This window comes from Pseudocercospora fijiensis (genome assembly GCF_000340215.1).
Source record: "Pseudocercospora fijiensis CIRAD86 unplaced genomic scaffold MYCFIscaffold_2, whole genome shotgun sequence".
Lineage (NCBI taxonomy): Eukaryota > Fungi > Ascomycota > Dothideomycetes > Mycosphaerellales > Mycosphaerellaceae > Pseudocercospora > Pseudocercospora fijiensis.
The window spans coordinates 4802055-4937192 of NW_006921533.1; the positions used below are offsets into that span (position 1 = coordinate 4802055).

General features: G+C 48.6%; 37 protein-coding genes across 37 annotated transcripts; 17 read left to right on the top strand and 20 right to left on the bottom strand.

Moving 5' to 3' along the window:
- Nucleotides 1-16102: 16102 nt before the first annotated feature.
- On the bottom strand, nucleotides 16103-22243 carry MYCFIDRAFT_172103 (uncharacterized protein; the record flags this gene model as incomplete). Its single annotated transcript, XM_007925451.1, has 18 exons — nucleotides 16103-16112; nucleotides 20767-20797; nucleotides 20829-20875; nucleotides 20907-20913; nucleotides 20947-21062; nucleotides 21096-21203; nucleotides 21227-21407; nucleotides 21446-21470; nucleotides 21532-21554; nucleotides 21590-21619; nucleotides 21683-21713; nucleotides 21744-21788; nucleotides 21833-21925; nucleotides 21952-21966; nucleotides 21993-22006; nucleotides 22107-22158; nucleotides 22180-22197; nucleotides 22229-22243. 18 exons carry the CDS (start codon nucleotides 22241-22243, stop codon nucleotides 16103-16105), a joined length of 861 nt encoding a protein of 286 aa, XP_007923642.1.
- A 172-nt stretch (nucleotides 22244-22415) lies between these two features.
- Nucleotides 22416-22665, bottom strand: MYCFIDRAFT_172104 (uncharacterized protein; the record flags this gene model as incomplete). Its single annotated transcript, XM_007925452.1, has 2 exons — nucleotides 22416-22587; nucleotides 22622-22665. 2 exons carry the CDS (start codon nucleotides 22663-22665, stop codon nucleotides 22416-22418), a joined length of 216 nt encoding a protein of 71 aa, XP_007923643.1.
- Nucleotides 22666-22689: 24 nt separating this feature from the next.
- Nucleotides 22690-24056, top strand: MYCFIDRAFT_45479 (uncharacterized protein; the record flags this gene model as incomplete). The annotated part of the gene is made up of 2 exons (XM_007924336.1): nucleotides 22690-23735; nucleotides 23786-24056. The coding sequence occupies 2 exons, from the start codon at nucleotides 22690-22692 to the stop codon at nucleotides 24054-24056; spliced, it is 1317 nt and encodes a 438-aa protein (XP_007922527.1).
- Nucleotides 24057-24282: 226 nt separating this feature from the next.
- On the bottom strand, nucleotides 24283-25245 carry MYCFIDRAFT_84477 (uncharacterized protein; the record flags this gene model as incomplete). The annotated part of the gene is made up of 1 exon (XM_007924710.1): nucleotides 24283-25245. One exon carries the CDS (start codon nucleotides 25243-25245, stop codon nucleotides 24283-24285), a length of 963 nt encoding a protein of 320 aa, XP_007922901.1.
- A 794-nt stretch (nucleotides 25246-26039) lies between these two features.
- MYCFIDRAFT_89094 (uncharacterized protein) lies at nucleotides 26040-27305 on the top strand. Its single transcript, XM_007925453.1, has 2 exons — nucleotides 26040-26757; nucleotides 26807-27305. Exons 1-2 carry the CDS (start codon nucleotides 26124-26126, stop codon nucleotides 26995-26997), a joined length of 825 nt encoding a protein of 274 aa, XP_007923644.1. The 5' UTR covers nucleotides 26040-26123; the 3' UTR covers nucleotides 26998-27305.
- A 2027-nt stretch (nucleotides 27306-29332) lies between these two features.
- On the bottom strand, nucleotides 29333-29848 carry MYCFIDRAFT_84479 (uncharacterized protein; the record flags this gene model as incomplete). Its single annotated transcript, XM_007924711.1, has 1 exon — nucleotides 29333-29848. One exon carries the CDS (start codon nucleotides 29846-29848, stop codon nucleotides 29333-29335), a length of 516 nt encoding a protein of 171 aa, XP_007922902.1.
- Nucleotides 29849-30187: 339 nt separating this feature from the next.
- On the top strand, nucleotides 30188-30823 carry MYCFIDRAFT_6690 (uncharacterized protein; the record flags this gene model as incomplete). The annotated part of the gene is made up of 1 exon (XM_007924110.1): nucleotides 30188-30823. A coding segment is annotated over one exon (636 nt), but the record flags the coding sequence as incomplete, so codon positions are not given.
- Nucleotides 30824-30902: 79 nt separating this feature from the next.
- On the bottom strand, nucleotides 30903-32088 carry MYCFIDRAFT_89095 (uncharacterized protein; the record flags this gene model as incomplete). Its single annotated transcript, XM_007925454.1, has 2 exons — nucleotides 30903-31692; nucleotides 31744-32088. The coding sequence occupies 2 exons, from the start codon at nucleotides 32086-32088 to the stop codon at nucleotides 30946-30948; spliced, it is 1092 nt and encodes a 363-aa protein (XP_007923645.1). The 3' UTR covers nucleotides 30903-30945.
- Nucleotides 32089-32711: 623 nt separating this feature from the next.
- On the top strand, nucleotides 32712-33698 carry MYCFIDRAFT_84481 (uncharacterized protein; the record flags this gene model as incomplete). The annotated part of the gene is made up of 1 exon (XM_007924712.1): nucleotides 32712-33698. One exon carries the CDS (start codon nucleotides 32712-32714, stop codon nucleotides 33696-33698), a length of 987 nt encoding a protein of 328 aa, XP_007922903.1.
- Nucleotides 33699-34055: 357 nt separating this feature from the next.
- Nucleotides 34056-35305, top strand: MYCFIDRAFT_65525 (uncharacterized protein; the record flags this gene model as incomplete). Its single annotated transcript, XM_007924516.1, has 3 exons — nucleotides 34056-34780; nucleotides 34932-35073; nucleotides 35126-35305. 3 exons carry the CDS (start codon nucleotides 34056-34058, stop codon nucleotides 35303-35305), a joined length of 1047 nt encoding a protein of 348 aa, XP_007922707.1.
- Nucleotides 35306-35837: 532 nt separating this feature from the next.
- On the bottom strand, nucleotides 35838-37614 carry MYCFIDRAFT_97432 (uncharacterized protein; the record flags this gene model as incomplete). Its single annotated transcript, XM_007925455.1, has 4 exons — nucleotides 35838-36084; nucleotides 36140-36604; nucleotides 36654-36962; nucleotides 37016-37614. Coding segments are annotated over 4 exons (1620 nt in total), but the record flags the coding sequence as incomplete, so codon positions are not given.
- A 754-nt stretch (nucleotides 37615-38368) lies between these two features.
- Nucleotides 38369-39890, bottom strand: MYCFIDRAFT_202482 (uncharacterized protein). The gene is made up of 2 exons (XM_007925456.1): nucleotides 38745-39890; nucleotides 38369-38693 (listed from the first exon to the last, which is right to left on the bottom strand). Exons 1-2 carry the CDS (start codon nucleotides 39818-39820, stop codon nucleotides 38537-38539), a joined length of 1233 nt encoding a protein of 410 aa, XP_007923647.1. The 5' UTR covers nucleotides 39821-39890; the 3' UTR covers nucleotides 38369-38536.
- A 910-nt stretch (nucleotides 39891-40800) lies between these two features.
- MYCFIDRAFT_194424 (uncharacterized protein) lies at nucleotides 40801-42408 on the top strand (the record flags this gene model as incomplete). The annotated part of the gene is made up of 4 exons (XM_007925457.1): nucleotides 40801-41289; nucleotides 41342-41437; nucleotides 41492-42299; nucleotides 42380-42408. 4 exons carry the CDS (start codon nucleotides 40801-40803, stop codon nucleotides 42406-42408), a joined length of 1422 nt encoding a protein of 473 aa, XP_007923648.1.
- A 1506-nt stretch (nucleotides 42409-43914) lies between these two features.
- On the bottom strand, nucleotides 43915-44819 carry MYCFIDRAFT_210480 (uncharacterized protein). Its single transcript, XM_007925459.1, has 2 exons — nucleotides 44741-44819; nucleotides 43915-44575 (listed from the first exon to the last, which is right to left on the bottom strand). The coding sequence occupies exon 2, from the start codon at nucleotides 44327-44329 to the stop codon at nucleotides 44027-44029; it is 303 nt and encodes a 100-aa protein (XP_007923650.1). The 5' UTR covers nucleotides 44330-44575; nucleotides 44741-44819; the 3' UTR covers nucleotides 43915-44026.
- On the bottom strand, nucleotides 43915-47606 carry MYCFIDRAFT_89098 (uncharacterized protein; the record flags this gene model as incomplete). Its single annotated transcript, XM_007925458.1, has 6 exons — nucleotides 43915-44575; nucleotides 44741-44898; nucleotides 44950-45058; nucleotides 45114-47343; nucleotides 47407-47465; nucleotides 47567-47606. The coding sequence occupies 6 exons, from the start codon at nucleotides 47604-47606 to the stop codon at nucleotides 44547-44549; spliced, it is 2625 nt and encodes an 874-aa protein (XP_007923649.1). The 3' UTR covers nucleotides 43915-44546.
- A 729-nt stretch (nucleotides 47607-48335) lies between these two features.
- On the bottom strand, nucleotides 48336-49498 carry MYCFIDRAFT_84488 (uncharacterized protein; the record flags this gene model as incomplete). Its single annotated transcript, XM_007924713.1, has 2 exons — nucleotides 48336-48993; nucleotides 49296-49498. 2 exons carry the CDS (start codon nucleotides 49496-49498, stop codon nucleotides 48336-48338), a joined length of 861 nt encoding a protein of 286 aa, XP_007922904.1.
- A 513-nt stretch (nucleotides 49499-50011) lies between these two features.
- Nucleotides 50012-51837, top strand: MYCFIDRAFT_172115 (uncharacterized protein; the record flags this gene model as incomplete). The annotated part of the gene is made up of 8 exons (XM_007925460.1): nucleotides 50012-50143; nucleotides 50179-51060; nucleotides 51098-51144; nucleotides 51171-51278; nucleotides 51308-51401; nucleotides 51437-51450; nucleotides 51478-51686; nucleotides 51725-51837. 8 exons carry the CDS (start codon nucleotides 50012-50014, stop codon nucleotides 51835-51837), a joined length of 1599 nt encoding a protein of 532 aa, XP_007923651.1.
- A 4973-nt stretch (nucleotides 51838-56810) lies between these two features.
- On the bottom strand, nucleotides 56811-58521 carry MYCFIDRAFT_214212 (uncharacterized protein; the record flags this gene model as incomplete). The annotated part of the gene is made up of 2 exons (XM_007925461.1): nucleotides 56811-58153; nucleotides 58348-58521. The coding sequence occupies 2 exons, from the start codon at nucleotides 58519-58521 to the stop codon at nucleotides 57662-57664; spliced, it is 666 nt and encodes a 221-aa protein (XP_007923652.1). The 3' UTR covers nucleotides 56811-57661.
- Nucleotides 58522-58802: 281 nt separating this feature from the next.
- Nucleotides 58803-61076, top strand: MYCFIDRAFT_130794 (choline kinase; the record flags this gene model as incomplete). Its single annotated transcript, XM_007925975.1, has 1 exon — nucleotides 58803-61076. The coding sequence occupies one exon, from the start codon at nucleotides 58803-58805 to the stop codon at nucleotides 61074-61076; it is 2274 nt and encodes a 757-aa protein (XP_007924166.1).
- A 619-nt stretch (nucleotides 61077-61695) lies between these two features.
- MYCFIDRAFT_202484 (uncharacterized protein) lies at nucleotides 61696-64115 on the top strand. The gene has a single exon (XM_007925462.1). It carries the CDS (start codon nucleotides 61713-61715, stop codon nucleotides 63981-63983), a length of 2271 nt encoding a protein of 756 aa, XP_007923653.1. The 5' UTR covers nucleotides 61696-61712; the 3' UTR covers nucleotides 63984-64115.
- MYCFIDRAFT_214214 (uncharacterized protein) lies at nucleotides 64111-67818 on the bottom strand (the record flags this gene model as incomplete). The annotated part of the gene is made up of 5 exons (XM_007925463.1): nucleotides 64111-66721; nucleotides 66784-67069; nucleotides 67407-67506; nucleotides 67658-67736; nucleotides 67801-67818. The coding sequence occupies 5 exons, from the start codon at nucleotides 67816-67818 to the stop codon at nucleotides 64421-64423; spliced, it is 2784 nt and encodes a 927-aa protein (XP_007923654.1). The 3' UTR covers nucleotides 64111-64420.
- A 1485-nt stretch (nucleotides 67819-69303) lies between these two features.
- On the bottom strand, nucleotides 69304-71987 carry MYCFIDRAFT_161971 (uncharacterized protein). Its single transcript, XM_007925464.1, has one exon. The coding sequence runs from the start codon at nucleotides 71106-71108 to the stop codon at nucleotides 69348-69350; it is 1761 nt and encodes a 586-aa protein (XP_007923655.1). The 5' UTR covers nucleotides 71109-71987; the 3' UTR covers nucleotides 69304-69347.
- A 554-nt stretch (nucleotides 71988-72541) lies between these two features.
- Nucleotides 72542-72881, top strand: MYCFIDRAFT_172121 (uncharacterized protein; the record flags this gene model as incomplete). The annotated part of the gene is made up of 4 exons (XM_007925465.1): nucleotides 72542-72574; nucleotides 72598-72654; nucleotides 72689-72718; nucleotides 72744-72881. 4 exons carry the CDS (start codon nucleotides 72542-72544, stop codon nucleotides 72879-72881), a joined length of 258 nt encoding a protein of 85 aa, XP_007923656.1.
- MYCFIDRAFT_186608 (uncharacterized protein) lies at nucleotides 72882-74648 on the bottom strand (the record flags this gene model as incomplete). Its single annotated transcript, XM_007925466.1, has 4 exons — nucleotides 72882-72923; nucleotides 73023-73522; nucleotides 73572-74307; nucleotides 74361-74648. 4 exons carry the CDS (start codon nucleotides 74646-74648, stop codon nucleotides 72882-72884), a joined length of 1566 nt encoding a protein of 521 aa, XP_007923657.1.
- A 660-nt stretch (nucleotides 74649-75308) lies between these two features.
- On the bottom strand, nucleotides 75309-77255 carry MYCFIDRAFT_124004 (uncharacterized protein; the record flags this gene model as incomplete). Its single annotated transcript, XM_007925467.1, has 2 exons — nucleotides 75309-76247; nucleotides 76305-77255. Coding segments are annotated over 2 exons (1890 nt in total), but the record flags the coding sequence as incomplete, so codon positions are not given.
- Nucleotides 77256-77617: 362 nt separating this feature from the next.
- MYCFIDRAFT_45277 (uncharacterized protein) lies at nucleotides 77618-83041 on the top strand (the record flags this gene model as incomplete). Its single annotated transcript, XM_007924321.1, has 2 exons — nucleotides 77618-82804; nucleotides 82841-83041. 2 exons carry the CDS (start codon nucleotides 77618-77620, stop codon nucleotides 83039-83041), a joined length of 5388 nt encoding a protein of 1795 aa, XP_007922512.1.
- Nucleotides 83042-83526: 485 nt separating this feature from the next.
- On the top strand, nucleotides 83527-88858 carry MYCFIDRAFT_84498 (glycosyltransferase family 69 protein; the record flags this gene model as incomplete). The annotated part of the gene is made up of 7 exons (XM_007924714.1): nucleotides 83527-84569; nucleotides 85097-85166; nucleotides 85519-86143; nucleotides 86396-87052; nucleotides 87324-87624; nucleotides 87678-88009; nucleotides 88064-88858. Coding segments are annotated over 7 exons (3823 nt in total), but the record flags the coding sequence as incomplete, so codon positions are not given.
- Nucleotides 88859-88970: 112 nt separating this feature from the next.
- MYCFIDRAFT_172124 (uncharacterized protein) lies at nucleotides 88971-90603 on the bottom strand (the record flags this gene model as incomplete). Its single annotated transcript, XM_007925468.1, has 10 exons — nucleotides 88971-88981; nucleotides 89023-89116; nucleotides 89182-89275; nucleotides 89305-89480; nucleotides 89501-89513; nucleotides 89539-89781; nucleotides 89836-90033; nucleotides 90075-90263; nucleotides 90299-90541; nucleotides 90593-90603. 10 exons carry the CDS (start codon nucleotides 90601-90603, stop codon nucleotides 88971-88973), a joined length of 1272 nt encoding a protein of 423 aa, XP_007923659.1.
- A 64-nt stretch (nucleotides 90604-90667) lies between these two features.
- Nucleotides 90668-91841, top strand: MYCFIDRAFT_172125 (uncharacterized protein; the record flags this gene model as incomplete). Its single annotated transcript, XM_007925469.1, has 2 exons — nucleotides 90668-91779; nucleotides 91811-91841. 2 exons carry the CDS (start codon nucleotides 90668-90670, stop codon nucleotides 91839-91841), a joined length of 1143 nt encoding a protein of 380 aa, XP_007923660.1.
- A 38-nt stretch (nucleotides 91842-91879) lies between these two features.
- Nucleotides 91880-95595, bottom strand: MYCFIDRAFT_172126 (uncharacterized protein; the record flags this gene model as incomplete). The annotated part of the gene is made up of 3 exons (XM_007925470.1): nucleotides 91880-91892; nucleotides 91918-95491; nucleotides 95544-95595. 3 exons carry the CDS (start codon nucleotides 95593-95595, stop codon nucleotides 91880-91882), a joined length of 3639 nt encoding a protein of 1212 aa, XP_007923661.1.
- A 292-nt stretch (nucleotides 95596-95887) lies between these two features.
- MYCFIDRAFT_84502 (uncharacterized protein) lies at nucleotides 95888-98626 on the top strand (the record flags this gene model as incomplete). Its single annotated transcript, XM_007924715.1, has 1 exon — nucleotides 95888-98626. One exon carries the CDS (start codon nucleotides 95888-95890, stop codon nucleotides 98624-98626), a length of 2739 nt encoding a protein of 912 aa, XP_007922906.1.
- A 687-nt stretch (nucleotides 98627-99313) lies between these two features.
- Nucleotides 99314-100788, top strand: MYCFIDRAFT_45480 (uncharacterized protein; the record flags this gene model as incomplete). The annotated part of the gene is made up of 3 exons (XM_007924337.1): nucleotides 99314-99522; nucleotides 99589-99758; nucleotides 99815-100788. The coding sequence occupies 3 exons, from the start codon at nucleotides 99314-99316 to the stop codon at nucleotides 100786-100788; spliced, it is 1353 nt and encodes a 450-aa protein (XP_007922528.1).
- A 578-nt stretch (nucleotides 100789-101366) lies between these two features.
- On the top strand, nucleotides 101367-102135 carry MYCFIDRAFT_45204 (uncharacterized protein; the record flags this gene model as incomplete). Its single annotated transcript, XM_007924313.1, has 2 exons — nucleotides 101367-101616; nucleotides 101693-102135. 2 exons carry the CDS (start codon nucleotides 101367-101369, stop codon nucleotides 102133-102135), a joined length of 693 nt encoding a protein of 230 aa, XP_007922504.1.
- A 1272-nt stretch (nucleotides 102136-103407) lies between these two features.
- Nucleotides 103408-104202, bottom strand: MYCFIDRAFT_202487 (uncharacterized protein; the record flags this gene model as incomplete). Its single annotated transcript, XM_007925471.1, has 2 exons — nucleotides 104047-104202; nucleotides 103408-103979 (listed from the first exon to the last, which is right to left on the bottom strand). Coding segments are annotated over exons 1-2 (630 nt in total), but the record flags the coding sequence as incomplete, so codon positions are not given.
- A 486-nt stretch (nucleotides 104203-104688) lies between these two features.
- On the bottom strand, nucleotides 104689-106296 carry MYCFIDRAFT_84506 (uncharacterized protein; the record flags this gene model as incomplete). Its single annotated transcript, XM_007924716.1, has 4 exons — nucleotides 104689-105158; nucleotides 105212-106129; nucleotides 106187-106231; nucleotides 106284-106296. 4 exons carry the CDS (start codon nucleotides 106294-106296, stop codon nucleotides 104689-104691), a joined length of 1446 nt encoding a protein of 481 aa, XP_007922907.1.
- Nucleotides 106297-107242: 946 nt separating this feature from the next.
- MYCFIDRAFT_210483 (uncharacterized protein) lies at nucleotides 107243-108734 on the top strand. The gene is made up of 3 exons (XM_007925472.1): nucleotides 107243-107713; nucleotides 107870-108454; nucleotides 108514-108734. The coding sequence occupies exons 1-3, from the start codon at nucleotides 107319-107321 to the stop codon at nucleotides 108611-108613; spliced, it is 1080 nt and encodes a 359-aa protein (XP_007923663.1). The 5' UTR covers nucleotides 107243-107318; the 3' UTR covers nucleotides 108614-108734.
- Nucleotides 108735-109335: 601 nt separating this feature from the next.
- On the bottom strand, nucleotides 109336-110280 carry MYCFIDRAFT_214218 (uncharacterized protein; the record flags this gene model as incomplete). Its single annotated transcript, XM_007925473.1, has 1 exon — nucleotides 109336-110280. Exon 1 carries the CDS (start codon nucleotides 110269-110271, stop codon nucleotides 109336-109338), a length of 936 nt encoding a protein of 311 aa, XP_007923664.1. The 5' UTR covers nucleotides 110272-110280.
- Between the last annotated feature and the right edge of the window lie 24858 nt (nucleotides 110281-135138).

The following is a 135138-nucleotide window of genomic DNA, read 5'->3' on the forward strand; positions in this document are numbered from 1 at the left end:
TTTCTAGTAGAAGGCTTAGCACTATCCGAACGAGGTAGCGAATCCCGAAACAATCTACCTAGTTAATAGAGGAACTGTCTAGGCATCCGACCTATAATCTAGAAATTGCTATCGTATAGATAGTCTTAGCGGGGCCCGCTAAGGTCGATAGGTAATTAATCTATCTCCCTCTCTTAGGCTAGGCGGTAGCTTATCTCGAGTAAGCGGTACTAAATAGGTCTTCGACCCGGAGCCGAGTCCTTAGAAGCTAGCTATAGTTATAGACTAGGCCCTAAGCTATAATAGTCCTAAGGGTTTGCAGCTTTTCGGGGTTAAAGCGATGCCCTCGTTAAGAGGTTTCTCTACTTGTCGTAACGGCCCCTTAAGATACTTCGGTATCGTCCGTATCGTAGGCTCTTATCGTACCCTCGCTTCGGTTATAGCTATTCGTACCTAGAGACCACCTTTAACATACCCGAACCTGTTAGATATAAAGAGATAGCCCTACCTTCGGCTCTAATAAAGGACGGAAACTAATACTACTACTACTACTTATAGTAATAGTATAGGCTACCGAGGGTAATATAACCTATAGCAATATAGGCAGCTATGTTTAGCAAGATAGGATAACGAGACTGTCGCTTAGGCTAATAACTAGAGCCCTATAATATAGGCATTGTAGAAGTGTAATATAAACAATGTACTATACGAGGTTAATAATCTGTCTACTTCTATAGAAGGAGGCCTCTTATATAGGCTTAAAACTGGCCTATAGGTATAGGGCCGGTTACTAGCTAATACTAGCTAGAAAGAGTAAATACAAAGCCTAGTTCTAGTAGCGCTACGATAAGATCTTCGATCCTACGACATTACTTAAGCAAGTATAGCAATTAGTCTACGATACGATACGTACCCTAGAAGCTATTAATATACATCGCGATATCGTTACCTAAGGACTACGAAAGGTTCTCGACAAGATACATCTAGGTAAGGGCTATATACTAAAGGAATCCTAGATCTATAGTGTCTAGGCTCTCGTATTTGCCTGCTCTAATATAATAATAATAGCGAAGACTAGCGAAGGCAAGAGTTTGCCTTTTTAGGCCTTTAGCCTATTAATAGGTATAGTAGTTATTAAGATTATACTATTAAATCGTCTCGGTAAGGAGCATATAGAGGATATACGCGAGACTGCTCGACAAGCTAACTACTTAATTAATATAGTTAATATTACCGTAGAGAATAAGAGTATAGATCGTAACCTATTTTAGAAGATTATAGATAGCAAGGTCTACTATATTATCCCTAGTCTAGAAACTATAGCTAGCGAGGACTTCCGAGCTATTATTCGAGACCTAAAGGCCCGGGCTCGAATTAGTTTAGTTGTAATCGACGAGATATACCTAGTAGCGAAGTAGAAGGAATTTCGCAAGGAATATGCCTAGATCTTCTCTCTACGGAAGCTGCTACGTACCGATACGGTATAGTTAGGCTATTCTGCTACTAGTAAGTAGATCGAGCTAAGCTAAGCTAAACTAAACTAAACTAAGCTAAGCTAACTATCGCTAGTATCTAAGGAAATAGAGGGATTTATAGCTAAGAATAGTAGCTTCCGACCTCTTAGAAATAAACCGTATAAGACAAAGGTTCTCCGTAGTAGTATTAATCGACTAGACACTATATACATCCTACGTACTATTAATAAGGACGAGCTTAGCTGCTACGACTACTTATACTTCGTAGTTAATAATAGCGTCGGTCTAGAAAAGAAGGCGACACCTTAGGGCATTAAGAAGGCTCTACTATTTATCGATAGTCGGAAGTCGGTCTAAGAGCTCGCTAATACTATTCGTAGCTAGCTTATTGCCGCGACTGCTAAATGCACCGATCCGAAGAAGCGATATACCTAGGATAATAAGGGCGTTAATATATATACTACTATTTTATTCTATACTAGTAGTATAGCTAAGCGCGACTAGACCCGTCGATATAAGTAATATAGCCGTACTATAGATAGCCCCGATAGTCTATCGAACATTCGTATTATAATCGCGACGACTGCGTTTAGCGTTAGTCTAAATATTCTAGATATCGAGATTGTCGCCTAGGTTAAGTATCCGATTACTCGAGACATTAAGGATCTAATATAGCGGCTTAGTCGTATTAGTCGTGCCCTTCTATAGTAGGGCAAGCGAAGTATAGCCTTAGTCTTCTTGCTATACCTAGTTAATAATAGCAAGAAGCAGCCTCGCCCGGACTCTTATTACTCGGCGATTAGAGTTAATACTCGAAAATCCTAATAGCATCGCTATACGCTAGGCCGTTCCTTAGGTCTATTACAATTATAGATCCCCGGAGAAGATACTAAGGGAGACGGCGATACGAGTGCTACTAGCGATATAGATATAGATATAGATATAGATGCTAGCATAGATCCCTAGTATTAGACTAAAGTAGAGATAGCTGCCCGCGAGAAGATTCTAAAGATCTAGGTATATTTCTAGAATAATCGATATCGAGACTATAGTATCTACCCTTATAAGGTAATCCTCTAGTACCTTAGCGAGGATAAAGTAATATATCTATAAGACCTACTATCGAGCGAGTACTACTATAATGCCTATAACCCTAACCTAGATCTCCTTTATAATAGTAGGCTACTAGTAGAAGCTATAGGTCCGATCTTCCGCAAGCTAGGAAATAGGACACGTCCGGCTATTGCCTTCTAGAAGCTATAGGCGTAGTTGTCTTCTAAGAATAACAAGTACCTAGAATAGACTTATCGTTGCATATTTAACCTCCCGTTAAAGACTATTCTAGAAGACCGAAGACTCTAGAGTATATGTAATATATTTACTGCTACTAGCTAGTTCGAGTAATAGGAGAATATAGTCGTTAATTAGCGGCTCCTTAAGTAGAAATCGGTAGAGTTTATCGACTAGTTTAAAGCTCTAAATATCGACTAGCGCCTATTTGCGTTATATAAGCTAATTAATAAGATTAAGCGGATTAGTACGAGTGTCTTTACTAAGTAGAAGGCTAGTCTTAACGCGAAAGCTAAGAAGCGCGTAGACAAACAATAAGCTATCGCTACTACTACTTCTACCGCTACTAGACTAATATCTAGTTCTTAATCCGCGGCTAGCCGATTATTACTAAATCCTCCGATAGTATCTCTAGTACAGCGCCTTGCTATATAGAACGCCGCGCGAAATGCCGTCTAGGCCGGTATTATAGAGTCCTTACGTAGCGAGGCAGCGAGAATAGGTCTTCGTATAAATTAGATCGAGAGAGCGACTACTACTACTGCTTCCGGTCCTAGTACCGGCCCTCGCCTACCTAGTCGCATAGTTAAGCTAAGGGTAGTACTTCTAGGCAATCTAGCCTCTACCTTTCTATCCGCTTCGGCTATTGCTATAGGTGCTACTATCGCTCGTAGTCCGGATAATCCGCGTAATAAGCGTTCTACCTCTATAAGTCTAGCAACAAGCTAGGTACCTCGATATAGAGCGCGCCGGATTAATTAAGTTAAATCGGAGCGAGCTAAGAGAGCCGAGCAGTTATTAAGTACAGTTACTCGCACTACTAAGGAGAGAGGTAGCCGTAAGCTACGTAGGAACCGTACGCTATTAGAAGCTAGTCTCCGTCTTATAGGCTAGTTACTAGGTAGCTCGCCGATAGGATTACTAAGCCGTCGCCGCTAACTCTACCTAGTTAAGCTGCTTCTACGAGAGCTAGCGTATAGTACCTAGTTTAGCTGCTTCTGCGAGAGCTAGCGCTAGAATTAGCGGTAAAATAGCGCTAGAATTAGCGGTAAAATAGCACTAGAAATAGTACTAGAATTGGCGCTAGAAATAGCGCTAGAAATAGCACTAGAATAGCACTAGAATTGGCGCTAGAAATGGTACTAGAATAGCACTAGGATAGTAGTAGAGTTAGTAGTAGAGTTAGCATTTAATAAGGTCCTTCCTTACTACTCTTCTATTATATCCTTATAAGCTCGCTAAGTCCTTATCCTATCCCCGGAAAAGTAAGCTATAACACTACGCTCGATCGTAGGTTATATACTATACTATCTTCTAGATCGGATAGGTTATACACTATAATATCTTCTAGATTAGATATCGGTAGCAGTATTAAGCTGCTTCTACGAGAGCTAGCGTATAGTGCCTAGTTTAGCTGCTTCTACGAGAGCTAGCGTATAATATAGGATGCCTAGTTTAGCTGCTTCTACGAGAGCTAGCGTATAATATAGGATACCTAGTTTAGCTGCTTCTGCGAGAGCTAGCGCTAGAGATAGCGCTAGAATTAGCATTTAATAAGGTCCTTCCTTAGTACCCTTCTATTATATCCTTATAAGCTCGCTTAGTAGGCTCTTCTATTATGTCCTTATAAGCTCGCTAAGCAGGCTTTTCTATTATGTTCTTTGCGACGAGGGTTTATAGATAGTCGTAGGTATCGATAGTCGTATATATCGATAGTATATAAGAGCTAGGCGAGAAGCGTAAATTCGAGGAAGCGACAAGGATACCGAGTCCCGCTAAGACCCTAGATTTAGTATAGTAGAGCGCTTAATTAGTAGGATTAAACGTTATAGCTGCTTCCTTCCGCGCATTTATAATACCGACTTTTACGACTTTTATAATAGTATTACTAGTATAGCGAGATACGTCGATTTAGCGCGTTTCTAGTAAATAGCGCTAATAAAAGTGTCTAATACGATAACGACGGCCGCCTTAGGCACTAAGAACCGCGTCCGAAACCCGAGAAGTTACTAATACTAGCGAGAAGTTACTAGCGAGAAGTTACTAGCGAGACTAGCGAGAAGTTACTAGCGAGACTAGCGAGACTAGCGAGACTAGCGAGACTAGCGAGACTAGCGAGACTAGCGAGACTAGCGAGACTAGCGAGACTAGCGAGACTAGCGAGACTAGCGAGACTAGCGAGACTAGCGAGACTAGTACTATACTTATTATACCGCATGCTCTTATAGGCACTATAATATATACGGTAAGGATAGATATATAGGGCGATAATATATATCGAGCGTAAGCACTCTTCGAGAAGCTACGACAGCCCTCTTACGTTAACGCCCTCTATTGCTTAGACTCTCCCTAGAACGATCATTCCGATAACTAGTTACTATATAAGGCAGAGAAAACGAACAGTAGCGTCCGGGGATCTAATTAACTAGCGGTACTAAGCGGCTATAGAAGCATATACTCCGAAGTATACTAGAATTATATATAGCCTATATACTACGCGCAATACGCAATAATTAACGCATTCTATTACTAACTATAGTACGAGGTATATAGGAAGGGACTTATTAAGCGAAACAATAACAGCTTATTTGCTAAAGCGACACTTATTAGTACTTAGACAACAATAGAGTATAACCGCGCCCTTAGTGTTAGAGACACCGTAGAAAAGGGTTGTCGAGCGCGTTACAGTCGTATAGCAATATTAATGCGCTTGCTAGAAGAGGAGGCGTACTATAGTCGAATAGTAGTCTTAATGCGCAAAGGGCTACAGTCGTATAGCAGTGCTACAGTCGTATAGCAGTAAAGACTAAAACTAAGACTAAGCGCCTTCGGGCTTAAGTATACTAGAGGCCCTTACGTACTAAGGTTATTATAACTAATAGTCCTAACGAAGGCGTTACGCCGACTTAACTAGATACGCGTATATTATCCTATAAAGAATCCGAACGTAGGAAGCCTATAGCCGCTACTTAAGGTATACCTTACTAAAGAGTTTTTACCGAGTTAGGCCTAGCCGCTACTTAAGGTATACCTTACTAAAGAGTTTTTACCGAGTTAGACCTATAGCAATACTACGAACCTATCCTATCTACTTAGTAGGAAGGCGCTACCTTTAGCTACTTTCGGTATACCTTACTAAAGAGTTTTTACCGTTAGCTACCGTCGGATAAGCTATATCTATCTAAGACCTCTACGACGTTCTAATAAAAACTATGCTCTTTCGGTTAAATGCGCAGTCGACGCCCGCTAAAGCTATAGTATACCTACTCGCTAGGAGAGTCGCCTTCGTAACGTCTTACGTCGACAAAGCCTATTAGAGACTAAAAGGACTAAACAAACTACCTACCGAGGAACCTTAACTATTAGATAAGCGGCTCTATCGGTAGCAAGCCGTAGAACTAGCAAGGAATAGTATTAATCGCTATAGAGCTACCTATATACGACAAGGAGGTATCGACACTATTATATACGCCGATAGCTAGTATATTGCTAGGGGTGTTAGTATATTAGTATGTTAGTATATATAGAAGAAGAAGAAGAAGAAGAAGAAGTTAAACTAGGAAGCGTAGGTCTATATTAGCGCATCGTAGGTAAGGTTTGCCTCTACTAATAGGATTGCGCTATTTAGCTATAATAGCAAGGCAACAATAACGGCTATACATTATCGCACTTTTAACGCAATAGCCGCCGACTGCTGCTAGTTAAATGCCTAAGGCTAGAATTGCTAGCGACTAGAGGCATAGGCAAGGACTTCGTATTAGGCTATAGCTAATTAAAAAAGCTCTTTACTAAAATTACCGGAGGCCTCCTTTAGTATTAGGCGCTCTAAATTCATATAGGAACTAAGTCTAAAGCAAAGCTAATAGTAGAGACCGCTACTCCCGCTAGTTAGAGTAACGCTAGTTATTAAGCTATTATCGTACGCCCGCATCCCCGACGAGGCACGCACTCTAGTCTACTACCGACGAGGGTCTACTACCGGCTAGGCGCATACTCTAGTCTACCGCTATTACTTCGCCGCTAGGCGCGTACTCGCCTAGCCTAGCTAGCTATTAAGCTATTATCGTACGCCTAGCCTAGCTAGCTATTAAGCTATTATCGTACGCCTAGCCTAGCTAGCTATTAAGCAATTATCGTACGCCTAGCCTAGCTAGCTATTAAGCTATTATCGTACGCCTAGCCTAGCTAGCTATTAAGCTATTATCGTACGCCTAGCCTAGCTAGCTATTAAGCTATTATCGTACGCCTAGCCTAGCTAGCTATTAAGCAATTATCGTACGCCTAGCCTAGCTAGCTATTAAGCAATTATCGTACGCCTAGCCTAGCTAGCTATTAAGCAATTATCGTACGCCTAGCCTAGCTAGCTATTAAGCTATTATTATACGCCTAGCACTAGAAGATAAAGCACTAGAAGATAAAGCACTAGAAGCTAACAGCCTATGTTAATTAGTATAGCAAGGAACGGTAGCTAAGCGATAGATATAGTAGGTTGGATTTCTATATACCGAATGTATTATCCTCTTAGTTAAGCTCGTTAAGATAGGTAGTTGTTTGCGGCTCTTATGCCTCTTATACCCCCTTATCTCCTTACTCCTCTCCTAACTACCTAGTACGACGGTCGACGGCACTAGCCTACGTAGAGTTACTACTATCGACGGTAGAATCCTCGATAGCGCTAAGGTCGCTAGTAGCTACCCGCTTAGCAATAGTAGTAGCCTCTATCTCCTCGTCTATCGATATAGTGCTATAACCCTAATAGTACTGCGTATTACCCTTCGTTAAAGTCGGCTACCTTCTCTAAGATCTGTATACCTCCGAGCTGCTAGATATTATTAGAGACGTTTGCCGCTAGGGTTTCCGTATAGCTTTGTATACCTATTAGAGTATAACTTTCTCGGCTCTACTAAATACGGTCGATAGAGGTATCCTTATAGGTATAATAGCTACTTAGCTTGATCCTAGTTAGATTAGTTATTATAGCACGCAAGACCCTAGACGGCTCCCGATTTAAGGCTACCTTCTTAAATGTAGCCTATATATTATAGGTCGAATTAGCGTATCGGTTAATATCCTCGGAATACTCGTAATTATAGAGCTCGAGACACTTATTAGCTGCGACGGTATATCCCTTATTACCGTTTATAGAGACTACACTCGACGTTAGGATTGCTTTTTAAGCTACTAGATTAGTACTAGGACTAAGCAACTAGCGTAGGTAGGTTATTAGACGGCTATAGTTGCCTTAACGAGCACTAAAGAATAAGGGGATTAGGAAGTCGACTAATCTACGAAGATAGCCGATATTTATATTCCGAATAGACTTACGTAACGTAAGGAATTACTCGATCTCCTTTAGTATTCGAGCTATAGTCGTAAACTGCGGATCTATACCTAGTTAGCCGCGCTAGGCAGCTAGAGATAACGTATCGTTATATATCTTATTAACAAGATAGATATACTAATTACGAGTAAGTCGAGAGATAGCGGCCTCTACTATTTCTATACGACTATCCTCGCTAGCGATAATTACTCGGCCTTTATCGATAAGCTACTAAATAACGAGACCGATAATACGAGATCGGAAGCTCGTCTTTAATAGCTACTAAACCTCGAAGAACTTAGCCTTGTCCTTGCTAATCTTATTGTCTCTATACTAAAAGGTAGTATTAGCCTTTAACGTCTAGGATACTAGTAATAGCTCCCTATCTCTATTGTTGTCCTAATAGGTCCGTAACAATGTAAGGCCGCAGTTTATTATAGTATAGAACTAGGTAGGAGAGAATAAGAGATTGTCTCGCTTATCGTACGTATCCTTACTCTCGACACTCTTATTACGGACAGATAGGCCGTATAGAACAGTTATCTAGTCGCTATTGCAGATAATTAGCGGTCTATTAGGTCTATTCTTAAAGTCCTTATCTTAATCTAGGTCTATAAAGTTAAGAAGGATATTATCCTAGACTGCGTATATACCTATAATCGTAGCCTCGTCGTTAAAGGATAGTAGTATAGAAAGCACCTTAGTCTAGGTAGCCGGTATCTTATCGATAACTAGCTACTTCGGACGACTAATAGTATTACTATTATCGTTATCGTCGTTACTAGCCTCTACTGCCTCCTTCTTAAACATAGCTTTAACGGCCTTCGGGAAAGTATATGCGATAGCCTCGTTAATATAGAATAGGGCGGTCTTCTTGCTAATCTTAGTAATCTTAACTATCTCGGTACTAGCAGTTAGATTAGCTACATCCTTTAGAACCTATACCTAGGCCTTATCCTCGTATATATTCTTAAAGATATTATCTAGATCGAGAGGCTTATCGTAATAGATTATGCCCTTCTTTAAACCGCCCTCTAGGATGCTCTTATTCTCTATAAGGTACGATATAGTAATACTTAACATTTCGTTAGTCTCGCTACCGCGCTAGACAGTACAGGTCTTTATACGATTAAAGTTGTCGATAGTCTTACTATACTGCTTATTAGGATCGTTCGCTAGCTCGCTAATCTTCTATATCTAGACCTCTATATTCTTGCCTATAAGAATCTGCATAGTGCGATACGAAGGAACAAGCCCTAGGTTACTAAGATACTCGAGTATTCGCCGGCTAGCACTATTGCTAACTAGAAAGATGCTAAGCGCCTTCGGGAAATACAAGGCGTTTACGTATACTATCGAAAACAGGACCTGCGAGGTAATTATTATAATCTGCTTCTAGATCTAGTTATACTTATCGATAAAGGTCTCCTAGTATTGCTTTTAATCTCGCCGTAGGTTAGGTAATAGTTCCTCGCTAAGAAGTTGATACTAGGTTAGTACGATCTCTTTAATAGTAGTGCTTATACTACTAAGGTTAAACTTAGTATAACTAAAGTCTAGATTATATATACTAAAGTAGTCTCGGCTAATAAGGCTCTTTAGTTCTTTGCGGACAATACGACCGCTAAATAGACGCTCTTCTAGAAAGACGTCTAGAAGCGACTAGAGATTTCTCTCGTACTGCTTTAAGCGCTTAGTCGACCGATAAGGCTATAACTAGCCGTCTTCTACCGTAGATTTTGCTATACCTAGCTTGCCGACTAGATACTTAATAAGATATAGTATAGAGATACGGCTCTTCTTTATTAAGGCTTTAATCTCCTCGTACCGCTTATTAAGGGTTGTCCTAGTCTATTCGTTAGTCGCTACTCGGCGCTGTTCTATAGCGGCCTTTTCGTCTAATTCCTCTTTACTACTATCGCGAGCCTCGAGGTTCTCTTTATCGTTAGATATCTCCTCGTCGTCCTCGCTAAGGTCTTTATCTATAGATACCTTATCCTAAAAGTTACTAGACCCCGTAGTAGTTCGGTTTCCGAACCACTAAACGTATATAGTTTGGTTTCTTAGCGGCGAACTAGCTCCCTAGTTCTAGTTTGGTTTTTTCGAACTATATAGATTCCTAGTTTGAACTAGAGACTGTATTAGTTTTACTATAAGGACACTCTTATTCGACTACCGGCTACGATTGCCGGCTATAATAGTAACTCTGTTATATTTACTACGCTCTTTTGCCGTTGCTAGGGCGTAGTTGCCGTTGCTAGGGCGTAGTTGCCGTTGCTAGGGCGTAGTTTTGCTATAAGGACACTCTTATTCGACTACCGGCTACGATTGCCGGCTATAATAGTTACTAGGTTGTATTTACTACGCTTTATTACCGTTGCTAGGGCGTAGTTGCCGTTACTAGGGCGTAGTTGCTGTTGCTAGGGCGTAGTTACTATTGCCGGGGCGTAGTTGCCGTAGTTACGAAAGCTTACCTATATAACGTTACGTAGGCGGCAACAATTAGGGCTTCGCGATATTCTTATACTTTCAACTTCTTCCTCTATACCTACACCGATAACAACTACTATACGCTGCGCCCCCGCCCCTTTCCCTTATAATAGCAAGAGAGAAGCGCGCCGCGCGCTAAATAGAAGATAGAACTAAAGACCGCGAGTTTGTTTTGCCTAAGCGTCTAACTAAAAAGCGTAAGACTAAAGAGGAGTACTCTACGAAGAAGAATTCCGTACGAGACCGCGAGAGAAAGGATAAGATAGATAAGGATAAAAGAGCTAAGGATAAGAGAAGAAAGGCGCGGAATAAGGCATTCTATCGATAGCTAGCGCCTATAGAAAAAAGTAAAGGTTAGAATAAGAAGACAACCTAAGAGAAGGCTAAGAGGAGGAAAGAATTGCGGCTAGTTTTCGAGCGTAAAGTTCTAGTAGCGTAAGTCAATCTAGCTAGCGGCCGTAGCTAGTAGCTATAGCTAGCAGCCGTAGCTAGCAGCTATAGCCGGCATATTTTTCTTTAACACGTTAACTAATAGCATTTAGACCTATAGCCGCTACCTCTATCGATACGACCGATAATAACGGAGATGTTTAGATAGCCGAGAACAACAATACTAGAGTTCAAGATACCGCGATAGAGCTTAATACTACGAATAAAGGAACTAAAAAAAGCGAGGAGATACTATACGTCGATCTAGTAATAAGTATAGTCTTAGGGCCTAACGCTATAGACGATAAGCGCTAGGAGTAGATCGAGCATAGTCAAAGAGACGAGATACTAGTAAAGGGCTAAGGTATAAGTCCTATCAATCTAGAAAATCATAGTTAAAGCTACTACGAAAAGCTAGCAAGGATTAGAATCGAGACTAGTCGTCTTTATATCCTCGATATAGAGTAGAAGTTTCTTTATTAGTATTAGAGCGAAGCCTTTGTATCTATAAAGGCAAAGTAGCTTGCGATTAATGCGATCGGGGCTAGGTATCTAGGGACGGTAGAAGTATTACTATAGGAGGAAGGGGTACAGGTAATTATTCTATACTCGGCATATATAGCCGGCGTTCGTAGCCGGCAGATACTAACAGTTAAATAGAAAGCGTTTCTCGAAGGCAGAGTGCTACTGCTATATAAAATCTTTACTAAAGCAGAGAGGGCTTGTATCCGGAATCTAAGCTACTAGTAGGATAGGTTAGCGTTAGAATTCTCTAAATCTCTATATAAGCCTCCGAAGGATTACCTATTTCAGCGATACGGCTTTATCTCGACTACTCCGTAGGTACCCGAAGAAGCTCGAGCGCTCTTTAAGGTCTTTACTAAGAAGCGGAAGGAGTTCGAGGATTAGGATTAGTTAATAGAGCTATTAGTTAGTCTTAGGTTTCGTAGTTAGACTCGGCCTAAGCATTTGCTTATCGAGTGTCTTATACCGAAAGAGGATAGATTAAGACTAAAAACGAGCTTAGATTCGTTAGATATAGTAGCTCGGTTCCGTTAGTAAGAGAGAGCCGCCGTATAGAAGGCAAAATTCAGGTAGTTAGGGTAGCTAGGAAAGAAATTCTAGTAGTTAGGCTAGCTAGGGTAGCTAGGAAAAAAAATCTAGTAGTTAGGTAGCTAGGAAACAAAAAAAAAGGTAGCTAGCTATTTACTACCTAGCTATTCCTAACGATACGATGCTATAAAAGAAAGGGTGTTTCTCTATAGCTACTAGTATATATCTACTACTCCTAAGTCCTTACCTTACCGTACGAAACCTTAAAACATGCCGACCGACATTGTATATACACTAGGCGCTATACTAGGAAGGGTAATAACGAGACGATAGTCGAAACAGTCTAGTATACGAGCGAGATTGCGACAACGTCGAGAGGAGGTCGTATACTTACCTTCGAGCCTATCGAGTCCTAGACTACGATTAGGGCTAGATTTATCCTCTCCGAATCCTAGTAGTAGGAATTCATTATAAGGTACTACTACCTAGTCCTTACCTTTACGGAGTCTAAGTAGAAGGTTATTCGGAGATATAAGAATATCGAGTATTAACCCGGAAATCTTCGAAAAGGCTAGCTAGGCGTATCTTTAGAAACCCGAGTATATAGAGCAGTTCAATTAATAGGTCTATAAGATATAGTTCCCTTTATACTTACGTTCGAAGGAGTATAAACTCCGGAAGTACTCGATACGATAGGGGAGTAAGGAGCGAACGGACATATTCTAGAAGTTCTTTATAGAGGGGGTATTACACCGTTATACGACTTCTCGACTTAAAGGTTAACTAGTAATTGTCTACAACTTCTACGGTTTAATCTTAAAACACCCGAAACTAGGGGATAGGAACTTATCGCCTACGAACTATCTCTATTCTAAACAGTATCGGGAATCTTAAGGAGAGAGGAGAGTTAATATAGATATAGCGTTCTAGAAAGAGGTATATCTTCTAAAATGCCGGCTACAGCTACCGGCTATAGCTACCGGCTATAGATTCCGGCTACCTAAATTAACCGTAGAGATCTAGCTAATTATTATAGGCTACGCTTAAGGAAGCTCTAGGATTAAAGGCTACCGATTTCTCCCCCGAAGACTTCAAGTAACTAGCAAACGAAATGCTAGCTATAAACGGTCTTCCGGAAGACTTCTACGAAAGGGAGTCTATATAGAAGATATACCTATATCTTACAAACTACCCTCCCCTATTTCTCGGCGCGACAACCTAGCGTATTATATTCGAAAAGAACAAAGAGGCTACGTTAGACGACATTCGGGAGATCCTCCGTAATACTCGCCGAGTAGCTATTACTATTAATAGCTAGTTAAGCCGGACTATAAGAGCCTCCTTCCTCTCGATTATACTATACTTTATTAATTCGGATTAGAAACTCTAGGAACTTATAATCGGATTCCCTAAAATTCTAGGTTCCTATACTAGTAAAGACATAGCGAAGCTTGTCTATACGGTAATAGATAGGGTTAGCGTAACAACGAAACTGATCTCGATTACTATAGACAACGCTAGTAATAATCGAACATTGTATAAGGCGTTATATATACAATTCACTCGTATATGTCTTTAAAATTACTAATTGTATCGATAGGGTCGAGTGCGTAGAGGAGATTATAAGGTCTATAATCTAGCTTAATCTTCCGAATATTAAGCTCGCTACGATTCCGGATACGTACGACAATACGCACGATAATAATAATAAAGAGGAGCCTATTAATAGCCCTAGCCCTATTAAATCGGAGCCGACGTCGTTACTAGTTATATCCCTATAGAAGTTTCCCTACCTCGCTTATATAGTTCAAATCGCGATCCGAGCCCTCTTTAAGACGCTTAAAATTGCACTATTAAACGACGACTAATAGAAGATCCTAGATAAGGATAAAGCAAAGTCGAAAGTCGAGAAACTTATTATAGCAATAAGACGGGATAAGGTAGAGAGCCTCGCTCTCGTTTTATATAAGGTATAACTTTTGTCCGTAGCCGGCACCTATAGCCGGCAACCTAGTATAGTTCTAACTCTTTTTCTCTAGCTTCGTCGTCTAGCAATATATACGAACTCGAGCTTATAGAGATATAACCGATTCGAGGCTATTTAAAAGAACCTAATCGAGCGCCCTAAAACCGATGCCTAGAATATCGTATAGAATAAGCGATAGCAAAAGCGGCCTCCTTAGCGCTTACTCCGTTTTACCTAAGACGTTAAGACCCGGTTCGATTCGACTTTCTATATAGTTACGAGGGGATATACTTTACGTACTGCTCTCGAGATCTATTAGAGTTCCGAGGGTATTAAGTAGCTCGGCCTTACCGCCGCCGAATAGCGCTAAGCAGAGTATCTCGTCGATATTAGTAAGTATTACGCGAAGGTTACTACTACGATTAAAAGAACCCGAGGACCGACGATCTACCTTGTCTTTACGTACTACAACTAGCTCTTTAACGAGCTCGAGGAAACCGTAGCTAAGCTAGCTAAGAAGAGCGTTCCCTAGAAAGTAGCTATAACGAAAGCTATAGACACCTCCTATACTAAGTTGTATAAATATTATAGTGCTACCTTTAACTCGTTCGGGGATATCTATAGCGTTACGTACTTGCTTAATCCGGTAGAAAAGGATATATACTAGCAGAGGCCGGAATAGAAGGCGGACGAGGTATAGCCGAAGCATTACTAGACTATTCTAGAAAAGATATTCTACGAGCGTCGGAAAGAAACTAGTCTAAATATAGCTCCTATAAAGAAAAAGAAGGTTTAGAAGGCTCCGATATTATACCTGTTTCGTAGGTAGGAAGTAGAGGCAGAAGAGGAAGCAACTACTAAAGTAAATAAAGAAGAGTTCGATCTCTATCGGCGCGCGAGTAAGTATAAACCCGTAGGCTCGGAAAGAGGGCTAATAATCTCTAGATCTTACCGGTCTTCTAGACGAATTTAGAGACGATATTCTCGCTATATAGCAGCGGTTAGAGCCTAAGTTTCTAACGATAGCGTCGGTCGCTCGGGACGTCCTCGCTATCCTAAGCGTAGGTATAGGCTATAAGAGGTCTTTTAGTATCGCTCGTTACTAGGGCCGCTTTAATCGAATATACTCGCCTACTACCTTCGAATCTATTATAGTATTCCGATACTATCTCCTCTACTAGAATCGCTAAGGCAGGTTACTAAAGATTATACTAAAGGAGTTAATCGAGGAATTAGAAAACCTTAAGATCGAAGAAACCTAGGAGCGCGAAGAGAATACGAAATTTAGTCTAAGCGAAACCCTAATTAGCGATAACGAAGAGGAGGAGGGCGGAGGTAGAAGGCGATACCGGGTCGAGAAGCGGAAACGTATATAGGCTTAGAGCAGCTTTAAGGAGACGAAGCGTTTACGTATAAGGTAATATAGCCGGCGTATATAGCCGGTATATATCCGAAATGTGTTTCGAATTCCTAGGACTTAAACAGACTAGTTGCTATAGCAACCGACCCCGCTTACCTACGGACTATTTCTAATTCTCTATTCGCTCTTCCTCTCCTTCTTCCCTTTCCCTATATTCTTAAAGACAAATATGCCTTAAGGATTCGGCTCTTCGGGCCTTCCTAAGCCGGCTACCTCCCCTTCCTTAAGCTACTATCCTTTATTCGAATCTAACGATAACCTAATAAGGCGGTTTAATAGAAGACTATTTGTTCTAGAAGGTAAGAAGCATTAATATCTCCTTACGATTATATGCTTATTAATTTTCTAGGTCCTACCGATATACCCTCGTCGCCTAAACGCGCAGATAAATATCTTTAGAGGCTAAAGGGTAAGGGTAAAGTAAGCTAAGTATAGGGAGACTATAGCGAGAACGAGATATCGGAAGAGCAAGGCTCTCCGTAGTATATACGAAGGAAGGGGGTTCCTCGGAAAACAGTACCGAAAAATAAGAAGGCTATAGGTAGATAGGAGAAGGCTAAAAAGAGTAGGCGGACGAAGACTATCGCGAAGAAAAGTTATCTTTCTATTAAAAGAAAGGGAACAAGGCAGGACTCGACGATAAAGAAGCGGCGCTTTAAACTAGATACTATTGCCCTTCGCTAGATCCGGCTTTTCTAAAACAAAAGAGGGACCGAGCTTTTAATCCCTAAGACTCCCTTCTAGCGACTCGTCCGAGAAATTACATTAGATTTTCGGTCTAATATACGATTTACGGCTAAGGCGATTAGTGCTCTTTAGGAAGCTACGGAGGCATTTCTCGTAACCGAGCTTAAGCTTTTAAACCTCCTTGCTATCTATACGAAGCGGGTTACTCTTCAAAATAAAGATATATAGCTTCTAGCTAAAATTCGGCGTCGGTTTATAGCGGATTAGTTAGAAATTGTATTTAGTTGTTAGATTAACCTAGGAGGAGGCCCATTTTCGTATCCTTTTGCCGGCTACAGGTACCGGCTATATTTCTGATTTTATCTCCGCGCCGTCCCTAAATCTAAGGTACGAAGTAGAAACCTAGCGCTCTATATTCACCCGGCTATTACAGAGACGAGCTACATTTAGATTAGTTTCTTCGTATATCGCGACCTAGCGGGTAGTAAGCGAAAGGGCGATAGAACGTTTATAATACGTCTCTATTTAGACCTAAAACACAAAGGTCCTAAGGAGCCCTAGCATCCTAACTATAAGGAGATTCTTTAGTATTAGCACTTTGATCCTCTATACTACGAGGTAGATAGCAAGCCTACGAGAGAGAAACTTTAACGAGAAATTCTCTATAATACGTAGCGCTATTGCATAGCTACAGATACGTACTAAGTCCGGTAACTCGAAGAAGAATTAAGACAGCGTATTAGCGACCGAGAAAGAGATCGATAGTATACTAGTAGAGTCGAGGTCTTATAAGCGAAGCATAAGATAATATAGGCTCTTAGTCGTATAGAGTAACGTACTATATAAATAACTAGGCGTACTACTCTTATTCACTTACGACCTATATCCTAGGATACTCTTCTCGTACTTTTTATACTCTTTTCTAATACCTCACCTATAAGCGCTCCGCGACAACCGAGTAAATATAAGCTATAGGGTTTCCGCTCGGTACCTTAGCCTCCGAGATAGGGCGGAGTTGAATTTAGAGCGATAGCCGGCACTTATAGCCAGTATATAGAGACGGTAGTAGGCCTTTTCCTACTAAATAACTAGCTTGTTTAGTATAGCCTACCTAATATTTCTTATATTTACTAGTAATAGGCCTAGGTTACTTATAAGATTACTATAGCTAGTAAAGGCATTACTAAAGAATATCTATACTATAGTAAGATACTATTATTACGCCGGCTATTTATTAAAAGGAGGCTTTCGCCTATTACTATACCGGCTATATATGCCGGCTATATTTCAAAGTCTCCCGTACCTGCCTTTTTTAGCCGTACCTGCCTTTTTTAGCCGTACCTGCCTTCTTTCCTTGCTCTAACGTTACTATAATATAGGCTTGCGCGAAGCTTACTCTATTACCTAGCGATACCGCGACATTACCGCTATATTCAACCTTCGCATCGATACCTATACCTCTACGCTCTATATCTACTACCTCCGTAATACCCTCGCTCCGCGCGCGCCTTCGTATACCTTCGCAACGCACTTTTTTCCTTAATTCGACGACTTTTATAATAGCGAGTCTACTTAACTAAGTTACGACGCCTCGTAAGAAGGGACCTAGTACTTCTACGGGTCGCAATAAGACCGGAAATAGTAGAACGAGTATAGTATATTAACGTAAGAGGGCTGCTACTACTACCGCTAGCTCCGGTACTAGAAAGGGCGTCGCGAGTAAGGCTCCGCGCAAGACAACGGCGGGCAAGGCTCTACGTAAGACGATAACTAGCGCTTCTACTACTAGTAGCAATCGTACGAAGCGTCGATAGCGCCTAGGAAGTAAGTCCTATTTATAGCCGGTAGCGTAGCCGGCAGCGTAGCCGGCAGCGTAGCCGGCATTCTTACTGTCTTTTTACTAATCCTTCTTTAGCCGTAGCCCTCCGTAAGATTCGGCAGTATTAGAAGAGTTCTTAGCTCCTAATCCGCAAAACTCCTTTCTAACGACTTATTCGCGAAATTGCCTAGGATTATAGAACGGACCTTCGCTTCTAAGCCTCCGCGATAGGCGCCCTTTAAGAGGCTATAGAAGCCTACCTAGTTCGTATCTTCGAATATATATTTCTCTTCTACCTCTTTTCGGACTATACTAATACTATTTTAGCGGTTAACCTTATAGCTATCTACGCGAAGCGTATAACGATTATAGACAAGGATTTTAAAGCACTCGATTAGATTCTAAAAGGCTAGAATGTCTATATTCGAGACGGTACTAGGTAGGATAGATGTTCTAGTAGAAAGGATGTTCGTAGTATTATCTATAAGCTTTTCTATATACGAAATAAGCCGCTATTATACGGCGCTATATACCGCGCTCTAAATACTCTCTAAGTATATATATATAGTATAGTATACTTTATTAGCCGTACGGAATAGAAGTCTCCCAAAATCCCGTTAGTACTAAGGAGTAAAAAGGCCGGCTACGCTGCCGGCTACGCTGCCGGCTACGCTACTAGCTACGCTACTAGGTTTTTCAAAGAACTAAAAGAAGATAGACATTCCGGTTGATTTGTATTAGTTTAGATTTTTATAAAAAGAAAACAGGGAAAAATAAGGAAGGTTAAAGAGCCTAATAGTTATAGTTATAGGCACTATCCCTGTTTTCTAGAGCATATTATACACCTGCCTTCGCAACTCTACCTAATACTCCCTCTAAATATCCTTATACTCTACCTACTAAAAATTCAACTAGGTACCTAGACCTGCAGCTGCCTCTATATCTTTTACTATCTTCTATAGGTTGAAGGCCTCTTCTATAGTAGCCTCTACCTCCTTATATAATACGAAGTTACTACCTGCCCTACCCTTTATATCTCCTAAATAACTAAGAGTTCTAAGGAACGAACTAGCATTCGGCCTTAGTATAGCGAGTAACTAGTAGAACGTTCTATAGAGCTGCCTTATAGCTCTTTTATATACTATACCGATACCGAGGGAGGAGCTATCCTAGTACTTAATATTGTCGAATAGTTCGGTAGGAAAGTATATAAACTTCTTAAGGAGGAGGACTTCTAGGGAAATCGATAAGTTCTGCCTAGATCTAGATAAAGACATTCTACTAAGCAGTTAGGGAATTAAACTGTAAACGAAAGGATAAAATTCATACCTAAGGAGTGCAGTTTCCGAACTAAACTATAATGCCTTGTATATATATATGTGCTTTTAATTAGTTAGTGCCCTTAGCTAATTGTCTATAGATTTAAGGTTATATAAGTACCTTTATACAACTACGTAGCCTAAGTAGGATTCGAAAATTCTATAAGTACTAAGGACTAAAAATGCCGGCTACGCTGCCGGCTATACTACTAAGTCTTACAAAGGGCTTGCTTAAAGCTACGTATACATTCGTACACTTCTTAAAAACCGATAAATTATATAGTTCGAACTAGCTACTTATATAGTTGCTTAGCAAACTAACCTAAACCAAACTAGAGTTTCGGCTTAGCAAACCAAACTAAACTAAACCGAACTACTACGAGGTCTAAAAGTTACTAATCTTATCTATCCCGGCTAGTCTAACTAATTCATCTAGAGGGTTAGAGAGAATACTACCGCTACTTAGATAGATTAGTAGATCGGTCTATACGCCTATAAGAATAGTCTGTTCCTTAGGTCCTTTAGGCAAAGCAGCATCGTCGTCGTCTAGGCTAGTTATATTCTTATTATAGTTATAAGCGATAGTACTACCGACTAGGTTATTATTAGATAGTAGAACTAAGGTTAAGGAGGATAGATCGTCGCTCGACATATTAGTAGCGGTAGTAGCTATAGTAGCAGCGGTGCTAGTAGTAGTACTAGTAGCTATAGTAGCGGTCTCCTAGCTATAGTAGTAGCTATAGTAGCGGTCTCCTAGCTATAGTAGTAGCTATAGTAGTAGTAGTACTAGTAGCGGTACTAGTAGCTATAGTAGTAGCTATCTCCTAGCTATAGTAGTAGCGGTAGTAGTAGCGGTCTCCTAGCTATAGTAGTAGTACTAGTAGCGACTTTTAGGTAGCTATAGTAGTAGTACTAGTAGCGACTTTTAGGTATTTTAACCTTAGCTTTAGAGTCGCGTCTACTATATAGTAGCAACTTAATAACTATATCTCGGATAGACTTATACTATATATAAAAGGTATTTAGAAATAGTCTACGAAGGACCTCGAAGTATCAAGTTAGCTATAGGAAGGTTATCGATTACCCTTAAAGGCTATAGAGTAGTTAGTAGGTATCGGACGGAATTTTCGCCTATTTAAATAATAATTACTAGCGTTAGGAGAAGGACCTCTAAGTGTTAGCTAGGCGATGCGGTATATTATATATTAAGGTGTTTCTAGTAGTATAGCTAGCCGCCTAGTAATCCGGATAGCTATAGTCGAGTCGGCTTAGTAGAATAGCGAAAACTTAACGCGCTAACGTTATATAGACTTATTTAGTAGGTAGAATAAAGCGCAATTAGTAGGGCTACAATCTCTGCTATTTAGATTGTTATATTTGTATAGTCGCGAAAAAGTAGTATATCGTAGGCTAGTTTAGTACGGCTTATTCTTAGGCTTGTAGGCGAAGAATTATTAGGTGTATTTGTGATTGGCTAGTCGGAAAGTTCGGAAGCTAGCCCTAATTACTAATCTATCACGTGCACTCGGTCGCAGTTTGATTCTTCATGCCTACAAGCCTGATGGGAGGTAGGGCTGAAACTCGGACTTTTGTAAGAAGACACCTTGCCCGCGGAAGTGGGCGTCCATCTTGCATCAGCACATCCACAACTTCTCTCACGCGCGATCTTACAGCCCGACGACTTCGGGGCGCGTCGAACCGCGGCGACGCTGAGCTTTCACCGCCTGCCAGTAATAGCCATATATCTGGACCGCAGAATCACGTGTCGCAACGTTCGCTGCAGCGCTGTTGTTATGCGTATGGCTCCTGAACATGCTACAAATTGCAAGCCACACAACGACTTAACACAAGCCAGTGACGAGTTCGCGAATGGAATAGTCAGGAACGCCTGAACCAGCAGAAGAGTACGTGAAGTGGAGAGGGTATGAGCATGGCATGCTGGATAAGACATGGTCGCTGTTCGACCACGGACACATCACAGTATATCGAAGGTCAAAATGAAGACCTCGTCGATCATCCGACGGCGCCCTAGAGATGAGAATGCAGTAACGAAAAGGGCGTCATATTGATTGGTACAGAAGATGGATAAGCTGATGTTTCCAACAACTCCGCCCTGTGCTGTTAGACACGAGGTCCCAACGAATGTCGAGCGGACTACGACTCTGAGATATACGATTTGGTCGCGAGTGCTAGGGCACGGAGAAGTAGTTCAAGGATAGAAGTCTATTAATGAGGTCTAGCCTGATGTAAGTTTTATTACTTCTATTAGTAGTATGCTAACCACATCTAGGGTGAAGTGTTGTTTTTCTGGATACGAGTATAATGCAACCTAACCTCTACACTCAACATCTTCAGGCTAACAGCAAGACCACCTACACTATGCGGTCTATACTTACCTTCGCTATTACTATCGCTCTCGCATTAACGGCTTCGACTGATACTGGAAATAAATGTCTTTGTTAAACTCTCAGAATTTGCAAAGAGAAAAAAGCTCACGGATGTATACACTGTAACTCCGAACACAAGGCAGAATGTGTGGATCTTCCGGATGAAATAGATACCCGGTACTGTCAGAAGGAGTGCACTAGACTGGGATATCCCTCATTCTGGTAGAAAACGGAGTAAGTAGCGTGCCTGCAAATTTTGGACTGGTTCCTAATATACGATATCATAGCACACTCGACGACAGATGTGTTTGCAGCACAGATGATGCTCGCACCTGCAGAGAACATTGATGCGGTACACGGGCTGTAGCCGAGCTTGCGTTACAGGTGTGCTTTATAGCGCTTCTTCCTTTCCGCCGCAAGATCTGTTCGGAATTCGAATTCAGCCAACTATTACATAGTCAAGATTTCGAACATTCAAAGGGGAGACGAGAGACGGTTCGCAATTTGGTCTCCGGGTCGGTTTCCTGTAGGTACTGCATTTACACCCTGTAGACTAGAGTCCACTTGCACACGAACTACTGTGCTACGGCGGACTCCCAGCAATGCCATTATACAGTACGATTAAGCGAGATGGCGGACGGCGGTAATCCCTGAAAACGGGATCTAACTAGTAGAAGCTAGCGTACTGCCTAAAGGAATTATCCGTACCTTTAAAAGGTTTACGTCTAACGCTTCCAAGCTAGCTGCCGTTTACGGGGATTACCCCCGTCCGCCAGCTCGCTTAATCGGGGTGTACTGTAAAGAACTTCGGGCTCTGTGCCCGGCCAATACATCCAATCAAGAGGATGCACAACCCGATCTGAGCAAACCAGACCCGTGCATCCCCCATAGCCGATGGTTGGCTTCGCCAAAAACGGTTATCCCACCCGCCTGTACACTCGGCCGAACCCCAGCTGGTCAATCGTGCCCAGTGCACTAAGACTTCACGTTTTCCAGATATATCTGTGCTGGCGACATTGAAGGAGCCTCATACATTCTCGACACATTCGCTCGCCATGACTTCAAACAATAAATCCTACGTCATTGTCGGAGCCGGTGTCTTTGGAGTTTCGACAGCGTATCACTTGAAAAAACAATATCCTAATGCAGACATCACTATAGTCGACCGGGACGCATACGATGCCGACTCGCGCGTAGCAGCCTCGTGGGACTGGAACAAGGTCGTGCGAGCGGATTACGACGACATTGTATACTGCCAACTCGCTCTCGAATCACAAGATGTGTTCAAATCAGACCCGCTCTGGAAACCATACTTTCACGAGACTGGTATTTACTGGATATGCCGGGATGACTACGCTGACAAGGTCATTGATAACTATAAGAAGCTCGGCCGCAGAGCTGAACTTCAGTCCGTTTCGATAGAGGATGCCAAGAAGATGCACAATGGGCTCTTCGATCTTGCAGATTACGACAGAGCCAAGTCAGTGCTCGTCAACAAGACCAGCGGCTGGGCGGCAGCGGGAGATTGCCTACGCGCTGTCACGAAGTGGTGCCTGGATCAGGGTATCAAGTATGAGGTAGCGGAAGTGGCGTCGCTGCAGTTCAGTGGCGATAGATGTGTCGGAGTGAGGACGACGACTGGCAAGACAATCAGCGGCGACCAGATCATCCTCAGCTCAGGTGCGTACACGCCCAAGTTACTAGAGCTCGCAGCTCAAGCAAGCGGGAACATTGAGCTTCGAGCTGGGCGAAGAATCACTGCGGCTGGTATTACGACCGGTATGACGACTCTAAAGGGAAAAGACATCGAGACGTTTGCAGATATGCCTGTGGGTGTGCAAGGTTACACCGCCGCCACTGGTCCATTCATCGGGAGCCTGCCACCTACCAAAGACAATGAGCTCAAATGGTGGGGCCAGACCATCTTTGAGAACACCCAAGAACTCTTCCCAGGACGGTGGGTATCGTATCCTCCTCCAAAGCAGGACTATGGTCAGTGGGATGCTTCGAGGAGGATGAGAGAAGACATCGACCACGCCAACCACGTCTTCTATGGCAAGAAGGGAGCGAATTGGCAGATGGAGAAGTACCGAGTCTGCTGGTGAGTTTGACCATCTTCCATACTCGGTCTATGTGCTGACGCAACATCAGGGATGCTTTCACCACCGACGCAGACTTCATTATTTCGCCACACTCAGCTGCGAAAGGTCTCTATGTTGCCACGTGTGGTAACTTCCATGGCTGGAAGTTCTTCCCTGTCATCGGCAAGTATGTTGCACAGATGCTGGACGGCAAGCTATCACCAGAACTGGCGCAGAAGTGGGCTTGGGACCGAGCAAGACCAGATCCGAGCGAAAACGCAGATTATCCGCGAGCGCAGCTTTCTACACTGTTGGATCCAGTGAGGACATCGAAGTTGTAGACATGCAGCTATGACTTCTGAAAGCTCATTTCGGAAGACTCTGCATAGTTTCAGCTTGAAGGTGCTTGGGCGCGTTTCGCAGGACAGTCATGAATGATGACAAGTCCGATGCCGATTCGGATGCGAGATTTGATGTTTTCGAGGATAGTCTCGAGGCGTTTGGAAGCGCTGGCGTATTGCAGTCAGGATACAGCATAGCGGCCCGGAGTTCCGCAGGTATAGACCTCTAATCAACCTTCTCGCGTAGTACAGCCTCCAGATGTGTACCAAGGTCCTCATAGCTGATCTCACCGTCATCGCTATGTTTCGCAGCAGCAGCTTTCTCATAAGCTTTCAGCATATCTTGCCGTTGCACTCGAACGATCCAGCCGAGACTTGTGGCAATGGTAATCGAATCGTCCGCATTCTTGCCCAGCACACCTGCTGCCTTCAGGATCTTCTCCAACCAAACGTCATCAGCATCACCGCCCACCTGTCTCGCAACCTCGAACACATTACTCATCTGCCGTTCCTGCAGTTGCTCCCGTACAAGATCAATCGCTTGCTCACGCCTTTGCATCTCCTGCTCTCTTTCCTTGCGTTCCTGTTCCCGCCGCTGCTCCCGTTCTTTCGCTTTCTTCTCATCCAGTTTGGCTTCCACGGCCTTCCTTCGCTCTCTCTCGATCGACTGTGCCTTCTCCCGTTCCGATGCGCCTTCTGCGTCTTTGGCCCTCTGAGCTTCGCCCTGAGAGCGTTGAAACTCATGGTAGGCTCTTCTCTGGTCTCGACGTGCCAAAGCTTTAGCTTTCTTGGCTCCAACGTTCCTCTGCGGACGGCCATTTGCGGGTCCAGCGACAGGCACACGGTTAGCAGGACCATCCAGATCTCCATTGACTGCTCCATTAAAGTCATCTTCGTTCACATTGACTGGCTCTCCAACGCCATTGTCTTGATGGGTCGGGTCAGGATCATGTTGGTCCGCGACTTGTTCATCGGCGCTCGGTACTTCCGGGCCATCGTCATCTTGTCCAACAGGCGGCTGCTCCGGGATGGATGGATTCAGATGCCTGCGCTGGACATATTCCTGAATTTGCGGTGCAAAGTACAGCAAGCTGCAAATAACGCCGAGATGGAGGAGATCCTGGACGAGTGGGGTTCCTGGAGTTGCAAACGGCAAGAGTCTGTTGAGGAAGCTTACGAGGGAGGTCATTCTGTAATAATAAGACGGAGAAGGAACTTCAGCTCGTCGAGTACTGCGTTGAACAGCCGTCGGAAAGACTGCGCTGCGCACGAGCAGAGTCAAATGAGAGGATTGTGTGCCATTAATGCTCCACTAGACTAGAGCGTATGTTGAATCTCTCGTCCAACACAGATGTTCTTGCTTCCCCTGCTAGATGGCTCGTAGTCTCTGTTGGGGTGTTTTGACCACTTCCATTGATGGAATAGAAAAGTTGAAGCCAAGCCAGGAGGAATCCACGACTGCATAATAACAAGTTGCAGCGGACCGCGGGCCGACGCGCAACCTTCTTCTCGGTCTCACTATTTCCTCGTCAATTTTTGAAGAAAGAATGTAGGTAACGACCACTGCCCAGCACACCCAGACAGCCACCAAGGTGATCAGGCTCGGTTGTTTGATATTGCCTTCGCCATCTCAGCTCCAACTCAGTGGCCGTCATCTTGTTGTGACATTTCCGACAGCAAATCTTTGCAAAGTCAACGATGCCACATGTTCCACTGTGTCTCGTGCATCGAGCACAGCGTGAGCAATCATGAAAGATACTCTCGGTCATAAAAAGCTATGCCGGCCACATGCTTCGCAAGCCAACTGTATCGCCATGGTACTCGAAACATATTCTGCATACTGGCAGCCCTGGAGCTTTGTTGTGCCTTTATCAATCGGCCACCTAGACCCGATCTCGGCCCGTTGGAGCAGCAGAGTGGGGAAGTGAAGTGACTAATATTGCACACCATTCTCAGAGCAACCCCCCTGCAGCATTGATTGTATATCAGGCTCCCAACCAACTCCCTTCTGGCCTTGTTCCTTAGAACTCTCAATCACACACTGAGGGTGAGGCGGACTTCAACAAGATGCCACCGAATCAAGCACAAACAGAACCGAGTGGCCCCTTCAACCTCCTTCGACCGCTTCATCTGCTCGCATACTCTGCATACTACATCATCCCCACGATCATCAGCTTGATCCTCAACCTCAATTTCAAGCCATTCTTCTCCATCGACGACTTCAAAGATGTCTGGTTCGCAAAATTCTGGGAGTTCTTTGGACCTCTGTCTCGAGAAAACGCAGCTCCTGCTGTAATGCCTTTGCTTCAGAACAGTGCCCAAGGCGTCTGCCTTGACATTGGCCCGGGTACTGGGCAATGGGTGTATCTATTTGCTCGTGCCGACAATCCATCGATTACAAAAATATATGGTGTGGAGCCTAATGTAGGAATGCATGCCGCGTTGAAGGAAAACGCAAAGAAAGCCGGTCTTGGAGACATCTACGAGGTAATTGGTTGTGGTGCGGAGGAGCTCAGGACCAAAGGTGGCATTGAACCTGGCTCCATCGACACAATTATCACGGTCCAATGCCTTTGCTCTATTCCGACGCCACAGATCATCATCCAGGAGCTGTATCCGCTACTCAAGCCTGGTGGCACCTGGCTGGTGTATGAACACATTAAGACCAAGTATGAAGGCTATTTAGTCTGGTATTGGCAAAGTGTGATGCCCTACAATAACCTGGGAGGCTCATGTGCTGACATTTTCAGGATACGTCAATTACATTTGGCCGCACTTTTTCAATGGCTGCGATATCCAACGACCAACCGATGAATGGCTGCTCACAGCTGGCGAGTGGGAGGAGGTAAAACTCCGGCCTGGCAACGCTGAGGGACCATACGATGTTGTTCCGCACGTCATCGGAACGTTGACCAAGAAGAAGTTCACGCAGTTGAACTAGACCTGGTCGGTTCGGAGCAAGCAGATTGGATGAGGACTGCTCGTCATAGGGATATTCTGCTTTACCAGAAACCATCGATGCAACTTTGGGTGGGGCGGTCGACTCTACGACCATGGAAATTATGGGAACGGCATAGTGAAGGCCGTAAACGTGAGTTAATCTTTGAAAAGTGGAATACACAGATGGCCATGTTGGCCGGTTGAGAAAGCAGCGTTAGATTGACGTTCAAGTACTTTGATGAAGCGAGAAGTCCATTCTGATCAGAGCGAACGCACTCCAGCCCATTGAATTGATCTGTCAAGATTTTCACGGTATCCTTCAGCTCTCGGGCATCCCATCAAATCTGCAGCTGATCGAATAGGACTCATACGGAAAGCCAGTCGCAGTACCCCAGCAGTCTCCATCCTGGCCACCGCCCACCTGTGCTCCGGTATCTTCACCACGACCTTCACAATACCTACTCCCATAAATATTCACCTCACAGATATCTTTCGGAGGACCATTTGCCAAACCCAGAGGGTATTGTATTACGCGAACAGAGCTCGAGTTCATGTTGTGCGAGCACTGATTGAAGCTCACTGACGGGAAGCATTCAATCGGAGAACATAGCGTTGGCATGACTCCCATCGTCCACCAAAAATCTTGTCGATACACAAAGTCGTCGGAATCGCAGGTGCTGCCGTTGAAGAACTCCAGGGAGACTCCCATAGGCGGCGAGAGTGGACTGGCATTGATTGAAGTGAATGTCGCTGCTGCTGCTGCAAGGTAGAGAACGGCGGATGGATGCATCGTTGGATAGACAGATAGTCTGATACGATTGGCAGTAGGGCTTTTGTTTGTCTTCCGCGGTGGTGACTTCCTTCCCGGATGGGACATAGAGACTCTTTTTATGTTGATCTTGGTCCCGACAGTACAACAGTCCTTGATGTTCGTGATCGGGGAACAAAGCGTGCTAGCCATCATCGTTGACAGAACTGTTACATGACGGTCATCTGTGTCAGGTAATGCATCAGCGTACAATGTTTGAAGATTTGGAATGCACACCACTTCTTTGCGCCTAGTCGCTGAAGTCAATCTTGCCAGGCTTCTGGTGTTTGGCATGTTCTGCTGCTGTAAAGTGGCGGGAAGCAAACCTGCAAAGCAACGACGGTGACGCTTATGCGGCACCTTCTCCAGCTGTCTGTCTGGCCCGGGATAGCGCAAGTGCAGAGCAATGACATCGGCAAGAAACCCGAGAGATAGATGGCGCGAGGCTGGGAGAACTTCTAGATGACTCAAGAGCTCGTTTCCTCGAGGTCTCTATCTCACAAAGTGGAACTCTGCGATCAAGCCTGTTGATCGCATAAGTTCATCTCCTTCCAATCCACGGTCAACCGTTCCACTCGGCTTCGATCATCTCGGCCTCGTTGACTGTTCTCTTGCCGATTCCAGCCGGACCATAAGCTCTGCCATCCCAGCACCATATCCTCGCACTTGCATAGACATAGTTATGGCAGGCTGTGTTTTTGGGAGTCCACCTCCACCCTTCACAATTGCTGCCGGAATGCTACAAGGTGATAGATCGAGGGTCAGCAAATGTCTCACAATCGACCACGCTCAAGTTATTGCCATCTTACCAAGCTCACTCTACACTTTTCTCCGCCAATTATCTGGACGCTGCCAATGAGGTCGCCGGCTTGTACAGGATGGCATTCACCATCAGTTTCATAGTTGTCGTGAGTATTGAAGGAGCGATGGATGATAGCAGAGTTGGGTAGTGGCGTGGAAGGATCACAGCCCGTGCCTGAGTAGGGCATCACCGTATCCACGTACCAGGCAAAAGGATTGACCGTCTCTTGTGCCTCGATAGCTGCGGGAGAAGACGCGGCCGCAGAGGGAGTGCGCGTCCTATTTCATGGTGTGATCATGTTGCTGCTCTTGCACCAGTTTGATTGCGAAGAATGTGTGTCAGGCTTCTCGATCGGGAGTTCAGGAGAGCTGTCCGTCGCAACTCGCTGCTTCGAGCGACGTAGGCTCAGCGGAGGTCTGTCTGGATGCGCTGAGCGCTGCGAGCATGCTCTGTGCCATGTACGTGAGTCGGCGCTGCTTCTCATTGCCAGATGTGCGACCGAGGGATCGGCTACGGGTGCGCGCTGCTCAAAGGGCAGTGGTGATGGGAGGTGAAGGATGTTGAAGGGAAGGGAAGACGACGAGACTGAAGGCCAAACATACAATTCTTCTAGCGTGAAAACGCGGGTTGGAAGTCGGATAATTATCCGCGACATGCGGTCAAGATTTGGTAAGCCGTCTAATCACATGATGGCCACGAATTTTCTCGACCTCAATCACCCACCCATCACTCCTCTCCGCCGTTGCCGTTGATCGCCTCCTTCAAAGCAGCCATTCGCCTGCCGTACTCCTCCCAGTGCTTGCCTGCGTTGCATTTGGTCACATGCTCAGCAGCCCTGACGACTCGTTCTTTTGCTGCAGCATGCATAACAGCGAAGTCGCGTTCCTCGGCGAGACTGGCCTTTTCCTCCTCGAGGCACTCTGTCTTTGCCTGTGCCTCCTGCAGCTGCTGTCCCAGGGCTTTGATCGTGGCCTTCAGCTTGGCCGTCTGGCTGCTTTCCTTCTCAAGCTTGCTGATCTTCCCTTCCGCTTCCTCAACTGCTTGTGTGAGAATGCTTGTCCTCCATCTGTACCTCTCCAGTCTCTGCTCGAAATCTTGCACAATCTCCTGCTTTTCCGACTCCACGTCTCTGCGGACGGCTTGGAGCTCGGCCGCATGACGCTCAACTCGAGCAGTCAAAAGACGCCTGTCCTGTCGCAAAGCTTCGAGCTCTCCGGGCCATTCGACTGATGGTGAGGCCATGGGCGCAGTCATGTACTATTTGCTGCTCGTATGGTTCAAAGAATAGGTGTCTCTTCGAATCGATAAGGATGATGTTGATGTTACTTTTGCGTTCCGTCCGTGGAAAATAACGGTCATCAACACGCTTTTGTGATGAATTGTGGCTTCAGATTGACTCGTCACTCACTTCAGGAGCTCTTTAGTCTTCACATCGTGTCTTGACCTCGCTCGTGATTCGACTTGTTCCGATAGGCTGTGTACACGAGGACTTTCTTGACACCAAACAACCTGTCAGTTTCAATACCCATCACTGAGAGATTACAGCACATGACCTCCAATGGAGCGGAAGTTGTTAAGGCCATCGAAGCAGCGGGCGGCAAAGGCGTCTTCGTCGCATGCGATCTGTTGGAAATCCAAGCTATCCGAGACCTTCATGCTAAGGTAGCGTCGGAATACAAGCGCATCGATGTCGCCGTCAACGCCGCAGGCACTGCCTCTGGAATAGGCAAGCTGGAGACTGTAGGGCTAGAGAAGTTCGAGCGCCTGATGCACCTCAACGTTACCGCAGTCTTCGTTTGCATGCAAGAGCAGGCGAAAATCATGCTCCAGCAACCCAAGCAGAACGACGATCAGCCTTGCCATATCATCAATTTCACGTCCATCTATGGCGAACAAGGTTGTGCTATGGGTGTTGCATATTGCGCGTCGAAACACGCCATCATTGGTATGACGAAGTCGGCAGCGCTGGAGTATGCTCATAGAGGCATCAGGGTGAATGCCTTGGCTCCTGGTATCATTCCCACAGGCATGGTGAATGAAATGGTAGCGGAAGGTTTAAATGATCCAGATTTCGCGGAGTCTGGTCAATATCTGGTCCGATTGTATCCTCAGCAGCGCTTTGGAACACCGGATCAGGTGGGCAAGGCGGTCAACTGTCTTGTTGGCACAGATTGGACGACAGGGACGACGTTGATAATGGACGGTGGTTTCCTGGCTGGAAAATTACCACAAGGGTTGTTCTGGCCTAAGGACGAGTAGCTTTCGAAAAGACGATGGTATTCGAGCCGTGTTGGTTGGTATCATATATCATTTTAGAATGGTTGCTGGGCCCATATGTATCAGCATATATCACTAGCGCAATCCTTAGCAGAGTCCTGCAACCTCTGAGCATCCAGCAAGCTCGCCTTCTCTGGCGGCACTGGTGCGTTGTATGACTCGCCAGATTTCATCAACAGCTCGACAATGCCAGATCCGCTCGCGAATGAATACATCTTGGCGAATCTTGTCCGGAATCGATAGCTGAAAGCTGTACCCCTTGGAACATAGACGATCTCGCCGCTGTGAAGGCTTGTTGGAGGTGCAGAGCCAATATCGAATTGTACTGCACCTTCAACGACCTGGAAAGCATGATGGGTCTCTGGAAATCGGAGTTGGCGGCCTGCTGCGAATAGATCGGTCTCCGCGTGCTGCTTCGAGCCTTCGATGCTGCCAATGACGAATTTGCCATCCGACTCTGCTGTAGTGATCAATGGCCTAACTACAGCTCCTCCAGCCAGATATGCCGGACCCGTAGCATTCTTCAAGAAGTACGGCTCAAGCTTTCCAGGTAGTTTGTTTTCGGTGTCCTTCCACGGCGTTGGGCCCAAGTGCTTATGTTGTGGTAGTGGAATCATGTCGAACCGCTCAGCTGCGGCTTTAAGTTTGGGGATCAGGACTTCGAATATGTTACGCTGGTCATCCAATGGCCAGAGAGGACCATCGTATGGTTCGCCGATGAATCGAAAGAATTCCTCCCAACCGCCTGGCACGATCAGGCCTACCATTTCGGAATGATCTCCCAGGATTTGATATTGATGTATCGTGCCCTACACGGTGTCAGTGTTGGAAGGAGCTGGCTGGCACATGATCAAGCATACCGGCGGAACACTCGCAAAGTCACCTGGACCCATTGTTCGTGCCTCGTCATTGGCCCAGACGTTGACGCTGCCTTTCAAGCAGAGGAACACATCGTGAGTCTTGGCATGATAGTGAAAGCCGACGGGATCACTCTGACTGCCACTGCTGCCAACGACAGCGAAAGCATTGTCTGTCTCCTTGCCAGTGACGAGCAGCCTTGTTGCAGACTTGGATAGGGGAATGTAGATGATCTCGCCGTCCTGGGATGAGATTACATATGGCTTGCCAGACACGCCAGGCGGCAAGTCCGTCGCTCTCAGGACGGTGTCGCCATTTTGAGCATTGGCAGGAGCGGTAACGGTCATGGTAGCCATTGTCTTCTGAGGGAGGAGATGGTAAAGTGCAGCTAGGGGAAGAGAAGGCGAAGCAGCAGATTCTGGTGGTAAGCCAGCCTAGTTCTATACATGCTGCCACGCGGTCTAGACAGGCACGATGGATGTTTCATTGCTTCTCCAGCCGGCCTGACTACACGGCGCAAGCCCTAAGTTAGCTACCATGACCAGAACAGCATGGTGAGTGGACGGTAGCGCGGATGGAGGCGGAGTGCCATCCTCTTCGGCAGTTGACATTCCGAAGCCCTACTTTCTCCGACAGGCCTTTGCCCGGTCGTACGAAGGAACGGATTTGGGGGCTGCTCGACCATGTCTACTGGGCCACTCAACGACATCCACCACCGCCCGCTCTGCATTGCCGATACTCGAACCCGGTGATCGCACATCTCCTAACATGTGTCGTTGGTCTTCAGAGCTTCGGTACGGCCGATCGAGACAGCCGGCGTGAGCATCTGCAAGATCGATGCCAACCTGCAGTCTAACACCGGTAACTAGAGGCACGTTTTCGTTCGTCGACATCTCTCTACAGTGAACATAGATCTCTCTTGGCCTGAAATATCAGCAGCTCTCGAGGAAACACTCATACCCCAGCAGCGATGGAGCATCTTCCCGCACTAGGCACAGCCATCGGAGAAATCGTCAAGCCAACATTGCAGCTCTACGAACCCTTATTGCTCCAGAATGCCGAAACAATACGATCAGTGCCGAAGCAGACTCGGCAATATGGACCTCACGAACGACAAAGTCTGGACATCTACACGCCTGAAAAGCCGAACATGACCAATGGTCGTAAACCAGTACTAATGTTCCTGTACGGCGGAGGCCTGGTCATGGGACACAAGACACTACCAGGATACGCTGGAGACTTGTGTCATGCAAACATCGCCTCGTTCTACGCACTCAAATTTGGCTATACCGTGGTAGTTCCCGACTATCGATTGGTAGGAAAGCACGATGCTGTCTTTCCGTCGGGAGGCGAGGATATAGCCTTGGCCGTAGAGTGGCTGCTCGCGAATCCCGCGGTCGCTGGCGAGGAGCCTTTAGATCTCTTTCTTATGGGAAACTCTGCAGGAGGTCTGCACCTTTGCACGTTCCTGCTACATCCCTCGTTCGAGGCAACTCGATCAAAAGTCTTGTCTGGAAACGCCACACGGTTGAGAGGCGTCATACTGCTCTCGGTGCCCTTCAGCTTCGATCACGCCAAATCTGATCGAGCTGCAGTGAATGAGGCCTATTTTGGCAGCGACATGGGAAAGACTAAATCGCCTCTTGGACTCCTCCGATCAGCTGCAAAACAAGGAACCATCGATTTCGCTCACGCAGGCACACGCATCTTCGTTCTGAATGGCGATCTTGACCCTGTTGACGAGATCATGCACCCTCGAGATGAGTTTGTCAAAGAATGGATGTCGATCAACACTGTAGAGAGCCGACGTGCTCTTGCAGTCGATATGATGCTCGGACATAACCATATTTCCCCATTCGCCTCCCTTGGAACTGGTGCGGATGAAGAGGAAGCTTGGGGTTATCAAGTAGGTACATTCTGTGAGAACATAAGAAAGTTCAAGCCTTCCGTGAGATGAGTCTGCAGTCAAACGCGCATAACAGACGTTTACTGTCTACGAATTTACATATACAATTGTTCTCGAGTGTCGGCCGCCATTGCTTCCAGACCGATTGGTCGGTCACTAGTCACCCGGTCCGGTTCGAATCTGGCAGCTCTTTCCTCCACCTGCTCTTTCCTGCCTCAAGCTTTATCGCGCGATAGGCCAACAATACAAAACATTTCTACAGACCACCCATAGACCTGAATCAAAGATCCACTCACAACGATCGCTTAGAGAAAGGCTATCCATCGTCTGCAGCACCACGAAACTCGCGGCAAGACCCTACTACAACACCTCAATAACTTCCCCAAGACGACAAACACATCCACCACCATGGGCTCCCTAGAAAGAAAATCCCGCGTCCTACTAATAGGCACAGGCGGAGTCGGCACCATGGCCGCATACGCCTTAGAAACGGGCCACAAAGCCGAAGTGACCGCAATCTGCCGCTCAAACTACAACGTCGTATCATCCCAAGGCTTCACAATCGACTCTATCGACCACGGACCCGGAATCACAGGCTTCAAACCCACACATATCCGCAACACAATCCCAAACCTGCAACAAGAAAAAGACCTCGAACCTTTCGACTTCATGGTCGTGTCCACGAAAAATGTCCCAGATGTAAAACCTACGGTCTTGGACCTGATACGCCCGGCGGTGACGCCCGGCGTCACGACGATTGTGTTGTTACAAAATGGACTGAATATCGAGAAACCGATCATCGAAGAGTTTCCTGAAAATGTCGTTTTGTCTGGTGTGGCGTTTCTGGGAGCGACGGAAGTGTCGCATGGAGTGATTCGACATGATGATGCGGATCGGACGAAATTAGGTCCTTTCGCCGGACAGACGGTCGCGCCAGAAAAAGCGGAAGCAGAGGCTCGGAAATTTATTGATTTGTATATGGCTTGTGGGAAGGTGAGTTGGGAGTATGATGACGATGTGACATTTACGAGGTGGCGGAAGTTGGTGTACAACTCTTCCTTTAATTCGGTTGCGGCGGTGCTGGGGATGGACACGGCGAGGATGAGGATGTCGGAGATCGTGATTGATGATCTGTGAGTAGACCAAAGGACAGAAGCCCTTATCCTGCACATTCCCGCCTTGTAGCCCTCTTGTCTCACTCTCCATCGCCAATCGAGTCACCTGGTCGCAAAAGGCTCTTTCTCGCTTAGGACATCTGCTAATGCTTCTACCCTTCACTTTTAGGATCCGACCTGCTATGCTGGAGATCATCGCAATTGCAAAGGCTGCTGGAGTTGATCTGCCGAAGGGAATTGATGATACGGTGATCAGATGTGATCCGACTGACACGGCTTTTGTGCCCAGCATGGGGCAGGATGCACTCAAGGTGAGAGGCAGTGACCGCGTGATGCCGCAGGCAAGGGCTGACATTGTGCTAGGGCAATTACATTGAAATGGAGAACATCGTTGGCGAGCCAGTGCGCGAAGCAGAACGTTTAGGCGTACCAGCGCCGACGTTGCGTACAATCTACGGCTTCCTAAAGGGTATCCAGCTGAAGACGAAAGAAGCCAAGGGTTTGTGGAAGCCGCAATTCGAGAAAGGGAACCCCTACGCTTGAACCGATCGTGTGAGAACCGCGCCCAGGAAGCCCAAACTCAGCACAGACTTCATGAGACCGGGTTCATTTCTGAGAAAGCCGGAACCAGTGCCCGTTCCATGGAAACGCAACAGCGGCTTAGGATTTTGCAGGCAAGAGTTCATGAATAGAACCAATCGACGACGACCTGCACGTGTGAGATGACAGAGGAGAAGACGCGCGCACATTTTCTTGGTGATCTTTTTCCCATGTTCATTCATGTACACTGTCAGAAGCATGCAGCTTCCTTGCCGTGTTGTGATGCAGAGCCACTATTTGCAGCTCATCAGCGAAGCGACGAGACATACGTGTCTCGCCGCGATGTCCAAGACCTCACCCTTCTGTGCTGTGTGCCAGATTGAACTCCATTTGATGCTGCACCCGACTCCAACTCCAAGCCCACTCTCATACAACTCCGCCCTGCCCTTGCTGCCGTTGCCATAGCACACCGTCGAAGAAGACGGATTTACGGAGTAACGTACCTGTAGAGAAGTGGCAACTAGACGTTGGCCGCCTTCGGAAAGTTCATGTGGTAGACGGCGTCGACCACGTATTGAGCAGTCAACATGCGTCCGCCGAACCAGCGACCGTTGAGGCCTTTGAAGGCGTTCTCGCCACCTTGAACGCGGTCGAATTTGACGTAGACCTCGCCGTCATTGTTGTCTAGAGCCAAGTCAATGTGGACAACCTTGCCATACTTTGCCTCGCATTCTCCTTTGACGTCTTCTTTGAGTTCTTTCTGCCAGTTTGGATCGGTCTCACTGGATCTTAATGTCAGCATGGTTTCGCAAGGTGTGTCAGCGGTTGAGTACATACGTGTTCTGATCATACATATTCTTGATCAAGACACAGCGAGTGGCAGCTGCCTGCTCGACGACAGGCTTCTTCTGTTGAGTCTTTGGTGCCATCTTCTGCTCAGGTTCGTCAGTTCGGGCCAGCTTGCGCATGAGAGCGTCACGGCTGTAGTTGCTGAAGTTGACACCGCCGACGTCGGTGTCGTCAAGTGCGGACGCTCCGCCAGTCTTGTCGACATCGCGAGCAGCTGGCCTGTCGAAGTTGCCTGTACCACCAGCGTGAGCACCCCGACCACCCATGCCGGAGAATTGGGAACCCTGGAAATTGTGTGCTTGTTGAGCCTGAGCGCCAAAGCGCTGAAGGAGGGAATTGGTGGACTCGGGAGTGAACTTGTCGTTACCGAGACCCACACGGATGGGTCGACCAGCAAGCTCGAAGCCGTTCATTTTCTCGAGCGCTTCCTTTGCTTGAGCGGGGTCGATGAACCTGGTGGACAATAAGTATATGTAGTAAATGAGAGGTTTGGGTCACTTACTGCACAAAGCCATAGCCCTTGGAGCGACCGGCCTCCTCTTTCTGCAGTTGCACGAACTCAAGCTCGCCGAAAGGCTCAAAGACGTTCTTCAAGTCATCCTCTGTAATAGAGAAGTGAATGTTGCCGACGTAGAGGCGGTGGAATGGAATGCCGTTGGACTGAGTGGCAGTTCCTTCGGTGTTGCGAGCTTGTCGGTTCTTTTCTGCTTCGGTAAGCTGAGCGATGATAGGGATGCCCAATAATTTCTGTCCGGTGAGTTGAATGGCCTTTTGGACTGACTCCTCTTCTTTGAACTCGACGTAACCAACACTGCGATAGAAGTCAGCATACGAAGTCATAACACGTGCGTGAGATGAACATACCCTTTGGAGCGGCCGCTAACACGATCCTTCACAATTTGCGCATCAACCACATCGCCGACTTGCTGGAAGAACTCTTTCAATTCGCGTGAGCGAAGACGGGCAGCAAGCTGCTGCACGAAAACTGTGCGTCTGTCGCGCTCATCATCAGTAGGTTCTGGCGTCTTACGCTTGGTTCCACGGTGAGGCGATGGTCTCCGCTCGCAGTGTCGGTCGCGGCCACCACGTCGGTCGTCGCGATCCCGAGGTCGACGATCGTCGCGCTCACGTGGTCGGTAACGATCATCGTCAAGAGACGTGCGGCCACCGCCACGGTAGTAGTCTCCACCTGCGCGGTCTAGGCGATCGCGAGAGCGATGGTTTTCGCGGCGACCCTCTGGTCGTGGGGAGCGGCTTCGACGCCTGCTGCGCTCGCTTCCGTTAGCACTGGCCTTGTCACTGCCCCCGTTGCCTGCGTCTTCGTCGGCGATATCTTTGGATCTGCGGGCCCTGCGCTCGTCATTCTCTTCCCTCTCGCTCATATACCTGTCTTTGGAGGATCGTCCTCGACGGTCGCGTAGTCCATCATCTGGACGGTCGAGGCGCAGTGGATCGTTGCGCGATGGAGAACCTAGAGTAGCGTCTGGCGTAGAGCCATGCATGTGGACATCGGAGGCGCCATTGCTGCCAGCCTTCTCGGCAGCGATGCGGGCTTTTGCTTTCTTCTCTTCGTTTTCGAGGAGGTCGGACAATTCTAGATAAGTCGGTGGGTTGGCCATCTTGACAGTGTGTCGATCGATGCTCACAGTGTGCAGATCGCGATGTTTACGGCGGGGATTTGAAGTATCGAATTTTCGAGGTGCGGTGCGGTGGTCGTGAATGAGGCCGCCGCAGCCAGTCAAAGGAGGCTGACGGATGCCGCTGTGAAGTTTGTGAGTGTCGCCGCTGGTGACCAGGTGCAGTGGACTGTGTGATACCCTTCACGGCTGGATGCAGGCGCTCGCAGCAGTCACTGTGAGATAAGAGTGTTGGTGATGTTGGATGTAGCAGGGAAGTGAGCTTGTGAAGTGCAAAGTCGAGGCGCAAAGAAAGAGGTGAGAATTCGGCTACCGAGTGCCGGCCTGCACGGTTGCACCTGCACGTGCCCTGCCTAGAATATTAAGCTTTGACCGCCTCGAAACGGTTTTAACTCTATACCAATTGTGAAGGCAATCGGTCACAGGCATCACCGCCCCTCACTAGCATCGCTACTGCGGCTAGAGCAGCGCTGTGGCAGCACTGTCGCATTACTTTGATGGACATGTATACAATACTGCATTGCGTGAAGTCCGTCACCATTATTCGAGCTCATAGAACTCACAACGAAGTCAATCATCTCACCTTGCACTTGGTCGATTCTTCCATTGGTGATTATCATTATCTACAGATAAATCTATGTACAATCAGTATTCGCTGTGTTGGTATCTTCTGCCCTGCAACGCCGTCTTCAATGCTTCTAACGCGATGCCATGCTATGCTGTCTTCTGTGCTCGATAGAATCCATGTCTAGTTAGTTTTGAGAACCTTGGGCGCTGGTGGAGGCGCCAGTTCCGTCTTGAATACCCTGTCCCAGAAGCGACTGGTGACGCCAAAGCCATTCTCGTAATCCATGAAATGATGTTGGAGATGGTACCTCTTCAACTCACGGTAGTATGCGGGCAGGCTAGCAAAGGTCAGTATAAAGAGAGGTAAGAGGTCTGAAAGCTGTACTCACTTCTTGTGGTGCAGGAAGTAATGGGTCATGTCGTAGCATGTGTATCCAAAAATGCCTCCACAGAAAACAGCGACTGCTGCATACCAGTCATAGAAGAAGACTGTGTGTGCCAATTTCCAAAATGGTGTCGCCAGAACCAGGAACAAAGTGGGTGGCATTACAAGCCGTAAGCGGTCCATGGGTAGGTAGTGGTGGATGCCATGAAGCAGGAAGTGCAAGGTAATGGCATATCGGTTGTCTGGTAGGTGGTCGTCAAGATGGAACAAGCATCGATGCAGGACATATTCGACCAGAGTCCAAATGCAGAGTCCAGCGATCCAGTATGCTACGAGAATGTGAGGGCTGAAATATTGCGCACCGAGAAATGTCCCGTATGCGACAGGCGGCCACCAGAATGTTGGCACGATCCACCAAGGTGTCTTCGACAAAGGCTCAAGGAAGTTGCCAAATAGCGGTGCGCTCTCGCCGCCCTTGTAATGTCGTGGCCGATGTACTTGTTCCAGGTAGAACTTCTTGCTGAAGCCGCCGTTGAAGACTTGCATCAGAAGTGGTCTTTCCAAGTCCAAAAATTTGTGTTTCTTGTAGTCCATCCTCGCGTCGGTCTCCTTGTTCAAATCTTCTTCCGAGCTCATTCCTGTTGCCTCGTACACAGGCTTGTCCTCTGTGCTTCCATGCATAACAGCCTGGTCTCTGGCCCTTACTTCTGCAGCTGCGCCATTGCTAGCCTTGTCCAATTCCTTCATGCCTTTCGCGCTGGGCTCCATCGGTAGCACGCTGAACGGATCATTGCTCTTCTCCACGGCATCGAGCACTTTCTGCGTCGCGACGAAGCCTACGAGGTAATCGTCGAGAATCTCCCAGGCTGCTTCGCTATGCGCGTGTGAAATCTCATCCTCCATTGCTTCCTTGACATCCTTGCCGCCATACTGCAGTATCAAATCACCTCCGCCCGGATGGTCTTCCAGAAAAGGCGTGATATCGTAGACTTTTGTGCCGACAGTAACATAACACGACTTCTCGGTATTATGCGACGCGACCTCTGCGGATGGCAGCGTCGGGAGCATTCGACCAGGCATCTTTGCGAATTGAGTTCGAGGGACTGATGGCAGAGTTTCCAGGAAAAGTTGACTCGAGACACAAGAGGCGCGCAAAGGCCTTCTAAGGAGTTGTCAGCGACTCGGTGGCGTTTTGACGGCTCGACCACAGTGACACCGCGACGACCCTGCATGCAGGAAATTGACCTCAGCCGATCTGTCTGGTGGTGGAACGACGGCTGGCGATTCGTCCGTTGCTGCCCAGATTCCTTCCGCCCTTTTCCGCTGCTGACTTCTGACTTCACCTTGCGCTGCGTACAGCAACCCGCTCACCAGGGAGAACAGAAGGCAACAAATACAGGAAATACGTGGCGGACACTCGGTACTCTGCTGATGCATTCGCAAATGTCCTGCGCGTCTTCCGGAATCGGATTCGGCACGAGACCCCTAGTCCAAAGCAAGTTATCGCGAAGACACTCTCAGGCACGAGGAAATACGGCTGGTCATTGACATTGGCCTGACAGCATTTGTAGAAAGGCTGTTCACGGTTCAAAGGAGAGAATGTAAGGACCACTCCGAAAATCTGATGTACATACTGTTCCCAGAGGTAGGTTCCAGAAGGGGACTCGAATTGATCACCAAGACTGCTGTAAATGACTTCTTTCGTGGACGTTTCGGAGTTAATGGACATTGTCACTCCATATTGTGCACGTATACAGACTCGAGTGACTGAGCAGGCAAGTTGGAATGCTGCAGAAGAGCGGATCAAAGCGCAAGCAAAGAGTGCTGCTGCAGTTCAGGTGCAGGCAGAGACTCGACTCATTGCTCCATGCTGAGTCTGATGCTTCTGTTGCTGCGACTCGGTAAGAATGCTTCAAATGCTTCCAAGTTTGATTTGGGGGAGGCGTGTTCAAGTCGCTTCAAGCGCTGCCTTAGGTGCCGCATCCCGTGAGCTCAACGCAGACATCTCTAGATCAAGCCAGTAGCTTCACGACCCATTATCTTGTCCTTCCAGCTCTGACATGAGCAGAATGCCCGAGACACGATCCGAAGCATGGAGAAGGTTATCGGCCAGCGGTAGTCGTGAGCGCAATCACGGCGACGACCGTCTCGGCCCTCGCCCTCACGACTCATACGAATTGGTTGACTGTGGCAGAACTCCAATGCTGTATCCGCCCGCATCATACCAGCAGGAATCGTCACTGCGCGAGTACAGTGGCCGCCACCCGACCGATGACGACCACTTACCGACCAGCTGCATCTCACCGCAGCCAGACGACACACATCCATGTCCTGATTGCGATATGTTCGACTCGCCCAGACCCAACTATCTCGCCAATGAACGCAGCGCAATCGCAATCCCTCGCATTCGGCCCACCGACTCTGATGCCTTCACTTCCCGCTACAGTCGTCGCATTCCTGAACTCAACATTGATATGTACGACCTCGACGAATCGCAAGTCAGCTCACTCGACAAGGGCGACGATCGCATGTACCATTTTGGCCACAAGGTAAGCAGATAACATCCTATTCTCCTATCCGTAATTGACTAATTCGTTCTAGGCTGGCGGCACGTACTCTGGCACGTTTGTAGAGGATGAGCCACTGGCACCTGAGATCCAAGCCATTATCGAGAAGATGCTCGACAAGAAGAAGATCGTAAAGCTTATCTCTCATCAGATCAACCGGTAGTAGAGACTAACGCTCTCCTAGAAGATGAGGAACGAAGCTGGCGCAGCAATTGCGCAGCACACGCGAATCCTGCTGTCGACAGGCTCGACTCTGTTTCTGGAGCGAACAACGAGCTACAACGATACTGGTCCGGATATGTATTGCAAGCTTCCAGGCTGCCTATCTCGCGCCGACTGCATTCCGCCTGCTACGTACTTCTTCGCTCTCAGACAGCGAGGCGGACCTGTGAGGACAGAAGACTTCTGTCTCTGTCTGGCTTGTATGGAGTGGCTGTGGAAGGGTAACTTTGCCAAAGTGCCTCGCCATCCAGGAATCGTGATTGGGGAGGGAAGCATTGACCCGAAAAGTCTCTTCGAAGAGAGCGCGCCGGAAGAGGATGACACGGTAACTGCTCGCACACCACGCTGCCCTTGTCAAGACTGCGAGCCGACCATACCTCAGATCGACGGCACTTCGGACTCACCATCGTACAACGAGCAAGCATCAGGAATGGGCAACTTAATCAACACATCCAAGCATGCACCGCGCTCTCCTGAATTACAAGTCCTAACACCAGGCTACACGCAGATCGAGTCAGACGACGAAGAAGACACCTTTGACTCGCCACGCTCGATGGACTCTAATGGCGAGTGGTTCTACCCACCAACACGCTTCCAATACATCGCCGCATTCGTAAAGCCAGGCGTGTCCTTGACACAAAAAGAGAAATCTGCAGTTTGGCTTTGGAAAGCCGCTTCACAGGACCAACTGCGCTGGAACAGACACATGAGAGATACCGAATGCCGCCGCAAGCACTACTCAGGACTGAAGGAAGCCGAGCAAGAGAAAGGTCCAGACTTCAAGATCGAGGATACTGAGCATACTGAAGGGGAGGTGACTTACTGGGAAGAAGAAACTGGTGTTCGCAAGAAATATTGCCATGGGAACGACTTGTCTGAGATTTTGAATAAAGCGGCAAAGAAGGTTGATGTTTAGAACTCGTCACAAGAAGCCGTTGGAGATTTTTTGTCTGGTAGGTGTCAGGCCCTATTTTACTACCTTTGGCATGACCGCTAGCTAGCACGATAAGCTTCAAAATGGTGCTGCTGTGCGATCTCACTCAAGTGAACTGATGAGCCGCAGCCACTCCCAAAGAATTTCAAAACGTTGATGAATGTTGGGTTACATGCTCCTACGGCTCTCTAAATCCGTCCGTCTGCTTATATATACAGAGTGATCGACATCGACATCGTGCATCTGCCCCACAATACCAACAGCCCAAACTCAAAGAAGAATGTGCAGATCGGTAACAATTATGATAACGACTGTGCTTCAAAATGAATGCGCCGAGAAAGCTGGCAAAGAACCGCTAGCTAATTCTCGGAGGTCGCGAGAGTGGCACGAAGAATGAGTGAAGAATATCCGAAAGATGCCAACGCTGGTGGACATGCGTTGCCTGGAAGACAAGTTCAGTAAACAATAATACCCTCGCATTGCAGAAGAATCAAAGACTCACTCAAAGATGATCCAATTTTCTCCAACCCTCTTGCAAGTGCGGCGGCTTCTTGTCCATATTCCATTGCCTGCGGAGCCTTGGGTTCAATCGAGCGAAGTACTCCAACAGGACAGTAGAGCTCGCATCGCTCGCAGGCGTCGTAGCGCCATCAGGAGTCGGAGTCTGCGACGGCGCAGCACGCTTCTTGCCAGCACCTCTACCAAGAGAGTTGCTATAAGGATGTTCCTGTGCGTATTCCATTCTTCTGGTGTCTCCCCAGTCCGACACCTCATCGAGCAGATCATTGCTGGGTTGCTCGGATGTATCAGAAGACGGTCCAGCACTTTCTCCGAGCGAGTCATTACGAGCTTGTCCCAGGGCACTCGCGAGCTTGTTTGCAGCATCCGCGTTTGTCATTTCCTCGAACTCCTCGGTCACTGGCGGCGTTGCGACGTGCACACCAAGAGGGACAGGGACATTTAGCCCGCCGATGGCGAGAGGCGCGGAAGGCACGAAATTGCCCTAAACGTGTCAGACTCTGATATCAAAAGCTCAAATGGCTGCGAAGAGGATACCTCAATCGAAGACGGTCCAGGCTGTGATCGTCCTGGCTCCTGAGACGATGCATCCTCATCCGCCATGCGTCTCTGCTTTCCAGATCGTCGTCTTGCGGCAGACTCATCATCGGCCGCGTGTCCACTCTCATTGTCACTCTCATCTCGCTTCAGTGGATTCAGTGACCCGCTTTTCCAGTTTCGACGACGCACCTTATCTGCCGCTCTCTTCTAGATCTCTGCAGCAGCTGATTCACTTTTGGCAGTTGTTGCCTTCTGCGCACCTGCTTCGTGAAGTCTTCCTGTTGGCAGCCTGTTAGCAAGATCGGAACGTATGGCGTGATGCTCACAGGCTTGAGTGTGGTCACAGCCGGCGCATTTTGCTAAGGATTCCGTGTAGAGTAAGCGACGATTATCGGGGAACACTCCTCGCTGCTGCCGAGCTAAGGGATACGAGATATTTCGATTGTGATTAGGGTGATCAGATCTATTCTTTCGACACTGTCGAGGCAACAGTGCGCACCGTCTCTACCCCTCCTGATCCATCTCCGTGCTTTGTGCTTGTGCCAGTGCTATCATTGCTATGCATGCTGTATCATCACTTCCTTGTTTCGGTGTCAGACAAAAGGGTCCAATTGTGTTGGGCGGGTATCCATGCGTGCAGGTGCTGGCGTGAGTGCGTGTCGTGTCGTGTGCTGTTGTAACATGGGTCGTGCTTCGGGGAAGCGTTTCGGGGTGGGTGGGTGGCAGCAAGTGAACCCTGATCTTTCCACGGCGTAGTGCCTCAAGAGCAAAGAAGTCACGTCTCATTCCAAGGTCTGCCTCGGGCATGAACAGCGGAGACAAGGGCGGAAATCACAGCGTGCACTCGCGGGGAAAAGGTCCGTGGCGGTGGATGGTGGCCTTTCTTGGACTGCTCATGGTCCTGTCGTTTTCATCGACATTGGGCACTGCTGATTTGAGCATCAGCTAGGGCTGGACCTGAGCATGAGCAACACGCAGCTATACGTGCAGCTATGCAGGGCGGCAGCTTCGATGGTATGATTTCTCAAGACATCTGGGCGTTGCCTCCAAGGGCTTCATGGCGTCAGTGAATGGCGTAGTGATAGATATATGTCAGGTGCTGGTGGATCTCGATGCACGGAAGACAACCCAGGCGTAGCGTCACTGATTTCAGTCACGCACGATGCGCAAGGTCACTTCCAGCGTCTCAGATCACTGGCAGCTTGAGTAGAATCTTACCTGACTGTCGCTTGATCTGCTCGCGAGCCCAGCGAGCAGTGTCCTGGGTGCGCGAAGAGAACTCCTTGTTGGCACGAGTCTCGCGTGCCATGACAGTGAGCCATTCGTTTCGGAAGAGGTGGCTGAATTCGCCATTGGGAAAGGCTTCTGCGAGGTCACTGGAGAAAAGTCAGCTCAATATCAACAGTAGTGCATATGCGAATGCTTACCCAACAACACCCATGCTTGATCGGAGCAGTGCTTCGGTGCGATTTGGATCTGAGTATACGCTATTCAGAAGCTGGAAAATTGACTCCACGTAGGGCTGCAGGAGTTGCTCTGTGACAATATTAGCCGTGCATGCTTGTGGGGCATTGGAACGATAGGTACGTACGTTTTTGAGAGCTCCTTAGAGCCATGACGATGCCACTCCAGGCATCCATAATACCTTCCCGAAGCGAGACGATGTAATCGAGCATCTCGAAGTTGGAAGCATTCTCCTGGGTACTGATGCCTGCAGCTTGTTGCAGCACCTGAGCAACAACAGAAAGATAGGTCTCGAAGGCGCCAGTGATGGCTTGAGCAATGTCGCCAAATGACTGCAGAATCGCTGGCTTGAACTGATTACCCAAAGTCGTGCTTCGCAGGTTGTTCAACAAGCTGTTCATGAACGCATCGCAGTAAGGCTGCACCTTCGCATCGAGCGCACGCGCGATGTCGGTGACAAGTCCTATCGCGAGAGAGCAGAGCTGCGGCTCTTCCTGGTTGTTCAGTGCATTCAGCAGGTATGGCTGGAACTGTTGCATGTACTTCTCGAAGTCGCCCTCAAGCGCGTTCGCCAGCGACCCGATCGTAGCGAAGACAGTGTCAGGGACACTTGACTTCCCTGGCAGAGCACCAAGAAGTTGCAGAGAAAGTCCCATAATGCGGTCGGCTTGAGGTGCGATTTCGGCTTCCAGACGTTGCACGATGGCCATGATGACTGATGTGAGCGAAGTCTGCATCTCGTCGAGCGTGAGCTTGTCCTCGACGGAGACGACTTGCTGCAGTAAGGGAAGTGTCTTCTCCAGGCGTGCGATGATTTCATTGCTCAGAGCAGCCACCATCTTAATACAATCGTTGGCAGCGTTCGTAACGAAGGCGTTGAGTACTTCGTACGCAGCAGTCCGCAACATGTTGTCATTGGTGTTCTCAGTGAGCTGCAAAAGGTGCTGTACGCTGGCCTGGAAGTGTTGCGATAAAGCATTGGTCTGGCATCCAGGGTCTCCAGCGAAACGATCCGCAAGGTTCATGAGAGCCCAGCAGCAGGAGCTTGCCATCTTGGGGCTTGATGCTAGGCCCTGGAAAAGAGCTGTGATAAGTGGTTGGAGGTGCTCGTTGCGATCAATAGACTCCGAGACAGCCTCACAGATGCGGCCAAGTGCGAATGCTGCGGAATCTCTGACGTGAACGGAGGAGTCGCCCATCATGCTAATCAGGACCGGAAGAGCCTGCTTGACGAGCGGATCCAGGACCTTCTCATCTGGACCTTCCATCATCGCCCCGAAAGCGGATACTGCAGCATCACGGTAGTGCCAGTCCTCGTTGCGCAGGTTCTTTTCCACGAAGCCGAGGACAGATGGAACGATTTGACTGCCGACAGCTTGCGCCCAGAGCTGAACACACTGGTATGCGGCGCGAGAAATGTTGTATTCATCATCGCCGGCATCTTCGTCTTGCTTGGTGAGAAGCTCGAGGAGTACGGGAACGACTTCCTGAGTCGCAACGCGTGCGAAATTAAAGTACGGCCGAAGCTCGGTGCTGCCCTCTGCTTGCGCTTGGGCGTTGTCGTCTTCGATGCTGATTTCCTCTTCGCAAACGGTGCACCAGAATTCGACTGCGAGTTTGGCCACATCCTCCTCGTCACTCTTCATGCCTTGAATGGTCAAGCCGAAGAGTGCCTTCTCCATGTAAAATCGCATCTTTTCGTAGTACAGGCCCATGATACGGTTCAAGCAGCCGTAAGCTCCTTGCTGTATACGGTTGTCGGCTGCCTGGGTGGCCTCGCAAATGACTTGCATGATGTAATTGCGTTCGCCTTCGTTCTCGAAATTTGTTCGCACGAACTCAAGCGAGTCTCCCAAAGCAGTGATGGCGGCATTTCGGATGTCGTTGTTGGCTTCCTCTTTTCGTGCACCCTGAACCACAGCCGTCAGGATGGCGTTGCTGTGCTGTGCAAGGCTATCTCTGAGGTCCTGATCTTCCGTTTCGCAGATGAAGCCTATTGTGGTAAGAGAAGACTGCTTCTTCTGGTCGCTGCCGTTGCCGACGTTCTCCACGAGAGTGGGCATCAATTCTGGCCACAGCTCTCGCGGCAGCTCTATTGCTGCAACAGATGCAATGAACTGGGCGGCGGATTGCCCTGCTCGCTGGTCGTTCGAACCCAGCGTCTGCAATGCATTGCTCTTCACCTGCGATTTGACGCTGCCGTCGATTTGCTCCAGCCATCGGGACTGTACTTGTCGGAGTGTGCCGAAGTCTCGTGCGGAGAAGGAGTTCTTGAGGGCGAGACCGGCGGCTATACGCACTGTCGAGGGGGCTTGCTCGTTGGCAAGAGCGCCGGAAAGGGCTGTAAGGTAGCCCGACTGTGTCCGCGCAGTTAGTACATCATCGGTCTTGGCTTGGCAGGAGGAGAGGAAGGAACTTACGAAGTCCTGTTCAGCGGCGGTTCGAAGCTGGTTCTCGGCCTGTGAACGAGTGTTGGCATCTGTACCCGCATCAGTATCGAGCCTCACCGCAGTGCGCGCCAAGGGCAGCAGCCGCGTGTGACTCCCTGTGGGAGCGCGTTGCTGCTGTTTCCTCACTTACCTGGGTCGAGTGTGCCGTTCAGGACGGCGTTGACATCCATGCTGGGCAGGCGTGGGGTCAACGGGCGGATGTGGTGGTGACGGCGAGCTTCGTTGCTCTTGTGCTCAAATTGTCATGAAGGTGTGTAGTTTTTTGGTGGAGTGCATGCACCGCTGCTGAGTGTGGCGTGCGCGCAGGCAGGGTCCAGTCCAATCAATTGGCGACTCAGGCGTTGAGAGTTCGCGGTAAGATGTTGGTTAGAATTCTGTCGGTTCTGTCGTGCTGAATCTTAATAAGTGAAGCCCTGATGCGCTGTGATGGCGGGAGGAGAAGCAGACCACGGTATGGGCGAGAGGGAGAAGTTGCGCTGAGGGAAGGAAAATTGCGCTTCTTCGTTCTGGCCGTTGGCGTTGGCGTTGGCGGTGGCGCTGTTGCTCCGTCAATCAAGCGTGGGTCCTGCGACGGCGATTTTGAGAGCCCCTCCATCTGCCACTTCCTCGCGCCTCATCAATTGCTACCGCGTACTAACGAGCATGAAAGAGGACTGAGATCATGCACATGCAGGTTTCACGTCAGATGCAATATTCATTTGGGCCTGTCTCAGGCAAGTCTTCACGCTGTGGGTATCTCACTAAATCAAAAACTCCAAGTCAGGCAGCGGGCGGTCGATGCAATCTGTATACCACAATGCTCTCCAGCCCATCAGGAATGCCTTTCCGACCCGTTTCCACGATTCATATACAAGCATACCGTCTACAAGTGCTGCAGGTTCTGGCACGCTGTTGCTTCCCTATTGCACGTCCATCGGCATCAAAAAGGGTGCTTCCTCGAAGTCCCCATTGTCATTTAGAATTTGCGCATTGTTCTTTCCAGTCCGGCATTTCATTCTTGCGATCGGACGGAGTGCATCTGGTTCTTGCGCTACTGCATCCTCGGATTCGTCGAAGAATGCGTCCATGTCGTTCTCGGCTTCATCTTCATACGTGCGCTTCTTTGCGCCCAAGCTCGAAGACGTGCTCATGGAGCTGCTCTGCGTTGATGGAATTGTGCTTTGCGACATTGAAAGTGATGGCATGCCTTCATTGTCGTAATCCTCGCATTGGCGCATGGCCGCAGGTGCCGAGGAGGGAGGCACATCTTGTACGGCCCATCCACCTGTCTTGTGTAGCCCACAGAATGGTTGTAGTTCTTGACGAGGGATTATGCGCACCGGAGCTGACGACGCCGGCAGAACGCAAGCATCCGCTGAGCCGTAGACCTTCGGGGATTGTGCATCGCTCATAGCTTTTCGGACACGCATTCCAACATTGACCAGCGACGACTGAACATCTTCCGGGAGTGCTGGCGACATTGGCGATCGCGGCTGTGCGTTACCGGAGACATGGCGACCGAAGTATGAGTTGAGAGTGGTTTGGTTCGAAGGCTGGTATTGGCGTTTGCGGGTATGGCTTGAGGAGGTTGTCATGACTGCGAGAGCGCCGCAACAGTCAGGTGGTGCACATGAGAGAGAAGTTGGAAGAGGAGATGCCGGAGGTTGACGCGGTCCTTTACGCGTGCTGCGGATAAGCTTTATGAGGTGGTTGGGATTGGACAAAGCTCTTTTCAGCACGCAGCAAGAGCGATGTCGACTTTCTTTCTTTGTAGCTGTGTACGATGCACGTGACCGAATCGGAACACGAACTTGACGCGACGGATGACCGCACGGATCAAGCTGCGATCGGTTCTCTCCGACCCCTAACGTGGAAGTTACCGTACGCTCATCAGCGACAGTAGTAGTATGTATATGACTTGCTGACAACGAGATCGCTCGTCTTCCACTGATGTCGTGTTGGCACCATTCGTCTTCGCCATCCCCACCACATATGTATCTAGTTCCACGGCGTCGCTCACGGACTGGCCTGGCTCACGCTCTCGCATGGCTTGCTTCGGAACTTCGTCTTGCTTCTTCTTCATCTTTGTTTTCGTTCCTTCGAACCTACACTTCTCGAGCCTCATTTCCTGTTCTGCGGCCGCCAGCATATCTTTTGGTGCTGGTTCTGTGAAGTCACGGCTGATAAGTCCGCGTTCTTCTCGCTCAGCTCGACTCTGAGCCGCTGGTCGCCCATGTGTCTTGTATTGGGGTCAGAAATGATGACTGCGCAGATTTGCTCCGTGGCCAAGCCAGTCTTCGAAACCACAGAGTATCGGCTGCACGCTTGGTGGCCATGATGATCGGCGTGTCGCGAAGTCTGGACCTTGCAGATAGGTAAAAAAAATGCCAACAATTTATGCTGATCTGGCGTTGCGAATTGGATCGAAGTGAAGTCAAAGTGAGAAAAGCGATGGTGACTTCCCTCAGTATAGGCACATGAAACATCTACAGTTCACATGCTCACACAGGTGGTCAAGGTCATCATACAGGCGCAGCACGTGGATCATATGCTGCCTGCCAAACCTCACTTATCGCCGGCGTTTAAGCAGAACACGATGCTCATCAAACCATCACGGCTCAGCATCGTTCAGCGGAGTTGGTCGCGTCGTCGCAAACGACCAACATGGACAATCGACGCCGGTCCAGGAGACACGCAGCCATTTGCTATGATTCGAACGGGCGCGAATGTATTGCCGATCAACTGCGCCTTACGCGCACCGAGTTCGAAGCCTGGCTTGCTCTGCCGACTGTACATACTCACACTCTATTGTGGTACAATCTCTGCGTCGTGGGACGAAGGCGTTTCAAAGACGGACGGGAGTGGATCGAGACCGGTGAGAACGGCTATTTTTACAACCGCAGCTTTCTCGAGGATGATTTACTGCTGATGTGCCTGGAAGAGGGTGATGTTGAAGAAGGAGTCGCAGGGAAGTTCTCAGATCAGAATACAAGCACATTCGACTGGATCACCCAAGAAGTTTGGGCTCGCACCATCTGGCGCATTGTTCAAAGCAACCGCGGACCGGGACACATATTCGCAACCCAGGCGGTCAATCATCCAGCGGCAGCGTACGGCGCGGTCATCGATCTTTTGACGATCGCATTCCATTCCATTGTATTCCGCGGCGGCGAGTCAATCTGGCACAAATTGATCTTGAGTGGCGATGAGACTCAGACACCACCCACGCCATCTACGAACACGACCGACACCGCTCTCGACGGCGAGGTTGCTCTAGACCACCGTTCGGAAACCGAAGGGTCGAGCAGCGATTCCGAAGAAACAAGCAGTGGAAGTTCTGATGATATTTCCATGCTCGACAGCGATGAGGACTTTGAGCTGCCACAGACTCCAGAAAAGGCTTCGAAGATCACTCAACCGCCGCAGACTCCCGGCGCTCCCAAGAAGGCGAAGACTCAAGTCTCAAGCGAGGAAATGATGCAAAGGTGGCTTCACACGTCTGCTGATGACCAGGAAGTTGATGACAACATCGTCGTAGCACCGGGCAGAACAACTGAGGGTACTTTGCATCTCGTCGACCAAGAGGGGATGCCAATTACGGGATATCGGCTCGCATCCAAGTCTTCGGAGGAAACTGGCATGCAGGTGGAATAAGAAATGAGAGGCGGCAAGTGGTTGCGAGATCGATGACGGCTGGAACGAGACATCGATGGCTTTACATCGTCCTCAGTCGGCGGATGGACTAAAGCATTGAGACTGCGTGTTGATACTGACGCGCTGGAAGCCCAGGGTGAGGCAAATGAAGTGACGCTTTTCGATTTTTTAATGGCTCAGCAGCGGCGGAGGCGCCAATTTCGGCTCCAGTGTATCTTAGAAGTCCTTCTCGACAAAGTCCGAAAGCAGTGATGTCTAGCATGCTGATAAATGCTTCAGGTTACAGTAGTAGTGCGAATGATGTATTTATCAAGGTCATGGCGGACTGTATCGTCGATCTGAATCCCCTTTCTTGCCTTGAATCCAGCTAGCCAACCATTCGTAAAGGCCGGATGAGGCCTATTGCAGCAATACCAAGGACGCCTTTGCCAATACCAAACTGCCCGATGTACGATCCACTATCCGATACCTAGGTACCGCGCGAGCCGACAATTCCAATTTAATGCCCGTGCGCGCGATACCCTCCTTTCTAGCATCCGGTACAACATTGGGTCTATTTAAACTGTCAGTAGTACTCCCAGATAACAACGGTGTCAACATTACTTACGCAGCCGGTCGTGCAACGGGTACAAGCCGAACTGCTCCAGCACCAAAGACAATTATACCGCTTCTCTAGCCTATACTCTCCGAGACCAAAATAGTTGTCCGGATTCCTTGGACGTATTGAAGCTGAAGCGGTCGCAGTTAGGAGAGCTGCGACTACAATAGAGAAGGTCTTCATGTTTCCCGGCTTAAGCGGAACGGTTTAGGTGTTATTTGTATTCGTCTTCTATACAATTGCCTGTACGAAGGAAAGAAATAGATTAACTATACGATCAGAAGAGGAAGAGTTTTTATAACACATTCACCTACCACTGCCGCGGCGCGCCAATACTCAGCCGTCCAGCCCTTGTGTATCGTTATTAGTTGTAGATCCCATTGATGCCTAAAAAGTTCTTTTCGATAAGTTACTAGTTCTAAGGTTTTGAGGCTTGCAACGTCTGCGGGAAAGCTGTCAACATGCCAGTTTCTGTTCGAAGTGCGTTGCTAATAACTTATGCAAGCAAAAGACCGGGACCCCGGGCGCTACAAAATTCTAGAATCGGCTGTGAAAGATTTAACTGTAAAGGGAGAGTGCACGTACCAACGTTGTTGGGTCCTGCATGTGCCAACGGTCGGCACATGCTGCAGCGGCTTGTAAAGAAGAGTTTAGGGTACCAGGTCCCCGTATTCATTATTCAAATCAAGACTGGCCCTTCGCGGCCTGCAGGCTGCAGGAGCAGTGCTGGCTGTCGCTTGGGGGTCCGGGCCTTGCTTTGGGGTGTCTGGCTCGTTCCAGCCCTCTATCCGCCAGTTTGTGACCCGCAAGCGCTTCAGTTTCCAGTCAATGTGTCTGCAAGCGACGACCGAAGGCATAGACGTCTGAACACGTTGGAAGGCTAAAAGGCTTGGGCTTGACCATCCAAAAGCTTGACCAACCAAGCAAAAGGCGATTTCATTGGCAGAGATCCCTGCCAGCCAGAATTTGGGGAGAAAACAGTTAGCCTTCCGAGGTGTTCAGACGCTGTATACACATCATATCTGCGCACTGGAGCACGGACGTTGCTTGGGTGGACGTTAGCAGAAGTTTTGTTGGTCTTTGGTGAAAGGGGAGGGGGGGTTCTATTCTTGCTAGTTGATGCGCAAGCGCCTTCGTAATTAGAGTCTTTAGGGTTGTGTATACCTCCTGCGGGAATAGGAATTTCCGGTCGGAACGTAGAATAGAATATCTAAGCATTCGGAATTCCTGAAATCCACTAATTTGTAGGTATACGAGTAGGATTATCGAATTGTCCGTACTCTTATAATCGGCCCTTAGTTCCTTCCTCGAACCCTATCGCGAACGCGTCTCCTACTATTTCTATAGCTGTTTCTCGTACTATTGCTAGTATATACCGCATATTCTAACTCTTAACGAACCCCCTAGTATTTAGTATAGCGAAGACTCCTACGAAGAAACCTAGCGTAGGTAGGACGGCTTTAAATTCGAATAAGAAGAAGGCGACGGCGTAGTAGAAGAAGAAGTTAGAGGATATCGGCTCGCAGTTTCTACGACTAGCTCGTTATAAGTCAACCTATATTAAGGCTATACTTCTTAGCCTTAAGAAGTTCAAAGACAATAGCAAAATAACCGATAATTAAACCTTTAAGGCTACCGACTAGCGTACGCTCGCTACGTATATATCGCTAAAGTATAAGGTATTTTTTAAGTAGGACTTACTAAAGGGCAAATAGCGTAAGATAAAGAAGGAGTTTAGGCCGTATACGAGGCACCTAAAGCATATTAGCGGGTAGAGTAGTAACTACCCTCCGCGGCCGGAAAACGAGGAGATTATACGTACGTACTTCGATAGTAACGAAGAGTATCGAGAGTTTAAGAACGCGGCGCCGGACTTCGCGATAGAAATAGAAAAGATATATAGACGAGACGTTGCGACTAGCGATAACGCGATAAGTAGATAGCGACTAGCGGACGTAGATTCTAATAGTAGTAAGGGTAAGAGTAAGGGTAAGCCTATAGAAGAGATTAGCTTAGAAGCCGAGTTGCCGGACGAGGAGGTAGAGGTTATTAACGAGCTAGAAGACGTCGATTTAAGCGGCTTATCTAACTACGAGAGATAGACAATTATTGCCGCTCGGAATACGAGGGCTAATAAGAAGTAGAAGTAGAAGGCGGTAGCTAAGAAGAAGGTAGAAGCCGGTTACTCGAAGGACTTTAAATAGTCGCTAAAGAAGGCTATACTACTATTCTAGCAAACTATAGCAACCTTAGCTAAGTTAGTCGACAAGCCGGCTATATAAACTAGCGCTATCTCGATAGTTAGTAACTACTTTATAGACGACGACGTCCTTCTAAATGTTTCCTTTAAGGACAAGATACTTATCCTTACCGAGATTGGTACCGAGAATAGTCCTATTAAGTACGCTTAGCTAACTGTTAGTTAGCTTTAAGATACTAAGAAAACCGAGCTATTCTCGAAGTACTTTATCGCCCTTCTTACTTGTATTAAGTAGGCTTAATAGGCTTAATTAGCGCGTAAAGAACAGCTACGATAATAGCACTAATAGTAGCAGATACGGCCTTAGCTTATAGGTAACTATCCGCCGCAGAATAGATAGTATTAAGTGGAATATAGGAGGCTAGGTTAAGTTAGAAGAATTAGCTAAAGTCGAGGTTAGCTTTCCGAGTCCGAGCTAATATTTTATATTTAGGAGCTCGGAGAGTGCAGTCTTTATACTAATAATAATATAGGGGTTGTAATTGATTCGACTTTGTTAGCATTCGACTAGGCTTTAACGAACTTTACGTAATTTGCTATTATATAAAGTATAAATTCTATACTCTTTACTTCCTAAAGTTAACCCCGCTAAGACCGCACTAAAGTAACGTTAAGCATACTCGTAACTGCTAACTAGAGAAACCGAGACCTAGTTTAGAGATAACAATATACGACTAATAGCTATATATAGGAAAGAATACTATATTCGCTACCTAAAACGCCCCTCTCGTCCCCCGCTAAATATACTAGGTAGCCTACGACCTCTATATACTATTCCTCGTCCTTCTCCTACGCTCTACGTATATCTAGACTATATATTTCGAGATAACGCAAGTAACTTAACTACATTCTAACGGCTATATCTTCTCTAAATTGCTATCCTTTATTACCGAGACCTATATTGCCTAGATCGTTATCTTCTAGCTCTAACAACCCTTTATAATCGTCCTTATTATAAGGTACGTCGTCGAGGTCGTCGAATAGGTAAGTCTCTTCGTTTAGCGGCTAAGAGCTATGCCCGACAATAAAGTTATAAAGGACAAAGTAGGCGGTAATAAACCTTAGTTGCGCTATAAGCGAATAGCCTCTATAAGCGCCTTAAGCTAGTATTTTAAACCGCTTCTTTAATACGCCGAAGAGTCGCTCGATAACGTTATAGAGCTAAGAGTGCCGTAGGTTATATAACTCTTCCTTCGTCTCCGGCCGCAGTTTAGACTTAATCTGTTCTCGAAGGTAATACCTTATCGACTAGTATAGTACTAACAATCGCTTCTTATTAAAGGAGTATCTAGCGTCGGCAAGATAATAGCGGTTCTTAGGCACGTTAAAGCCTTGCCTTACTATACGGTCGTATATAGTAGTGTCCGCCGCTAACCCTTTATAACTAACTAAGATATAGTGCAACTTTATATTAAACCTATAGGCCGCTATTACGTTAGTAGAAACCTATTCTTTGCGATTACGCTATAACGACTAATCTTCCGCTAACAAAGTTATAGGTATATAAGAGCCGTTAAGGGCACCGAGCGCACTATAGAAGAAGTTAAACTTGCTAGGCTCTTTACTAGCGCCGAAGGTATATAGCTTCTCGTATAATAACTCGTTACCTCGCGGCACCTATATATATTCGCTTTATAGTCGATAGAAGATCTTGCTTACTTCCTTTATAACGCGCGTAAAGGTTTTAAACGAGTGCTAATATATCCTTCGTAGTATCCTAATCGAGGTATTGTTCCTTAGGAAGTCGTAGAAGATTATAGTCTTCTCGGCGGTCGAAACGGTACTATTACCTATTAATCTACTTTCCTCGAGCTTCGTAATTAGGTCCTTTAATACTACCTATCGTAGGCTAGTTACTATATAATAATAGTCTTCTAGACTATTAAGATACCGAAATACCTCCCTCCTACCCTTTAAGGGCTCTATTAGCGTTTAAACTACGCCTATAGGCCTATACTACCGTTTCCGACCGCTTCGAGAACGCGACGAGTACTAGAAAGCCGTCGAGGTAGTAAGCGTAGCTCTAGCGACCGTACTAACGATAAGAGCGAGAATAATAGGGTTGTCTATAGCGACTTTAATATAATAGCTAAAAGAGATAGTATTTAGCAAAGGTATATAATATATATATATGCGTTAAAGGGCTATATACGCGACTACGATACGGTCTCCTTAGCTATTACTAATTATAGCAGTTAAATCCTCGATTTCGAGTAGGTATAGGCTATTCCGACTTTCTAAGCCTAAACTAGTCCAAATACGGCAAACCGCGACCGTAGGCCTATACACTATATCGAATATCCTATTCCTACGCTTATAGTCGGATATTGAGGTATACGAGTTAGATATTCTATATAGGAATAGTAGAAACCTACAGGAATGGAATATCCGACCCCTAGGTATATACAACCTAGAGTGCGTCTACTTCTACCCCGGTGGATCGGTTGGAGATGATGGCTTTGAGTTATGCCGGCCTCTGAGTTCTTCGCTTGACAGGCCTAGACGAGAGCTTGGCGGGTCCCGAAACAAGGGGGTCACCCTGTATCTCAGTATCTGTCCGATCATCTCATCCGGCAAACGCCCATGGCAACGATCCGTCCACCTCGTTGGCAATAGTGAACATCCTATGACGACTTGGTGGCGATACCTCCTACTCTGTGCTCATCCTTCACAATTTCTCTGCTGAGCTCGATTCATCATGATCAGAGAGAATCATCATCCAGTAAAGTTGGATGCTTGGCCCGTTTAGGGCGATCCAGCAGTCTTTAATCCCTCCTATGAGACAGTGGAAGGGTTCGGGATGTTGCTTGGAGCTTACGAGATGCAGGCGAAATCCCTCCGCGAGCAATGGGCGGAGAAGAAATGCAAAATTGGAATACTCATAGGAAGCCCAATTCTACGCTCAGTCGCGGCCAGGACACTGTGTTAACGCTAACCCAGGTATATCTACGGAGCTCGTGATATAGATCCGAGATCGATCGAGAGAGTCCGAAATTTCGCGCATAATGGTTCCAGGGATTAGGAATGTCTCTCCACCACCCTCTCATCCGCTGTTCCAGATGTGACACTATGTTTGTCCCGGCTAGTGGCAATCGGCATCTCAGCATCATCGTACGGGGCCTGCTTGCCGCTGGTAGACTGTGCGCCACCCTTTCGATGTTCCACTGCGACATCATCATTGTTGTCTAACAAATCTGACTCTCCAGGCCACTATGTCCGTCGTCTCATATCATCCGGAGGAGTTTCAGGTCGGTCCAAGTCTTGCAAGGCTTCGCGGCTGGTAGGAACTGGGGGAACAGCATTCGCAGGGTTCTCTGGGCTTGCTCGTTGCTCTCGGTCTGTTTCGCTAGAGTCCTGCACGCCTGCTCCGAACTCGATATCTTCAGTTGCTTTCAGGAATGACCTACGAGACTTCTCTTCTCTCTGACCTCCAGTCGCTTGTCCTTGCACAGAGGTCTCAGTAGAGAGTGGAATGGTGACGTGGTGAGACCGCTTGGCGGCATGTCTCCGAAGAGTGTTCGCAACTATATTATGTCTTGAACGAAGACTTGTCCTCTTCGATATTCTATAGATGGCCACTTCAGGAGCAACGCTCTGGCCAGGCCACTTGGTATAACGTCTATGAGCTGTATCTCCTGTCTTTCTCGTGGTGTGGAAGCTTTGTGGTGTTTTTATTAGTCTTCTGCCCTGGTTGTGACTTGTCGCATCTTTGCTCCTGCTAGACATCCTCGTCATTATGTGAGCTCCGTTGACGTTCTCGGAGGCTGATTGCCGCTGAGCACGAACGTCTTCTTCAGAAGGAAGCTAGGCCGTCTAGCTGGGTAGGGTTCCTTCGTCTTGCAACAAAGATTTCCTGGTGTGGCTGGCAATCTCTGCAGCTTCTGCGCGAATGCGTTCGGCATCCTCCTCGTTCCGATGTGCTCGGTCTCCCATAAGAACATCAAAGTCCTCTTGATGGTCTTCTCGTGCATCTGTTTGCGCGCCACCACCTTGTACATCGTGTCTATCCAGAGGAATATTATCATGCTCCTGTACTTCTTCAGCTCTTTAACGGACGGCCTCTTCCGCTCGGTAAGCATTGCCAGCCAAGTGCTGGCAGAAATGGCATCATCTCGCCTTGTGGCATCGATGTGATTGCGGAGGATGTCGCCATCGGAGGATTTCTGCTCATTCGAGTACGCATATCGGAGGTGATGTTGTGCGCGCAGAGGAAGGGAAGCGAAGGGCTGAGGTCATACGCCAGCGACGAAAAGGGTTCGGGCACAGGATTGATTTTCCTATCTCAGCGAGGGTCGGCCCGAAAACTCTGGCCAGCACCGAGAATAATAGCGGCGTAGGGATTATGGCACGTGGTAGGCAAGAATTCTTGAATTGTCCACTGTTCCAAGGATCGTCCGCTCCGGATCTACTCCCTGCTCACGTGGCTTGGTCCTTGGTCTTCGACAATAGGACCTGCAGCTTTGGTTTGACCGATTCCCTGGGCTATTGTTGCCGTGTCGTTGTCTGGGCGGTGAAGGAATCTTCCGCCCGACCTCACCGCTGCCCGCGTCCACATCATCTGCTCCGTCACAGCAGGTACCTGACCATGCTTCATTCTGAGAAGCCGTTGCCATCTGGCAAGAACGACTCTGCCCAGGCTGCGTCACCGAACTCATATCTGGGCCTGAATCAGCCAGTGTCGCCGCGGTCCACACCAAAATGTATGTCACTTATGTCGCTTCTCCCCTCATATATGTGCCTACCTATCCATCACAGTCTTGGAACACTACCGTCATGTGACACTTGGACGAGCACCTCGGTCCTACCTTGACTTGACTGCGCACACGAGCCTTTCATATTTTACCCCTCAGTCCACAAGACATACATCTGCTTATCATGTCGCCTACAGCTGTGTCAATCTCTCGGCGTACTGAGACCATCTCGCCTCTGATTCTTGGACAGCAGAAGAGCGTCGACGATTTTCAGATTGGCAGCAATGGGACCAAGCTACCACAGGTGAAGAGTCCGAAGGATAAGCGCCTCTCCGGCAGACCATCACTGGTGTCCAGTCCGTCGTTGAAGTCCTCTCAAGCACCACTGGATGGCACGGCACCAGACGACAATGAGCAAACTACCGCTCGGAATGAGGCACACGGCCACCATGAATCGCTCGATCATCTCGTTGACCAGATATCCGCGTGGATCCTCGAGAAGCGGGACAAACGACACCGACGTAAGGCAAATCGTGCTGCACGCAAGGCTGCGGAAGCCGAGATAGATGCCATCCGCACTTCAGAGAGGCGCCATTCTGATGCTTCGGATGAATCTGTGGATCTTGAAAAACTCGAACGCATTGTCAAACAGAACCTGAACTTCCGAAAGCCTTCAATGCGAAGAGGCTCGATTCTGAGGAGCAAGACTTCTATGCGCAGACTGCTCCGAAAGCAATCTAGCGCTTCCGATTCGGAATACCTCGATGGCGAGATCGTTGTGCCAACGTGTGATGTATGTCTCGACAATTCGAAGACCCTGGCTTACTCTGGTGGCGGTGGTGCCTCCGACCTGTCTTCGGATGAGGAGAGCCCGGAGCTCAAACGAGGTGCTTCGATCCGTGACTACGATGCATGGGCAAAGTTCAAGTTCGAGATTGTGCGACTCGCACAAACCTTGCACATCAAGGGCTGGCGAAAAGTGCCAATGGAAAGGAGTGCAGGTATCGAAGTGCAGCGGCTGAGCGGTGCTCTGACGAATGCTGTGTATGTGGTCTCGCCACCATGCGATCTGGAGCTCGCGAAACAAGATGAGGCTGGCAATGTCGTGAAAATCCGCAAGCCGCCACCAAAGCTTCTACTCCGTATCTATGGTCCGCAAGTGGAGCACTTGATCGACCGTGATGCCGAGTTGGCCATATTACGACGTCTTGCTCGGAAGAAGATCGGGCCGCGACTCCTAGGTTGTTTCGCCAACGGTCGCTTCGAGGAGTTCTTCCATGCCAAGCCTCTCACTCCAGAGGAATTGAGATGTCCCGACACCAGTCGCCAGATTGCAAAGCGCATGCGAGAGCTTCATGATGGTATGGAACTTCTTGAGCAGGAACGCGATGATGGGCCTTTCGTTTGGCGGAACTGGGACAAATGGCTAGACCGTGTCGAGCAGATTGTTACATGGATGGACGAGCAGGTCAAGCAGCTGGAGCCTGGCACCAAGCCAACTGGATCCAAGACTTGGCTGCGAAGAGGACACATCTGTGGTCTGCCTTGGCCAGAGTTTCGTGCTGTGGTGGAGAAGTATCGTGACTGGCTCACATCCCAGTACGGCGGTGCCAAGCAGATGCGAGAGAAGTTAGTATTTGCGCACAACGATACGCAGTACGGCAACATCCTTCGCATGGTGCCGACGGGCGAGAGTCCACTTCTTCTGCCGGCCAATACGCACAAACAGCTGGTCGTGATCGACTTCGAATATGCGAGTGCCAATACCAGGGGTCTGGAATTTGCCAACCACTTCACCGAGTGGGGATACAACTACCATGACGAGAAGAAGCCATACGCGTTTCTGCCGCAAATGTACCCAACACCAGAAGAGCAAGATCGATTTATCCGATCATATGTGAGGCACCGACCGCAATTCAATGTCTCTACGCCCAAGATGGCCCCAGCCGATCCCGAGACGCCGGGTGATGTGTCTAGGAGACCAACTACCAGTATCTCGGATTTCATGCTTGACGCCAGGAATCCGCAGCAGCCATCGCCTGCCCAAACATCCTTGTCAGAAGAAGAGATGGCTCGGAAAGCAGCAGAAGATGGAGCAGTCAAGCGACTTATGGAAGAGACTCGCTGGTGGAGACTGGCGAATTCTGCTCAATGGGTGGCCTGGGGTCTCGTACAGGCCAAAGTACCAGGCATGCCAGCCTTTGATGCCACAACTCCAGATCCTCAACACGAGGGAGAGAGTGCAGAGGAGCTGCTTGGTGAAGGGCACGAATTCTACAAGGAGATGGTCCAGAAGCAGCAGGGAGAGGATGTCGAAGAGGAAGAGGAATTCGACTACCTCGGATATGCTCAGCATCGTGCCATGTTCTTCTGGGGCGATGCGATACAACTAGGTCTGGTGAAGCCTGAAGATCTGCCCGAGGAGAGCAGGGAGAAGATCAAGATGGTTCCGTACTAGAGCGGTCTAGCAAGACACGGTGAGCAGGAAGGTATTGGGCAGCGAAGTGTATATATGAGCCTCCATCTTTTTCATATCGGCTGTATGATACTGTGTATATCAAGCCATCCCATCCATACCGGGCGGTCTTGTCGAGTGACGTCAACTGTTTATGTCGCGTTGGCGTGGATGCAATGCCTTCGCCGGTATGTGCTGGTCGTAAGAAAGACACATATCGATGCATGTTGAACTACAAGAATGTGTCACCAGGTCGCTTGGGGCTTGTCGCTTCAGTGCATGTTGAATTACACATTGCAAGGCATAGGTAGTCGCATTGGGTGGTAATCCGTAATTCCGACACCGCGTGGCCGACAACGCTTAGATCTATTGCAGTGTCCATCATTTCGCATCTCAAATCCCCAGTTCTGCTGAATATGAGTTGGAGCGGATTTGTCAAAGGGTACTGGGCAAGAAAGACATGAAGGCGGTTGAGAGGACGGAAAGCAGCGAAGAAGACAAGATGCATCTGCTTTCCCCTCGTGCACGAGCCACTGAGGTGGCCGGCACAGCGGACCGAGCTCCGGCTCGGAAGCTGGGAATCGTTTTTTTTTAGTTCGTCTGAAGATGAAGTCGCATTCGATGTACCATACCGTAGCCATGGCTTTCGTTGATGACCTGGTCGGCACACTGTCGGATGGCGACAATATTTCAGATGAAGAAATATCAGAAGAAGAAGAAGAAGAAGTAGTGGAAGTCGCACCAAAGGGCAAGAAGAGAAAACGAGAAGAAAAGCGAGAGCAGAGCCCGGTGAAGAAGCAGAAAGATGATACAGATGCGAAAGATCCAGACCTCAACCCGAACTTCGAGTTCGAAAGTGCTGGAGGCTCTGCTGCATTAGATGATCTGGATATATGGGCGCAAAGCGGCAGCACAGCTGCACAGGACAACATCGATGCCATCATAGCTCGCAAGCGTAGTGCGAAGAGTGGCGCAAATAAGGCTGCTGTCGAGGAAGTAGCCGAGATTGAGGAGGATCTAGAAGATGAGGACCCAGTATCTGACGAAGATTCGGAAGGAGCGGACAGTGATGAGGGCGAATTCTCTACCGCCATCGAGTTTGGAGACGGCGAGGTCGATGGAGATTCAGAGGAGGAGGACGGAAGCGACGATGAAGATAAAGAGGAAAAGGGCTTGGTATCTGGCGACGAGGAAGAGGAGACAGAAGTTGCTCACGCAGTGCCGCATCCTGATGATGCGGCAGACTCAGGCTCAGAGGACGGTGAGGATGCCATTGAAGCGGAACGGCGCAATGCCTTCTTCGCTGCTGAAGAGACGAAAAGTGCGAAAGCAACTGCGACTGCCTTTCACTCCATGAACTTGTCGCGACAGATATTGAAGGGCCTGGCCGCTGTAGGGTTTGACAAGCCCACACCTATCCAGGCCAAGACCATACCTGTCGCTCTCGAGGGCAAGGATCTCGTAGGAGGCGCCGTCACAGGATCTGGAAAGACTGCTGCATTCCTTATTCCTATACTGGAGCGTCTGTTATACCGACCAAGAAACGCTGCGACCACTCGCGTGGCCATCCTCATGCCCACCCGTGAGCTTGCCTTACAGTGCTTCAACGTTGCCAAAAAGCTTGCTGCTCATACCGATATCACTTTCGGTCAAGCAATTGGTGGTCTAAACTCGCGCGAACAAGAGAAGCAGTTGAAGCTCAGACCCGACATCGTCATTGCCACTCCTGGACGATTCATTGATCTCGAGCGCAACTCTGCCTCTTTCGCTGTCAACACGATCGAGATTCTCGTTCTGGATGAGGCAGATCGTATGCTTGAGGAAGGGTTCGCCGATGAGCTGAACGAAATCCTGACAAAGATCCCGAAGTCAAGACAGACTATGCTGTTCTCCGCCACGATGACCTCGAAAGTCGACGATCTGATCCGCGTGGGCATGCAGCGGCCAGTGAGATTGATGGTGGATGCACAAAAAGCAACAGTCTCTGGCCTTGTCCAAGAGTTTGTCCGATTGCGCCAAGGTAGAGAAGGGAAACGGCTCGCATATCTCATGGTGCTGTGCGAACAGATCTATACCGATCGAGTCATCATCTTTTTCCGTCAGAAGAAAGAAGCTCATCGCGTCCGCGTGATCTTCGCGCTCGCAGGCATGAAAGCTGCCGAACTGCACGGAAACATGACCCAAGAACAGCGTATCAACGCCATCGAGACCTTCCGCACAGGCAAAGCCTCATTCCTCCTCGCCACGGACCTCGCATCACGTGGTATTGATATCAAAGGGATCGAAACAGTCATCAACTACGAAGCACCTCAATCTCACGAAATCTACCTCCATCGTGTTGGACGTACAGCACGTGCAGGCCGATCTGGTCGCGCTTGTACACTCGCAGCAGAACCCGACCGAAAAGTCGTCAAAGCAGCAGTCAAAGCCGGCAAAGCCCAAGGAGCAGTGATCAAACAACGTTCCGTCGAAGCTTCCGACGTAGACGCCTGGCAAACCCGTCTAGACGCCATGGCCGAAGACATCGAAGACGTTCTACGAGAAGAGAAAGAAGAGCGAGCTCTGCAAGCCGTCGACCGCGATCTCACCAAAGCCGACAATATCGTCAAGTACGAAGATGAGATCAAAGCCAGACCGAAGAAGACTTGGTTTGAAAGCGAGAAGGATAAACAGGCTGCTAAGGATAAGGGTAGGGCTGTGCTGAATGGTGCTGAAGCTACGACGAAGAAGAAGAAGAAGGGGAAGTTGAGTAATAAGGATAAGAAGAAATTGCAGAATAAGGATGATAGGGCTGCTGGTGGGAATGAGTGGAAGTTGAGTAAGAAGGCTACGGTGAAGGGCAAAGCGGCCAGTGACATGAAAATTAAGAAGAAGAAGAAGGCTGCGAAGAAAGGGGGGAAGAAGAAGTAGTGCCAGTAATTCGTAGCGAAGGCATATCATCATATATTGGTCGCAGCTTCGGTATGCCACTGTTCCGCAACAGACACCGCAAGCTTTCGAGGAATATCCGAGAAATGAACGATACCAGATGCTTTTTATCAGAACAAGTATTCGCAGTATCATACCTTCGTTGAATAGTATAAGTACAATCCCGCACGAAAGAGACTGAGACAGATAAGACGCCATCAAGGCGGCCTCCTCCCTGAGTCTCTTCCATGATCTGCCTCTAGAAAAAAATCGTGATTGAACGTAACGTGAACCACCAACGCCGACAAAAATTCCCCGGTTCCGTCTTTGCAAAGTGCAAGAATGGTGACTTGCGTTACCGTCATTTTCGCCTACCAGCGCCTTCGCCTTCGCCATGGCGATTTTTCAAAACATTTCCAACATCAAAAACTTATACGGACTCAATAAGTCTCACCGACATCCCCATCATCAGTCCAACCAGCCTCACTACCCTCGACAAAATTTCCGTCCTCTTCGAGAATGGTATGCTGCTGATTTGGATGCTCTCTCACGCGTTTGACAGCACCCAATTGCACGCCAGCAGGTCTCTTGACGGCCTGGCGAATTTGCTGTTGTTTGACTTTCGCATGGTACGCTTCTGTGGCATCGGCTTCGTCGGCTTCGGAATTGCTGTCGTAGGTTTCCCAGTTCTCGCTACCAGTTGCTACAGATCCGGACATGATTGATGAAGTGTTGCTGGTTTGTCGTGAAAAGGGAGGTGCGACTGGATATTCTTGCCTGCTGAGAGGTCGGGAAGAAGTTGAGGAAAAGGAGTCGACTGATCGTGAGTATCCATGACCTGCACGATGGGATGTTGAAGAGTGCATGCTTGAATATTGATTGTTGCGGGATCGACGATCATCGTATGGGTCGTCCGGTTCGACATGGCGGACGACGCTATTACTGCGTTCCAAGGCAAGTCCGTTCTCCTTGTTGGCGCCGTTGGGTGTTGGTGTGGGTGGACTGAAGAGGTCTTTCATGCGTGGAGGAGGTACTTGTGGAGGACCCATGTCGCCGCGAAGAGTTCGACTTAGTTCCTCTCCTTGCCGAGTGCCAACAGTCTTGCTTCGGTCTCGTCGCTCAGGAGAGTTATTGCCATCTCTCAACTGGCTCATTGGTAGTCGCGAACCTGAAGCACCCGGAATCTTTGATGGGCTCAACTTTACGGCACTATAACCTGACATTGACGCGGCTAACATTGATGCGTTCATCGTCGATGCTCCCAGGACGGAAGTGGAAGCTGCAAGAGGATTTCTGCTTGATTGTGCGCTGGGTGTCTTGCTCCTCGTTGGATTGTTGCCTCGCAAAGTACCAGCGCTTCGACTCTGCGACAGTGGTGCTTTCGCGGTGTCCCGACCCGCACTCTTCGGCGCATCGCGAGTGCCTGAGAGGGCGTTTGGTGTCTTGCTTCGTGGCGGAGGAGCTCGTGCTTGAGCTGCCTCCAGCTCGTCCAGGTAAGGCTGCCCGTGCACACAGAATGGACGTCCATACTCATTTTCCCAGGACTCCAGCGTCTTGCGAAGATCTGCTTCAACCTTGGGCAGTTCCTTCGCAATCCGCTTCCGCATCTTCTCTTCACGGAGTAGCTTTCCTGGATCACGTTTCTCGCCCTTCTGACCCTTCGACATCAGCCGGGATGCATCTTGGCTGCTCTGTGCCAGATCTTCGCGATCCTTGATAAGGCTGCGATGTCTCTCAACCGCAGCCAGAATTGGAAGGCGTTGCTCTTTTAGCATCTCGAGGCGAGCAATCTCTTGCTCGTGTGCCGAGAGAAGAGCGTCAGAGTAAACGTCAGAGAACGCAGGCGCAAAGTCCAGCATCTCTTCTTCCGAGAAGTAGAGTGTGTCCCAGAGTTCCTGAAGCTTGACCCGCGCATCCTCGACAAAAATGTGCAGATTCTGTCGTTTTAGCTCATTCAATCGAGCCAACTCGTCCTCAAATTCGTTGATTTGACGAATGCCGACTCCACGGTTCGCAGCAAGAAACTGCTTACGCTCGCTTTCGTCAACACCAAGCCGCTCCCAAAGCCCATCCACGGCCACGCGCAAGTCTCTCAGCTTCTTCTCGCGACCCTGCTTCTCCTGTATGAGCTTATCACGCTTGAGAGCCAGTCGCTTAAGATCGTCCTGATGGAGGCCAAGCTGCTCGGGCGACTCTCGTGCGCATTGTACAATCTGGCTGTCAATCTGAGCTTGAGGAGTGCCAAGCTCAGAGTAGAGGTTGATGATGTCCTGGGCATAAGTGGTGACGGTGGCGACGCGCTTGTTGTACTCATCGTATACGCGCGTGAACTCTTGGTCTAACTTGGTAACATATGTCGGCGACAAATCAAAGGTGGGAGCAATGTCGGCTTTGGGTGATGTGGGAGGAAGCTTGATCTTGACGAATGCAGGTTCCAGATGGGATGCATATGATTCGAGGGCCTCGACCAGCTTCTTGACCTGCTCGTATCGCTCACGATGCAGTTTCTGGATGGTGTGGTGTTTCTGCTTGAGGCGCTCGATGCAGCTCAGCAGCGGCATTGTGACTTTCAGACCATCCTTCTCGCATTCGTAGTCGTCTTTGGGCCGTGTGTCGTCAAGAGATCGCTCCATCTGGCGAATCGTCTTGATGAGGCGCTGGGCCTCCTCGGTAAGGTCATGTTTCTCCTTTGCTACTAGGTTCAGCTGGTTGTGCAGTGTTTCTGAGAGGGCGGAGAAGAGCTGTGCACAGGCTGTCAGTATCTCGCTTGCGCCGCATCTCCTGTCGACGATATTGATCATACCTCTGATTCTCGCGAGTCGCGCTCATGGCTGGGCACGCCGATCTCGTCGAAGAAGCCATGCAGGCGCTCGATAATGGTGGTGACCTGCTGGGAGAGGTAGCTGGTATCCATGGCAGATGCTCGGCTGCCCGCAGCGGTGTGCCTCGTGCCTCGTGCCTCGTGCCTCGTGCCTCGTATGCTATGAGTGGCCGAGCATGCGGGTTGCAGACGGGAGATTGATGGAATGCTGCGCTGGGCTCCAACGGTGTTTGGCGCCGGGAGATGGACTTCGGGGTGCAGCGCAAAGCTAAAGGTAGTTCTATCGAGATGCTCGCTACGAATTGGATAGTGGTGCTGCAGACGTCGAGTGGCTGTGATTGATGCGTGCGTTGAACGGCTAACGAGCGTGTAGTGTAATCCGATGCGCTGCCGTGTGGGAGAGATCTGGGTCGCGGGCGCAGAGAGGTGGTGGATGGTGCGCTCACCTCAATAATCCGATCTGCCTTCTGGAGCCGTGTTTACTGCCCCATAGCAACCGCACCCCCGCATAGCAACAATCCCTGCTAGCCGCGCCAGCTCCCGCTCCTTGATGACACTCCCACGCGGATCGCCTCAATTCGCTTCAAAATTTGGTTACAACTTACCACGCGACGATTACGTCATACACAATCGCTGTGCCTCTGCGACTTTGGTTCACGCGTGCCAACCACTCCCAGTCACCAGGCCTCACATCCGCAAATCGCACTATTCACGCGTCACGCAGCAGACTCAGAATCAGCCGATGAGGCAGTGATACTGAGAGCGCCAAACGCAACAGAACCCCAACATGACCTCTGCACCAGGCTCAGCGCTGTCTTTCGGCAGCCTCACATTCCCTACAAAGACCGCAGCAAACCGCTGAATCCCTTTGCTGCCACCCCCGGAGGCATCTGCGCCTTCTCCTTCTCCTTCGCCGCCTCCAGCGACCACCATGGCTACATCGCCAGACTCGTCGACCATATCGAATCGAATCAATCTGGCCACGCAGAAACAACATACCGAGTTGAATCGACTCATTATTCAACGCTTGCCGCTTGCCTTACCACCATATCACTCAAATCCACTGCTTTTGAGCAAGGGCATTGTGCCCTTCGCTCGCATCTTTATATTCTTCGAGTCAGAGTGGGACCTCTTAATACGTCACGTTCAGAAACTCGATCCAGCCGACCTAACTCACGAGGCCCAAGTTCGAAGATGGATAGCAAGTCTACCTCCCGAAGGACTCGCAAGATCAGAACGTTTGAATAACGATCTTCGACACCTTGGCAATATCGCTGGGTCAAGCATATACAGTACCCCGGCTGTGGGTGAGGTGTGGCTTGGAGGAATGCGTGCTCGAATTCGGCAGAATCCAGAAGTGCTTGTAGCATTTGCTTGGGTCTTGTACATGGCTACTTTCGCAGGGGGACGCTGGATTCGACAACAGCTTGCAAACGGAGGTGCAAATTTCTGGACTGGCCAGCCTGGAGGTGCCGGCAATCTTGAGAAAGGCGAACAATCATCCGCTCTCTTACAGCTTCCTGGTTTCACTTTTCTTTCTTTCCCGGGCGAAGAGGATGGCGAGGATATAAAAGCGGCATTCAAAGCTCGACTAGCCGAAGCGGAAACTCTCCTGACAGAATCGGAGAAGGCGGAGATCCTGGACGTATCGCGACAGATTTTCGATAAATGCATCGGTTTGGTGCACGACCTGGATCGCATGGTTTGGAGGACGCAGGTTCTGAGCCGCACTATGCCGCTCTTGGCTTTGGTTTCGATTTTTCTGGTTTACTTGGCGATGCGTTACTTGCTATGATAGAGAGGTCTTGAAGTACGGCAGGATCATCATTGACAGGGGATCTGTACAGCACAGCCATGGTCAGCGAATAGACGGCGTTGGGGCACGCGTAGCATTGGGAAGATACCCGAGTTTTGCTTGCGCTCTGCTTCTAGCATTTTTGCGCATTGGAAGGACATCAAGAACGGCCAGGGCAGCACAACGAGCTGACGGCATTTTTGGATAGTGATGGATAGAAGACTTTGACCTGAGTTTTGATACCGCATTGTTTAATGGCACAGTAGCACTGGTTCCTGGCAGATGTGCCAGACCCATCGGCTTTGACCCGAGAAGGCCATTCTCCTCTTTCTGGTTCTACTAGTAGCTACCTCTGGGCACGATACACAGTTGCTTTGTGCCATGACGTTTCCGCTCCTTCGACACGAGTGCTCGGTCGGGCCACCAAATACAACTACATACATACCGTGCGTGGGTTCCCAAGTTGATGTCAGCATTCTTGCGAAAATCTCCTTCCTCACTTCCACCGCCACCCTCCCAAGTTCCAAGTACAGGTACTGGCCTATGGAAGCTGCACACCTTCCATTCATCACGAGCCCACCTCATTCACAAACGCCACTACAGCACGACCGCATCTTTCGACAAACCCATCACAAAAATCACTTGAGAGCTCTCCAGCAGGAAGGAGACAACTTGGCACGGCAAAAAAAAAAAAAAAAAAAAATCTTCACAATCCATCGATTCTGATTCTCAGGTCCTAAAATTACAAATGCTACACATCTCTAACCCAACCCAACCCAACCCCCTTCCTCCTCTCCACCCGCACAGCATTCAGACATCTCCCCACAGCCTCCAAATCTCCTAGCAGCGTAACATGTCCTCGCCTCGAACTCACAACTCCACCTGCAGCAACCACATACCCCTCCGGCAACATCGCTGCACGTGCGAGCACGACTCCATCACCACTCGCAAAAGCCAACTCATCATAAGCGTCCGCATGTTTGATTCCTTCCCTCCCATCGACTTTTGCTCCGATGACGGTAGGTGTAGATTTTCCATAGATGACTGAAACAGGAGGGTAGTCGTTTCGTTCCTGATACAGCGGGATATGAGCCAATTCTTGCTTGAATTTCTTGACGGATTTTAGAGTTCGGGTTAAATAATCCAAGGCTTGATCGTAGGGAATTGTGACTGCTGTTCGGACGGAGTCGGGCTGTGCGGCTGCTCCACCATTGTTAATGTTGCCATTTGCCATTGCGACCTCGGAACTTTGTGCTTTGGTGTCTAAAGTTTCTGGGGCTGCGAGACTGCCTGATGCGGCGGACTTTATTGCGGACATGTCACTGGATGCTTTGCTGCTTTTTCGGCCTGGAATTGGGAGGTTGTCCCAGGCTGTGGCCATGGTGTTGCTGACGTAGCCTGTGATGCCTGTAGGCTTAGGTGGAGGTGCCCGTGGTGGAAGAGCACGGGCGATGCAGGGTGATAGTCTGTAGTTGATCCAAGTTTGAGGGTCGAAGAAGTCGACTGGGTATTCTTCTTTGGTGTTCTTGTCGATGAAACACCGGCCGCTTAAGGGAAGTAGCGCGAAGCTGGTCCGAATCGTGAAGTTTACCTGTGCCGTCAAGACTCTGCTGCTCAGAAGCACTTCATCGCCATTCCTCAATGGTCCAAGGATATTTACACAGGTTCTCGGAACACCAGCATAGACAATACCTGCAAAGAGTTCTGGTTCGCGATTCACTGCATGTCGAGTGATCAAACCTCCAAGCGAATGAGCTATGACTGTCGCGCCTCGTTTGTCTTTCGGCACTCCAGGCTGATTGCAAGGCAGCGATTTCATAAACTGTGAAAGCTTCCTGCTCAGGTGTGCAGGAGACAATCGCCAGTCGTAGCCGTACTCATGGACTCGCAGCTTACCTGTTCGAGCGTTCTGGCACGACCTTAGTCGTTTGAGAAGTCTTCTCGAGATGTCTACGGGTCCAATATGTGTCAACATTCCTCCTGGGATGACCTTCTCGGTAGCTTGCTCGTCATCATCCTCTCCTAGACCCACCTCGAGATCGACTTTTCTTATGTTCAGTCCAACCTTGATCGGCACCCACAATTGTCTGTGAGGGGGCTCTGCTGAGCGAAGAATTGAACCGCGATAGCCGCCCATAACAACAACGTCGCCTTCTAGATTCTCGAGTGCACGAGTGAAGTGAGGATGCTCGTTCCTCAATTTGTCCACAGGTGCACCCATTACGGCAGCCTTAGCGGATGTGTATGGCTGTCTTGTCATCGGGTCAACAGGGTGAGGCTGATGGGAGCTGGAATTTTGATTGCAACCCAGCGTCTTGCTAGCCCAAGATCCAGATCGCTCACGACTGAGGAAGTCAGGGGCGAATTTGGATGCGTTGAAATTCGTGATTGAAGGCATGCTAGGGAAGCCAATTCTTGAGTCGGCGAAGCTGTCTTTGATGGCCTTAAATCGGCTGTTGACTTGCTCAGAGACGTTCTCAAATCTGCTGTCATCTCCTAGTGACGAGGCCATCGACAAACTTCGTTTTGCGACAAGGGAGCTATCGGATGTTGACCTTCGAAGAACGGCTGGTCTAGAACGTGTGTGACGGAGCGGCAAGTTCTCTGGCAGCTCTCCTATCGTCGCCAACTTTTCCTCCTCATCAGAATCCGGAACTAGCGTCGTCCGACTCTGGGATGAGGGTGGGGTTCCAGCAAAAGTGTCGACGAGGCTGGCGCTCTGCGGAAGCTGGGGTGGTGTGCCGGCCACTGTCGATCTCCTTTTCGACGTACTCTGGCTTTGACTTGGTGATAAATTCTTGGTATCATCTGATCTGTCGGCGTCCCGAAACGACGAAAGTGCGTTTGCCACCGAAAAGCTTTTTGGCAGTGACGGAAATGATGGGAATGATGGGAACAAAGATTTGTGCTGGACTTCAGGCCCAGACGACGCTCTCTTGCGGCCGAATGAGAATCCATCGCGCAATATCGATCTCGTTCGATTTGACCTGTCGCCCTGGGAAGGTTGAGTCTCAAACTGCTTAGGTCCCGCTTTCCAGGGCGAAGGAGGTTTGATCGGAGTGGTGGGCGGACTCGAGCATCGCCGTACAGTCTCCGGTCTTGTCGGGGCCTCGTCTTCGTCCTCTCCACCATCTTCTGGTGGACTCTCTGGCAGCGTCAGGGCTGATCCATCCAAGGCGTGGAAATAATCGCCTGCTTTCTCAATTGCAGCAGCCTTCTCGGCGGCCGGGGTCTTGGGCAAGGCAAGTCTCGTCTGCTCCCGACCAATACTGACTCCCAGTGCAGTACGAGCATCGTCGACTTCTTCGTGGGGGATTCCGGGCGACTCATCTTCCGACGACGTTCCCGGTTCCGATGCCAAGATTGAATTGTACTGGATGTCTGCCAATGCTCTCGTGGTTGGTGGCTTGGCGTCGTCTTGCACAGGACGGTGGCCGCTTTTGAGTTGGGACATGGTGCGATAGGTCAAAGAAAAGACAGGCCCGGGCTGGCACTCATCGAAGGTTGAGACACATTCTGCTGACAAGGAATGGAGGCGCGATGGAGCAGGCAGGATGCAGGATTCTCAGCGATCGCCGGAGGCAGTGTCTTTGTGTAGCCAGCCCATACTTAACCTGTTGAGGCGTGCTGGCGCTGGCATCTCGACGCAGAAGTTGCCGCGAAGAACACATCCGGGCTGCTGCACTGATCGAACCTGCCCTGCCGTGAGGGACCCGACCGACCCGAATAATGATGAGATCACATTTGTTGCATAACATAACACAGCCACTTCATCACTTGCATACGAAAGTTTATCCTCCCCGGCTTCCGTGACCCGTCCCCAAATGCCCGAGTCTCCGGTGCAGGAACGGAATTCTGATTGGCTGGCAGAATCGCGTATCGCATTCGTGCCGCGTATTCCTGCTCCTGCCCACTGCATCGGAAAGCGTGTCTCTTTTATGCAATATGCTTGCGTGGTCACAGCAAGACAGTGGGAGCGTGAAAGACAATGTGCCGTTCAGGTCTGGACTGTTCCACGGCGACAGCCGCAATGGACCGCCCGACAGCCTCCAAAATTAGTGCTTCCACGTAGGACGGAAGAGAGAGAGAGAGAGAGAGAGAGAGAGTGAGACACCAGAACATGTGGAATCAATGACATTTCGCTAAGCTAACATCATCGCATCGGGAGAGTTGGTCTGCAGTGTTTTTGCAAGTCAGCGAGATTCCTGAGGCGGTGGATGGAGATGTGAAGCAGAGAAGTGTCATATCAGTAGGAACAATTGGTATATTAATGGAACCCTCATGATTAGTCGGGCATGAGTAACGTAGGAGTCATCAGAACTGCACGCTTGGAGAGAAGAAGCAGACGTACCTTGAATCACGCTTCGACAGATCCTTTGCCTCCGAGACGAGACGAGCCCGAGTCTTCCATCTCAGGAGGCCCTACTGGAGACTGCATGGCGACCAGGATATTGGCCACCATGTCCACCTTCGGTCCAGTATAGTTTTTGCGTCCATCCACGAACCATTGCATCATGCTGATGATGAAAACAATCGCAAATGCGACAATGCAGTAATTCATGTTGTTGCCGGTCACGGGCAATTCTGGTGGAAAGACGAAGAGCACCGTGGTGACAATGACGAAAGCGATGCCCATGAGGTTGACTGTCCATCCGAACCACTCTGGTAGGATGAACGTCCTTGTTGGCGGCAGCTGCTTACGGCCGCGAAGGCAGTTGATAGTGACCGGTATGCCGTAGGAGACACCCAAAGCAACCACCGAAGCACTGACAATGGCATTGAAAGCGCTGGTCGATCCCAGAAAGATGCACCCGAACACCAAGACCACCACAACTGTGAGTCCAAGTGCCTCGAGAGGAACATCGAGTTTCTTGTGTACACGCGCGAAGATGCGGGAGAAAGGGAGGCCGCCGTCTCGTGCAAATGCTAAGTGGAGATCAGTGAGAATTCTCTAGATGAGACGATTTCCACATACCATAGGTCATGCGAGAGGAAGTGGTCATGATTGATGTTGTTGCAAAGAGCAGACAGACCAGCGGGAACATGAGAAGGCAGACCGTTCCCGCCCGGGAGTGGGTTGCATTGAAAATGATTTGGTTCAGTGGTCCTGCGCCTGATTCGATGACCTCGTTAATGTCGCTGCCGGCAACGAAAAGCAAGCAAGAGAGGAAGATGAAGCCAGTGAACATGCCGATCGCAACGCAGTATATCATAATTTTTGGTCCTTCCACCGCGGCGTTCGGAATCTCTTCAATCATGTGTGCTGTGGCATCATAGCCAGTCAGCCCCAGACTGCCCTGCAGCAGTCCAAGAAGCCAGGCAACACCATCAGGCCATCCAGTCGTGTTCAAGAATTCGCGGTAAACAAAGTCTCCGGAGTTGTAGTCGGGCGAAGCACAAGCCAGCACGGTGATGGAGATGATCACGAAGCCGGAGATACTCCAGATAATCGCGGTCTTGTTGACCAGCGGCAAAATGGAATTGCCGAAAGCATTGACAAGCATGGCAAAGATGTTGTAGCCAATGTAGATGAGGAATTGATGCCATCTCTGTGCGACATAGCTGGTATCGTAGAGAGCGATGATGCCGATGATGATTTGACTGCCCAGCAGACCTCCTGTGGCAACCAACGCCATCCATCCGAAGACATTGATCCATCCAGTGATCCAGGAGAGAAGTGGTTTCCACGAATGCCATGAGATGATATGAACCTAATAGCGCTTAGTCTTCTTCGATAACTGCCATACGAGTACAGTCCTCTTACCCAGTGATATTGTCCGCCAGCAGTCGGATACGCACTCAAGAATTCCGCCAAACTCGCTGCCAGGCAGAGATTGAACACTCCGGCGGTGACAAGACCCCAAATAACAGATGTCGCACCTCCGGATGGCAGAGCCAGGGACATGGAAGTTGACAACGCCGTCCAGGAATTCAGGATGGCGAAGGCCAGTCCCAGCATGGACAGCGGAGAGAAATTCCGCTTGAGCTCCTGCTGGATGCCCAGCGCTGCCAAATGGTCGCCATCGGTGATCAGACTCGCTCGACGGCTCATCTTTGCAACGAGAGCGATGTGGTGGGAGAGGGATTGCGAAGGGCGGCGCACGCGTGGCGATGGAAGGCCATTTTGAACGGCGACACGACGGTTCCTGCCGAACAGGTGCCGGCGATGAGAACTAGTCCGCCCAACATGCACGATGGGCGGAGACCGAGAAAGACATGCTGATGCGGCTGGAGGGAGGAGCGCCGCTTTGGATTGCAAATGGCTATCAGTAAAGCGCCAGATACGGCTGACGCAAATGCTTGACAGCTTGACAGGGGGGGGCCTGTGTTCTAGGGTTTTGCTTGGCGAGCTTGGTTCAAACCTTCGCATCTACTGTACTTTCTTTCTCTAGTCTCTAGCCACGCTCCGTCACCGGGAATTGACGGGACGCAAAGGCCATGGCCATGGTCCGCACGAAGACAGCACGAGGCGGACGACTACATCGAACGAGATCATCACGACTGTGGCTTTGAGCATCCCCCTGACGGAGAGAGCAATGTCTCATGGAGCAATCGGAGCATTTCCATGCGTGCTTGCTAGACATCTAAGCTCTATGCCGTTCCATCCATACCTTGACTACACGCATACCAGACAGGACAATCTCAATGTCAACCATCTCTTCACCACATTTACCTTTTCTGCCACAGCCTTTGTGCTGCAATCAGCTTAGCAGTCATCCTCATCCCAATCAGGCGAAACATCTGCCCAGCCAGATTGCCATCGGCCTCCATCGGCCTCGCCGCCAGTCCGCAATGTGCGAGCACGTCTGCCGTCTTCTCGCCAACACCTCGCTGTGCAGTCGTCACTGACCGAGACAAGATCGCCATCGGTTGACCAGGCCAACGAGGTGACTTCTTTATCATGAGCTCTCACTAGAGCCGTGCCGTGCTCGAAAACATGCAAATTGGACGATGACTTCGAGCGAGCGGAGGTCGCAGAACGTTGTGACGATTTCGGTGGTGCGGAGGGCAGATCAGATTCATCCTCGTCATTCTCGTCATCGATTATCGCGCGTTCCCTTCGGGGGACGTGGCGTTCATCGGTAGGGAACAGGATCGGGTTGCCGTTCGTACTGCCCACTGCCAGCATCTCGCTTTTGTCGCCCTTTGCTGGTCGTAGAGACGCTTTGATGTAGAACGACGCTAGCCCCAGATCTGCATTTTGGTAGCCGTAAAGTGGCCCCAAGCCAGGCATTTGTTCCTTGAGCAAACGCCTTCTGCTTGGACCAGACGACATTTCTGGCGCGTAGCCGAGCACAAGTTGGTTGGTCGAGTAGGCATAAATGGTAGCGTCGCGGCAAATCGTGTACAGACGGCCGCCGTCGCCAGACAACGCCATGGCGTTGACGCCAAAGTTTCGTCTGCTGCTGTGTGATTCAGGAACCGGTGTACTCGCCAGAGGCATCGGACTGCGTCGGCCTGCGTTTCGAAGGTCCCAAAGCTTGACTGAGGCATCAACTTCGCTCGAAGTCACAATCATGTGCTCGCGTCCATTGAGCAGGTGTTGGAATGAGGTGATAGACAGTTCATCCCCGTTGTCCGTCTCATACGAGCGATTCGCCGAACGATGTCCATAGCCCACCTCGAGAGACTTGCCGTATCTCGCTTCTGGCTCGACTTTACCGTCGCCATTGAAACGAGAACCAGCCGATGCTCGCCAGTTCTGGACAGCAGACTTTCCACCACATCGGAGATCCCAGATGTTCACACACCCGTCTCTGGCGCTGGTAGTGATGATGTTGTTGTCGTTCGGCGCAAAGCGCACTTGCTTCACGCTGCTTTTATGGCCAGTCAGAATACACATAGTCTGTTGGCTATACATGTCCACCACTCTCGCAGTCTGGTCTCCGCTCGCGGTTGCCAATATATAGTCATCTGAGCAGAATGCAATATCCATGACCGCATTACGGTGTACACGGAACTTGACATGAGCCATTCGAAAATCTGCGGCCGGCGAGGAATCGATCAAGTGGATGCTGCCTTCCTCGTCACCGATGGCCACAAGCGGGTTCGTGTTGCACGCAGTTGTACAGAAGGGTAGAGCAGCACCAGAAAACATGTGAGTGTCTGAAGGAGAAGTGCAGATGTCCGCGGTCTCTGCTCTCCAATCCACTACATGGTCCGCTCCTCGGAAGCCTCGAGAGGTTGCATGAAAGCCCCCGAAACTGCGCTCCAGGATGCGTCGAGCTGGGCCTGGCTCGCGCAGACGCCGATTAGCACGCGGGAATGGTTTCAGCTCTTCAAAAAGCTCTGGAAGAGTCTCGGCTTCCGAATCAAATTCTGGTAGCTCGATCGGCTCCAGCGTCTGGTGGTGCCTCAATGGCGATGACTGCGGCGGTGAACTCTGCAAGTCCAGTCCAGAATGCTTTCTGCGCTTTAGGGGCCGAGGCGAGGTGAAGTCATCCTGCGGCGTCGGCAGGAAATCTGCTCCAGAGATACCTGCAGCTCTCCGGTTTGCCCCATTCTTGGTAATGTCTCGAAGCTGCCTTCCTGCCTTGCTTAAGCGTCCGCCTCGGGTGCTGACAGCTTTCCTCGGCTTGAAGAATTTGTTGAATCTGTTCGGAGTGACAGTGGGCGGCTTCCTGATCTTCTGACTGCTGAGCAGACTGGCAGTGGCACTCTGCGGTATGGGAGGCGAAGATGGAATGTTCTCCTGGTCGAGCGAGATCTTGTTCTGCTGATAGAAGCTGTCCTGAGAGGATCTTGGTGGCAGGTCTGCCATTATATTCTCTTAAGACGGCAGCGTAATGCTGTCGGACATGAATATGCAGAGGTGTGTGAGGCGAATGCTAGAAAAGCACTTTACGCACAACGCGTCGAGTCGAGCAAAGACGCGTTTAAGGTTGCACTAGCGCATTCTCGGCCGCCGGCACGTCGGCAATCGGAGCTTGGACCCCCGCGAAATCGACATCTTCAAAAAAACTTGTAGAGACCAAAGCGATATCGACACCACTGCATTGACAGGCGTCGACCCTCGCCACCATGTCGGCTGTCAAGAGAAAGGCCGTCACAGACGAGCGCCCTAGCAAGAAAGCCAAATCGTCCGAGGCGAAAGACGAGCAAAGCAAAGAGAAGAGGCCTCGGAAATCCGTCGACAATAGCGGTGAGAAGAGGGTGCTCAAATCTATACTACAGACTGAAGAGCGCAGCTTTCCACGCGGTGGCGCAGGTCCCCTTACTGCCTTGGAAAATAAACAGATTCAAGCTCAGGCTGAGCGAGATGCCAAGAAAGAATTGGAGACTGGTCAGCAGCAGTCGCTCGACGATGAGGATCTGTTCGATGATGCCGCAGACGAATCCCGCAGCAAGAAGAAGAGGAAGAGCGATGCTAAGAAGGGCAAGAGTGAAGGCACCATCACAAGGATACAAGGTTTAACCTACAAAAACCTCACTGTGGGCAGCGTCGTACTTGGCCGGATCACAGCAATCACTGACCGCGACATCGCGCTTGCCTTGCCCAACAACATGACCGGATATGCTAAAATTACCTCGATCTCGCCAAAAGTCAACTCCAAACTCGAACAGATCATGCTGGCGGAGGAGGAGGATGCTGAAGAGCACGGCGACGTTGACCTGAAAGAGCTATTCCACATAGGACAGTGGCTCAGAGCTGCCGTGACTGCCACTGCTACCGAACCAGAAGAAGGCAAGGACAAGGGAAAGGGACAGAGCAAGCCCAAGAAACACATCGAACTGTCAATTGAGCCTGCGGCTACAAACGGTCGTCTTTCTGCGGACAGCGTTGTGACGCATAGCACGATTCAAGCTTCCGTACGCAGTGTCGAGGATCATGGCCTGGTTATGGATGTTGGTCTCATTGAGGAGCATGCCACCGGTTTCATCGCCAAGAAGGCGCTAGGAGCTGCCTGGGAATTAAGCAAAGCGAAGGAGGGTCAAGTCATGCTTTGTCTTGTCACCGACAAAGTTGGCGGTGACGGGCGAAAAGTTCTGAAACTGTCACCAGATTTCAACAAGCTCAATGGCAGTCAATCGAATGCTCCGGTCGTCAGCGATGCTCCTACGGTCGACGCCTTTCTACCGGGTACACTCGCCAATGTCCTTGTGACAGAAGTCACGCCACTGGGGATCGCTGGCAAGATCATGGGCCTACTCGATGTCACTGCTGACACGGTTCACTCCAATGCTGTTGGCGTCGAGGATATGAGCAAGAAATTCAAGATCGGAAGCAAATTAAAAGCGCGAATTACTTATGCGCTTCCTCAAGTCGATGAGTCTACAAAGGTCGGGGTATCATTGCTCGATCACGTTCTGGCACTTACACCAGCTCCGACCAAGCTGCCAGGAAACGCGACGTTCAAATTGAAGGCACAAGCAAAAGAGATAGAACAAGCGTTGCCGCTCTCGAAAATTCTTGACGAAGCAAAGGTGACCAGAGTCCTCTCCCAGCAGGGAGTGTTCCTCGCGGTCTCGAGAAAGGAAGGCCGCGGAGAGCGGACCATAACGGCATTCGCACATATCTCCCAGCTTTCGGACCAGCACATTGATACATTGTCATCAACGTCTGGATCTTACAAGCCGGGCACTGTGCACAAGGCACGGGTGCTGTCTTACAACCCCATCGACGACATCTACCGTGTCTCCTTGAAGCAGTCAGTGCTTGACCAAGCTTTTCTGCGACTTGAAGATTTGAAAGTGGGCCAGACTGTCAAGGGCTCTGTCGACAAGCTGATCTACGGAAGTAAGAGTGGAGTTACTGGCATTTTGGTGAAGCTGAGCGACAACGTCAACGGCCTAGTCCCGGAGATGCATCTCAGTGATACACAACTTCGTTTTCCCGAGAGCAAATTCAGAGCAGGCTCTGAAGTAAAGGCGCGTGTGCTGTCGGTCCACCCGGAGGAGCGACAGATTCGACTCACTCTCAAGAAATCTTTGCTTGAAGATGACAGCACCTCTCTCTGGAAAGACTATCATGATCTCGAACCCGGCATGACTTCTCGAGGGACGATCATAGCTCTGCACGACAACGGTGCTGTCATTCAATTCTACGGCGCTGTCCGAGCTTGGTTGCCGGTCGCCGAGATGAGCGAGTCGTGGATTGAAAGTCCGAGCGAGTTTTACCGCCTTGGTCAGACCGTCAATGTGAGGATTGTGTCAGTCTCGCCTGAGGCTGAGCGAATGAAAGTCACTTGCAAGGATGGCGGAGACTTCACCCAAGAACAAAGCGACGCGTGGGATAGAATCCACGGCGGTGAACTTGTGAGCGCTTGCGTCACCGAAAAGACAGCCGACTCCATTCTGCTTGATCTTGATCACGGTCTCAAAGGGATTATCCGGCTTGGCCACCTAGTCGACAACTCGGAGGCCAAGGCGCAGAGCGCCATGAAACGGATCCGTGTAGGAGAGAAGCTGAAGAATCTCTTGGTACTTGACAAGCAGGAGAGAAGCCGTACGGTCGTGCTTAGCAATAAGCCTTCCATGGTGAAGGACGCTGCCAAGCCTGGTAAGCTCATCAAAAGCTTCAGTGATGCTCGGCCAGGAATTAAATTCCATGGCTTCGTGCGAAACATCACACAGGACAGCGTGTATGCTGAATTTCCTAATGGCGTGGTTGGTCTCATCACGAAGAGCCTGCTTCTGCCTGAAATGAGCAATCAACCATCATTCGGACTCCGAAGGGACCAGACATTGACCGTCTGGGTGACTGATGTTGATCTTACGCGGCAGCGATTTCTGCTCACAATGCGCGAGCCAGGGCAGTCGGCTCAGACCGAGACATCTGAGAACCGTAATGCAACGGAGAGCGACGTCAAAAATGCCGTCGACCCTGCGATCTCTTCGATGGCAGATTTTGCGCTTGGAACAGTCGTTAAGGCTCGCATTGCTTCCGTGAAAGCCACGCAGATCAATGTTCGGCTTGCAGACAATGTGCAGGGCCGTGTGGATGTCAGTGAAGTATTCGACAGTTGGGACGATATTACGAATAAAGCGGCTCCCTTGCAGAACGATAAGCTGAAGCAGAACGACACGATCGACGTCAAGATCCTGGGTATCCACGATGCACGCAGTCATCGCTTCCTTCCTATCAGCCACCGTGGGGGTAAGGTGCCGGTTTTCGAGCTCTCAGCCAAGCCGTCCAGAGTTCGAGGTGGCGATGAGTCTCTCCTGGCGATGGACTCTGTCAAGCAGGGTGCTTCCTACCTTGCATTTGTCAACAATCACAGCGATAATTGCGTGTGGGCGAACCTGTCACCTAACGTCCGCGGTCGTGTGTCGTTGATGGACTTGTCAGATGACGTTGGTCAATTACAAAACGTTGAAAATCGCTTTCGTGTTGGGTGCGCTCTCCAGGTCAAGGTGAAGTCAGTCGATACTACAAGCAACAAGCTCGACCTGACCGCGAAAGAAAATTTGACACGGAAAGAGCTTTCCCTGGGCATGGTCGTGCCAGCGCGCGTCACCAAAATATCCGAGCATGGCATTACCGTTATGATCGCTGATGATATCGTCTGTCACGTGCCGCTCGTGGAACTCAGCGATGATTATGACCAAACAAACCCCGGGCAGCATCGCAAGAACGAGGTTGTTCGTGTCTGTGTTGTAGGCCTTAGCCTGCCAGACAAGCGCGTCTTCGTCAGCTTGCGCCCTTCCAAAGTGTTGAGCTCAAGCCTGCCGGTGAAGGATGCACATATCACAGAAGCTTCTCAGCTCAAGCCTGGAGCGATCGTCCGCGGTTTCGTCAAACGAGTCGCCGAGAAAGGAATTTTTGTGTCTCTTGGCTCTCGCGTCGACGCTCTGGTTCATATCTCTGACTTGAGTGACCAGTTTGTGAAGGACTGGCCTAGCATCTACGAGGTTAATCAGCTTGTTCAGGGCAGAGTGGTGACTGTTGATGCCGCCAGCGGACAGGTCCAGCTAAGCCTAAAGAGATCGCACGTGGACAATGATTATCAGCCGCCGATGACCATTCATGATCTAAAGCAAGGCATGACAGTCACTGGGAAAGTCCGGAAGGTCGAGGACTTTGGCGCATTCGTGGACATCGATAATACACAGCCCCGGCTTTCTGGACTTTGTCACAGAAGCGAGGTTGCTGCGAAACGAATTGAGGACGTCCGGAAACACTATAGCTCCGGAGATGTCGTGAAAGCGAAGGTGCTCAGCGTGGACCCGGACAGCAGAAAGATCAGTCTTGGGTTGAAGGCCAGCTATTTCAGCAATGAAGCCGAGATCAGCGAAGACGAAAGTGGAGATGAGAGTGAGGACGTTGACATGGAGGATGGCGTAGAGGTTGAAGAAGAGTCTGATGCCGAGGGTGGCGTCGAAGTTGATCTCTCTGAATTGCAAGAAGCGGACAGTGACGCTGATGAGGCCGCGGATGCCATGGAAGTCGACGCCGATATCGAATCGACTGTCAAGGGCGGTCTGAAGACAGCTGGCTTTCAATGGGGCGAACCTGATGTCGGCAGGGACACGGCTGCGGACGAATCTGAACCTGAGACGACTTCGACAAAGAAGCGCAAGCGCAAGCCTGAGATCAAAGAGGATCGCACCGGTGATCTTGACAAGTTTGGCCCACGCAGTGATAGCGACTTCGAGCGCCACCTCCTGAGCCAGCCCAACAACTCTGGTTTGTGGATACAATATATGGCTTTCCAACTGGAGCTCTCCGAGGTACAGAAGGCTCGTGATATCGCCGAGCGAGCTTTACGCACGATCCATATTCGAGAAACTGAAGAGAAAATGCACATCTGGGTCGCTTGGCTAAACATGGAAATTGAGTACGGCGATGACGAGCGCGTCGAAGACGTATTCAAGCGCGCCTGCGAAGTCCAAGATCCGCTTGAAATGCACGAACGTCTGGCAAACATTTACATCAGTGCTGGACGTCTTGATCAGGCGGACGCCGTCTTCGAGAAGATTGTGGCCAACAAAAACTTCCGCGCAAGTCCTGATGTCTGGTACAACTACGCAACGTTCCTCATGAACAACCTTGGAGCTGCAGATCGCGCGAGAGCGCTGCAATCAAGAGCGCTGAAATCGATCTCGCCAAAGGAGAATCGCAAGCTCGTGGCGAAGTTCGCGGCGCTTGAATTTCACTCTGAAAATGGTACCGCTGAACGTGGTCGAAGCGTCTTTGAGGCAATTCTGTCGGATTCACCACACTGGAGCTCTGGATGGGATCAATGGGTTGATCTTGAACGCTCACGAGTGGGACGTGTTGCGGACGATGCGGAGGCCAAGAAGGAGGCGATCGACAAGACCAGGGCGCTTTATGAACGCATCAGCCAGCAAAAGATGAAGAAAAGGCGAGCAAAATTCGTCTTCAAGAAATGGCTGGAATATGAAGAGAAAGAAGGCAAGGAAAAGGACGTGGAAAGAGTCAAGGCTCTTGCTAGCGAATACGTAAGGAAATTGGCAGCAAGAGGTGAAGATGAGGATGAGTGAAGGGTAGTGTAGCTCGCTTGTACACGGTAATCTGCAGGAAGGCTTGGGCTCAGCATGTACATAGAGCTGGATGCATCTCCAATGGCAGTATTTGCTCAGTCCCTCGACTCTCAGAGCGCTCCTTGTGTACAGTATGTATAATCGGCAATTGACGGCTCAATGTTCGGTAGGACTGAGTAGCGGGCCGATGCATCATGACTCGGGAAGCTTCTCCTTGGCGCTCGCCCTGGGGTTGCACAGCGAGCTCATGCCCCCTTCACCCTTCACCCTCCTCCATCTCTAGACTCCCGTAGCCTTCTTAGCATACAGCAATCCTTCGATCCCCTGCACGCACGCAGATTGTCACTCGTAATGGAGAGCACTTGATTTGCGCCTGAGCCGTCACCAGATCTTGCCTGCCAGCATCGCGATGCATTACCACAACATAGAATGAAACCCAGAAAACCACATGCGCGATCGCGAAGCTTTCGAAACAATCCCGTCAGTCCCAAGACCCTTCTACGCCGCTATGCCATCTTCTTTGCCATCTTCGCTTTCGCTTATTCGCTCGTTGAAGCCGTCTTCGTTCGTCAAGCCCAAACCCGGGAAAGCGGCAAAGAACCACCCCCTCTGGGAAAGGAGAAAATATACATCGCTGGTATACATTGGACGAACGAAAGAATCCTACGCAGTCACTGGAACGCCGCGGTTGTCTCCATCGCGAAAGCGATCGGTCGCGAAAATGTCTTCGTCAGTATACAAGAGAGTGGGAGTTTGGATGATACGAAAGGAGCCTTGAGGAGCTTGGATTCCGAACTCGCACATGCCGGCATATCGCGAAGAATTATTTTGGACAATACTACTCATGTCGACGACATCTCTCGCACTCCTGAGCCGGGAGAAAAGGGGTGGATAAAGACGAGTAGAGGAAAATCAGAACTCCGGAGAATCCCATACCTCGCGAATCTTAGGAATCTGGTGATGCAACCCATGTATGAAATGCAAGAGAAGGGATTGCGATTCGATAAAGTGCTGTTCTTGAACGATGTTGTCTTCGATGATATGGATGTGAGGAGGCTGTTGAATACCAGAGCTGGGAACTACGCTGCGGCGTGTTCTTTGGATTTCGCGAAACCTCCGGCGTTCTATGATACTTTCGCTCTCCGAGACGTGGAAGGCTACAACAAATTGATGAAGACTTGGCCATATTTCCGAAGTCAGAAGTCGAGAAGGGAAGTGAAAGCCAGTCGACCAGTCCCGGTCAAGAGCTGTTGGAATGGAATTGTGGCAATGGATTCCGAGGCATTCTACGGTCGCTCGCTACAATTTCGGGGCGTGGATGATAGTCTTGCTGAATATCATATCGAGGGCTCAGAATGCTGTCTCATACATGCCGATAATCCTTTTAGCTGGAAGAAAGGAGTTTGGGTGAATCCGATTGTCAGAGTCGGGTATTCTGGAGAGGCATATGAGGCTATGCATAATTCGGGAGTTTCCACTTTCAGGGTCATTTATGGGTCTTGGATGAATCGGATCTGGAGATGGACTAGTACGACTTATTGGAAGGATAGAGGCGTAAAGAGGCGGTTGCAGGAGTGGAAGTCCAAGTCGAATACGCATTTTGAGAGCGGAGAATTTTGCTTGGTTGATGAAATGCAGGTTTTGGCGCATAATGGGTGGGCGCATGTGTGAGCAGATTCACTACTTTTGGATAAGATCCTTCAGGAACTTCAAGCATCTATTGATTGAGCCCGTCCAAGCAGCAGGTCGCCTGAGCACAATCCAACCTCCGACCGCCAGCCCCATGAACCCGAGAGGCACAACTGTTCTTCTCCTCAAGCCCCACTTCACGAGCCTTACTCGAGCAGCCAGTAGTACTCCTCTTGAAACGTCATCGCCTTTGTTCGAATGCGGAAATGGCTTTGAGCCGCGAGTATCGCCTACGTGCAAGCCCACGGAAAGATCTGATCGGATGTCGCGTCCCAGCAGTCGAGCCCACATGGCGCAATTTCCTCCGATGCAACGAGAATCCGTGGATTAGAGAGCACAAAGTCCAAGGTAATATCCTTGATCCAGGCGCTGGAATGATTGTCATGGCCATTGAAGCGGCATCCCAGCTGGCGGATCCAAACGAAGAGGTTCTCGGGTATGAACTGCGAGACGTCGCCATTGTGACGCCAAGGGTGTCGAGGTCATGGTCCAGCTCCACCCACACGAAGGCTGCACCTTCAGCAACTCTTGACGAATTCACAGTCTCGAGCTGGTCGCACGATCCCAATAAATGGACTACCCATGCGCGAGGTTTTGTTGCTGCTACGTACGAGAGCTCCATATCGCCCTCGATGCAGCAAGAAATGCGATTGAGCAATGCGCGGCAGAAGAAAGCTTTCTTGGAGTTCCCACCGATCTCATCTGATGCCGCAGAGGTTGAGCAACAAATGGCCGCAGCCAAGAAGAGAATCTCCACTAGGTCTCAATCTCTCGAAAATATTCACCAGGGAGGTGGAGCCGTTGCAAGTCATGCTTGAGAATGATCTGCTCTATACGTTCTATCGAGGTGCATTCGGGGCATCTTACAACTCCAACTGTGCCGAATATGTCGGTCTGATCGCGGATAAAAGACCCGGTCTCAGCATTCTCGAGACCGGCGCGGGAACTGGCGGTACTACTGGCCATATTTTGGGCAGGCTGCGTCACGGAGACTCTTCGAAGGCATCGCGATACTACTTCACCGATATCTCACCTGGGTTCCTTGCCAAGGCAGCAGATCGCTTCGTCAGAGACGCTTCAGTCATGGAATTTGGCACCTTGAACCTTGAACAGGACCCATTGGAGCAGGGTTTCGGGGCAGAAAGCTTCGACCTCATCGTCTGCGCCAATGTGCTGCATGCTACCAAGAGCATCCAGGAGACGTTGGAACACTGCAAGACTTTGCTCAAGCCCAACGGACAGCTGGTTCTATCCGAGGTGACTATCAAGCGCATCTTCTGTGGTTTCATTATGGGGCCTCTTCCGGGTTGGTGGCTTGGTGAGGACGATGGTCGTAAAGGTGGTCCATTGCTCGATGTACCTGAGTGGGATAGCGCTCTACAGAAAGCTGGCTACTCTGGGGTTGATCTGGACGTTCGTGGCGATCGAGAGGGTTCCAAGGAACCTGTCTCCTTGATCGTCCCCCCAAAATTCCCACTGTCAAGGCAGTAGATGTCGCTGAGAGCTCACAGTTTGCGGTGATCCGCACCGAAGATGCCGCCTCCGAACAGCTTGCTGACGCTCTCTTCTCCGCGTTCAAGGAGAAGGGAGTTGAAGCCGCCGTCTTGCAGTGGCCTGACTTCGAACCCAAAGACATTGAGGGCAAGTACTGCGTCTCTTTGGTAGAATGGCAAGAGCCTCTTCTTGCTGAAATCACTGATGGTGACTGGAATACCATACGCAAACTCATTCGATTGCCCTGAGCCCCATAAATCGCTCATGGTCGGTCTGTCTCGCGCAATCCGCAACGAGAATGCTGGGGTCTTACTCGCAACTCTGGATATCGACACTCTGGAGAATATTGACGTCGCCGCGTCCGCTGCAGCTATCATCAACGTGAGCATGGCGCACAGCAGCAGTGAAGGCGCTGATGGAGAGTTCGCTGCTCGAGGCTCTACAATCTACATCCCTCGTGTAGAGCGCGCCACCAGCGTCGACAAGAGCCTTCAAAAGTACGAAGCGAAAGGAGAGCCAGAGCCCACATCATTCATAAGCTGTGGCCGTCCTCTTAAGCTCACGATCCAGACTCCTGGTCTGCTTGACACTTTCCGATGGCAGGAAGATGAGACATACTACACGCCGCTTCAATCGGACTGGATCGAGATTGAAGTCAAGGCCGTCGGACTGAATTTTAAAGACGTTCTCGTTGCTCTCGGAAATCTCAATGAGAACAAGCTCGGCGTCGACGTTGCTGGCGTCGTTACTAGAGTTGGCCCCAGTGTCTCGGGCTTGAAGCCTAGCGATCGAGTTATAACAGCTAGCTGCGATACCTTTGCTACATATGTTCGCTTCCCGGCAAAAGGCGCTATTGCTATGCCGGCCGATATGAGCTTCGAAGATACAGCGTCAATGCCGTTGATATTCCTCACGGCATATTATGCCCTTGTCACAGCCGGCCAACTTGAGAAGGGCGAGACCGTTCTCATTCACGCTGCAGCTGGTGTCGACTGCTCAGAATGTGGTCTTCTTGGATCCCATATTGCTTGATCAAAAGATCACGCTTCTCTTGTGATCCAACGGTTGCGAAAATTTCTGCTCCGATGTGTTGCGCCAGTATAATGCTGGAGAAGCACTGCGGCAATCGTGGCACTGCTTGGCCAAATTCGGTCGATTCTTGGAGATTGGAAAGGCAGATCTCTTCGCCAACACCGGCCTGGACATGAAGCCTTTCCTGGACAACAAGTCATATATTGGCGTCAATCTCCTCGACTTCGAGAACAACCCCACCCCTCGCGCAGTCAAACTGTGGAACGACGTTGCTCGCTTGATTGGTGACGGAGTACTGATGCCCGTACACCCGGTGCAGCAATTCACTTTCTCGGGGGTGGAGAAGGCTTTCCGATACATGCAGACAGGTGAGTTGATACTACAGCAACCTGAAAAGGCCGTATTGCTAATACTATTTCAGGCAAGCACATGGGAAAAGTTGTTGTTCGTGTGGACGAGACAGACATAGTACCTGCCGTGCCGCGCCCACCCAAGGTCGGCATTCAAGAAAACGCTACATACATAGTCGCTGGTCTGGGCGGCATCGGTCGTGAGATCGGTCGCTGGCTGGCAGAAAAGGGGGCCAAGCATCTCGTATTCCTCTCCCGATCCGCTGCTTCTGGAGCTGGCAACAAAGCCTATGTCGAAGACTTGCGCAAGACCTACAACACTAATGCCACTGCTTTCGACTGTAATGTCGGCAACAGGGCTGCATTGCAGACGGTGCTGCTCAACATCAGCCATCTGCCTTCAGTTCGTGGCTGTGTCACTGGAGCAATGGTTCTGCAAGACTGACTCTTTGACAAGATGAGTGCAGATGACCTCCGTATCACAGTTGGACCCAAAGTTCACGGCACCTGGAACCTTCACGACCTGCTGCCTCGTGACCTGGATTTCTTCATCATGCTGTCTTCGCTTGCAGGCACAATGGGTCACAGAGGACAAGGTAACTATGGCTGCGGCAACATTTTCCAGGACTACTTCGCATCGTACCGACGATCTCTCGGTCTGCGAGCCATGACGATCGACATCGGCTATCTGCTCTTCGTCGGCTTCGTCGCTGAGAACGACGAGTACGTCGACCACGTCAAAGCCATGGGTCTGAAAGTCATGCACAACTCCGACTTGCACGGCCTCATCGCCACTGCGATGGAAGGCTCAGAGGCACATCCTCCCGAGGTCATGTGTGGTCTACCATTCAACGAGTATGAGCCTCAATGGTACTGGATGGCAGACAACAGGTTCGCTGGGCTGCGAAATCTTTCGAATGGCCGCTCGTCCTCGTCTGCTTCAGCCGTCTCACTAAAGGATGAGCTTTCGCGCTGCTCTGATCTTGGAGCGGCGGTAGACATGATCACCACAGCTATGTGCGAGAGACTTGCGAGATTGATGATGATTCCCGCCGCTGATGTCGATGCCAACAAGCCTCTCAGTGTTTATGGCGTGGACAGTCTTGTTGCTGTCGAAGTCAGGAACTGGATCGCTAAGGAGATGCTTGTTGAAATTTCGGTGTTTGATATCATGGCTAATGTGCCTATGAAGCAGCTGGCGCGAGACTTGGCAGGGAAGAGCAAGGTTTTGGGTCATGTTCGCAAGGAGTAAAAAGGTTAGACCGGAAGCGCTTGGGGACTCTTGATCTGTAGGATAATGCTGGTCAATACTACGATTATACGAATATGGGATCTCGTCGCTAAAGAGTGAAAAGCAATTGTCTTCACACACCGTCTCAGTGGACCTGAGCTCGGAGAAGGATTTTATGCCTCCACTCCATGGGTACACAATAGCCTCTGCTATCTGGATTTTAGAGAACAGAATTATCAGATTAGGTCTGAGGAGCTTCGTAGTATGTCGTGGCCGGAGCTGTGAGTGCACACGGTGAGATGAGGCTTACACTATCGAGGCTCACCTTACTAGATCGATCGCACCTTCTCCCATTTATCTTGGTCGTATCTAGCGTACAGCACAAGTTGCCCCCTGAGTCGACATGATCTATGACATTTGCCCGTCAAGAGGTGAGGACTAGCCACTTCAACACTAACTATCCTCACACGGGACGCTTCCCAACCTGCAGCTCCCTTGCAAGGATGGACGCGAGATCTATATAGGCTCCGTTGTCGAGCTCGTCGATTTTGGCATCAATCCTCCCGCATAGCCCTGCCCGCGTCAGTCCCACCATCTTGTCCTTTTGCTGGCGGCAGCTACCCTCGAGGACTCCATCCCATCGCTTGGACCCGGTTACATAACAGAAGCGAATCTTCTATCCCTGGGACAACAGCGTCAACGTGTTATCGGCGATCTTCCTCTCCAGTTCGTCGATCTTCGCATCGATCCTCCTCTCTAGCCCTGCCGGCGTTAGTCCTACGAGCTTCTCCATCTGCTGATGGCAGCCTTCTCGAGTACGTGTATAGGTATCGCTGGGTGCTCTTGCGAAGGTCGCGTTGTGCTCCTCGACTTTCTTGTTGTGTGGTTTAGTCGCGTTTGCGCGCTTGCATTTCAGCAAGCAGATGTGCTCTTCCGTGGTCCAACTATATTATGATTAGCAAGGCTTCTAGACAGTGTAGGGGATCGATGCTATTTACCGGCGGTTGTTGGTTTCAAAAGTAGGGTGATGAGGTATATAATCTTTTGATGTAAGGCTATATTCCGAGAAACTTTCATGCGGTGGGTCTAGCACTGTGAAAGGCCATATCACGAGCTTCGTCATCATATGAATCGTGTAGGTAAGTAAGCAGTTCAGATGAGCAGGCTTCAGATTGGTGAGTATGCTTACCACGTGCCTCTAAAGTAGCCTCCATCTATTTGCTTGTTCTACTAAAACAAACATTTGATTGTACCAGATCCAAATAGATGAAAGAACCTCTCACGCTGCTCGAGGATTAATGAATACTGCAAACAAGTAGATTTCGCAGACCAGCAGGTTCCAGACTGCTGAGCCTTCTTACGACACGTCTCCAGAACCTCATAATTCAGCTTTCCGTTGCTTTGCTCCTCAAGGTGAACTCCCAACCTCAGATGGTCCAAACTGATGAAAGACCCTCTCACACTCCTCGAAGATCATTCAATACAGCGGTTAAGTGAATGTATGGAGTATGCAGGGTCAAGACCGGTGAGTACATTTCCCACGTGGCCTTGACATCACATGCGAATAGTGAGTGAATGACCTGCATAAACGTTGCTGCTGCGCCACAGAAGCTCCAACGCACATGCATCGTGAAAACACCTCCAAGAATCTTGACCCTTCTCTTCCATTCACAAGTCGTCTGTGCATCTCGCACATTCGACCCACTTTGCTTTTAAATGCACAATCGCTTCTCAACCCTCCTTTGACCGGGTCACTGCACCACCATCAGCGCCTTAAATTGCACCACTCCGCCGCCTATACACAAGCACGCTTCCCTACTCGCGACCACCATGGCAATAGACGCCCCTAATTTTAGAACGTTTCCAAACCTCGGCCGCTCACCCAAGATAAAGGAGGAGGAGGACCTCACCTCTGCCGCTCCATCTCAAGATGGAGAGAGCGCTCCCACTCTCCCAACCGGCACCAAGAATGACGGCGCTCAAGAGGAGCGACACTCGCCTGCAGAGGAGCAAGAGAGCCGTGGCGCCGACCCAGCGCTCGCAGGCGACCTCTTCGACATACCTCCCACCCTGATGGAGGACAACGCGCTCTTCGGCACCCTCGGTCGCAACCAGGTCGCGAAACTCTTCGAGCATGAGGAGATGCTGCGGATGGCGAGCCAATATACCATCGCGAAAATGGCCGAGATGTACCAAGCGAAGTACGGTCAAAAAATCAAAAACAAGCGTATATCCGTGCGCCTCGACACTGCGAAGGACAAAGTCGCCGCGGCGCGTGGATGCCTTCGGAAAGACATCGTCGCCGCCTTCGAAGAAAAGAAGCGTGAGTATGGTGTCGAAAAAGCAAAGAATATGGAAGCTGGACGCAAGAGGAAGGCTCTGAAGCAAGCCGCCGCCGCCGCGAACAAGAAGCGGAAGACGTCCTCGATCACTATTCCCCTGCCGAAAGACGAGGAGGACGAGGATTCGGATGTGGACGACTTCGCGGCACTGGAGGAGAGGCTGCTGGAGTACTCCGATGAAGAGGGTGCTGAGATGACGCGGAAGGAGAAGCGGGGCGAGTTGCAGGTAAAGCCATGCGCTGCGAAGAAGGGTGGCCGCATGAAGCGTAAGAATTCGCGAATGCCCATACCAGAGGACGATGAGGAAGAAAGCCTCCCGGAGTATTCCGACGAAGAGATGGCGGAGATGGAGCGCAAGCAGAGGTCGGGAGAGGTCAAGGTGAAGGAGAAGCTTGCCGAGGACTCGAAGGATGAGGAGCGTCAGAGCATCTCGCGTCCTATGCCTGCGCACCTGCGAGCTGGAGCGGTCGAGAGGGGCCAGTACACGGAGGAGCATGCGGCTGATGCGCTCATGATGCTGTCGCGCGAGGTCCGCAAGGCGCAAACGCAGCCAGAGCATGATGATGTGACAGCCCGGAGTGAGGGCGACGAGGACGAGGAGTAATGCATGGATTTTGGCAATGGCGTTTAGGGGACATGAGGATTCGAGATACCCAGGATGAAGGCGCAAAGCATGTAACAATACCGAGTCAGCAAATGCCTATATCATATGGCTTGCAGTGTACCAACAAAGACTACTCTGCACTTGAAGCAGGCGCATCTGCGCCTTCTGTAGCAGAAGCCTCTCCAAGCGATGCCAGTGCTAGATTCTCGAGCTTTGGCCAGTCTCTGCCAGCTGTGTTCAGGACAGCTTGCACATCTAGATCTCTTGTAAACCATCTCTCTCGTCTCGTCGTAGATCGTTGACCTCCCTCAAGCGCGCTTCGTGCTGCGCGAGTCGTTCGTGCACGTTTGGCCTGCCGACCTTCTGAAGTAATCAGGTTAAGTCGTTCGCGTTGCTCCTCCAAAGCCTGATCGTACTGCACTATTGATCGGACATACGGTGCCAAGTCCTGCGTTATGGTGCTGAGTGGGCCATCAAATGCTGACTGCTGTAGACCTGGGTTCATCAGCGAGATCTCGGCGGGCGAGGATATGGCGTCGAAGCAGGCGAAGGAATGTCGTGTGAGCGCCTGAGTGACCGTAGCTTTGCTCTTGGGTATGCTGGCCAAGATGTGTTCAGCATTGAGGCGCTCGGATGCGTCGTAGCATCTGTAGACAGAAGTCGTCAAAGAAACCCTCAGATGCTTGCTCACATCAGAGTAGTCAACAAGCTCATCAGTCTGCAGCAGCGCCATGCCTTCGATGTAGTGTCCTCGGACTTTGTCTGACATCTCGGGATACGTCGCGTCGAATCGCCTGTCACTCGGAAGCGCATAACCCGTGCAAGCATCTGCTGCGCTCAAAGCTTCTGCCAGCCTCGTGTGCACTTTTAGGGCCTTCCGCTCTCCAGTGGTGTCACGAGAAGCCTCTGTGCCGTCCGGACGTCCAATGCCTTCCGCACCTTCGCTATATGCAGTCAATCCAAGAGCCGTGGCTGGCTCAACACCAAACTCAGTCCAAGCCCACCACACAGCGTCCTCGGCTGTCGGATCATGTGCTGGTGTGAGACCCATGCCTTGGTTGTACGTGCCGTCGCTAACGACACGCAGCTTCCTCCCATGTGCATCTAGGTCAGATCCTGGTGGCCATCTCTGAAATATCCAGCCCAGCCCTTCTCGAGGATCGCCCACGCCCATTTGACACCAGTAGTCAAGCTCCATGATACATGCACGCAGGTCATGGTCATGATGTTGATAGAGACTCGCAATCGCGCCCCGTTTTAGCAAATGGCCTTCCGCAGCTGCAGTGAGTAGCATGTAGTCAGTGGCGAGGTCCAAGGGAGGCTGCCTGAATCGCAGTATAGCGTGAAGAGACATAGCTTGTAGCGGCACCAGATCTTCATCGTTGCAGGTCATGATAAACGGTCGCTTCGAAGTACTGATGAGCTTAAGGATCGTTGACCAGAATTCTCTGTCATCTTTGAAGAGGATGTCGACTTCCTCGAGCAGGATCACTGACTGTTGCTGATCCTTGGATGGCTTCTTCAAAGCTTCGATAACAGCTTTCTGCGCCTTCTCCTTCATAAGCTTCTTTGGTTCGGGCTGTTTTGGCTTTGCCACTGGCTTGTTGGTCGCCTTGAAGAAGGCACTCATCTTGCCCTGCCTGCCACTTTGAAGGTCTTTCTGAAATGCTTCGTCCATATGGCTGGGCTCTTCCGGACCCGATATTTCTCCTGCTTCTGAACCGTGATGCCTGACAAGATGATTCTCAGTCATGTCACCTATTCTGTCCAGCACATCTTTACCACTTCTTCGCTCACTTGAACTTATTTCAAACACCTTAAACCCCAGCTCTTTAGCGACTGCGTATACCGCCGCTGTTTTACCGCAGCCATGAGGACCACTGAGCAGCACGGCATTGCTCAGCTTTGTGCCATCTCCAGCGACCTGCACAATGCTCTTCAAAGACTTGCGTGACCCCATGGGAGTGACATTTACGGAATCTGCGATCTCACTCATCTCATGCGCATCTTCATCGCTGTCGACTAAGAAATCATCTAGGTCGTCTGGCTTCTTCTTTCTCTTCCGCTTGGGTTGTTTTTCCGGCTTGAGAATGGAGGCCTTGATGTGAGTTCCAGTTCCTTCCACTGACTGCACAGCGAGCGAATTGAGCCAGTCAGTCAGAATTACAATTTCACTCTCTGGCTGCAACACATCAGCAGAGCTAGAAGGGGCGTACTTTTGCGTCCACGTATGCGCCTCGCCTTTGGACTCGTCAAGTGCAGTAAGCATAGATGGTATTCTTTCGTACATTCTTCGCAGGGCTGGATGACCTGGACTTTGGGAAGAAGTGGACGCGAGCTCATCAATACTTGCATCCTGCAGCGGCATCGAAAGTTCGCGTGATACTCTCTCTGCGATATCTTGTCCCGACATGACGAGACGCACAGGCACTTTTAGACGGGCGCTAGGCTCGCAGAAACCATCTGATCTTTGCAGTCGTTCCGATTCTGGCTCTAGTCGCGATGCGAACTGAGATAATATCGATTCTTGAGGCGGGAGGGGCAGGCTTGCTTGCTTTCGCTTGCGTCGAGAGAAGAGCATGTCTAGTGTGAACTCCTTCATCGGTGGCTCAACATGGTTGGAATCTAATCCTCTCACATGGGCTTGCTCTCGATCTGGAAAGGGGGTTTCCCTCGCACCGGGATGCTTAACCATGAGACGATCTTTGAGCAATGCTGACCCGAATGGTTGGATATCTCGTGCATCGTTCGGCCGCTCTGACATGGCCTGCATCCTAAGCTTGCCAGGTGTTACCGCAGAAGTCTTGCGCGGAGACTCGAGCTTGAGCACAGGTTGTGCCTTTGGCTTCTCGCGATTGAAGAAAGGGTGCGGTGGCTTCTTGGGAGTTGCTTTCTTTGGCGTCGTCGTTTTGCCGCATGCCTGCCTGCGACTCGCTCTCTTTCGCGACGTAGGCTCATCATCAACAATATTGACTGGCACCGTCTCTTCACCAGCCAGGATCCTCGAGATTCGGTCGCCCAGTGAGGTCCTCGATGAATCGTCTGAATCATAGTGCAGTTTAACGAGCAGTTCTCGCTTCACGTCTGCAGCCGCAGATCTCCTTGGTCGCCCGCGACGCTTCAGCGGTTCTAGTTCTGGCTCCGGCTTATCTTTTGGATTCTTCGATGGTGGTGAGCTGAATCTCCCATTGGCATTCAGTCGCAGCAGTTTCTTGGGAGGGGTACTTGGAAGAGCTGGGTCAGACGGAATATTATTCTCGTCATGATCTGAAGGCTCCACGATTGTGTCCGTCGACCTTGGCAGTGGGGATGATCTTGGGATGATGACTTGCGGTGACGATCTGTGTTGAAGCTGCCGAGCAGGACTCGAACTCTCCACTTGTACGATGGCATCTCCCACATCTTGTGCGCCTACCTTGATCAACTCATGCTCACTCGTTCGCCTGCGCTTCCTGGGCGTAGCATGCTCGGAAGCGACGATGTCTATCACATCACTTTCTTCCACCGTACCCTTTGGATTTGCGATGTTGCTCAGTGTCCTTTGTATTTTCTTCTTCTTGCCTTCGCTCTGCTCATTCTTCACTTTGCGCTTGCTCGTGGCTCGTTTCGGCTTGGCCTCTGGTATTTCTGGTCCCTCACTGATCAATGGCTCAGAACTCTCGCTATTCGGAATTTCGACGACATTGCGCGGTCTTTCATTGTGGATGCCTGAATCATATCAGCGTCGTGCATTCGTCAGCGTGGCATTGTAGGAGCAGACCGTTGGCTCGCTTGAAGAAGGGATGCACGCTCTTCTCACTTTCTGCGCTCATGGCAGGGTAAACAGAGACTGCTGCCATTCAATGTCTCCTAACATTGCTCATATAGGTGCCGTACTGTTGATCCTCGTGGCTGTATACTGTTTGTCTGACAAGCAATACTCGAGATGAAGCACGGCGCGTGCGTGGGAAAGATGACGCGACGGGCACGCGAGGCGGACGGAGGATCGTCGGCCCGATGAAGCAAAGTTCGGGAAGAATTTCAGATGAAGATGGCAAGCGAGAAGCATCAACGGCAGAAGCGGTGAATTATTTGTACATACGAGGCAGCGCGAGGCATGCCATAATGTCTAGATCGATCGAGGAGCCATATGTGATAGCCACACTGCCCAAGCCATTCGATGCGGAGAATGGCAGGACGCACACCGGACTGGTGCATAGCTTGAACGGATCGCGGAAGAGAAAACGGCATGAAATTGTGGTTGCTGTGGATGGCGAGAGCGTGAACATATACCACGTACGATCGATGCAATGCGGTATGGTCAGTATCAAAAGATTGACGGTATGGCAGGTCCAAAATCAAAGTACGACCCGCTCATATGCTCTGCCACCACAATCCTACCTGGCTGCTGCTCCGTGTTCGATCCACTGCAAGCGACCAAAGCCCAGGCCGTCGCAAAGACGAACATACTGGGCTGAGCGCAGCAGCATCACCGATCAGAAAGCGAAGATCGTCAGCTATGTCGAGGACACGAGCAAGTGGCACGGCAATGAGAACCAGCCTCGAGCACCGATAAAACGAGAACGAAAGCTCGGCCACGGCGATGTACAGAGCTTGGATGTCATACCGAGCTCAGAAGAAAAGGGCAGTGCGTCTCCTCTTCTGGTGTCTTACAAGAGTGGGAGCGTCGAATGCATATCAGCCGACCTTTCCGGAACACGATGGGAACACAAAAGCGAGGATCAGGTCGAGGTCGAGCATTCACTGGTGACCGACCTGGACAGCGTTCGTCGAGGGCTCCTCCGCGGGCGAGAAGATATACAAGCGCTCCTGGAATCCTTGCATACCGAAGGCATCGCTGAATCGGCACCTGCCATACTCTGCCAAGTCGTGCGCCTGCAGGACAGACGGCAGGTGCGCATTCATGCTTTGAAAAATGTTGGGTCGAGCGCCCTACAGTCGCAAAGGTCACCCATTCAGGAGGCTGTGAGATACGACCTGCCTGGAACGTTTGTCCCGGCGGAATCTCGCTTCGAGCTGAATGCACCTGCCGGAACTCTACACCAACACAGCAAAGGTCGGCTTACTGTCTTCGACCTTTCCGGCACTCTGCCAAAAATGGTGTTCCAAAACGGACGTCCTGGCCAGCGACCCGTTGATACCTTTGCCCGCCTCTCCAGCGCGTCAGTGCTCACAGCCTCACAACACCGTCTTGCTGTGCACGACACCAAGTATGGCTCCGTCTTGTCATCCCTCGAGCTTTCCCGAGATAGAGATGGCGTGCAGACGCAATCTTCGTTGCGCTTCATTGTAAGCTTCACAGACTTGGGCATTGTGACCGCTCTCAGAGGACACGACCTGCTTGCAATGCAAGTTGGCCATGGACTGGAAGATGTAAGACGCTCCAGAAATGCCGGCCCTTTGCTTCTTGATGTGCTAGGCAAGGGAAAGTATCTCTCAGAGAAGGTTGACAGCACCGAGACCAACGAGAAGCGTCGTCGAAAATGGGAGTCCTGGGTGAGCAAGGTCGACCACTTTCTCGAACACGAAGACATCGAGGGCCTTGAAAAGCTGGTCGCCAAAGATCTTCATCTTCACAAAAAAGGCGAAGACAAAGAGAGAATGACTAATGGCCATGCAAACGGTGATTCTCCTGTGCATCTTGCGCCTTGGGCTCTGCTCCCCAAGCATTACGATCCACAGCACATCGACCATAAGAAGGCTGTCTATATTTTAGGCAAGATTTTCGCGTGGCGCACAATCGAAAGCCATCTCGAGATAGGGCAGAAGCATCTCGAGCTCATTCTGGCATCTCGTAACATCCTGGCATGGCTTGCGTTGGCAGGCTACCTTACGGCTCCTGAAATCGAGCATGCCTTACCTCGGACTGCTGCTGGCTTTCATTCTCAGCCTCATGTGCTGCCCGGCGACATAGCTTACGCAATTGGAGACGCTGATGCTAGCTTTGACCTGCTGTGTAACCTATTCTCTTTACCCGCATTTTGGGAGCTACCTGAAGTGGTCCAGGCTATCAAGGTGTTGATTGACTCCTTCGAGGAGAAGGACGAGGCCAGGCCACAGCAGCTTCTTACGAATGGAGACATTGACATGGTCGATGGCGACGACGCAGAAAAATCTGAAGTTCAGTTGGAAGCCGAAGAAGCAGCAGCTATGCGCGAAATCGAGCGAGCCAATAACCTCATGGATGCTGGTGTTACACGAAGCACTGCCTTCCGGAAATGCTTGGTCCGCCTGCAGCAATTTGATCACAAAGATGTTTCGGGTGCACTTCGCGCCCAAATGTCTCAGACCGAAATCATCTTCTTGATCCAGATCATGCGGGTCGAGCTCGCTAATGGCGGCTGGACGTTCACGTATGATGGCATCGAGGACTCTGCCATAGGAATTGACCCAAGCGCGCAAGAGCTATCTCTGGACAACCAAGGCATCCGCACTATTGCTCAATTGATCAGCTGCGCAGTAGACGCTATTGGTCTAAGTGGATGGACCGTGGGCCTCAGCGGTGATCGCTTTGTCACAGATGACCTTCTCTACAGTCTCATCAACGAGACAAGCGCTGTAATGGAAGGCATGTTTGCTGCAGAGAATCTCGAGACCACTTTGAAAGAGATCGAGAGAACTGCTGCCAGTGTGCAGCAACAACTCCAATCTCACAAAAGGAAACGTAATGGGCCAGAAGAGCAGCCGGAGAATGCTTCTGAAGCGACCCTGATGCCGCTCGGCGGCAGAATGGATCCACCGACTGTCAGCAAGACAGTTGAAGCACGAAAAGGCAAAGTTCTCACAGCAAAGCAGAAGAGTCAAAGTGTCGGAAAGTACAGCTTCGAGAGGATTAGGATTTAGACTACACGGTGGTAACGTGCCCGCAAATACGCTGGCCTCGGACAACTACTGCACCTCACACGCTTTTGTCTCCCAAGCACAATCATCTTCCTCTTCATCAAGACCATCGACCTTGCCATGAAATTGTGGCGCGCGTTATGAGACCACCCAAGCTGCAACCGAAGAACCCTCTCGCTTGCTCGCGTGTTCTCCACCTCAAGCTTCAGCACGTGTAACGCCGAAAAATTGCCTAGACCTTGGCCGACGTTGCCCAGAGGGACCAATGCCAGAAACATGGGATTCGACCGATCGCAGATGCAACAGACCGCACCGTCGAAGCACTTGGACCAGTCTCTTCGGTCTCCATCTGTGCATGATAGCCGTCAAACTGCAATTCATCCAATCCGAGCCGCGCGCAAAGATTTCCGTTCAAATCTCGCGTTACTTGATAGAGAGCTGAGACTGGGATGCTAGTCGAGCTGCAGGAACGGCTGCGGTGATGATGTCTTCCAGGGCTGAGAAGAAGCAACATTGTAAGTCTGTGCGACCTTCGAACTTATACAGCTCGTATCCTCACTCTGTATGCTACTACCCCCATTGATCTGTCAAAACCTTGGCCGGTCTCTCTCATTCAGAACGTATCTATCCATCCATTGAGCGTTGAAAGAGCTTGGAATACGTGTGGTAGAAAGTATCGTCAATGCAAAAATGCGTACCCAGCTCGCTGCGGTATGCTTGGGCATAGGCCTTGCAGCTGCCGCTCCAAAGCCTCGTGATCAGTGGGGAAGTCACTGGGGCACAAGGGACAACTATCAAGGAAAAGCATGGCATGAAAAGCCAGGACGAGGAGATGGGAAGCCAGATCAATGGGGACATGGAGGCAATAAATCATTAAATGTCCAGGTTGGACCAAGACCGTGAGTCTTAGATATGGGCCAAGCTCGTCGTTAATGTGTCGACTGACTGACTGTGTTTCTTTTAAGATATTATCTGGTCGATAATATGGACGATGGCCCTTTGAAGGAGAAGCTGGAATCCTGCTCTGAGGATCCTCTCAAGACGAGCAGCTTCTCGATCTCGCATCGTGGTGCACCTTTGATGTTCCCAGAGCACTCGAAAGAAGGATACAAAGCCGCGATACGGATGGGCGCTGGTCCGTATTGAGAAGCTCATACCATTTTTGAGAGCAGAAATTGATTATATCCTCAGGCATAATCGAATGCGACGTATCCTTCACCTCGGATCTCGAACTCGTCTGCCGCCATTCGAACTGCGACCTCCATTACACGACCGACATCCTCGCCCACCCCGAACTCGCAGCAAAATGTTCTGAACCTTTCGTTCCTTACGATCCAGAAACAGGCACAGCAGCCTCGGCCAAATGCTGTACCTCCGACATCACACTCTCCGAATTCAAATCCCTATGCGCAGAAATGGAAGCCACAACTTTCAACGCAGTGAACACCTCACAATACATGGGCCGAATAGGCTCCACTCCCGACTGGCGAACGAACATGTATGCCTACTCCTGCGCAGAACCTTACTCTCTCAAAGAACAGATCGCTTTAATCGATAGCTATGGCTTGAACTTCACGGCCGAAGCTAAAACACCGGAAATCCCCATGCCGTTTCAAGGAAATTACACGCAAGAAGATTTCATACAACAAATCGTAGACACGTATAACGAAGCTGGGATCGACGCCAGTAGAGTCTGGCTCCAATCTTTCCTCCCAGACGACATTTTTTATTGGATTGAAAACGCCCCCGAATACGGTGTCCAAGCCGTTTACCTCGACGAACGAGCCGATCTTACAACCGATGGATACGATGTCGCAGTCGCTTCTCTCCCTGATCTCGCATCAAAGGGAGTCAAAATCATCTCCCCTAGTATCTGGCAACTCATCACGGCTAACAACGAGACTGGGGAGATCGTGCCTAGTTCGTATGCTCTTGCTGCGAAAGAAGCGGGTTTGGAGATTATTACATGGAGTTTTGAACGTAGTGGTCCGCTGGAAGTTGACGGGGGAGGGTATTATTATTCGAGTGTGGCGAATTTGATCGATAATGATGGGGATGAGTTTACGGTGATTGATGTTATTGCGCAGAAAGTCGGCGCGACGAAGATTTTTGCGGATTGGGCTGGGACTGTGACTTACTACGCCAATTGTTTTGGGTTGGTTTGAGACGGCGAGGCCTTTCCCCCAAGATGTTGCCCATCAGAGACACTTGGAAACTTTTCTCGGTGTTATTGAATTGATCTGTACAGATGGCATAAATCTAGATGAGGGAGCCTGGAAATGGGAGTTCTCCAATTGCAGGACATCAAAGCGATGGAGCTGAACACTGTGCGGTTGTCCGTCAACTTGGATGAGGGCTTCTTGACCTGTTCGGCTCCATGTATACGACATTGCCAGGTACTCTGGGCAGTCGTCAAGATAGTATATTGCAACGAATGCCAGTCGTAGCGCGAGTGAAGTCAGGTTACTTGTCAGACGAGCTCTCGGTGGATGAAGATATTTCTCGAGCACTGACTGTTACAGTTATCTTCCTGCATTGTAACGAACAGCGTCTTTCCTGTCATCTTGTCAGTGACCAAAAGGAGCGGCGATGCAGGAACAGGAACGACTCCCAGACCCCCCACTTCTCTCGGCAGCATCCGCCCAGGGCCCCCTAGCTCATCCACAGCTCCCGGTTCACACAGAACTTCAACACTCTCAAGCTTCATCAATCGCCATAGCCACACCCAAGTCCACTTCCGATCATGGACGGACCAAACCACTCTCAAAAGCCTCCCAAGGCCAAGCAATCACAAAGTCCCAACCCCTCCAACCCCAAAACAGCCTACCTAATCCTCTATAACTCCATCTCCGCCCTGCTCTGGACCGTAGTCCTGGGTCGCGTCCTCCTCATAGCTTCTCTGCACGGCTACCAAAGCGTTTTCGCCGGAACAGCAAACTTCACCCGCTGGACGCAAACACTAGCAGGATTAGAAGTTATACATGCAGCAATCGGTAAGAGAAGAGGAAAATCCAACATCATCAGAAAACCAAGCCAAGTAAAAAGCTAAGTATCACCATTTTCTTTCAGGCCTCGTCCGCGCCCCTCTCCTCACTACCCTAATGCAAGTCTCCTCCCGCTTCCTCCTCGTCTGGTTCATCGCCTATCCCTTCCCAGCAACAACCTCCCTGTCACCGGCCTACTCAAGTATGCTGGTGGCATGGAGTATAACCGAAGTCATCCGCTACTCATACTTCGCCCTCAACCTCCTGTACGGCAAAGTCCCAAACTTCTTGATCTGGTTACGATACAATACTTTCTTCGTCCTCTATCCTATGGGTATAAGTTCGGAATGTTGGTTAGTTTGGAAGGCGATTGAGCCTGCGAAGCGTTATAACCAGGCTTGGCAGTGGGTGCTCAGGGGGATACTTTTTGTTTATGTGCCTGGAGCGTGGATTTTGTATACACACATGATGAAGCAGAGACGGAAGGTTTTGAGGGGTGACTGGCAGGGTAAGAAGAAGGTGATGTGAGGAATCGATCGTTGAGGTGGGACATTTGGAACATACCACATGTGAATGCTGTGCATGATAATGAGGATTTCTGGGGAACAAGGAGAGAAATGATGGATAGGAAAATTAATTAGAGCTTCACAGCTCGCCTCACGAGCAAAGATTGGCTTGATGGCAACGCCGCAGCAGTGAAGCGCTCATTCTCACAGGTGGAACACCAACGATTCTGAATGTTGCAGTCAATTGAGACCGAAATGCCTATGTCAGGTATTCCGCAACTGCACCGTTGTTCCAAATGCTCATACATACACAGCCCGAGCCAGGGCTGATCTCCAAAAACGCCTCGCTAAAATGCAGCTACGAAGTGTGGTATTTCGCAAGAACAGAGCGCAAAAAGAACTTCCGCACAAGTCAAGCGCCTCATCTTGGGCCCGACTAGCTGCCCAGAAAGACGTGGACCATGGAGTTCTTGCTCGCTGGTGCGTTGCAGCCATCGATGACACATACCTTGAATGTACCGATATCCAGAGCCTTGCCCTTGCCCTTGCCCTTGGCGCGACTTGCAGCGACTTTCGTTCTGTTCTCCGCGCAGGTTCCGCAATATGCCTAGTTCAGTCAGCACAGGCCTTAGACCCTCATTACCAAGGCCAATCACTTACATGGCCGCACTTCTTGATCACCCAAACCTGCTGCTTCTGCTCGCTGTCGCCCATCGCGAGTTCGTCGCCGCAATTTGGGCAAACAACAATCTCATCTTCTCCTGGACTTCGCGTGAAGCCTTTCTCTGCAGCTTTCGGTGGCTCGTACTTCGGCTCAGGAGGCCGATTAGCGCCTTGGTATCCCATGTCGAACGCAGGAGTGTCGTAGTCCATCATCCCACCAAGATTTAATTCCATCTGCATCCCCACTCGCGCAGGCCCAAAGTGAATGTGAGCTCTTGGGGGTGCGTTTCTGTGTCCGTGGTATCCGGCAGGACCTGGTTGGCCACCTGCCACTTCATTCAAGCGATTCCACAGCCGAGCTGTCGTGCCGCCTGCACTACCGAATAGACCGGCGAGTGCGTCTGGAAATCCGTCCATAATGCTTCGTGTCCTAGTTCCTGCCACCGCAGCAGGTCGGTCGAGATTCAATCCAGGTCGGACTCGCGATTCCACATGCATCACTTCGTCGTCGTCGTCGCCGGTGAGATCGATAGGCTCATTCTGGCCGTTCGGGTACGGAGTGACACTGCGTGGAGCTCGTGATATTGGTCGGTTTCGTGCTTGAGATGCAGGCCGCGATTCAAGGAACTCTACGTCCTCGACATCGTCCATGTTGATGGAAGGTGGTGTGGGTCTGTGAGGTCGCCGAAGAACAGAAAATTGTGGGTGAGGTTGCGGCCGTTGGGTGCTGAAACGAGGAAAGAGAGAGTCGTAGTTGTTTCTCGGAGGTACCCGTGCAGATGACCGTGTGCTGTGACCCTCCTCTTCACCTTCACTTTCCACGTCAATTATGTTCCGCCCAAATCTTGGACCCCTCGTTGCCCGTGCCGAGAACGAGCCTGCACCACCCTCTCCCTGTGCAGGTTGTGAAAGTGATGGCTGTGGTGCTTGCGGCGGTTCTGCCTCATCCGTGAGGTCAATCACAACCGTGTTATCAGGATCTCGCGTGTTCTGGCTCATGCTCGCTGACGACATTACTGGTCTTCTCAAATCATAGCCGTCGCCAGGATAGTGCCGTCCCGTTGGAAGGGCGAGTCTGGGCGGCGATAGACGTCTTCGTTGCGATGCGTGCTCAGGATGCGTGTAATGTTCGTCGTGCTCGGATACAAATAGCGAGTCTGGTGAAGCATTTCTGGTGCTAGGTTCTGCCATTGTGAATTCCCTCTGCAATCACATTGTCAGACGATCACGACGCGAAAGGGAAGCGGCGGAGAACGAGGTGTTAGCTTACCTTTGCACTCTCTCGTCGGTAGAGGTGCGGCCAACCATCGGATCCAGAGCCTCCATCCATAGCGAGAGATGCTGTTTCAGCAGGAATGGCGTTGGACACTCGGCGTTGCGGTCAAGATTGCTATCACGCTGTCGAGCAGCTCATGCGCGTGGTGTGATGCTGACCGTGCTGTGATGTCCAAGCGGGAGTCAATTATTGTCCAAGGGAGCGTGCGTTGGCAAGGGAAAGAGGAGGAAGTGGCGTCAAGCAGCAAGCCTGGCCAGTGACCACTGCCGACTCCACAACAAAGGCTTCGTGAAGCAAAAGGAGATTCCGCCCAGACAGCTTCTTCTTCCCAATCTATGCTGCTCCCTGCTGCTGATAGGATTCCTAAGATCGTCTTCCCTCTGCTACAAAGTGCCGGCGTTGTTGCTGCTCGCCGTGCTCGGACGCGGAACTATGCGAGATGAAACCAGGTACAAGGTGTGTGGCAAGCTCTCGGCTTCAAGCGCGAGTTATCGCCGTGGTATTCGTGAGACTATGCTACAAAATTCCTTTCCGTCCCCACGCACACATGTTCAATCCTCATGCATGAGGCTGCTTTCTTGCAGCTCGCTTGACGCCTTGAACGCCGCCTTCTCATCACACGAAGCATTTTGTGGATTATGAGCCGATGACGCTGACAGCTCCCTCGCCAGTCAGCGCTACCAGACTTTTTGCCTTGGCGCCCCATTTGACGTCTGCAACATTCACGGCTCTGCGCAGCGGCTCATTCCAAGACTTGTTGCTCTTCGAGTACTGTGATACCACGATCCCACCAGGTCCGCCTGCTGCGAGATATTGACCTGTGTAGTCCCAAGCAATGCCAGTGACCGCTGACCCAATGTCGATGGTCTTAAGCGCATTGAGTTTCCTCAAGTCCCAAACTGTAAGTATGTTCTGGCCTTGGTTCGCCGAAGCGATCCATGTGCCATTTTCTGAGAACGTCAGGGCGATGACTGGTGTTGCAGCAGAGGGTGCTGGGAATGTGTGCGCCAGCTGTGAAGTCTTGACGTCGTAAAGTCGCACGGAACCATCCGATCCTCCAGCTGCCAAAAGGTGGCCATCAGGGTGAAACGCAACGGTGGTAAGTTCTATCTTATGCATTAGCGGGACCAGCACAACATCACGGCTCATTGTTACTTACCAATATCACCGTATACCTGTGTAAGAACTTTCATGGAGTCAAGGTCGTAGATGATGTAGCTCTTGTCATAGCCAACGGAGACCAAAAGTTTGCCACTGGGATGTCCTGCTACCGCCGTAGCTGCACCTGCGTGCTGCTGAAACTTGCCCTTAATCGCACCATCCTGGGCGACTACAACAGCACCAGAAGAGGTAGATAAGGCTTGCTTATCGTGAGCCCAAGCACCACCAAGGATCGCGCCGGCGCTGAGACTTGTTCGAGTAGTGAAAGTGCCTTGAGAGAGATCATAGACGCCCATTGTGCCATCTGAGTCTCCCGTGAGGAAAAAGTCTCCAGACTGGTCCGAAGCGAGGAACTTGGCGCCTGTGAATTGCGTGTCCACAGTAGATCTGATGTCGTAAGATTGTATCTCGTCGGCGGTCGCCCAGTCTTCCGGTACAGGCCTCTTGCGCCGAGTGGAAGAAAGTCGTGCCTGTGTCTCATCGATGGTCGCAAGCGCCACTTCTGAGAGAGCCTGGCTATCTACCTGCATGGCATCTCCATTTGCACCATTTACGCCATTCGCAGCACCAGTGACAGACACTCTCGAAAGCGCATCTCGAGCCTCGTCTCTCTCCTTTTGCAGACGCGCGATAACCCTTTGCGCAGAATCGTTGTAGTAAAGAGCAGTGCTCAGCTCTTGTCTAGTTTCTGCCAGCTGCTGCTTGAGCTGATAGGATTCCAGGATAAGCGCATCCCATTCGTTTTGAAAGGTCGAGAGGAGGGCTGGAATTGAGGTGAGGGTCGGCGGTCTGGGCTTCACAACGCGCGCTTGCTTGAGATCGATCAAGTCATCCGCCGAAAGCTCTTCTCCGTTGACGGGATCGGAGCCATGCTCAGAGATGTAAGCTTCGATCAGTCGTCTCTCAAAGACATTGCCTATACCTACTGTAAGCTACTGCTCCATTCGCGGTCGTGAATCGCATGGTGACTGACCGGACTTTCGGCTTGCGACAGGATGCTCTGGCGCTTCGCCGGAGACTGCATACACGATTAGTATCTATTCGAATTGGGCATGGACGTGACAACATACTTGCGCACAACATGGTGGATAGCGATGATAATGCTCGACTATTTGTTGCGTACACGCTATGAGATTCTTCAATCTTCAGTCAAAGTTTCTGTCTAGCCAAATTTGGAGCGTCAAGCGAGGTCTAGCGCGAAGTGCCTGAGCCGCAAGCTTCTGACGCTACCCTAAGCAAAACTTGACCTCATCGCGGCTGGTAGGTACATGCAATTCGACATCTCACGAGGAACAGTCTTGGCAAGAGAGACTTGCTCCGTAATGATTAGACGGACATCCTGATCGCCTCCTTGTGGGCTCTTACGGGGAGTGGCTGTCATCGCAGCGACAAAATCCCGGACCGAATGCCTCAACAATCCATATGCGCCGCAATCATCCCGCGACTCTGCAAAAGCAATATTGACGTACATGCTTCCTTTCGCTCATGGAGCATTGTGATCATATTTGCAGCCACCAAAGTGAGAAGACAACAGCCGGCTTGCATTCGCAGTCGGGACTCGGTTACTCGTGTCGGTCAAAACCGGAGCAGCTCGTGCAATGTCGTAGAGCCTACATGACTTGGAGTGTGGCCACGGCAAAACGTGCAGAGACAACCGGAGCGTTGATATTTGTGTACCCACGTCCTGGTATTAAGGGCTGCTAGCTAGCGGACATCAATGTGGATTGACGTGAAAGAGTTAATTTGCAAATCTCAGTTTTCTGAGCTGCAGCTGCGCATCAGTCTACTATCAGGACGAAGCGGTTTTGCTTACTTTACCACGCAGCGGACATGCTATCGCATGCCTAGACGGCCAATTGTTCGGAGCGGTAGTGACGATTAAACACCGAAGTTGTGTTTCATAGCGCAGCGGGGCTGAGACCGCTGAGACCTTAGTGGGGGTATGATGAAAGGCGAGCGACGAAAACTGAGTGTGCTTCACTCTCCTTCATGTAGCCGGTCTCTTCCTTCCACAATTCCAATCCAAGAACACTGTCCAAGCCATTACGGTGCTTTTCTCACAACTCAATTCTCACCCAAAAATTTCGAAGCAGACAGCCGCAATCATGGCCCAATCCATCCTCAAGGTCAAGTCTGGTGTCATCTACGGCGATGATGTGAAGGCTCTCTTCAAGTACGCACAGGAGAAGAACTTTGCCATTCCAGCTATCAATGTCACCTCCTCCTCCACCGTGGTCGCCGCCCTCGAGGCTGCAAAGGTCGCCAAGGCACCAATCATCCTCCAGATGTCCCAGGGTGGTGCCGCCTACTTCTGCGGAAAGGGCATTGACAACAAGGACCAGAGCGCTTCCATTGCCGGTGCAATCGCTGGAGCTCACTACATTCGCGCTGTCGCACCATCATACGGTGTTCCAGTTGTCCTCCACACCGACCACTGCGCAAAGAAGCTCCTTCCTTGGCTCGACGGCATGCTCGACGCTGATGAGGCCTGGTTCAAGCAGTAAGTGAAGCGAAGTGAAGGGTGAAAGCCCTCATTTGTCTGTCTCCAACTCCGCGGCAGAATGAGCGCCGCGCCCTGCGTAACACAGATAGTAGCACAGTCTCGGGGTCTGCGTTTGGGGTCACTCAGACTTTTGCTAACGGTTTTATGCTCCAGGCACGGCGAGCCACTTTTCTCCTCCCACATGATCGATCTGTCCGAGGAAGCCGTCGATGAGAACATCAAGACCACTGCTGCCTACTTGAAGCGCGCTGCACCAATGAAGCAATGGCTCGAGATGGAAATTGGTATCACTGGTGGTGAAGAGGATGGTGTCAACAACGAGGATGTCGACAACAACTCCCTGTACACTCAGCCAGAGGATATCTACGAGATTTACAAGACCCTTGCACCAATCTCGCCATACTTCTCGATCGCCGCTGGTTTCGGCAACGTTCACGGTGTGTACAAGCCAGGCAACGTTAAGCTGAGGCCAGAGCTCCTTCAGAAGCACCAGAAATACGTGCAAGAGAAGGAAGGCACCAAGGACGAGAAGCCAGTGTTCCTTGTCTTTCACGGTGGCTCAGGATCCAGCAAGCAGGACTTCCTCGACGCTATCAGCTATGGTGTCGTTAAGGTCAACCTCGATACCGATTTGCAATACGCCTACACCGAGGGTATCCGTGACTACATGATCAAGAAGAAGGACTACGTCAGCTCGCAAGTCGGTAACCCAGACGGCGAGGACAAGCCAAACAAGAAGTATGCTTTGCTCCTACCTAATACTTGCATATAATTTGACTGACCCTGCTTCTTAACAGGTACTACGACCCAAGAGTGTGGGTACGCGAGGGTGAGAAGACCATGACCAAGCGTGTCGCCGTGGCCCTCGAGGATTTCAACGCTGCGAACCAGCTGTAAATGTGCTAGGTTTCTGTTGATGAGCATTGAAACAGGGTGAATTTTGAGCGAGTTAAGGCTAGTGCAGAGCAAAAGCTAGTTCTTAGATGAATTCATTGCATGACATGACTTGGATCAGTAGCCCTTTTGTGCGCTTCGACTCTGCTGAATCTCATGGACGATACCCTTGCAGTAGTTCTTTTTGGCTTGAGAGGCGGCTATCACTGGAAGGAACCATCCTCAAGTAACGCTGCGGAGGGACAGATCAGAGTTGGTGTTGTACATCTATGAGACGCTGCCATACTACTTCCACTGCTTGGTCGGCTGGGGTATTATCGCCGGAGATGGCGTATACTGGTTGATTTGGGCTGTGGTGTTGCCAAAACTTGGCAAGTACGAGCTTATCAGAGAGGAATATACGGATGAGATCGATGGGTGCAAGCATGACTTCTTCTTGTTGACAATGGCCGATGGCTCTTCAATTACTCGGACAGTCCCCTCGTGTGAAGGCAGGATTTGTCGTCAACAAGGACGCGACTCCGCTTCCTGCACTCGATGCGACATCACATATAAAGGCCCTCGTCAAGCGGGTATATAAGGGTCGTGTAAGCGGAGATCAGGCACAGGAATCATCCTCCTTGATCCAAAATATATGTTCTGAATCTTAACACTGATCAGGCTAGGTTGCGTTTCTCGCCCACGAACAAAGCTTTACGGTAGCCGTGATCCCCAAATAATTACCCTCATCGACGATTGAGCATCCTCATACGACTTGGATGCATGCCATGGCTATCATCCGCCCCACCTTCGGCCTCACTCTGCGCAGCCTTCTCCTGGAGCTCTCTCACAATGGTCTTCTTCTCCCCGTTGACATTCTTCTTCTCCTTTTTCACACCCGCCTTAGCATCCTCCTTCGCCTGTTTCTCCTTGACCTTCCTCTCCTCTTCCGCCCTCCTCTTCCTCTCCTCATCCAACTTCGCATTCTTAGCCTTGATCTTCTCCTTTCTCTCATCCGTCTTTCCGCCTCCACCGGCCGTCAACTCAACATTAATTCTGCGTGCTGTCTCCTTCTTCTTGTGATGTCTGCCTCTGAACGCCTCGTCTTGTGCGAGTAAGGGTTCCGTTGTCTCTGCGCCAGGCTCTATAGGTGCCTCGCCACGTTCAATCGCTTCCGGATCGAATAGCGAATGATGGTAGAGCTTTAGACATGTTTTCATGCGGTCGTAGTTCTCGAATTCCAGGAATGCGAAGCCTTTACTTTTCTTGGTCTTGGGATCGGTTCGGTGGCGAAGAGTGTATGGCTTGAGTTTGGCGAAGTGTTTATCGAGGGAGGAGTCGGTGGTCTTGTACGGTAGATTGCCAACGAACACGATGAAGCGATTCTTGCTGGGCTTGTCCTGTTCAGACTTGGCTTTTCTCCGCTTCTTCTTCTTTGGCTGTTTCGCTGTCGCTTCTTCGGCGGCATCGGCCGGATGCTGCTCTTCGCTGGTTGATTTGCGCTTGTTCGATTTCTCTGTCTTCACTGCCGCAGCTGGGTCTTCGTCGATTTTTGCATTTTGCGCTGGCACGGCCTCAGGCTCTTCTGTCTCGGCATGCTTTCGCTTCTTGCCCTTCTTTTGACGCTCAGCATCTCGTTGCGCCTTCTTCTCTTTCCGATTGAGACTCTCCTCTTGCGACATTTTGGCAACTAGGAAGTGTTGTGGACCACTATCGCGTTCCAAGACTGGCAGCTTGCAATGTATTTGTTTTGATTACTAATCGTATATATATCTCGACTACCGAGGCTAGCAAACTTCGATAGCTAAAGGCTCTTAGACTCTACAACTATAGGCCTAGGTATGTTTATATTATATATAATATAGCTATCTATAAGGTTCTAGGAATACGATACTAGTTTTAGAGAATATTATAATTTTAGTTTCTATATATATCTATGCCCTAGTTTATAAAGGAAAATTTACTAATCTTACAATTCTTAATTATAGTTATGCTTTTTTAAGTTATATAGTAGTTTGTTCTAGCTATAGTATATAGTTTAGTAGGGCTTAGTATAAGTACTAGTATCTAAGTAGTAGTTTGCTGCTAGTCTAGACGCGCGCTATTAATTCCCTTAGACTCTTAGTTAGTAGGCTTTAAATATTTAGTTAGAAAACGAAATATATCTATAGCAAATACTAAGTACTACTTAGCTAATTACTATAGTAAGAGAGAATAGGACTTTAGCTATATACTAAAATAGCGATTTAGACTTTAGTAGTAAATTTACTAGTAGTAAAAGTTATTAACCTTAGCTTAAAATATATAAATAAAATTTAATTATTTAGGCTATATATAGAATATATACTAAAAGAATAGATATACTACCTTAGTAGAGGCCTAGATATATTATATATAACCCCCTAATTACTAGTAGTTATCCTCTAGCTAGTAAGTCTAGTAGTATAATTCTTAGAGATTAATAGCTTTAAGCTATACTATCTAGCTATTATAGATTTAGCTATTATACTAGTTATTTCTACTACTAGTCCCCCGATAAATTATATAGTTTAAAGTATAGAATACTAAATTACTAACTTCTAAATAGAGATATGTAAGAAGGGTATGTTAGCAGGTAGATAGGGTAGTAGTAGGTACAGGTAGTATTCGATAGAGATCTAAGAGGAGAGGGAGGAAGGTAGGCTAGTTAGCCTAACGCTAAGCGCTAAGCCCTGCCTAAGGCATTAAGACCCTAGCTTCACTCGAGCCTAGTTATATGCCAATTACGTGTAACCTCTTTAGTCCTAATACACGCTTCCCTTCTAAAGGCCGCGCCCTCGTAGCCGGTCTATATTCTATTCTTAACCTCTATCGCTGCTAACTTAGTAGGTCTAGCAAGCTTCTTAGTCCGCGCTAAATTAAATACGCAATCGCCGATTATATAACTATATTAAACCTTACCTCTAAACAACACAATATATAACTCTAACTACGCTATCTCTATATCTAATAAACTATAAAGTAATATATATCTACAAGAATTGAAGGCCTTCGACTAATTATAATACGAGCGCGTCTTCCCTACTATAATAGGTAGACGTACGAGGTATTATAGTACTGCCTCCGTTCTAAGTAATATCGTATCGAGTTCTTTGCGTCTACTCTAAAAGACCTAGCTATGTCCGCTTCCGAGGGTTGTCCGCTTCCGAGGATTTGTTCTTATTATTATAAGGGCTATTATTGTTCGTAGTTTCGCTAGCCCTAATTAGTTAGGTTTAGTAGCCTTTAATTGTTAATCTTATCTTATCTTTTTAGAAAAAAACATAGCTCGTCTAGTTTCTATAGGTAAAGGCTATTATAAGTATAGTAGTAGAGGTTCGCCTCGCTTAAAGGGTTAGATAGATCGAGGAGTAACCTATTATCCGCAAGATCGACCCCGGCTAGCTTAGCTCTATAGTTTTGCCCTTAGTTAGTCTATTAGTCGCTTAATCTTTTAGGCGGCTTAAAGTTTTAACTTAGCCTTAAAGTTTTAATTAAAGTTTTGATTAAAGGTGCCTTAGGCTCGTAGTGTAGGTAAGGTTGTCTTTATAGGTATAGTAATAATAGCAAGTAATGTTAATAATAGCGGCGCTAGTCGTCTTAGCGCTAACTTTATCTTGTTTTAATTTCCTTCTTTAACTAATAACAACTCGGCAACACTATTACTAATATAGCTATATCCTTCCTTTCTTAAACAGCAATACACTCCGTAATACTATTACTAATATAGCCGCGCCGGCCGCGCCGTCCTTGCCGATTGCCTAGGCCTCGAGGCCTCGATAGAATAAGGGAATAAGAGAGGGACCTATAGGGCGCGTTAGTAAAGAGGTAGAGTTCTTAAAAGAGTATGCGATTAATTAATCGGCGCGTTATAGCGCGCCTAGTGTAGTCTTATTGTCCTTTATTGCTAACAATTGCTTGCCTCTAATTAGTTAGCTAATAGCACCCTAGGGGTAGCATTATTCCTAGGCCTTAATAGTAACATTATAAGCTTTTAGCCTTCTTCTTGTCCTTTACGCTAGTCTAATACTTATCTAACAACTCAGTTATGTCTTTAAAAGAGTCTTTAGCTTCCTACGAGTCCTATTTAGGTAAATAGCCTTGCTATCTTAGGAGGTACTCCTTCTTGCCTTGCCTAGTCCGGTAGTTTAGGATACGTTCTATAGACTATAGTTCTTCGCTATTAGCTAAGACTTCTTCTAACTTAGTAGGCGCTTTATCGCCTTCGCGCTAGTAGTACGGTTTAAGGAGGGAGATATAGAAGGTGTTATAGATAGTATAATAAGGTAGAAGCTATAACTAGTAGGCCTAGCTATTGCCCTTCGGTTCTCGGATGCGGAATAGGCTAATGTATCTTAGTGCGAGCTTAGGCCTTGTCTTACTATCGGGTAATAGATGCTTACGGATACGGAGGTTCTTCGTACTAAGTATAGCTATGTCGCCTTGTTTAAAGGTTATTAGTATATAGCGCTTATCGTAGTAGGTCTTTTAGTACTCTTAAGCCCTTATTAGCTTCTTAGCTATCTTAGCATAGATTTCTCGCATCTTCTAGATACGTTCTATTGCCGCTAGTGTCTCTAGTACTTAACGCGCTTCCCTTTCCTTGCGCTCGGCCTCGAGCGATAGTAGGTCTTATAGTATAGCAGCGTTCTAGCCTATTATAGCTATATAGGGCGATATCTTAGTTGCTAAATGTACACTGTTATTATATACGAATTCTGTAGGCTATAGGAGGTTAACCTAATCCTCGGGGTTCTTATTAATATAGCTGCGTAGGTACTGCTATAGGGTAGCATTCTGCCTCTCTGTTTAACCGTTAGTCTACGGATAGAAGGCTATTAATAGCCGATGCTTTAGTCTTAGCTATAGGCATATTTCGCTCTAGTAGTGCGATATAAATATCGAGCCCCTATTAGAGACTATCCCCTTAGGGGTTCCCTAATAGATACAGAAGATATTAGTCTATAGCGCCTCTACTATATTAATAGCAGTCTAATCCTTGCGCGCCGGGATATATCGAGCGCCTTTAGTAAATCGATCTACTATAATAAGGATAGCATTATATACGTCCTTGCTGCCTCTACGCTTAGTAGGCGGAAGGCCTATAATAAAGTCTATTATTAGCTTAGCAAATAGCTTCTTTAGAACAGGGAGCGAAGACAACTCGCCGAACGGCAAGTGCTTCGGTGCTTTAACTCGCTAGTATACTGTATAGGTCTGTATATACTCCTTTATATGCCGCTTACTATTTAGCTAGTAGTATGTACGCGATAGTAACTCGTGCGACCTCTCTATACTATAGTAACTAGCGAGCTTACTATTATAGTGCCTCTTTAAAAGCTCTTATCTAATCGATTGTTTAGCGGGGATATAGTATCTGCCCTTAAACCTTAAGTAACCCTTATCGTCGATCGACTAACTATTACTCTTACTAGATCGAGTCGCCCGCCTACTTATAAGCTTATTAATGCGCTCGATAGCAAAGGCGTCCCTCTACTAAGTACGTAATAGCTTATCTATAAACGATTAACTATCCCTATTTACAAGGTTATTTAACAGCACCCTCGCTATTAAACGAGGTACGTATTATATGCATCTAATAGCACTAGCAGCCGGAACTACTATAACCTCTTCTATAGTACTATCGCTATATAGGCTATTACTATAGATAGCAATGTCTTTAATCGAGTTATTATAGCTCGAGCGATCTACGTCCTTTCTAACGCATACTAGAAGAACGATAACTCCGCTATAGTATTTATTGCCGCCGCGGGGTCCGGAAGTCCGCTTATCCTACGCTTGCTTATTAATAATACGGGCTATAGCAATCTTATACTATAGGGTTAGAAACAATAAATTAATAGATTGCTAAGTCTCGCTATCGTAATTAGGCCGCCTCGATAGGCTATCGGTAGGGTTACTTACGCCTAGCTAATATAATATATTAAAATCGAACCTAGCGAGGTAGACGGCCTATCTAGCCTATCGACCTATAACCCTAGTAACCTTCGTAATTCTACGGAGGTTGTTATAGTCCGTATAGACCTGAATTGTATGCTAAGCACTATCGAGATAGTAGCGCTAATACTTAAAGGCTTCTACGATTGCTAAGAGCTCTTACTCGTAGGTCTTATATCGACGTTCTATATCGATTATCTTTCGTAAAAAGAAGGCAATCGGGTACTAGTAATAGTTATTATCTAATTGCTATAACATAATAGCCGATATAGCGAACTATAAAGCGTTAGTCTTAATTCGGATCTACTTGCTTAGTACGAAATAGTATAACAAGGGGACATTAGTAAAGCGTTGCTTTAGGCCGTTAAAAGCGGCTTATACTCTGTTAGTCTATTTAAACTCTCTAGTTAGGTTAGCCTTAGTTTTAGTAAGCTTAGTTAGGGGCATTATATGCCGTAAATAGCCCTTAATAAACCGGCGGTAGAAATTAGCGAAGCCGAGGAACGATTGAAGCTCCTTAATAGACGTAGGAATAGGCTATTTAGTAATTGTTTTAATCCGATTAGGATTAGCCTTAACACTATTAGTTAATACGATAAAACTAAGGAAGGCTACCTCCTTAGTAGCAAAGGTGCATTTAGAAGGCTTGCAATACAGTTTATAGGCTCGTAGGCGATCGAGTACCTTACGGACTATAGCCTAGTACTCCGCAATATTAGGTAAGTATATATAAACTAGTGCTAGGCACACGGTTATAGTACGAAGGTATCGTAATAGTTGTGCGGTACAAAAGTTAATACATTCTCTAAGGTACCGCGAGGCAAGCTATCTATATAATAGTCCTACTATTAGTAGCAATAGCGACCGTAGCGGTCGATAGTAACCGCTGCCTGCTATCGTATATGCAATAGTATTATATCGTAACAGCCTCCCCTTTTATAAAAAAGGTCGGCACTGTCTATAGTGTCCTAAAACAAAGGTCCTTAGCAGGCCGCACTATAGGAAGGTTTAAGGTAAAAAGAGCGTAATAGCGTCGCACAAAGGCTAAACCCAAACAGTATACTAGAACGGTAATACTAGGTATAGAATCGTATCTCTCTAGTAATAACTACGTCGGTTTTATGCTTGCTTGTTACGACGGTTACGAAGGGCGTCGCGTAAGCTAGTCGGTATAGTCTAAACCGCCTTTAGCTATAGCTAAGGCGTAACGGTCTTTATAGTCTTGTTATCGGATAGCGAGGTATTAACTGCGTCCGCTATAGTAGCAGCGCGGTCTAACTAATCGATAGGGATGTTAGAGAAGTCGGCACCTAGTAATAGTAGCGTATCGGCGTCGCGTATAGCACTATATAGCTTAAAGTAGTCGGCTATCTATGCGTTAAGCTTAGCGATCTTATCCTTAGTAGTATTGCCTTATACGCCGCCGAGCAGCTTAAAAGCGTCCTCGTTAATTAGGTATAGTATAGGGATTGCCTATTACAGCGCGACGCGTAAGAAATCGTAGTAAAGATAGGTTAGCGATAGCGTAAGCGACTCCTTTAAGACCGTAGCGGAAAGACGATACTACTAGGCTATCTAGCGCTTAGTTGCCTCGCAGATCTGTGCCTTAGCTAGTATCTGTTAAAGCTAGTACACCTCGGTTGCTACTAACTCGGACTAGCGCATATAGTAGAGAGCTTATAAGTTAAGCGTACGTATACTAATTACTGTCGCATTATATTAGTATTGTCCGTAGGCGCCTATAGTGTTTTCCTATAGGGCGGGCAAAGGTAGTAAGCGTATCGGAAGCGCTAGGAGCTTGTACTATAGCTGCGCAACCGTATTATTAGGCGGTAGTAGCTAAGCCGCAGCTAGAGCCTTCGTAGGCGTAGAGAATAGGTTAGACGGTAGTAGTATCTTCGACGATAGGCGAGGCGCTAAGAATAGGCTAGCGGTTAGCTTCTAGCGAGTATTTAACTTAGTCGATAGTAATACGCGCGAGGAGTTTAGCTAGATCGCCTTAGTTAGCGGAACAACGGCCGGAGGTTGCGGCTTAGCCCGAGTCGCGAGCTTAGGAGGGAAGATTTTACTAAAGAGGTGCGCGTTAGTAAGGTCGGTCTCGTCTAGCGAGTAGTCGGGTAACGGCACTAGGAATACGCCTATAGGATCCTAAGTATAGTCGATGTTATACTACTAGTAATTCTTATTTATTACTATCTTATTATACTTAAAAATAGTATTGCCCTATATAATACGCTCCTAGACGCCTAAAGGATCGAAGACTAGATCGGTAGAGACTGTCTTCGGCAAATTATAGAACTATAGCGTTAGCGCGGGCTCTAATCTATTAGGGATAGCGCCGTCCTTAAGCGTCTAGATATAGGCGATAAAGGTAGATAAGGCGTATACCGGATCGATCTAAGTTAGCTAGTAGACTAGGCTAAAGTCTACTAGGCATTAACGGTTAAGGAGTAGTAGAGGTATGCCTTTGCCCTTATTAGCGGCATAGGTACCGTTCTAGTAGCGACCGCTACCTATAAGCTAAGCGTACTATTCTATGCGCGACGTATTAGTAGCCTTTGTATCCGCAAGCGCCTTATTAGTATAGAGGGCGGATGTGTAGCCCTTACCGCGAAGCGTATAGGCGTTGCGGACTGTAATATACCGCTAGGTATAAGCGACGACGTCCTAGGTAATAGCTAGGCGACCTAGGTTACGATAGTATAGGTAGGGTAGACTACTAGAATTAAGGGACGACTTATACTACTTATAGAGCTATATAGCCGACTAGGTACTAAGTTCTATGCCGATTAGTAGTAGCCAAACTATATAGTCCTTAAGCTAAGAGTCTAGTAGAGGCAGGCGTACTATCGAGAGTCGTCCGGTAGCTACTATCTATAAGAATTAGACTTCGCCGTAAGTAGTTAGGTCGATCTTATAATACTTCGTCGCTCCGACGTATTCGCTAATAGGTCGCTTGCCTGTCTTTATATATTCCTTACCGTAGTTACGGTAGGATACGTCCTTACCGTTCTCGCTACGCTTATATAGAACTAGGTAACCGCCTACTATAATACTATCGCGATGTTCTTTTAGAACGAAGCGGTAGAACTACTCTTATACGAGGTCGACTGTCTATAGGAAGTATAAGATAGCGCGTACTATAAAACCGACGGCTCTATTACAGATTAGAGACAGTACTAGCTAGAATCGTAGGTCGCCGGTATAGGTGCTTAAGCTAAGGAAGTTCTCGCGTAAGCGGATAATATTTGCTAGGAGTTAGTACTATAACTTCGCGTAGTAGAAAGTAATAGTTAGTAGAAAATTCGTATCGAGGTTAGCTAGGTTAGGAAGCTCCTTTAATTCGCCCGCAGTTATAAACGCTATGTACTCGCTAAAGCGTATCGCGTAAATCTCCTACTATATATCGTAACCGTCCGAGTAGAGGTCGGTCCTAAAGATAGAGTATTTACGGGCGTAATCGTCGTTTAGGATTCGGAAGGAGTATAGTTACGTAAAGAGTAGGTTTTTAAAATTAGTAACTAGCTTACCTATATACTAATGCAATTCGCGTAGAATCTAGAAGCGCCGATCGCCCGCGGTAAGGTATAGATAGTATAGGTAATGCTAAAGCCTTACTAGATAGTATTCGACGAGTCGCTTATATAGGCGTAGGCGAAAGAGATTAGGCAGTCGACCGTCTACGTCCTCGGCGTATACGTTACGTACGAGTTTCGCGGCCTAGACAAAGTATATATCTTTAGCCTTATTACGCTCTATAGGATTAGCGGCGATTAGTATATCGACTTTCTTATTATAGTCCTCGTATTCTACGTACTACCGGATTGCCGCTTATTCGGGTATCTCGTTAGTACGAAGAAGACGCTTATTAATTAAAGTCTGTCGCGTACGCTACCCTCGGAGCCGCCGTCGCTCGAACTAGAGTTCTTTAGGGAAAGGGTCTAGGTATTCTTCGTATACCGACTCGATCGGAGTAGTAAGTAGCTTAGGGGGAGCTAGTGCGGGCGCTTGCGGCGAGCCGTTACTCGGCGCCTACGTTAGGGAGGCTAGTGCCTATAATAGCGGTAAATTAGGAAGGGTATATACTAGTAAAGATAGTAATTTTAGCGAAGCCGGTCGGTTTGTAGGTATTATTAATAGTAGTACCGATTCTAAAGCCGAAGGCGCATAAAGAGGCTGCGTACTAACGGGATTAGTCGGGCCGCTTTCTGCACCGTTAACCGGGCTACTAGACGCGTAGGCTGCGGCGTTACGGTAGAGGGCAAAGAAGCTAGGTATAGCGTCCTATAGCTTCTCGGCCTCCGGAATCCTAACCTCTAACGCTTTGCCCTTCTAAACAAACTCCTATTTACCTAAATAGTATAGCGGAGGGTCGCCGTTGTTAATAAAATAGTCGGCTATAGCCTTATAGAGTGCTCGACCTATCTATCGGCCTTCGCCTAGTAATATCTTCGCTAATTCCGTTAACTATTTCTTCTTTATAGTAAGCGCTATAACCGCCTATATAAACGACTTCCTATCGAAAACGTAGTCTAGATTAACCGCCGCGATAACCGCCGGTACGCAATATTTTAGAAATAAAAACCGTCTAATATCGGAGAGCGGACAGTCTAGATTCGGAAGCACTATCGATAGGTTAGCGATAGTCTAACGCTGCGCTATACTAAACTTACTACCCGGCGTTCCCTACGATTGCGGCCGAGCTATTATATCGAGCGATTCCTAATCGGACTCGTCTGCCTTATCCGCTAGGGATAACGGTACTAAGCTTGCTATTAGCGTCCCGTTAATACGACTACGACCTAGGAATAACGGTACGCGTCGTTGTAATAGTTGTCGGCCGGCGTCCGTTAATGCGTAGTATAGCTCTATATCGGATCTGTCCTCGGTAAACATTAGGAAAGGCTATATATACCTATCCTCGGTAGTATAGCTTAAGACCGTCTAAACCTCGCTAGTACTTAAGCTACCGTCGGTAGAAATAAGCTATAGCGCCCTACGAAAGATCTATCGGATGTTGCCTTCTACTATAGCGAGAATTATAAAGCCTTCTAGCGTCTGCGTTAGGTTAGTACTGTTTTCCTCTAACCGTAGTTATTATAGGTCGAGCGCGGCGTTATCTATCTCTCTACGATGCTCGCCGATCTAATCCGCTATCGTATCTCCTTTACCTGCCGAATCCTTTATCGAGTTCTCTATATTCTTTATCTTAGGCGTAGCTATACGTATCTCGACTATAGCGCCGGGCGCTATATCCTTTCTATTCGTTATATTCTTAAGCTTATCTACGAGCGTAGGAACCTCGATCGAAGAGTCTACGGCTGCCTCCTCTCTACTCGCTATGTCCTTAGGCCTAACCGCGATCGTAGGAATCTCGATCGTAGTATCTAAAGCTATATCCTCTCTACTCGTTATATTCTCTAGCTTTAGCGCAGCTATACAATTCTCGACCGTTTCGTCTAATACCGTATCTTCCTTATCCGTTATATTCTCTAGCTCCGGCGCGGCCGTACGACTCTCGACCGTAGTATCTAATACTATATCCGCCTTGTCCGTTAGGTCCTCTAGCTTAGGCGTAGCCGTATAATTCTCGACCGTAGTATCTAATACTATATCCTTATTACTTACCTTACTCTCTAGCTTAGGCATAGGCGTTAAGCTGGTAACAAATAAGGACTGTCCGGCCGATCCTAGACCGTCTAATAGTAGCGGTTCCCCGCGAGGAGCGTTAATCTTACTATTCCCTATCGCGGTATCCTAAGGGTCTTAATCCTCGCTTCTATAATATTCCTTAGCTATCGCTCCTTAAAGGAGGTCGAACGTGTCGGCCTTACGGTATAAGCGAGACGCGCGTTGTAAATCCGACTCGAATAATATAACGTTTAGGCGCTTATATCGCGATCGGTGCTATAGAAATTTTTACTAAAAAGCTACTGCTTTACGATCCCCGCGGCGGACGCGGTTCTCGCGCTCGAGGTCCGTTTCTATTCGTCGTCGGTAATTAATAGAAAGCTCTCTTATCGTAGGATACCGGAAAGATCGATACTAAATAAGGAATAGCCCGCGCCTACGTATAATAGTTGCCTAAGTAACGTAGTTACGATAACGATATAAGGGTACGCCTAGGCAGATTATAACTCCGAAGAAGGAGTCGCGCCGCGGAGTCGTATCGATTTACGACGAACCGCGAGGGATTGCCTAGCCTCGCCTTTGTCGGCGGAGCTAGCAACCTCTAAAAAAGGCTAGCGAGCTCTCGTCCGCTTTACTACCCTATAGAGAGTACGGGATAGCGATACCTCCTTTAGAGGGTATACGTTATCGTAGATTTTACGTAGATCGTCTATGTCTATTAAGTTATCGATATTATACTATATATTATAGGCGCTCCTATACCCTTTCTACTTTACTAGGTATTAGAGAACAGGCTAGCCTCTTTAGACGACGGTCCGTCGCCTAAGAAAGCGCTCGATTTCGTAAGAATCGCCCTCGTCGCTAGAACCTAGACCGTCCTTAGCTATAACGGGCGGGGGCTTGTAATTAACAGTTCTCTTAAAAGGATCTAAGTCTTTAGGGGCTTTTTCTAACTACGAAACCGATATTACCGGATAGATACGTATTAATAGTAGCAACTCGAGACGGTAGGCTAGTCGCCCGACCTTCTTAAGAACCGTAAAAGGCCCTTTAAAATAGTAGCTAAACTTGTACGACTAACCTAGCACTTCGTAACTACGGTATAGGCGAAGTATAATACGGTTACCTAGCTTAAGGAACAGGGGCTTATACTTGCTATTATACTGTTCTTTTATTTTTACGTTCGCCTAAGCAATCGTATCCTAGACTTCCTTCTAGATATAGCTATACGCTACCGCCCTATTATACGGATAGTTATATAGTATATCGAGCGAGTTGAGATTCGTTCTTACGCCCGTAGCAACCTCGTTTAGCGACTAACCGGTAGTCGTATTATAGGAGTTATTAAGCGTAGCCTATAGCTATAGGATAAACGTCGTCTAATTCTCGCTAGAATAATCCGCTAACTAGTAACGAATCGCCGTCTCGACCGTTTAGTTAGTTCGCTCGGATTAACTATCGGTTTAAGGGTAGTAGGCTATAGACGTAGCTAGCTTCGTACGCAGGCGCGAGAAAACGCCCTTAAAGAAGTCGCTTAGCTAGCGAGGATTACGATTAGCGATAAGCACTACTAGCAAACTTATATCTATTAAGCAAAGCCTATCGATTAGAGCGATGCCCTAGTCGTAGGCCTTCTAGTCCTCTTTGCCTAGGACGACTACTACCCACTTAGACGTCTTATAAGTAATCGTATATAGTATATTAAAACTATCGGTTGTAACTAGCAAGGCGGTTACGAGATCTATCGTTATAGTATAGTATAGGCCCTCCGTATTCTAGATTAGGTAAAGTTCGCCGTAAGGAGCGTATCGAGGGGTACGTAAAAGGAGACACTAGTAATAGTAATCTAAATAGAGGCAAAGGTAGCGAGCGAGTCGATATATAAAGAAGGAAGCTTAAATACGGTCGAAGACGCGCTAAAAGCCTTAGTAGTAACAGTTATCGTAAGCCTACTCGAAGATCTCGCCTATTAAGGCCTAAGGGATATAGAGTCGCTCGCGCCCTAAAGATTAGTTATAGAAATATAAGAGGCCGTCCCTCTCGAAGAATCGAATACCTAGTAGACTATTAAACTTATTACCTACGAATAGGTCCGGATTTTTGCTACCCTTATACCGAACTAGCGTTTTTGTTACTAAAGGCATATTAGCTCCCTCCGAATAGAGGCGCTCTAAAGCATTCCGCGCCTACGCTTATCGAACTAGTCGCAAAACCCTAGACTAATGTTCGTCGTTATCGTACGCTCGGTTTAACCGACGTTAGAAATCCGGATCTAGCTCTACTAATATCGTATAGAAGTAGGCTACTTCCTCTAGATCGGCCGAAGAGGGCGTAACGTCGGTATAGTAAGAGAGCGGGTCTAAGTTCTCCTTGTCTAGCGTTAACTTAGGCGACTCTATATCCCCTAGAAGTCGACTAAGGGCGTCTAGAACTAGGTATATCCGCCCTAGACGGTAAACTATATTGCCTCGATATTAGGAAAGGAACATCGATGCCCTTACTAACTTTAGGTTCTACTTACCTATATCGGTAGTCGTAGTTATTAACACCGAGTTAGTAAGACCGACCGCGGCATAGTAGTCTATAAAGATAGTCGTCGGCCTCGATAAAGTATATATTAAATAGCCTACCTTCTTTACTATCTATACGATTCCCGAGTATTCGAGCTCTATCGGCTAATATCGTATCTTTGCCTAAGTTAGGCCTCGGCTTAAGAACAGAATAGACTAAACCTTGTAGTAAGGAAACAACTGCGCCTTTCCCTTAGATAGAATAGGGTCTAGGTCCCTATCGATATAGTAGAGCACCGCGCTATAGCTAAACTCTTTAGAGGAATCTATATTAGTATATAAGCGACGGTTAGGGTCGAAATAGTATAGGAAGGAGAGCTCGTAGAACATCGATTGTAATAAGCGAAACGCTTTTACTAGCTCGTCGCGGTACTAATCGTTCTTATCTAGCGTCGTAATAGCGACGTACTAGCGACGACTATTGCCGGTAACTAGCGCCCCTTTTAATAAGCGTATTTTCTCCGCCTATAGAGGCGCCGCTATTTGCGCGTAGTATAGGATGTATTGCCGTAACCAATTAGTTAGACCGAGATAATGCTCTAGCTTCTATACGTTTTCTAGGAACTAAAGTAAGGTAATCGCTACGATTTTCTCCTTACTCGTAGCTAGACCGAGGCCGCTAATATACTAACCTAAAAGGGTCGTAGAAAGGAAGTCTAAGAAAGTCTTCTTCGGACTAATGCTAATTCTCACGGCGTCTAATCTCTAGAAAACCGCTTCTAGATAATCGAGATGCTTAGGCAACGTCTACGAAAACACTACGATATCGTCGATATATACCTACGCAAAGCTACGACAGTCGCGAAGGATCTAATCTAGCTTCCGCTATACGAATTAGACACTGTTCGAATATCCTATAATAGCGACCTTATACTATTCCTAGCTACGATAAGTATTAATCGTTAATTTATAACGATCCTCCGGTTTTACGCCCTATTAGTAGAAGAAGGTTAGACAGTCTATAGTACTAATATACTAGCACCCTACTAATTATATAAAAAGGTCCGCCTAAAGCGGTATCTAATAGCTGTCGGAGATCGTTACCTTATTTAAGGCGCGGATATCGACTACCGCCCGCGGCTTATTAATTATACTACCTTTACTATTAGAAACGCGCTTCTATACGACAAACACTAGAAAGCCGAAGGGCGTAGGCTCGGTTATATACTGCATCTTCCCCTAGTAGTATAGGTCGTTATATATCTTATCTACTACTTTACGATCCCTCTTACCTAGGTTAATTATATAGGAGGGCGGCAACAGATCTAGGTAATTCGGTACGGTTAGGATAGGTATATAATCGCGCTTAGGAATATCGACTACCGTTTAGCGATCCGTAAAAAGCTCTAGGTACCGCTCGACCGCTATAGCGATTTAGTCTACCTAGTTATCGTTACTATAGATCGTTACGCCTAATATATACTAGTATTCCCGCTATGTATTTAGCATATCCCGCGTAGCCGTAAAAGCGTTAGGACTTAATCCCGCTAGTCCGTAGTCGGCTACGTCGATATAGTAGGCCCTAGCAATAGTTCTATTACTTAACGAACCGAGTAGCTATCCGGCTCGAATCGTTACTAGAGTCGTCGCATCGTTACAAATGTATATATAAGAAAAATTAGCGTCTACGACCTAATTATACGCTATTACTAACGGCGGAGCTTATAACGACAATCCCTATATATTACTAGTTAGCTAGACTAAGAAACCGGCGTTAAGAATAAAATCCCGGCCCTTAGGGAGGTTACTACTATACTTAACTAGCGCGAGGGCGACCGTACGCGGCGCTAATATTACGTCCTCCGCTAGCCTTACGAGGCGCTAAACCGACTTCCCTTTCTTACGCTTAATAGCTACTTTAAAGCGGGCGTTGTCCTAACTAGCTACGGTAACCGTCTGTACGGGAATATCGATCTTTATTCCCTCTAAAGCAATCGTATCTATACCGACTAGGATTTTTGCCTTTAGTTTAGGAACTAGGTAAACCTTACAAGTTATTCGCACTAGGGAGACTATACTATCCGTCTTCGCTACTAGGATAAATATATCTAATACGACGTATTCCCCGGAGCGATACGCGCCGGTAATACCGCCGATTTCGATCGGTTCGCGTAGCTTACGTACCTCTACGTCCGGGCAATAGCTTAAAACGAAGTCTTTTTCCGTAATAGTAAGCGTATAGCCGGTATCTAGGCAGACCTATATAGATACACCGGATAGTAACAACCGAAGAGAGAAAGTTATATATTACTAATTCCGGAATATGTAACCTTACTAAGCTAACGGAGGCGCCTTCGACTAAATTACTTCCGAGTTTGCCGATATGCGTTCGATAATAGTAGAAGGCGTCGTCGCCTCTATATACTTCTTACGAATATGCTAGTATAGAAGGTTGCCTAACTTAAATCGCCGCCTATAGACTTTATAAGCGTACTTTGTAAAGGCAAATAGTTAGATCGCCGCTAGTAGGGACGCTTTAGCCTATAGCACCGAGTTTAACGCTAATAGCGAGCAGTCGCCTACGCCCGCAAAGTAAGCTCCTAAGCCCGGATCGGAGTCGTATAGGTCGGTAAAGTAGTCGGCGTCTTCTTCGGCGTTACTAAAATAGCTATAATTATCTGCGTCGGTTCTCCTATTATCCTTCTAACTATCCTCCTAATAGCCGTCGTCGGCTTAGTTAGTATTATTTATAGTATCGCCTGCTTTCTTACTATTATCGGCAAAGTTAGCCTACTTACGAGCTCGATCGTTACGCTTTCTATCCTATCGATTAAATAGGCGCGAATCGACTCGCTTTAGGTCTTTCGAAAGGAAAGTAGGGCTACTACCCTTCGACGGTCTTTTACTATTTCCTACTAGCGGTAGGCGATTCTACTAAGGGGCGTTAGGCAGGCGATTCTGCTAATAGGCGTTAGTAAGGCGTAGTAGGTTTAGTCGGTCGATATCGCGGTTCCGGTAGTTAGGGGATGCTCTTACTAGAGCGAAGCTCGCTAGAGTATAAGAGGCGTTCCCTTCGTATCGGTTCTACTAGGCAGCCTTACTAGCGCGGCTATTGTTCCTAGTCGTAGCGTCTTAGCGACGATTAGACGAGGACGAAAGCATATACTCCTAGATTAATACCTACTTCTTATAGTACGTAACCTACTTATCGACCTTTATACGACAATTTAGCTCGTTTATATTTAATTAGAGGCGCGGGTCTATTCGATAGTAAGCTTCTAAGAGCCGGTTCGATTTCCGTACGCCGGTATCCTTAGTAAGTCGCACTATCTTAATAATAAAGTCTGTTACTAAACGCCCTAAAGCGATATCCTACCGGTCGTAGCGTTACTTATTAAGGAGATCTATCGCCTTTATCGGAGAGACCTTCTATTTCTTGCTAAGACAACGTTCCTAGCGCTTTAGACCGTGTCCGCCGCGGAGCTTTACTCGGTTGCGGCTAGAAAGGTAACTATAATACTAACTAAGCGCTATCCCTCGAAAGTAAAGGAAGAGGTTAAAACGAACTGTCTCTCGCCCTACGATATAAGTATAATCCTTAGCCGCTTCGATAAAAGCATATACCGAACGGTATATTATCTTATTCCCGACTAAGGCGTAGTCTCCCTCGCCGTAATCTATAACGCTAAGTAGAGGATCGAAGAACCTAAGATACGCTAGATCGAACTATAGTTGCTAGGGGCGGGCGTAGTACCTCTAGATATAACTCGCTTTAGAAACTAGCGCTTCCGCGACGTAGTCCCGATAATACTAATAGTGTCTACGACGGCGGGCGTATCTATAATAACTAGTATCTAAGGAGCTATCGTTATCCGACGAGGATTAACTAGAGTCGTCCGAATCCTTACTATTAGATAAAGATCTATCCTTACTTAGATTATCTCTATACCGACGGTATTTCCGGCGTTGCTTCTTGCCTTCCCGTAGTAGACTCTATAAGTCTAATAGCGGAAAGAGCAAAGGCTAACCCTACGTCGGCTTACGAGAGGAATTACCTAGATCGAAGTTACTAGGTAGTAGTAGTAGAGGATCGTTAGGAGGATTTCCGGGTAGATTGCTAGGAGGATTACTAGGCGGATTACTAGGCGGATCGCCTAGCGTAAACCTGCCCCGACGTAAGCGGCTATACCTACGAGCATTTATATATACGTCTGCCCTCTACTAGTAATCGTATTAACCTAGGTTCGGCTAGGGCGGACTTAGCTTATATATAGCCGATAGCGGTAAAATCGCCTATTCTATTAAAAAGTCTAATACGACTTCGTTAAGATAGACTCCTCTCTGTCTAGCTAATTCGCGAAGATAATTACGACGCTAACAGTTTTATTATATAGCGATATTCGCCCTATCGATCTCCTCGGTTGTCTACGAGGTATCTACTAGGGTACGATATTAGAAACGACTACGCGGCTCGTTAGCCTATAGGTCGGCGAGGCCGTCGTTTATTAGAGGCAATTAGCCGTAACCGATGTCCTAGAACGGCGACGTCGACAGATCGGAAAGCCCGGTTAATAGTTCCTTAGGGGAAGTCTTAGGTAGAGGCCCCCTTAGCTTCTAAGGATTCTCGTCCGCCGGGTATCGTAGCTTAAGTAGCCTTCGTAAGAAAACCGATTTAAGCGAGCTATTAGGCGAACTAGGACGCTGTTCCGGCGGCACGGTTGTTTCTACTATAGTAATAGGCGAAACCGTAGGCCGCGGTAGAACTTAAGGCGGTCGGGCTAGTAGGCGCTACTCTACTATAGGTAGTAGATAGATCTCTAGGTAGAATTAACGGTAATAGCGTAAATCGCGCACCGTTAGGAGCGCGGCTTTAAGCTCCTTAACCGATTTAGTTAGAATTCCTTTATCTACTACCTACTATCCTAGGAAGTTGTAACCGTTAAGGGCGTCTAGGTAGAGTTCCTCGATTTTAGCCTATAGAGGCGGCGGATTTCCTACGAGCAGGTAATAATATAGAACGTATAAGGTAAGCAAGTCGATTCGGCCGTACTTTGCTCTAAGCTAGGTCGCGAAGTTCTCGCTATAATCGACGTAGTTCTAAATATAGGAATAGATACGTAGGATATAGGGCTCTATATCTAGCAATCCGAGATTGTAGTACTAGGGCAGCGGTTAAACCGCTAGCTTAGCTAATTTCGAGGCTTCTACCGGAGTTAGAAGCGAGTCCGAAGGAGCTACGGTAAGCAGGTAAACTATTAGTAAGAGGGTAGAGGCGAGATAGTCTCTAAACGGAGGACAATAACGGAGAACCGACTAAAGGCGGAGGAGCGTAGCTTATCGGGCAGGTCCTCCTAGGGAAAGCGGCTGCCCCTAGACCTAGATATAGTAGGCAATTGCTACTAAAGGTAGAAACTACTACTACTGTCTCTTCGGGGTACTAATAGGATCGCCGATAAGGCGCTCGTACGTCGGTAGGATATAGTACGGAAGGGTAGTAAATCGAATAGATACCGTCGTAACGGGTAGGAGTTAAATCGTAGTAATCGGTAGAAGATCGGTAGGACTCGTAGCTAATCGCGTCGATTCTCGTTATAGCTATAACGACTAGGGTCGATTCGGGTAGAGGACTAGTAGTTAGTATAGAAGCTAACTAAGTATTAAGCGAAGCTACTAAGTTGCTAGGCATACGGTTACAGTACGAAGGTATCGTAACGGTTGTACGATACAAAAGTTAATATATTCTCTAAGGTACCGCGAGGCAAGCTATCTATATAATAGTCCTACTATTAGTAGTAATAGCGACCGCAGCGGTCGATAGTAACCGCTACCTACTATCGTATATATAATAGTATTATATCGTAACAACTAGGATGTTATCTAGGCAAACTATATAGAGATAGTCTAATAGGCCTAAAAGGGCCCGATTAATATAGGACTAGAATGTTATAGAGGCATTAGCTAGCCTAAATAGCATAACTAAGTACTTAAAATAGCTATAACGAGTGCGAAAGGCTATTTTCTATTTATCGCCCTTACGGATACAGATACGATAGTATACATCCTTAATATCTAATATAGTATAGTAGTAAGCGCTAGAAAGGCGATCGAGGGTCTCGTTAATAAGCGGAAGTAGACAGCGGTCTTTAATAGTAATAGTATTAAGCCTACGATAGTCGATATATAGGCGTAGGCTACTATCCTTCTTTAGTACGAACAGGATAGGTACACTAGTAGGGCTGTTACTATACCGAATACGACTATTAGCTAGGTTTTCTTCTAGGTACTTACGTAATATAGCAAGCTCGCGCTTACTAAGGTTGTGTTACGGGTAAGCAACGCGTACGTAGATACTAGATGTAAGACTTAATAGGTTCGATAAAGAGCTAAGTCTATCTACGTGAATCCGAATAGTTTTGTACGGTACGCTAAGCGCTAAGTAGTAGGTTAGAGTCGCGTAGGCCGAATGCCTAAGGCTAGCGCTTTCTACCTAGGGCGTAGCCCTTTATATTACCCCCGTCCTCCTCCCCTTCCTTAGCGGGGATAGAAAGCCCCTCGTAGTTTCTATCGCTATTACTTTAACTATTAGATCTATACTTATCTAAGCTTCTCTAGAGTAACGCGCTCGTAGTTTCCTCCTTCGCGATCGGGGTTTCCGCTACTTTCCGGTCGGGGTTGCCGTATCCTAGGCTTTAAGGGCTATAACTTTCTTCGCGACTACTAAACCGCGCTCTTTTACCTATTTACCCCTTCCTAAAACGCGCCTTACTTGCACTCGCGCCTTCCGTTGCTTTCGCGACCTTTACTTCCGTATCGCTTTCTATAAGTATTAATATTTCCCTCTTCTTCTTCTTCTTCTTCTTTCTCTATATACACCTCTACTACTACTACTACTACTAATACCGCAAGTCCCTCCCCTTCCTCCTCGGTTCCCTTCGCAAAATTAACTTGTCCTAGATAGCTCGTCGAATCTACTATATTAGTTGCTGCAACTCTAGCGAAGACTGCGCCGACTAATCTATAAGGTTCCTATCCGATTCGTCGCGGAGTCCGCTAACTTTCTTAAGCCCGCTAGCTCGAGGGCTTACGCTAATTGCGCTCGTAAGAGAATTGCCTACGCCCTACTATAAGTTATCGCGATTCCCGTATTAAATCTCTCGCTAACTATTTAGTCCTTAAATAGCCTACGTAGCCTACGCTAGCTACACCCGCGCGACCCGCGCTAATATCGCCGAGAAGCACTCCGAGCTTCTTAAGGTTCTTAAGGCCTAGAAAGCCCTTAAGTCTCTCTAGCCGTAGGGGTTATTATCTAGGTAAGATTCTCCGTTCCCTGCGACAAAACCCTCGCTAACCGTTTGTTTTAGCGCTATCGCCTCGGAGGTAACGAACACCGTCGCTAATGTCGTAGCTTAATAGACTTAGACGTAAGTTCCTCGCTGCCCTTCGACTTTCTCTCGCTAACCTCTCTTTTTTAGTAGCGTTCCGACCGCCCTCTGTCTCGGCAACAATCGTCTAGGTCCGCTAGAGGAGTAAAGGTTTCCGGGGGTTTTCTAGGGGTTTCTAGGTAGCTTCGGATGTGTTATTATTATTTTTTTTGTAGTCCTAAGGTAACCTTCTAATTTCGGGCGGAGACCCGATACTTACTTATAAATACCTAAATGAAATTCTTCCTAGCTCTAAATTATGTTTCCCTTCTCTAGTGTTCTAGTAATTCCAAGTCTAATAAGTTAGTAAGAAAATCCAAACTCTAGAAGTTAGTAAAAGTCCCTAGAATCTATAAACCCGTTATTCCGCGGAAAAACTCTAGGTTGCCGCGTTATTTCTTCTATTTTCCTCTCTTCTCCTAATCTCCTAGAGGCCCGTCGTTCTCCTCGATTTGTCTATATTTCGCTTCGAAGTCGTCTAGCGCGGAGGTATCCGCGATATAGTCTAGGGGTTCCTACGTAGGTTTATAGTACCCGCTCCATTTTACGAGTGCTTCTCGCCCGCGGCTTTACTTCTTTTTTCGGGCATATAGGATTTCTTCGACCTACTACTCTTTATACGTCTCGATTAAGATAGGGTCCGGCTATTCGTCGTCGGTTACCTACCCTAGAAGGGGGTCCCGGCTCGTAAGTCTTAGAAGGTCGGTATAGAATACCGGGTAAATGTTACTAGGTATCCCTAAGAGTTGTACTAAGATAGGCGACAATACCTCTTCTACCGTATACTTAGCGTGCTTCGAGTCGAGGCTCTTCTTTAGTCTACTAGTCTAGTAATTCCTTAGGTCGAGCTAGACCTTGTCTCCGATACGATATACCGGCGCTAGAGTTCTAGTCTTGTTCGCGCTATCCTCTTGTTTCTATACGGCTTCCGCTATCTATACTTAGTATAGATCTAAGATCTGCTTAATCTTGTTTACGAACTCCTCCGCCCGTTTCGCCGTAGTTAGCCGTCTATCGATAGCTAGGTCCTCCTCTAACGCAACGGGGGAGGTAGATTCGTAACCGTAAGTCGCGAAGAAAGAGCTTATTCCTAACCCCGCTTAGTATCTCCCGTTGAACGCTAGTTCTACCGTAGGAAGCTATTAGTTCTAATCGGACTGCATCTAGTTAATATAGTTCCGTAGGTAAGCTTATACGTCTTAGTTTACGCGCTCCGGACCTCCGTCGGTTTATAGGTAGTAGGCGGAGCTTAACCTCTGCTTTACGCCGAGTAGTCGATATATCTCCCTCTAGAAAGTGCTCGTCTAATTCGTACCTCTATCGCTAGTAATAGTACGAGGAAGTCCGTAATACCTAACCTAGTATTTTAGGAACAAAACCGCGCATTCCTCTACTTTTATAGAGGGAGTACCGATAAGGGCGATCTATTTACTTAGGCGGTCTTTAATTACCTATAGATACCGGTTCCTATCTAACTCCGGTAGGTTAGTTATAAAGTCTATCGAGATTTCCTAGAAGAAACGGTCGGGTACCGGTAGGGGTTTTAGGAGGCCGTGTTTGTATTCCCTCTATACCTTATTGCGTCTATAATAGTTACAGTTCCGTAGGAATTGCCGCACCTGCTTCGACTATAGCAGCTAGTAAAAGTCGCGACCTAGTATAGAAGCAGTAGAATCCCGGCCGGGGTAGCCGTAGAGCGGCGAGTCGTAGATCGACTAGATAATCTTCGTACGTAGCACATCCTACTACAGTTCCTCGGCCCCTATGTCTTTATATTCGGTTTCCGTCGTCGCTAGGGCTCCTAGAACCTAGAGCTTGCCGCGGTAGCGAAGGAACCCCTTAGGGTCTATTATACAATCCCTAATCTGAATTTTTGCTTTAATTTCCGGTTGTAATATTCTACCTCCCTTACGGATTTTTCGTACTACCGTCTAGTATACCGTATCTTTCTCGATAATGCTCTTCTATATATCGTTTATCTCTAGGTCCTAGAATAGTTTAGCGCTTTCCGGCGAAGGCTACGCGGGCTCCGTTTCGTTCGCGAGTAGGGACAACGGGGTCGCCTTCGTTATACGCGGGAAGCTACGGATAGTAGCACTAGAAATCTAGACGTTTTCCGGCTAGTTTAGAGAGAGGTCCGGTTCTAAGAATCTCCGGAACCTCGAAAGCTTGTCGTCTTAGCCTAACGTGTCTTATTCTCTCCTTAATAAGGCATCCGGTAGGATAGCTTCGATTCCCGGCCGGTAGACTAGGGTAAACTAGTGCTTCGCTAGTTCTTCCTACTATCGGATCTGTCTTTCGGACAGCTAGCGCTTTACTATAAAGTATTCTAGGTTCTTATAGTCCGTCTAAATCGTAAAGGGGCTATATAATTTTAGCTCGGAGTCCTAAAACTTAATACTAGATACGACTACGAGCATTTCCTTATCGTAGATGTCGTAATTAATCTCCGCCTTGTTTAGTTTCTTCGAAAAGAAGCCTACCGGTCGGCGGACTCCTACCTTTTCTTAGATAAGGGCGCCCCTAATCGCGAACCCGCTATAATCCGTCTTAAGAAAGATAGGGAGGGACGGGTCCTACTAGGCAAGTACCGGGGCGCGGCAGAATTTGTCCTTTAGCGTCTCGAACGCTTTATCCTATTCTTCTCCCTAGGCGAACGGGGTTCCCTTACTAGTAAGCGTAGTTAATAGCGCGGAGATCTTAGAATAGTTCGGTACGAATATGCGGTAGTAGTTCGTAAATCCTAAGAAACGACGAACTTCCTTTTAGGTCTTAGGTGCTACCTATTTTCGTATAGCTTCTACCTTTTCGGGGTCGGCTAACACTCCTCCTCCGTCGGCGTAGACGATAAATCCTAGGTACTTAATCTTTTTCTAAGCGAATTCGCTCTTTTTAATATCGAGGTAAAGGCCTCCGTCCTAAAGCTTCTTAAGTACCGCTCTTACCTTACGGAAATAGTCTTCCCTCGACCCGCTCGAGTAGATAACTACGTCGTCTATATATACCGACGCGAAGTCGTCTAGATACTTTCGTAGAAGAGTGTTAATATACCGTTAAAATATAGCCGGGGCTCCGGACAAACTAAACGGGTATACTAGCTATTCGAACGAGCCTAGCCTCGTCCGGAAGGCCGTCTTATACTCGTGTCCTTTTGCTATTCTAATCTTGTAAAAGGCCGAGACTACGTTAACCTTAGTTAACTACCGGGCCTCCGTTAGGTTTTTTATAGTATCCGGGATTAGTAGGAGGAGGTATCTGTCTTGCTTCGTTAGAGCGTTAAGCGCCCTATAGTCGTAGTAGAACCGCAGTCCTCCCCCGGGCTTCTTAACGAATAGTACGGGCGCCGCCGCTTCGGAGTTCGCCGGTCTTATAAACCCCTTCTTTAGGAGCTCGTCTAGCGACTTCCGTAAGACTAAGAGTTCTTATTTCGATATACTATAGAGCGGACCCTAAGGGAGTTAAGGCTAGGATCCGTCTAGTTTCTCCCGGAGTTCTATCGTATAGTCGATACTAGGGCGATAGGGCGCTAACTTATCGGCTTCTTTTTAACAAAACAGCGTAGCTATATCGCGAACCTCTAGGGGTAGCTTCTTCTTTAGCTCCTCGATCGTCGGGTATTCCTTCGTCTTTAGGGCCTTTTTAATGTCCTCGGTAATTGTCGCAGCAAGCAGGCTTCTTACGGCGTTAATCGTAGCGATATTCCTATTCGTATCGACCTCGCGGTAATAGCGCCCTTCTTTAATCTAATACCGAGCCCTCCCGTAGTAGTACCGTCGTTTTTTAGGCGCAGTCCGGACCTTGTTATATACCTTCTATAGGTTCCCTAGGATAAGGGGAAAAGCCAATCCCGGTACGACGTAAGCGTATACCGTCTATTAGAATCCGTTAATTTCTATCCGGAAGGCGACGACTCCTACAATTTTCGCGTCTTGCATTGCCGTAGACGCTCCTTTTACTTCTCGGGACTTACGGCTAATATAGCTAAGTCCGAGGCCTTTAGCTAGGCCCGTATTAATTGTAGCGTAATACTAGCATCCTTCGTCGATAAGAGCAGAAGTTCCGACGTTATTTTCGAGGACTATATCGGTATATATAAGATTCCCGTTTATATCCTTTTTAACTTCTTCCTATTTCTTTGCCTATACTCTATCTACTCCCGACTCCTAACTACGAGTAGGAGTTACTCTTTTCCTAAGTCGGAACTGCTTAAGTCCGACTATTCTTCCGTATCCTCTAGAATAGGTTATATAGAGGCGACACTAATCTTAGTAGGCTAAGCCGGCGGGGCGTACGGGTAATCTCGAATGCGGTGTCCGCTCGCTCTGTAGCGGAAGTAGAGTCTTTTCTCCTTACGCTTCTCTCTTTCTATAGAGTCGACCTATTTAGCCCTAGGTTTCCCCGCCGTCGATTATTAGGCTCCGCGGTTCTTTCTACGGGAAGCGTTAGTTTAAGCGGGATTTATAACTACGTCTCTATTAGAGTCGACCTTCGGGTTCGCCGCGAGGGCCGTATAGGGGGGAATAACGACCGTAGGACTCGCTGCTTCTTTCTTCCTTTCTTACTAGCGTTTCGTAGCTTATTTGAACTAATCTGTCGACTCGAGGTTCGTTATAATCCGCTCGACCTCCTCCGTATAGAGGTAGTAATCCTTAATCTTTAGCACGGCGGTAGTATAGGTCTTAGCCGCGTTCGAGAAGGTATTCTTTAAATAACCGATTTTCGTATCGTCTATCTAATAGTCTCTGCCTACGCTTAGTAGGAGGCCGTCGAATTCTAGCTAGTAGTCGTACTAAGGTTGTCCCTAGGAGTGCCTTAGGGCTTAGAGTTGCTCTAGCGCCTTTATAGCTTCGTTACTATCCGCGAAGACGTCCTCGAGTTACTAGAAGAAAGCTTCGGGGTCCTTTCCTTTCGTAAGGCTTCCTCTTTCCTAGAAGTAGCGCATCCTAGCGCGTTCCTTTACCGGTAGGGTATCGTATACGGTATCCTAGTAGTAATCTTCGGAGAGCTTTAG

Excerpts from the sequence above, each read along its gene's own strand:
- MYCFIDRAFT_161971 (XM_007925464.1), bottom strand. The coding sequence starts at position 71,108 with ATGGCCTCGTCACTAGGAGATGACAGCAGATTTGAGAACGTCTCTGAG.
- MYCFIDRAFT_210483 (XM_007925472.1), top strand. The coding sequence starts at position 107,319 with ATGGCCCAATCCATCCTCAAGGTCAAGTCTGGTGTCATCTACGGCGAT. Across the intron at positions 107,714-107,869 it reads GATGAGGCCTGGTTCAAGCA|GCACGGCGAGCCACTTTTCT; the intron begins GTAAGTGAAGCG and ends TTTATGCTCCAG. Across the intron at positions 108,455-108,513 it reads GAGGACAAGCCAAACAAGAA|GTACTACGACCCAAGAGTGT; the intron begins GTATGCTTTGCT and ends GCTTCTTAACAG.
- MYCFIDRAFT_202482 (XM_007925456.1), bottom strand. The coding sequence starts at position 39,820 with ATGCCTGGTCGAATGCTCCCGACGCTGCCATCCGCAGAGGTCGCGTCG. Across the intron at positions 38,694-38,744 it reads TACTTCCTGCACCACAAGAA|CCTGCCCGCATACTACCGTG; the intron begins GTGAGTACAGCT and ends GACCTTTGCTAG.
- MYCFIDRAFT_202484 (XM_007925462.1), top strand. The coding sequence starts at position 61,713 with ATGGCTTTCGTTGATGACCTGGTCGGCACACTGTCGGATGGCGACAAT.
- MYCFIDRAFT_210480 (XM_007925459.1), bottom strand. The coding sequence starts at position 44,329 with ATGCCCGAGGCAGACCTTGGAATGAGACGTGACTTCTTTGCTCTTGAG.
- MYCFIDRAFT_89094 (XM_007925453.1), top strand. The coding sequence starts at position 26,124 with ATGCCACCGAATCAAGCACAAACAGAACCGAGTGGCCCCTTCAACCTC. Across the intron at positions 26,758-26,806 it reads TTTAGTCTGGTATTGGCAAA|GATACGTCAATTACATTTGG; the intron begins GTGTGATGCCCT and ends TGACATTTTCAG.